The sequence below is a fragment of the Strix uralensis genome, chromosome Z, assembly GCF_047716275.1.
Source record: "Strix uralensis isolate ZFMK-TIS-50842 chromosome Z, bStrUra1, whole genome shotgun sequence".
Taxonomy (NCBI): Eukaryota; Metazoa; Chordata; class Aves; order Strigiformes; family Strigidae; genus Strix; species Strix uralensis.
This window is the reverse complement of record NC_134012.1, coordinates 90723898-90857497: the sequence shown is the minus strand read 5'-3', so window position 1 is coordinate 90857497 and position 133600 is coordinate 90723898. Positions and strand designations below refer to the sequence as shown.

Here is a 133600-nt window from a genome sequence, read left to right as displayed (position 1 = left end):
AAACACTAAGGATAACAACACTTAACAGACAGAGTGGGACAGTGAGAAGTGTTACCACATCATAAAAACACCTCCCCCCACCCCTCCCTTCTTCCTGGACTCAGTTTTGTTCCTGATATTTCCAACTTCTCCCTGAGAAGCGCAGGGACAGGGAATGGGGTTGCAGTCACCCATCGCTTCTTCCTGCAAGGTGGGGGGAAACACACTTCTGCATTCTTTCCCCTGCTCCATGTGGCATCCCTCTCATGGAAGACAGTCCTCCATGAACTTTCCTCATCATGGGTCCTCCCCACAGGATGCATCTACTTCAGATGCTCTGGCATGGATCACCCCCACGTGTTGCAGTCCTCCCAGTGCTGAACTACAACAGCAGGGACTGCTTCTTCTCACAGTGAGAATTAGGAAAGAGGGTGGCAGGGGGACCACAGGACTCTGCTCTCACCCCAAAGCGTGGCCAGCTCAGCCACGGGGTGTCCTGCTGAGCCTTACTGCGTGCATCCTCCTGGCTTTGTCATTGCCTTCCTGTCAACATTTCCCCAGGACAGGGCTCCCCAAGGCTCTGCAGCGGTCCTGGGGTGCTCCAGCAGGGCAGCAATGCTGACCACAGTTTGAGCAGTTTGCAAAGCCCAGCAGGCAGCCACGGTGCTGCTGAGGAATGCGGCGGGCATGGGCTGGCAGAGCTGTTGGCAAGGCCAGTCCCTATATGAGGGCACCCAGCAATGCTGCGACTCATCCAGCATCTTGGTTTTGGGGTGGCGGGTGGTAGGATGTGGTGTGCCAGGAGTGCCCACAGCTGCCTGGGGGGGCTGTGGCTGAGGGTGCTTCCCCGTGGGTGTTGGGCATTCATCAGCTCTGGGTTTTACCCAGCTGCAGACCTGCTCGCAGTGCTTCGCGCACTGCTCGTGTCTGCTCTGCCTCTGAGCTGCAAAGGCGTTTCTATTTGCCTCCTTCCAGCTCGGGCTCAGCGGCAAGGCAAAGGTGAGCAGCGGGGTCTCCTTCAGCGCCGCTGCAGACCTTCCTCTGGGAGGAAAACCAGCCGTTGCTGCTGCATGGCAAGCCTTGGTCATGGTCATCCACGCACTGTGGCGGCCTTCAGGGGCCCGGGGAGCTGGAGGAGGCAGGAGGCCCCTTGCAATCACACACAGCGTGTGGCCGCTGCCGTGTCTGTGTTGCACAGGTACTCACACATAGCATATCACCGAAAAAAAGAGAAATATATTTATTGGGGTCTTGGCATGGGGTAAATCCCTCCAACTTGGTCACTGTCAGAATGGAGAAGGAGTCTCAGCTGCACGGGTCCTCCAGCACTTACATGTCTCACCACATGTCCTGTGCGACCATTCCTGCAGGGGCTGTTCCTATTGACTGTTTGCAGATGTCTCAACACCAAACAGCTCAAGTGCCCAACATCTCTCTCAGTCCAGCTGTTGTCCCACCTAAGCAGATGGAGCCGGGCAGTTCCCAGGTCACCCACGCAGTCCCTGGCTGGTCGCTTGGGGTGTGTGCACAGGCAAAGCCTGGTACCCAGCCATGCTGCAGCGATGACAAAAGACTAAATGTGATTTTCAAGCCTATAACTTCACTTACAAAAGAAGTGCCATAGCTCCTGCTCCCTCCACCATGTCCATGTGGTCGTCACTCCTGCCAGCCCCCTGGTCAGGACCGCACACCCTGCTCTGCTCCTCCGCCTTTCTCCTTGGTCCAGCTCTGCCTGCAGCCTTGCTGAGTACAGACCGTCATCCTGGGAGGATGGAGGAGCTCCTCGGCAGGTCCTCAGCCCCTCCTGGGGCTGGCTGGGAATCGGGGCACCCTGCCAGCTGCGATCTGCCTCCCCAGCCCATGGCTGAGCTCATCACACCTGGCAGTACATCCCCTTGGGTGGACGGGGCACCTGTGGCTTGTCCAGCTTCCCCTCCTCGATTCCCAGGGGTGTCCATTCCTGCTGCCCTCTCCGCACGCTGGATGTGCTGCAGCACCGGTGCTGAGTCCCGTCTGCTCCAGTGTGTGCTGACTGGGCGCTGGATCAACGACCTGAGCTCCTACATGACCATCAGGGAACTGCAAGGAAATGGTACCTTCAACGGCACCTACCTTACGGCCATGTCAATGACCTGAAGAAGATCCTGAAGTCACCGCTGCTGGGGTCCCAGCAACACACACACCAGCCCAGCTTTGGCTTCACTGTCAACTGGACCTTTACAGGTGCTTCTTCTTCCAAGCCCATCTCACTGTGCCCAGAACTGCCCTGCCCTCCCTGTGGTGTCCCCAGAGATCCCCTGCTCTTCCTGTGGTGTCCCCAGATCCCCCTGCCCTTCCTGTGGTGTCCCCACAGATCCATTGTGCTCCACTGTTGTGTGCTGAGACCTCCCCCACCCTTCCTGTGATATCCCTGATGCTCTTCTGCCCTTCCCTGCAGTGCCGTTGATGATCCCCAGCCTTCCCTGCAGTTCACCAGGAAGGGCTCCAGCCACACTGCCCAAGGCACAGAAAAAAAAGACGGGGACTAGGAGAATGAAGAACAACCCACTGTGGCAGAAGATCAGGTTTGAGACCATCTAAGAGACCTGAAGGTGACAAGTCTAAGGATGAGGAAAAGGCTGAGGTGCTCAATGCCTACTTTACCTCAGTCTTTAGCAGTGGAACTGGCTGTTCCCTGGACACCCAGCCTCATGAGCTGGGAGATGGGGAGGGGAAGCAGACTGAGGTTAGCAAGTTGAAGAGGAGGTGGTCAGAGACCTGCTACACCACTTGGATGCACACAAGTCTGTGGGACCGGATGGGTTACACCCAAGGGTGCTGAGGGAGTTGACAGATGTGCTCGCCAAGCCACTGTCCATGATTTACCTGAAGTCATGGCTAACTGGGGAGGTCCCACTGGACTGGAGGATGTTAAATGTGACACCCATCTACAAGAAAGGCAGAAAGGAGGATCCAGGAAACTATAGACCTGTCAGTCTGACCTCGGTGCCAGGGAAGGTCATGGAGCAGGTCATCTTGAGTGCCATTAAAAGTCGTATAATGGACAACCAGGTGATAAGGCCTAGTCCGCATGGGTTTATGAAAGGCAGGTCCTGCCTGACAAACCTGATCTCCTTCTATGACAGGGTGACCTGCTTATTGGATGAGGGAAAGGCTGTGGATGTTGTTTACCTTGACTTTAGTAAAGCCTTTGACACCGTTTCCCGCAGCATTCTCCTGGCAAAACTGGCTGCTCGCGGCTTGGATGGGCACACGCTTTGCTGGGTAAGAAAACTGGCTGGATGGCCGGACCCAAAGAGTTGTGGTGAACGGAGTTAAATCCAGTTGGCGGCCGGTCACGAGTGGTGTCCCCCCAGGTCTCAGTTTTGGGGCCACTCCTGTTTAACATCTTTATTGATGTTCTAGATGAGGGGATCGAGTGCACCCTCAGTAAGTTTGCAAGTGACACCAAGTTGGGTGGGAGTGTTGATCTGCTCGAGGGTAGGGAGGCTCTGCAGAGAGACCTGGACAGGCTGGAGCGATGGGCTGAGGCCAACTGTAGGAGTTTCAATAAGGCCAAATGTCGGGTGCTGCACTTGGGCCACAACAACCCCCAGCAGCGCTACAGGCTTGGGGAGGAGTGGCTGGAGAGCTGCCAGTCAGAGAGGGACCTGGGGGTGTTGATTGACAGCCGGCTGAACACGAGCCAGCAGTGTGCCCAGGTGGCCAAGAAGGCCAGTGGCATCCTGGCTTGTGTCAGAAATAGCGTGGCCAGCAGGGACAGGGAAGTGATCTTACCCCTGTACTCGGCACTGGTGAGGCTGCACCTCGATGACTGTGTTCAGTTTTGGGCCCCTCACTACAAAAAGGACATTGAATTACTCGAGCGTGTCCAGAGAAGGGCAACGGAGCTGGTGAAGGGTCTGGAGCACAGGTCGTACGAGGAGCGGCTGAGGGAACTGGGGTTGTTTAGTCTGGAGAAGAGGAGGCTGAGGGGAGACCTCATCGCCCTCTACAACTACCTGAAAGGAGGTTGCAGAGAGCTGGGGATGAGTCTCTTTAACCAAGTAACAAGCGATAGAACAAGAGGTAATGGCCTCAAATTTTGCCAGGGAAGGTTTAGACTAGATATTAGGAAGCATTTCTTTACAGAACGGGTTGTTAGGTGTTGGAATGGGCTGCCCAGGGAGGTGGTGGAGTCCCCATCCCTGGAGGTGTTTAAAAGTAAGGTTGACTTAGCGCTGAGGGATCTGGTGTAGTTGGGAACTGTCAGTGTTAGGTCAATGGTTGGACTGGATGATCTTCAAGGTCTTTTCCAACCTAGACGATTCTGTGAAGTCCATAGGACCTGATGAGATGGGACCGTGGGTCCTGAGGGAACTGGCAGATGAAATGGCTGAGCCACTATCCATCATATTTGAGAAGTCATGGCAGTCCGGTGAAGTTCCCACTGACTGGAAAAAGGGAAACATAACTCCCATTTTTAAAAAGGGAAAAAAGGAAGAGCTGGGGAAGAACACGTCAGTCAGTCTCATCTCTATCCCTGGCAAGATCATGGATCAGATCCTCCTGGAAAATATGCTAGTGCCCATGGAAAATCAAGAGGTGATTGGTGACAGCCAACATGGCTTCACTGAGGACAAATCATGCCTGATGAATTTGGTGGCCTTCTACGACAGGGTTACAGCGTTGGTGGATAAGGGAAGAGCAACTGATGTCATCTACCTGGACTTCTGCAAAGATTTTGACACTGTCCTGCATGACATCCTTGTCTCTAAATTGGAGAGACACAGGTTTGCTGAGGGACTGCTCAGTGGGTAAGGAATTGGCTGGACGGTCGCACTCAAAGAGTTATGGACAACAGCTCGATGTCCAAGTGGAGAGCAGTGACCAGTGGTGTCCCTCAGGGGTTGGTGCTGGACCGGCGTTGTTTAACATCTTTGTTGACGACTTGAACAGTGGGATCGAGTGAACCCTCATCACGTTTGCTGACAACACCAAGCTGTGTGGTGCGGTCGACATACTGGAGGGAAGGGATGTGCCATCCAGAGGGACATGGACAGGCTGGAGAGGTGGGCCTGTGTGAACCTCATGAAATTCAACAAGGCCAAGTGCAAGGTCCTGCACATTGGTCAGGGCAATCCCAAGCACAAATACAGGCTGGGCAATGAGTGGATTGAGAGAAGCCCTGCGGAGAGGGACTTGGGGGCATTGGTGGATGGAAAACTGACTATGAGCCAGCCATGTGTGCTTGCAGCCCAGAAAGCCAAACGTGTCCTGGTCTGCATCGAAAACTGTGGCCAGCAGGTCGAGGGAGGTGATTCTCCCCCCCTACTCTGCTCTCGTGAGTCCCCAGCTGCAGTGCTGTGTCCAGCTCTGGGGCTCACAGTGTAAGAAAGACATGGACCTGCTTGAGCAGGTCCAGAGGAGGCCACGAAGATGATCAGGGGGCTGGAGCACCTCCCCTGTAAGGACAGGCTGAGAGAGTTGGGGTTGTTCAGCCTGGAGAAGAGAAGGCTCCAGGGAGACCTCATAGTGGACTTCCAGTACTTAAAGTAGCTACGGGAAAGATGGGGAGGGACTCTTTATCAGGGGGTGTAGGGATAGGACGAAGCATAATGTTTTTAAACTGAAATAGGGTAGATTGGGATTAGATATTAGGAAGAAATTCTTTACTGTGAGGGTGGTGAGACACTGACACAGGTTGCCCAGAGAAGCTGTGGCTGCCCCCTCCCTGGCAGTGTTCAAGGCCAGGTTGGACGGGGCTTTGAGCAACCTGGTCTAGTGGAAGGTGTCCCTGCCCATGGCGGGGGGGTTGGAACTGGATGATCTTTAAGGTCCCTTCCAACCCAAACCATTCTGTGATTCTATGATCCTGGGGTGCACTGGGGTTAAGGCTCCTTGGCACCCCTATGCACCCTGGGCATGGCAGTGGGGTGACAAATGGGTGACAGAAGGGACAACAGCCCCCAAGAGGGATCTTCCCCAGCTGAGCATCTCTCCTGGCCGTCACTAACCTGTGGGAGCCGGGACCTCCCCGTGAGGTGCCAGGGAAGCGTCAGCAGGTGCTTCTGGGAATATCTGCCTGCAACCACCCTCTCATACAGCTGACAACTGCAAATTTGGAACCACCCAGATTGCACAATGTCCTGGCATGAGCTGTAACCCGCAGCCCTGGCAGCAATAAAAAGGCGAGAGAGCAGGCACATCACCAGAGCCCTGCGAGGAGCACATCCCCAGGTACGCCAGCTGTCTGCCCGCTGCAGAGATGGTGCAAGCGACTCCCTTCCTGCTGGTGCTCAGCCTGGCCCTGATGGCTCGCGGCCTCCCTGAAAGAAAGGTAACGGCAGGTCTGGGATGCACGGGTCAGGGTGGGCAGGGGGGCTGCAGCTCTGGGGGTGCCCCCTCCTGTCACCCTGCCTGTGCCTGGGCTGTGCTGCAGCACCAACTCAGTCCCTTCCCCTCCAGTGTGTGCTGACCGGGCAATGGAAAAACGACCTGGGGTCCAACATGACCATTGGGGAATTGCAAGGAATTTTCATTACCTTCAATGGCACCTACCTAACGGCCGTGTCAATGAGCCCAAAGAAGATCCTGAAGTCACCGCTGCTGGGGTCCCAGCAACACACACACCAACCCACCTTCGACTTCACTGTCAACTGGACCTTTACAGGGCCTTCTCTTTCCAAGCCTCTGAAGTGTCCCCAGAACAGCCCTGCCCTCCCTGTGGTGTCCCCAGTGTTCCCCTGCTCTTCATGTGGTGTCCCCTGAGTTCCCCTGCCCTTCCTGTGATGTCCCCACAGATCCATTGTGCTCCACTGTTTTGTCCTAAGACCTCCCCCACCCTCCCTGTGATGTACCTGATCCTCTTCTGCCCTTCCCTGCAGTACCCTTGATGATCCCCTGAGTGTCCCCAGTGCTCCCCCATCCTCTGGGATGTCCCTATTACTCCCCTGTCTGGAGTCGGGGGGCTGCTGCCTGCCCATCTCCAGGTGAGACCCCAGGCCCTCTGACCCCTCCTGCCTGCTTTCCCCATCACCGCTGTCCCCAGAGGGCAGGGACAGCCCGGGTCTCCTGTCCCCTGTGCTGGGGGCTTGGCACTAACCTGCAGCCCTGACCACGCTCCCCTCCACCTCCTGCCCTGTTCCCACAGACACCATCACAGTCTTCACGGGCCAGTGCTTTGTGAATGACAACGGAGACAAAGTTTTGAAGACCATGTGGCTCCTGCGGTTGGATGCAGACAGTGAGAAGCACAACTGGAATGCCACCTTGTAAGCCCCCTGTCCCTGCCCTGCACAGGTCCCCTGCGCATCCCCAGAGGGGTCGGGGCTCTCCCACCCCGTGGTGCTCAGCACCCCGCAGAGCTGCTGCCAGGGTGGGGGTGACCGAGGATGGGGTGCTCGTACACGGCCTCCCCGGGGGTCCCAACAAGGTGTAAATGCTGTGGGGGGAGATGGGGCTGGGTGGGCATTCGGCCCCAGGAGCGTGTGTTTGCCCCGTCCAAGGCTGCATTTCCCACCCTTACGTCTCCTCCCTCTCTGTCCCCGCAGAGTCGGCATCAACATCTTCACCCGCCTGCACTCGCAGAAGGAGTGAGGGTGACAGCGTGGGGGTTCCCGGGCTGGTGGCAGCTCCGGGTGTGCTCCCCCCCTCCTGCCCCACACTTGCTTCTCCCAATAAAGCTTTGCTGCAAACACCCGCCCGGCTCCTGTCGTGTCACGGCTCAGCGCCCGCGTTGCCCCGCCCCTCCCCCGGCATCCCATGGCCTCTCCTGTCCCCACCGCCGGGGCCCGGGAGTGTGTCCGCTGCCGTGAGCCCCCCGTGGCCCGGGCACCGCGCACGGCCGCCACGGCCATGGGGAGCCTGGGCTGCTGCCTCCTGCTCGGCCTGGCCCTGCTCGGCCCCCGCGCTGCTGCTGCCAGCAAGGTAAGGGCAGCCTGGGGGCAGCTGCCCGCTCCTGCCGTGCCGGGCCGGGCCGTGCCAGGGCGCAGGGTGACCGGAGGAGGGGCTGCACGCCCTGGGTGTGCCGTCTGTGCTCTGTCCTGATGTGCTGTGCTGTGCTGTACCATGATGTGCTGTGCTGTGCTGTACCATGATGTGCTGTGCCGTGCTGTACCATCATGTGCTGTGCTGTACCATGATGTGCTCTGCTGTTATGTGCTTTGCTGTGCTGTTCTGTACCATGATGACCTGTGCTGTGCTGTTATTTCCTGCTAAAATAGGAAACGTCATAATAGATTTTTGAATAGATAGCAGAGCTACGCATTCAGTAATAATCTGGAGCTCCAGGAGCAGGTACTTGGTAGACTGGTTGCGGGGATACTGGAGGGATCCCTGCTGTCTATATGTACATATGCATGCATTTCTCACTAAGTGGCTGTCACCTGATCAGCCAGAGGGTGGAACAGGATAAGGCTCCTTTTGGATGCTCATATTCACAGGACAAAGTCACCTGGACATTAAACTTTATTTTATCAGCTTATTAGGAAAGAAAACAAGTAAACACATGAAACAAGGGCCCAATGCCCTTTGCACGGACCCATATAACACGTGAACTCGTTCATTCATCACTTCAGCAACTCATGAAGTTTCTAACTCACAAGTTCCTTAATCCATAACACGCAGCTCCTCACTCAGGTGCCCCCGAGCACCCTGGGGAGAAGCTGTGTGGGCAGGGAGAGGCGTGAAGGGCTCGAAGGAGGGTGCTGCCTGGGGGCTGCAGGGCTGCCAGGGGAAGAGACTGTCAGATGGGGCAGGGACTTTGGGGTAGCAAGCACACAGTGCCACAAGAAAGTGTCAGGGCCTGTCCACCATCCTCTTCCTCTCGCAGTGTACCCACCTTTCCCCAGCCTTCCTCAGTCTCTGCTCCTCTCCCTCCTTCCCTGCCAAGCTCTGGGGCTGCTTTCAGCCCCCTGCGCTCCTGGAAGGAGCACAGAGCAGACCCTGTCCAGGGTTAGCCTGTACTGGCTGAGCCCAGCTGGCTGATGTCTGGCTTTCACTCAGAAGCCACCCATGCACCCTTATCCTCACCCCTGAATCCTCATCCTCACCCCCACAGCCTCATCCTCACCCCTGTCTTCCACACACAGCCCCTCCGTGCAGCCCCGTTGCACACTGACATCCTTGGCCCTGCCCTGACCACACTGGGCTTTTTCTCGCATTTACCCTCCCCAAACACCCACCCTGGCTGTCACCAGCATCATGAGGGTATTAGAGGAAGCCAGCACTGACAGTGGCACAGCCACCGCCCCCCAAGCCATGCTCATCAGCTGTCCCAAACATCCCCCATCCCAGCCCCACTTCCCATTCAGCCCGTCCTTGCTGCCCCAGCAGCCGTTCTGCTCCCCTGCAGCAACAGCCCAGCCTGGTTTGGTCCTGCCCCGACGTTTGCTGCCCCTTTGCTCTCTCCTGGTCCGTGTGACCAGCGCAATGCCCCGGGGGTTTCCTGTTGCTGTGGGGGCAGGTTTGCTTCCTCTGTCTCCCACATCCCCATAGCCACTGCAGATCGCCAGCCGTGCCCACACACCTACCCTCGCCCCACCCTCATGACTCCCCATTCTTCTGTTGTCCCAAAAGCAGGGATCTTCACTCGGTGTGCAAAGAGCCAATTAACACAGGGAGTCAAGACATTTGTATTTATGACAGTTCTGTGCAGAAAAGGGTGCTCTTCATCCAAAGTGGACAGCACACCCAGTCACAAACACACACCATATTTATTTGATCCTGAACACACAAGCGCACTCCTCTCTACCTCACAGTTGGTTAGTATTTTATCACAATATCATCTACTGGCTAGTTTTATTCCTCACTTTCATTTAAAGTCACAGTATCTACCTATTCGTATACGCATGCTCAAAGGGTGAAGGGTTTCATGAAGAGGTGGGTAACTTAAGCTTAGAGAGGTGTGGTTTTCATATGAGAATGAGCTAAGTTCACCTAAAGGACACAGAAATAGGTACTTTGTACAGCATGGTTTCAGATCACCATCCTGTTGGTCAGAGATCTGAACAATACAGTAGTTCTATCCTAGAGCTAAGCAACTGTAAATTTGTTAATAGCAACGGTGATCCTGCTTATAAAACAAAACTTAGATTCTGAGCAGCAGATCGTGAGAGAAACATTGCTGTTTTGTCTTTTGATCGATATTTGCTGTTTTATCCTTTTACAACAATTCCCTGCTTTGAGGCTTGTGAAGTTTATACAAGTTCTCATAAGTCTCATCTTTTGCTGAAATTCTTCCAGCTAAGCAAAAGGAAAACATGTTAACAGTATATCTGGCTAGATTTTCTCATACATTCTGTGCTTGATCCCATTTCTGAAAGAACAGAGCAGATTCTATAACTTGGAAGAAGAATAGAATTGGATTGGTCCCACAGCTGTTGTTTTTAATTTTTCTTTCTCTCTAGATTCTGACAGGTAAGCTTGCTTGACTTGTGTATGGTGGATCCAGAAATTGATTCCTTCTATTTTCAACACAGTATAGATGGTTAATAGTATCATGTACGGTTCTTTCCACTTTTCAGTTAATGGTTCTAAGATCATACGTACACCAAGTCCCTGGGTCAGAAATTACGTACTGGGGAGTCCAGACATAGAAGGGCTCATTGATTGAGATACCTATGCAAAAAGGATAATATGCGCAAAAGAGACAGCAAGTAATTTTTTGACATTTATTCCCTTCTCACATGCATTTGGTCACTTCTATCTCCTATAGTGTTCACTGGGTATGGTTTTCCATACAGTATTTCAAAAGGATTCACCCCTTCTCTAGCCCAAGGGGTAATTCTAATTCTCATCAGGGCAATGGGTAAAACATCTATTTATTTTAGCTGAGTTTCTTGACACAATTTTGAAACTTGTATTTCTAGGCCAAGATCTCTTTGTCCTTTTGACACTCGAAGCCCGAGTGTTGGACTTTTTCTTTTGCTGTTTGTGCCTTTTTCTGGGAAACTCTGTACCCTGCTAGTCCTAAAAATTCAGTAAACTGATCATGGCCTCTATGCAGTCCTCTTCCATGTCAGCTCCTATTAACAGATCATCTACATATTGCAGTAAAGTAACATGATTGTTGTTACCTTGCCATTGTTCGAACTCTTTTGGCAATACGTTACCAAATAGAGTAGGACTGTTTTTGAATCCTTGCGGGAGTACTATCCAGCACAATTACACTTTTCTTCCTATTGAGGGGCTTTCCCATTCAAAGGTGAAGATTGCTTGGCCACTGGGATACAAAAGAAGGCATCCTTTAGCACAAACCAGTAAAATAAGTGTTAGATTTAGGTACAGCAGCTAGCAGGGTCTAAGGATTTGCTACAGTAGGATATGCGATTTATAGCTCTTAAATCCTGAACCAGTCTGTATTTTTGAGTGTGGGGCTTCCTTACCACTAAGGTGGGAGTGTTAAACTCAGATTGACATTCTCTAAGCAGTCCATAGTACATAAAAGTATTTACTAGGGGTTCTAGTCCTTTTTGTGCCTCCAATCTGATGGGGTATTGATTTACCCTGACCAGTTTAACTCCTGGCTTCAGTTCTGTTTTAATCAGGGTTACATCCTTTGCTTTGCTTGGTTTCTTCGACGCCCACACCAAAGGGATTACCGCATTCCGTATCATATTTGGGATACTGTTTTCAGGTTCCCCTGAAGTCTTGTCTGTCAGCAAGCAGATCAGAGCCTTCCACGCTGTTTCTTTAGGAATATGTAGCTGTACAGAATTCTCAGAAAAAGTTACTTGAGTATTTAATTTGCATAATAAATCTCATCCTAACAAAGGGAGTGGGCATTCTGGCATATATAGAAACTCATGAGTCAATTTATTATCTCCAATTGCACATTCCATAGGTTGCAAAAATGGCCACAAAGTTCTTTTTCTTGTTGCCCCAACAGTTGGTATTATAATTTTACTAAGTGGTCCTTTACAGCTGGTTACTACTGAATGTGTTGCTCCACTATCTATTCAAAAATTTATTGTTTCATTTCCTATTTTGACAGGGATTAACAGGGTCAGTTGAGAAGGCTTCTATACACTTCCCTATCCCTGCCATTCCATTTTGCTTTATTCAGTCTGACCCCTATAGAACCGCTACGAGAACATCTTCTGGATTTTTCTTCCTCCCTCCTGAGGGACACTCAGTCTTTCAATGTCCTTCTTGCCTGCATATAGCAAGTTGATTAGGATTTAAAGGAGGGTTTTGCATTTTCAGACCCCTTTCATTTTGACTTCTACTTTTTTCCTCCCTCCAGCAAGTTCCTCCCCATCTTCTATCTACTACTGCTGCAGCCAGGAGGGAAGCCTGTAACTTCATCTTTGCCTGACCCTTCTTTTCTCTCCTTTTCTCTCTCTATATAAGCAATCTCAGCTAATTGTGAAATGGACATTCCCTCTGCCCCATCCACCTTTGCAACTTCCTCCTAATATCCTGTGATGCTTGGCTCATAAATAACATGGTTCGTATCATCCTCTGGGTTTGAGTCTGTCTATATCTTGGCTGTTTTACACAGCCTTTCATAAAAATCAGAGGGATTTTCATCATGTCTTTGTTTGGCCTCATATAATTTAGATAAAATTTTTGGCTTTGGGTCCCTATGCTGGATTCCATAAAATATCAGTTGCTGATGTTGTTTTAATTTCTTCTTCCCATATGCCATATTCAGGTTTCAATCGGGATCCTCCCTCAGGGCTAAATACTGATGAGGGTTTCTGGTTCTGTTTCTTTTTTCTCCTTCTGCCCTGGCTTTTTCTAAAACCATTCTTTTTTCTTCTGCTGTAAGGAAGGTATTCAATAATGCCTGCCTATTGCACCAATTTGGGTTGTGAGTCAGCATGATAGTTTCCAAGAGCTGATGCATTCTTTCAGGATTTTCCCTGTAAGTACCAACATTTGTTTCCTGTTCAAGAAATCAGAGGCAGTGAATGGCACATGTACAAAGATTGATGTGCCATCGGCACCCACTGCTTTTCTCAAAGGTGCCTGGATTATTGGCTGGGTCTGTCCCCTAGTGTGAATGGCAATAGGACTAAACCCTTGATTTCCCATGTGTTTTTTTATTTTCCTCACTTTCCTGTTTTCTGTCTACCTTACTTTCCCCCATATTGTATGGAGACGGGGAAGAAGGGACCAACATTTGTACATTTTCCTGTTCTTCCATCCCCAACAAATTGTTCCTTGCTTAACCTCCTTTTGATCTAAACATGACATAACCATATCCCCTAATTTACATTTCTTCTGAATATCTCATTTCCTATATAAAGTCATAAATGAGTTGAAATATGGAACCTCATCCCATTTACCCAGTCAACGGCAAAGTAACAGCAGTTGCAATATTGCATTAAATTGTAAAGATCCATTCTCTGGCCTTTTTTCACCATTATCTAATTTATAATTTGGGCACCATTGGTTACCATGTCTTTTCATTTTCTCTTCAGTCACTGGGTCCCCACCAAACTTATTCCAATTTTTCAAAATACACCCCAAAGGGCTACAGCAAGGATGACCCCATCCTACCCAAATACAGTCAGCTGTGGCCCCCTCCAGAGCCTACCCCAGCAGACACTCGGTTCTGACACCACTAGTCTATTAAGACATCCCTTGCCATGTCTGCATGCAAGAAATATTAATATTCTGTGGAAGTAAATTTAAATAGGATAATATCCAATCCAAGAATCCTCCCCCCTTTTGCCCTGGCACAAATATCTCTTCAGTGTGGCAGCTTTGAGTCACTCACTGCCCAACACTGAAGGGGGTGCAGAGGAATCCCCAGACAGCAAGTAGGTGTGCACTGAAGTTCTGTCCAGTCCAATTCTCTGCTGTCAGGTGTGGCAAGACAATCCAGGCAAGGCATTATGGCTGTCCCATCGGGGTCACGAGAATGTTGTCCCAAAAGCAGGAATCTTCACTCGGTGTGCAAAGAGCCAATTAACACAGGGAGTCAAGACATTTGTATTTATGACAGTTCTGTGCAGAAAAGGGTGCTCTTCATCCAAAGTGGACAGCACACCCAGTCACAAACACACACCATATTTATTTGATCCTGAACACACAAGCGCACTCCTCTCTACCTCACAGTTGGTTAGTATTTTATCACAATATCATCTACTGGCTAGTTTTATTCCTCACTTTCATTTAAAGTCACAGTATCTACCTATTCATATACGCATGCTCAAAGGGTGAAGGGTTTCATGAAGAGGTGGGTAACTTAAGCTTAGAGAGGTGTGGTTTTCATATGAGAATGAGCTAAGTTCACCTAAAGGACACAGAAATAGGTACTTTGTACAGCATGGTTTCAGATCACCATCCTGTTGGTCAGAGATCTGAACAATACAGTAGTTCTATCCTAGAGCTAAGCAACTGTAAATTTGTTTATAGCAACGGTGATCCTGCTTATAAAACAAAACTTAGATTCTGAGCAGCAGATCGTGAGAGAAACATTGCTGTGTTGTCTTTTAATAAATTTTTGTTCATTTATACTTCTACAAGACATCTGTCTGTCCCCTGCGTGACAAGGGATGGTTTGGGGAACAGGGGCTCCACGTCCTGCCCCATCCCTACAGAGACCACTAGCGACTTCATGGGCCAGTGCTTCCTGGATAGGGAGGGAAAATAGGTTTTGAAGACCATGTGGCTCCATGAGGGTCATTGGAGCCCAGTTCGTTCCTCCACAGACCCTGCAGGTCACACTGGGGACAAGGGGAGATGACTTGGGCAGCGCCAAGCCACAACCCCACTCCAGCCTGCCTGGGCAGTGGGACGTGTGCCCCGCATGTCTGGGGCTGGCACGGCGTCTCCGCACGGCAGTTGGGACTGGTGCCATGGACAACGGCTGGGCCAGCACCTCTTCCTCCCTGGGCAGGGCAGGGCAGGGCAGATCTGGGGGTGCTGGGAACCCCCCATACCAGGGGGAGGTGACCAACACTACCCCCAGGGACAGCATGGCCGGAGCTGCCACCCCCCTCGGTGACGAATATTGCACACTAGGATGGCCAAGGAGCTCCTCCATCCACCCAGGATGCCCTTGACACCAGCCAAGGAGCTCCAGGATCAAGGACAGGGGAAGGAAACATCAGGGACACCCCAGAGGATGGGGGAACACTGGGGACACTGCAGGAGAAGCCTGGGGCTCATCAAGTGTACTGCAGGGAAGGGCAGAAGAGCATCAGGGACATCACAGGGAGCTCTGGGGACACAGCAGGAGGTGCAAGAGAAATCTGGGGACACAATAGTGGACAGCAGCGGAGGTCTAGGGACACCACAGTGGAGCACAAGGGATCTGTGAAGACACAACAGGAAGGGCAGGGGGCTCTGGGGACACCACAGGGAGGGCAGGGCAGTTCTGGGGACACTGCAGAGAGGCTTGGAAAGGAGAAGAACCTGTAAAGGTCCAGTTGACAGTGAAGTTGAAGGTGGGCTCATTCATGTGTTGCTGGGACCCCAGCAGCGGTGACTTCAGGATATTCTTTGGGCTCATTGACACAGCCGTTACGTAGGTGCTGTTGAAGGTAATGAAATTCCTTGCAATTCCCCAATGGCCATGTTGGAGCCCAGGTCGTTTTTCCATTGCCCGGTCAGCACACACTGGAGCAGAGAGGACTGAGTTGGTGCTGCAGCACAGCCCAGGCACAGGCAGGGTGACAGGAGGGGGCACCCCTGGAGCCGCAGCCCCCCTGCCCTGTACATCGCAGACCTGCCGTTAACTTTTTCAGAGAGGCCGTGAGCCATCAGGGCCAGGAGGAAGGGAGTCACTTGCACCATCTCTGCAGCGGGCAGACAGCTGGCGTACCTGGGGATGTGCTCCTCGCAGGGCTCTGGTGATGTGCCTGCTCTCTCGCCTTTTTATTGCTGCCAGGGCTGCGGGTTACAGCTCATGCCAGGACATTGTGCAATCTGGGTGGTTCCAAATTTGCAGTTGTCAGCTGTATGAGAGGGTGGTTGCAGGCAGACAGTCCCTGAAGCACCTGCTGATGCTTCCCTGGCACCTCACGGGGAGGCCCCGGCTCCCACAGGTTAGTGACAGCCAGGAGAGATGCTCAGCTGGGGAAAATCCCTCTTGGGGGCTGTTGTCTCTTCTGTCACCCATTTGTCACCCCACTGCCATGCCCAGGGTGCATAGGGGTGCCAAGGAACCTTAACCCCAGTGGACCCCAGGATCGTAGAACCACAGAATGGTTTGGGTTGGAAGGGTCCTTAAAGATCATCCAGTCCCAACCCCCCCGCCATGGGCAGGGACACCTTCCACTAGACCAGGTTGCTCAAAGCCCCGTCCAACCTGTCCTTGAACCCTTGCAGGGAGGGGGCAGCCACAGCTTCTCTGGGTAATGTGCCACTGTCTCACCACACTCACACAATAAAGAATTTCTTCCTAATATCTAACCTAAATCTACCCTCTTTCAGTTTAAAATCATTATGCTTCATCCTATCTCTACACTCCATGATAAAGAGTCCCTCCTCACCTTTCCTGTAGCCCCCTTTGTGTACTGGAAGGCCCTCAGAGCCTTCTCTTCTCCAGGCTGAACAGCTTCAACTCTCTCAGCCTGACTTCATAGAGGAGGAGTGTGGCTGGAGCCCTTGACAGTGAAGACTGAGGCAAAAAAGTTGTTGAGTACCTCAGCCTTCTCCATATCCCAGGTAACCACAGAGGGCCCACATTTACCCTAGTCTTCCTTTTATCACTGAGGTAATTATAGAAGCTTTTCTTGTTGCCCTTTGTTGTGGTTTGAGACTAGAGGACAACTGAGCACCACGCAGCCGTTCACTCACCCTTTTACCCCCAGCACGTGGAAGGAGAAAATAAAGCAAAAGGCTCAGGAATTGAGATAAGAACAGGGAGGGGTGTCTCACCCATTATGGTCATGGGCAAAAGACAGGCTCCTTACAGGAAGACAAAGAACATTACTTAATACACAGAGTGGGACAGTGAGAAGCATTACCACATCTTAAAAATACCTCCCCCCACCCCTCCCTTCTTCCCAGGATCAGTTTTGTTCCTGATATCTCTACCTCCTCCTCCAGCAGTGAGGGGCAGGGGATGGAGAGTTTTTGGTCAGTCTACTGGTCTTTCCTCCTGGGGGGGGAAGCACTCCTCTGCATTTCTTCCCCTGCTCCACTGGCTCCCTTCTCATAGCAGACAGTCCTCCAGGAGTTTTCTCTGTCACAGTCCTCCCCACAGGATGCTGCCTTTCCTGTGCTGCTCTGGTGTGAGTCACCCCCCCCGTATTGCCGTCCTCCCAGTGCTGAACTGCAGCAGCGGGGGCTGCTTCTCCCCGCAGAGTCCTGGCCTCCTCTAAGCGCAGCCACCTGCTCCGGTGTGGGTTCCTCCACAGGCCACAGGTCGGCCTCTGCTCTACCCTGGACAGGGTGGCCCTGTCATCTCACCGTGGGATACAGGAGGGGTCTCTGCTCCAGCATACCTCCCCCCCTTTCTTCCAATGACCTCGGTGTTCACAAAGGTGTCCTTCTCCTAACGCTTCCTCACAAGTCCCAATCCCCTCTCAGGTTTCGCTGATTAAATACATTATCGCAGACGTGCAACCAGTATCGCTAATTGGCTCGGCCTTGGCCAGAGTTGGGTCCAGCTTGGAGCTGGGGGAGCTTTGAGAAGCTTCTCACAGGGGCCATCGCTGTAGCCCACTCCCCCGCTACCAAAAACCCCACCCCACAAACTCTGCACACCCTTGTCGACATTCCTGGCCAGACATGATTCCATCAGGGCTTTGGCCTTTCTAACCTGATCCCTGGATACCCAGACAGTTTCTCTGTATTCCTCCCAGGTTACCTGCCCTTCCTTTCATCCTCTCTAGGCTTCCTTTTTGTGTTTGAGCTTGTCCACGAGCTCCTTGCTCACCCATGCAGGACTCCTGGTGTTTTTGCCTGGCTTCCTCTTTGTCAGGATACATCTCTCCAGAGCTTGGAGGAGGTGATCCTTGAATATTACCAGCTTTCTTGGGCCCCTCTTCCCTTCCATGTTGCTCTGCCAAGCAGATCCCTGAAGAGGCCAAAGTCTGCTCTCCTGTAGTCCAGGGCAGTGAGCTTGCTGTGCACCCTCCTCGCTGCCCTGAGGATCTTGCACTCCACCATTTCATGGTCACTGCAGCCAAGGCTGCCCTTGAGCTTCACACTCTCCACTAGCCCCTCCTCGTTGATGAGAACAAGGTCCAGCACAGCACCTCTCTTCGTTGTCTCCTCTATCACTTGGAGAAGGAAGATATCACCTACACATCCCAGGAACCTCCTGGATTGCTGATGCACTGCACTGTTGCCCCTCCAACAGATACTGGGGTGGTTGAAGTCCCCACTGAGGACCAGGGCCTGTGAACATGAGGCTGCTCCTATCTGTCTATAGAGGCCCTCGTCTGCTCGGTCTTACTGGTCGGCAGATCCTCAGCCTGCAGCAGATCCCCACTATAACATCTGTCCCTGCCCTCCCTTTAATCCTGACCCATCAGCTCTCGGTCGGCTCCTCACCCATCCCCAGGCAGAGCTCCCTGCACTCCAGCTGGTCACTGACATAGAGGGTGACACCCCCTCCTCGTCTCCCCTGCCTGTCCTTCCTAAAGAGCCTGTATCCTTCCATTCCAACACTACAGTCATAAGGGCCGTCCCACCACATCTCCATCACACCAGTAAGTGTGTGCATGTCTCTATGTCCTCTTGTTCGTTCCCCACTCCAGTTGACAGTGAAGCTGAAGGTGGTCTGGCTCTTCTGGTTCATGCGGTGCTGGGACCCCTGCAGCAGTGACCTCTGGATCTCATCCATGGTGGCGGTCACAGCCATGTGGTGGGAGCCGGCGGTCACCTTTCCCATTCATGGCTGAGATGGCCACGTAGGAGCCCAGGTCATTGATCCAGCACCCAGTCAGCACGCGCTGGAGCGGAGGGGACTCAGCGTGGGTGCTGCAGCACATCTGGCATACGGAGAGGGCACCCCTGGGAATCGAAAAGGGGAAGCTGGATGAGCCACAGGTGCCCCGTCCACCCAAGGGGATGTACTGCCAGGTGTGATGAGCTCAGCCATGGGCTGGGGAGGCAGATCGCAGCTGGCAGGGTGCCCCGATTCCCAGCCAGCCCCAGGAGGGGCTGAGGACCTGCCGAGGAGCTCCTCCATCCTCCCAGGATGACGGTCTGTACTCAGCAAGGCTGCAGGCAGAGCTGGACCAAGGAGAAAGGCGGAGGAGCAGAGCAGGGTGTGCGGTCCTGACCAGGGGGCTGGCAGGAGTGACGACCACATGGACATGGTGGAGGGAGCAGGAGCTATGGGACTTCATTTGTAAGTGAAGTTATAGGCTTGAAAATCACATTTATTCTTTTGTCATCGCTGCAGCGTGGCTGGGTACCAGGCTTTGCCTGTGCACACACCCCAAGCGACCAGCCAGGGACTGCGTGGGTGACCTGGGAACTGCCCGGCTCCATCTGCTTAGGTGGGACAACAGCTGGACTGAGAGAGATGTTGGGCACTTGAGCTGTTTGGTGTTGAGACATCTGCAAACAGTCAATAGGAACAGCCCCTGCAGGAATGGTCCCACAGGACATGTGGTGAGACATGTAAGTGCTGGAGGACCCGTGCAGCTGAGACTCCTTCTCCATTCTGACAGTGACCAACAGTTGGAGGGATTTACCCCATGCCAAGACCCCAAAAATATATTTCTCTTTTTTTTGGTGATATGCTATGTGTGAGCACCTGTGCAACACAGACACGGCAGCGGCCACACGCTGTGTGTGATTGCAAGGGGCCTCCTGCCTCCTCCAGCTCCCCGGGCCCCTGAAGGCCGCCACAGTGTGTGGATGACCATGACCAAGGCTTGCCATGCAGCAGCAACGGCTGGTTTTCCGCCCAGAGGAAGGTCTGCAGCGGCGCTGAAGGAGACCCCGCTGTTCACCTTTGCCTTGCCACTGAGCCCGAGCTGGAAGGAGGCAAATAGAAACGCCTTTGCAGCTCAAAGGCAGAGCAGACACGAGCAGTGCGCGAAGCACTGCGAGCAGGTCTGCAGCTGGGTAAAACCCAGAGCTGATGAATGCCCAACGCCCACGGGCAAGCACCCTCAGCCACAGCCCCCCTAGGCAGCTGTGGGCACCCCTGGCACACCACATCCTACCACCCGCCACTCCAAAACCAAGATGCTGGATGAGTTGCAGCATTGCTGGGTGCCCTCATATAGGGACTGGCCTTGCCATACACAGCTGAGACCCCACACCTGCCTGCCCCGGGGCTGCCTCAGAGCTGGGGAGGGGCTCCCAGACAGCTTGTTGGGGTGTGGAAGGACCGGCATCAAGCAGGGAAGAGCCAGGGCTGGCCCATGCTTGGTGTCAGAAGGTCACTCTGGGGATGCACCATCCCATTTGGGCTGGAAAAGGGATGTTCTTGGGGACAGTCTCTTCCCAGAATAACAGACTGAGAGCTTCACACCACACCCACTGCAGCGCTTTAGCCCAGCCTCCCCAGGCCATATCCACAGACTGCACAAGGTTGAGTTTAAAGGAAAAATTTTTACTTTTATTTGGGTTTTGGGGACATTTTTCCCCAAAGCGGATAAAAACTGTGGTGCTGGTACACACTGATGCTGTTGAGAGGACACCCAGTCTGCCAAGCCTGGCTGATGTGAGACGGTTCTCCATCCTCCTTTCAGCACATCCGAGTGAAGGTGTTTTGGCCAGTTCTACAGGGAAGCAGAAGCCCATTGATGCCCGGCTGGGGGAGGGGTAGGGGTCCCAGCTGGGCTGGGTGTCCCTTGGCTCACCTGGTGGCTTTCCAGTTGCTGGACTGGGAGTCGACCTTCTCCCGCAGCAGCCAGGAGGTCTGCAGGATCTCCTTCTCACCTTCCTCAGCAAAGCACTGGCCCACGAAGACAGCTGTGGAATCTGGAGAAGCGGTGGCTGTGAGAATTCCAGCAGGACCCCAGCTGCTTCTGGGGCTTCCCAAGCACCAGCAGGTTTAATGCTCACGGAACCCGGGTGGGTTCCAATGTTTGCAGGGAAATGCTCTGCGGCAGAGATGCTGTCAAAGCAACTCTCCATGCCACCTAGCCCAAACTGTGTTTCAGGAGGTGTCCTGATGTCTGCAGACATCGCTCAGAGTGGGGACACATCAGGGAGGGACAGACTGGGGACAGGAGAGGGGACAGAGAGATTGGGGTGGGCGCTGGGACCTGCCTCAGCTCCCCTCTTCATCCTACCACCCCATCCAGGCACAGCTGCTGCTGCAGCTACCGACCAGAAAACTTCCAGTTGACGGTGAAGCCAAAGGTGCACTGCCCATCCTTGTCCAAGTGCTGGGAGCCGATAAGTGGGGAGGTCTTGATGGGTTTCTGGGCGCTTGACACGGCAGTGTGGTACTCGCCCAAGAAGTTGCCGTTGTCGTCCACCTTAGACACGTACATCTTGGAGCCCAGGTCATTCTTCCACGAGCCAGCCAGGTTGCATTGCTGTGGGATGAGCAGACATGTCCCCAAGGGCTGCCTGCACACAGCCCCTACCCCTGCCCCACAGGCTGAGCCCCCTGCCTGCACCCCCCCGATGACCACAGGGTGCTGGCACTCACCTTGTCATTCCTTGTGGGGCATTTCTGCTTTTTAACTGGCCACCACTTGGTGTTGGTCGTCTTTTCCTCCTTCACACCAGCCTCTTCCCCCTTGGGGATCTCGGCTGCCTGGCAGAGGAGCTTGGAAAAGAAAGAAACATGGGGGCAAGCTGTGGGGAGCAGCACAGCAGCATGTCTCTGGAGCCCCACCAGTGCTCAGGCCCTCGTCTTTAAGAGACACGATTTATAGAGCTTCTGCCATCTCAGCCACGTCAGGAGGGCCAAAAGCTGGGGTGAGCCGAACACACGGGGAGAGGTGAAGAAGAAAAGCTAAAGGCAGGAGCCCCACATAGGCAGGAGTACAGGCAGGACCCCCCCTCCAGCCCTGCCGGGTGAGCTGTGCAACCCCACGACACATCTGCCCGTGCCTGTGGGGACGCGTGCTGTGCTCGGCACTGGTGTGTGGCACGAGTGGGGAGCCCACTGGGACGGGCAGAGCCTCAGGGTCACGGTGGGCTCCTGCACGGCCAAGGAGCCGGCACAGCCAGAGCCCCGCGGCATCCCACCTGCAAGGCTCCGGCTCCACCTCCCAGCACTGCCCGTCCTTTCCCCCACCACACCTCCCCGGGCACGGGCAACTCTCCCCCCACCCGGGGCAGGGTCCCCAGGTTACACTGCCCCGATTTCCCTGCATGTCCCCGTGGGCGGGTGTCCCCACATGCATGCCCCCCCGCACCAGGGAAGGCATCCCCACGCACATCCCTCCCGGGGACATGGACAACGCCGGAGCATTTCCCCCCCCCGCCCCTCCCGGAGCACCCCACTGGGCCGGAGCGTCCGTCAGTGTCCCCCCTGGTGCACGGGGTCCTCCTGCTCCCGGGGATTCCCCCCGCGGAGGGGTCTTCCACGCGTGTCACTCCCCCTCAAACGCTGCAGCTCCCACATCTGACACACGCTCCCCCCCGCCCCTCCTCCCCGCCGGGCTGCGTCTCCCACGCGTGTCCCTCCCCGGACCCCGGGACCCCCCCGGCAGGAGCTCCCATGCGCGCCCCCATCCCACCTGGTTCCCCACCGCGGCCGCGGCCAGGGCCGCCCCGACGGGGAGGGCGAATGTGGAGAGGAGGCGGCGGCTCATCGGAATGCAGCGGCGAAAGCGAATCCGACGGTTCCGCGGCCGCTCGTCTCTTTATAGCACAGCCCAGTCCGTCCCGGCCCTGCCGATTTCCCGGAAAGCCCTGGGAGGCACCGGCAGGGTGACGGGGACGGGGATGGGGATGGAGATGGGACGGGGATGGAGATGGAAACGGGGACGGGGATGGGGACGGAGACTGGGAAGGGGACGGGGAGGGGAACGGGGACGGGGATAGACATAGAGGCGGGAACGGGCACGGCCAGGAGGATGGGGACTGGAAAGGGGTATGGACAAGGACGGGGGTGGGGAGGGGGATATAGATCGGGGTGCCTGGGGGTGCCCACTGACCGTAGCCCAGCCTGGGGGTCCCTGGCGCGGAGTCTCCTGGATGAGCTCTGTGCCTGGGCTGCAGTCCTGCCCTGCAGGAGCCCCTGCTCCCCAAACCGCCCCTGGTCACGGCAGTCGTGAGGACGGGGCGAGGGGTAGGTGTGTGGGCACGGCTGGCGATCTGCAGTGGCTATGGGGATGTGGGAGACAGAGGAAGCAAACCTGCCCCCACAGCAAAAGGAAACCCCCGGGGCATTGCGCTGGTCACACGGACCAGGAGAGAGCAAAGGGGCAGCAAACGTCGGGGCAGGACCAAACCAGGCTGGGCTGTTGCTGCAGGGGAGCAGAACGGCTGCTGGGGCAGCAAGGACGGGCTGAATGGGAAGTGGGGCTGGGATGGGGGATGTTTGGGACAGCTGATGAGCATGGCTTGGGGGGCGGTGGCTGTGCCACTGTCAGTGCTGGCTTCCCGTAAAACGTATTTTGCTTTCTGTTTCTGTTCCTTTATTTAGCAAGAGGGCTGCTTACATCATCTCCTTCCCGTGGGCTGCCTTGTTAGGAGGCTCCAAGAGGCAGGGAATCTGCAGCCATGGGAGTGATGAAAAGGATCTGGTGACAGCCAGTTAGTGGGAAACGAATGAACATTCAAATATAGCTCTGGGGGAAAAGGTCCCCAAAACCCAAATAAAAGTAAAAATTTTTCCTTTAAACCCACCCTTGTGCAGTCTGTGGATATGGCCTGGGGAGGCTGGGCTAAAGCGCTGCAGTGCGTGTGGGGTGAAGCTCTCAGTCTGTTATTCTAGGAAGAGACTGTCCCCAAGAACGTCCCTTTTCCAGCCCAAATGGGATGGTGCATCCCCAGAGTGACCTTCTGACACCAAGCATGGGCCAGCCCTGGCTCTTCCCTGCTTGATGCCGGTCCTTCCACACCCCAACAAGCTGTCTGGGAGCCCCTCCCCAGCTCTGAGGCAGCCCCGGGGCAGGCAGGTGTGGGGTCTCAGCTGTGTATGGACTCCTGGCAGGCGTCGAGAGCTGCTGCGACCCAGCAGCACAGCGCCAGTAGCTGCAGCACATCCAGTCCCAAAACTCTTCTTACAGAAATGGGTGTGATTTACTGGAAATCAGATATTCAGCAAATCCTGGCCCGATCCACGTCCTGCTGGGCTTGGTGACTTAGTCCAATGGGCAGTGCTGGTGTTGCCTGTGTCACTACCCCTCTCAGCTGAAAATAATGATTTCCAGAAAACTCAGCTGTGTTTCTGAATCTGAAACTTGGTTCTCAAGCTGTCCAGTTGCAAAATAATGACTGTCACCTTGCTTGGGATTTGAGCAGCCTAAGGGAGGAGTGGGCTGGTGGGACTGCCACCCTGGTTTTCCTGCCCCGAATGCCATGGAAGAGCTTTGCTAACGGCATCCAGGGCTTTAGCAAGTTTTCCACCTGCTCTGTGTTTTAGCCCACCTTATTGCAGACTTGTATGTGGTTTGCTCTTCACATTTTAATCCCTTGGGTCCATATTCTGCTTCTGTAACGATGCTGCTGTTTCCCTCTCGGTGCCTCCCTGGAATTTCTGCAGCTTTGTTCAGATCCCTTACCGCCTCTCTGAGCAAAATGCCTTTTCACCAGCCCTCTGCTATGGTGCCCTTTGGTCTGTGCAGCCTCCTACCTGCTTTAGAGGAATGTGAGAATTAGGAAAGAGGGTGGCAGGGGGACCACAGGACTCTGCTCTCACCCCAAAGCGTGGCCAGCTCAGCCACGGGGTGTCCTGCTGAGCCTTACTGCGTGCATCCTCCTGGCTTTGTCATTGCCTTCCTGTCAACATTTCCCCAGGACAGGGCTCCCCAAGGCTCTGCAGCGGTCCTGGGGTGCTCCAGCAAGGCAGCAATGCTGACCACAGTTTGAGCAGTCTGCAAAGCCCGGCAGGCAGCCACGGTGCTGCTGAGGAATGCGGCGGGCATGGGCTGGCAGAGCTGTTGGCAAGGCCAGTCCCTATATGAGGGCACCCAGCAATGCTGCGACTCATCCAGCATCTTGGTTTTGGGGTGGCGGGTGGTAGGATGTGGTGTGCCAGGGGTGCCCACAGCTGCCTGGGGGGGCTGTGGCTGAGGGTGCTTCCCCGTGGGCGTTGGGCATTCATCAGCTCTGGGTTTTACCCAGCTGCACAACCTGCTCGCAGTGCTTCGCACACTGCTCGTGTCTGCTCTGCCTCTGAGCTGCAAAGGCGTTTCTATTTGCCTCCTTCCAGCTCGGGCTCAGTGGCAAGGCAAAGGTGAGCAGCGGGGTCTCCTTCAGCGCCGCTGCAGACCTTCCTCTGGGAGGAAAACCAGCCGTTGCTGCTGCATGGCAAGCCTTGGTCATGGTCATCCACGCACTGTGGCGGCCTTCAGGGGCCCGGGGAGCTGGAGGAGGCAGGAAGCCCCTTGCAATCACACACAGCGTGTGGCCGCTGCCGTGTCTGTGTTGCACAGGTGCTCACACATAGCATATTACCGAAAAAAAGAGAAATATATTTTTTGGGGTCTTGGCATGGGGTAAATCCCTCCAACTGTTGGTCACTGTCAGAATGGAGAAGGAGTCTCAGCTGCACGGGTCCTCCAGCACTTACATGTCTCACCACATGTCCTGTGCGACCATTCCTGCAGGGGCTGTTCCTATTGACTGTTTGCAGATGTCTCAACACCAAACAGCTCAAGTGCCCAACATCTCTCTCAGTCCAGCTGTTGTCCCACCTAAGCAGATGGAGCCGGGCAGTTCCCAGGTCACCCACGCAGTCCCTGGCTGGTCGCTTGGGGTGTGTGCACAGGCAAAGCCTGGTACCCAGCCACGCTGCAGCGATGACAAAAGAATAAATGTGATTTTCAAGCCTATAACTTCACTTACAAAAGAAGTGCCATAGCTCCTGCTCCCTCCACCATGTCCATGTGGTCGTCACTCCTGCCAGCCCCCTGGTCAGGACCGCACACCCTGCTCTGCTCCTCCGCCTTTCTCCTTGGTCCAGCTCTGCCTGCAGCCTTGCTGAGTACAGACCGTCATCCTGGGAGGATGGAGGAGCTCCTCGGCAGGTCCTCAGCCCCTCCTGGGGCTGGCTGGGAGTTGGGGCACAATGCCAGCTGCAATCTGCCTCCCCAGCCCATGGCTGAGCTCATCACACCTGGCAGTACATCCCCTTGGGTGGATGGGGCACCTGTGGCTCATCCAGCTTCCCCTTTTCGATTCCCAGGGATGCCCACTCCTGCTGCCCTCTCTGCATGCCAGATGTGCTGCAGCACCCATGCTGAGTCCCCTCCGCTCCAGCGCGTGCTGACTGGGCGCTGGATCAATGACCTGGGCTCCTACGTGGCCATCTCAGCCATGAATGGGAAAGGTGACCGCTGGCTCCTACCACACGGCCGTGACTGCCACCATGGATGAAATCCAGGGGTCACTGCTGCAGGGGTCCCAGCACTGCATGTACCAGAAGAGCCAGACCACGTTCGGCTTCACTTTCAGCTGGAGTTATTCAGGTGTTTCTCCTTTCCCAACTTTCCTGTGATGTTCCCAGAGCTCCCCTGCCCTCCCTGTGATGTCCCTGATGCTCTTTTGCCCTTCCCTGCAGTATCCTTAGTGATCCCCTGCCTTCCCCTTTGGTGTCCCAAATGTTTCCCCATCTCCACAGTGTCCCCAGAGCTCCCCAGCCCTCCTTGTGGTGTCCTTGATGGTCCCCTGCCCCCCCTACAGTGTCTCCAATGCTCCCCTATCCCCAACATCAGAGCTGCATGGCTGGCAGCAGCTCCTGGCCCCCACTTCTGGCTCTTGTCCAGGCAGGTCCTGCCCAGGACGAGTCAGGGCAGAACTGGATGCAGGCTCAGCTGGGCTCATCCTCCCATGACCTGGGTATCCCATGCCCATCTACTGCCATGCCCCTGATCCTAGCAGGGCAAGAGTCTGGGGAGGGAAACATCACACACCCTGAGGAAGCCTTTCCCACTCACAAACTGGCAAGCTATGTGCCTAAGAGGGAAAGCCCCATGTCAACATCCTCTCCCACCTCCCACCCCATCATGGGCCAGTCTCCACCACCACCTCCATGGTCCAGTGCTTCATGAACAAGGACAAGACCATGTGGATCATGCAAGATGAGGTTGACAGCCTCAAGGATGACTGGAAAGCCAGTGGGTGAGCTCCCAGCAGAGCAGGGCTGCAGGACATTTCTCTATCCCCACACTGTGCTGGGGCTGCACCCATGGGTGCAGCATGGAACCTCCGGGGGGAGCGCTGAGCCCTGAGGGTGGGTGCTGATGCTGGGAGCCAGCTGGGCAGCAAGCAAGGGAGAGCGGTGCTTTTGGAGCAAGACCCCAGGATGGGAGCTGAAGGCAGCTACTATGATTTTTTAATTTAAAGCAAAGTGCAATTTGCACATGGGCATTGCCAGATCCTGCTTCCCAGAGAGGAGGAGGGTGGCCCTCCTAGTATCTTCAAGCCCCAGGGTAAACGTGTCTCTGGAGGATTCTTAAAGCAGATGCTCATCTCCTGTGCTGGGCGGGGGCCAGAGAAGTCCGTCCTGACCTGGACACAGCCAGGTGCCAGCTCTGTCTTCCCCTGCAGCATCAGCAGTGACATGCTCACCCAGCTAGAGAGATATCTTAGAGGAGGTGTCTGTGCTGTGTCCCTGTGCAAGCCCCACGTAGTCCAAGGACCCCTGGCCACCTGTGTATCCTCAGGGACCCCTTGGGAGGGCTCAGACAGGGCTCAGCCCTGGAGCTGTGCCCTGCCGAGCCTCAAAGAGCCATGCATGCAGCATCGCCTGCCATGGGGTCTGTGCAGGTGGGCACCATGCACAGGATATCCCCTCCCAAAGGAACTAACAAACTTTAATATCTACATATCTTCCAGAAAAGCCCTTCTGCACTTACAAGAGGGATTAATTCAAGGGTGCCCAAGAGTTCCTGCCACAGTGACAGTCACAGCTTCCAGACCCAGGGAAAGCCCAGCACAGCCAGGAGAAAAAAACAGCATAGAAACAGCAGCAGAAACTTGTAACGCAGGAGGGGACTGTCATAAGGACAAACACCTGCAATCAGACACACCACCCTTCAGTGCAATGAAGAGCTGGTCAGGCTGTACTTGCTGTAGCACTGTCTTTGGATGTCAGCACTGGGACAGTGGCAGTGAGACAATGCCAGGCTGTGCCCACCGCAAGGACTCCGTCACAGAGGAAGGAATGGGCTGGCAGAGCCTCTTGGATAGTGGCTGTACAAACCATCCCTGCGACCCTGCCTCTCTCCACAACCGTGCTCATCCCTGCGTTCCTCCGGCACTGCCCAGGTCACGCAGACCTCCTCGCCTCGCCTGTCCCAGGCACTCTGCCATCAGGCCACCCACCCCACAGCTGCCAGCCGGCTGCCTGTGGGGCTCTGGTTACAGCCCTATAAAGGGGGCCAGGGTGCAGGGCCGGAAGGGAGCTGTGCTGGGCTCTTTGCAGCCCCGTGGCCATGGGAAGCGGTGCTTTCACCCTGGTCCTTGCCCTGGCCCTGGTGGCATGCATCACTCCTGAGGAGAGGAAGGTACGGGGACAGGTGATGGTGGGGATGTGGCAGATGTAGCACAGGGATGCAGTGTGGGCAGCCAGGGGTTCTCTCTTAAATGCCATTCCAGACTGGGACAAGCAGGAGAACTTTGCAAGCACTTAGTCCAGGCAATGGGCAGGGTATCTCTGGGTCACCCCCAGCTCCCTGGTACCACCTCCACAAAGCTTTGCTCCCACTGGGGCACCATGTGCAGGGCATTCCCACTCATGGGGTCTGTGTTTGGGACACCATGCACGGGGCATCCCTTCCTGTGGGGTCTGTGCTCAGGGGCACCATTCATGGAGCATCCTCTCCTGTGGGGTCTGTGCCTGGGCGCACCATGCATGCTGACGGACTGGCTGGTGTTGGCCTTGCTGCACTGTCCACTCAGCAGCCAGCAGCACCTCGGGTAGCATTTCCCCAAACTGGGGACGGGAAGAGCCCTGCCCTGCAGTTGCACTCGCAGCAGGGCTTGCAGCTCTGGCCATGGGGCGGCGGGAGGGATGGGGTCCCCCTCTGCACTGTGCACAGGGGCAGAGGGCCTATCACCATGTCCTTTCAGTGCCAGCTCAGTGGGCTGTGGAGGAATGAGCTGGACTCACTGATGGAGATTTCGGCAGTGAGGGACAACGGGGACTTCCAAGGGAAATACCTCACGCGGGTCACCCTTGCCGGCGGCTGTGCCCGTGCCTCCCCCCTGAGAGGCACCCAGCAGCAGCCCGGTGAGGGGGGCTGGCCCACCTTTGCCTTCACCGTGCGCTGGGACAAGTTCTCCAGTAAGTGCTGGGACATCTGGGGATGGCACCACGGGGGGACCGGGAGCTGTGCAAATGGCCAGCAAGTCTTTTCTAATGCTGGGAAGTCTGCTGGGTGATGCTTTGGTGCAGCTAAGCAGAGGGAGGCAGCGGTGCCTGACCAGTGTGGGGCTAACGCACGATGCTGGCTTTGCATGGGGCAGCCCCCCCTCACCCAGTGCCTTTGCACCCATCCCTGCCAGGCAGCCCGAGGTGAGTGTGCTGGGTCCAGACCCCATTACGGCATGGGGGATGTGGTGCCACAGAGCCTGCCTTGCCTGAGGGAGCCCCTGGAGAAGGGCAGGTCCCCCCAGAAGAGGTTGGGGGGGTGCATGGCTGTTGGAGAGGGAACACAGCTGCAGCTGAAAGGACCCTGGGGAGGGGGAGGCAGCCAACGAGCATGGGTGCTGTCCCCATCGACTCCTCATCAAGCATGTCCCCAGATGCTACCACCGCCTTCGCGGGGCAGTGCTTCGTGGACACGGGTGGAAAGGAGACGCTGACCACCATGTGGCTGCTGCGTGAAGCTGTCGGGTCCCTTGAGGAGGACTGGAAAGCCACGAGGTAGTGGAGGGGTGTGGGGGGCAGTGTCCCTACAGAGGGGCTGTCCCCAGGACCCCTGGGAACCAGCATCCCCATGGGCAAGGGGACCACCCCTGGGAACTCCCCAGCATGCGTTTGCAGGGGGGATGACAATGCCTGATGGCAAAGGGCTTGCCCTAGCCAGGGGCATCTGGCAGCCGCTTGAGGCAAGTTGGGGGGCATTTAGGGACAGCCCTGTCATCTGCTACCACTGGCAGTTCTAAGTGAGCAGTGTGTGTGGGTTGTCCCACAGGAACTCTCTGCTTCCCATAGGGTGGGCAGAAATGTCTTCACGCGCAAACGCATCCGAAAAGGAAAGATCCTGCTGAGCTTGTCCCCGTCGTGTGAAGACACATCTTCGCCTGCCCCATGATGGCATGCTCTGGCTGTAGTCCAGTCCCCGCCCCAAGACAAGCAAAACCAGCCTCTCACATAAAAATAAAATTAAAAATCATGTCAGTTGTCATTGTCTTTTTTAAAAAACTGCCCCTGCTGCCCCTCTGAGGCAGCTTATGTCCCCTTGGGTACCCCTGCAGAGGCAAGGGCTCACCACTGCCCTTCCCCAGGGACATCTGGATCCCTCCCTGATCCCCCCCATCCAGCTCCCTGGGTTCATTTCCCACCTCATCCTAACCCACACTTCCACCCTGTGCCACCACTCCCCCCTGCCTGCCAGTGACAGAGGTGGCATCAGCATCCTGAATCCACTGCCTTCCTTGCAGTGCCTTCATATCCATCCCCACCAGACGCCTTACCAGTCCCAAGACTTCATGCTCCATAGGGTTGGGTGGTGGAAGTAACAGTATCGGCAGATGTGAAATGTTGATAAAGTGTTTCCTCCGTGCTGCACCGCACTCAGAGTAAAATGTGCATAATTAGAGCCCCCATCCCATCCCATCCCATCCCATCCCATCCCATCCCATCCCATCCCATCCCATCCCATCCCATCCCATCATGCCCCCCTGGGATACAACCAGGGATTTTACCCTTTTTTTGCCACTGCATTTCAGCAGTGCCACTCTATCTCCCTCTGTGGACATCTGCCAAGCCTAGTCAGCTCTTTCCATTCAAAGTTTTTGACAGGTCCACGGGTGAAGACGAAGCCTCTTGCACAAGTGGTACAAATATAACCTAGCCCTGGGGATGACAGCACAGTAACCGTGCAGTCCGTTGAGCCTGGCCCAGACCCAGCAAGGCTGGTGCACGCTGTCATGTCATGGAGTGGTGACTGCCACCTCCCTGGCACCTCAAACAGGGCAGCTTGTCCCTGCCAAACAGCGCAGAAAGGCAGGGGCTGGTGTCAGGCTGAAAGGATGAAGCGTGACATCCAGGGCAAGAGCAAGAGATCCCCTGGCGGGGAGTTCTCAGGCCCCTGTGATAAGCTCATGAGTTTGGGACTGTAAAAGTCAACAAGGAGGAGCGATGTGATAGGAGAGGGTTGATTTCCACTCACCCCAGACTTTGGAGCCATCCAGACAAGAGGGACAGGTGCTGAGCAGCAGCAGCAGTGGAGTGCTGGGCTGTGCCTGGGCTTGTGGCAGGCACTGAGCAGTGCTGCTCTGGGCTGCGGCTCCCCCACCCGCAGGACACACATCCCAGCTGTGCTGCCATCCAGTGACCCAGACAGTGCTGTCCTAGAAACAGCATGTGTTTATGAAGTTGAATCCCACATTAATTTTCAGTTGCCCATAGCCCCATGCCTGCTCCAGGCACTGCAGCGAGCAGAGAAGCAGCTCAGGAACACAGGGACAGTGCAGGCTGTGTTTTGTACATCCAAAGCCCATAAGACCAGCACATATAAGGAAGAGGTGCAAATAAAAGTCTGGTTAACGTGTTTTTGTGTGTTGAGCGAACACACTCGCTTGGACCTCATTTCCTCTCTGGTTACTTCTTCCTTCAACTCTTGTGAAAGCAAAAGCAGCAAAATTAACAGCTGAGATGCTGGGGAAACGTTATTGCTGCTAAAGCAGAAGGCAGGGCAAGCCTTCCCTCCTGTGCAGTGCTGCAGCCGCAGCAGCTTGCCTCTGCCAGGGATGCCCTGACGCCACATGGGTGACACCGTGGTCAGGCAGTGGCACCATCAAAGCAGGGACCAGTTAAGTGTTTAAACAAGTAATTATTTCCAGCTTGCATGCACAGGAGGCGGATTCTCAAGGAAGGTAGTTGATGCTTTCCAGGCCACTATAAGGGCCTCAAAAAAAGCCCATGCCCCCGCCTCTCTCTCTGCAGCTGTGCTCATCCCTGCGTTCCTCCGGCACTGCCCAGGTCACGCAGACCTCCTCGCCTCGCCTGTCCCAGGCACTCTGCCATCAGGCCACCCACCCCACAGCTGCCAGCCGGCTGCCTGTGGGGCTCTGGTTACAGCCCTATAAAGGGGGCCGGGGTGCAGGGCCGGGAGGGAGCTGTGCTGGGCTCTTTGCAGCCCTGTGGCCATGGGAAGCGGTGCTTTCACCCTGGTCCTTGCCCTGGCCCTGGTGGCATGCGTCACTCCTGAGGAGAGGAAGGTACGGGGACAGGTGATGGTGGGGATGTGGCAGATGTAGCACAGGGATGCAGTGTGGGCAGCCAGGGGTTCTCTCTTAAATGCCATTCCAGACTGGGACAAGCAGGAGAACTTTACATCACCACTGCAGAGAGGAAGGTATGGGGACGGGTGGCGATGGAGGCATGGTACTCACACCCTGCTAGACCCCAAAGGCTGCTGCTGGGACTGTGGTGCTCAGCAGGGAGCTGGGGCTGGGCTGCCAGAGCTGGTGGGACCATCACTACGCAGTGCTGAAGGAAGCTGCGGAGGGGCTGGGAGGGAGGGACTGCTCCTGCAAGGATGCTCCTTACTGTGGGAATCCGTCAGAGACAGGCAAACAAAGCCATGCCCCAGAGAAACCCCATTTCCCACCAAGTGTGGATGGAAAGCAGCACACCCTCTACTTTAACACAGGTAGGATCCACCCTCCCCTGGGTGACAGCAGCAAACAGCCCCGAGGCTGTGCTGAAGACAATCAGTGCCATGGGTGTGATGCTTGTGCTGAGGTGGCGATGCCAGTAGCATCAGCGTCACACAGGGTCCTTGGTGTGTACCCCAGTGCTGCAGACATCTCTGGGCAGAGCCAGGGTGGTGGGGCAGCAGCAGGATGCCCCCCTTCCTGGCTGCGCCCCCCAAGCCACAACACTGGCCTTGCAGTGCCTCCTCTCCGGGTCATGGCGGAGCGACACTGGCTGCCGGATGGTTGTGTCCTTCCTCAGCAAGGACGGCAGCTTCTCCGGTTCCTACCTGCCGGGTCCTGCTGCTGGTGGCTCTGAAATCCTCACCTCACCACTGGAGGGGACCCAGCAGGATGCAGGGCTGGTCCCACAGCCCACCTTCTCCTTCACCGTGCGCTGGCAGCTCCGAGGTAGGCAGGAGGGAGCCATCACCCTGTAGTGGGGAAGCCAGCGGGATGCAGGGGAGTGGCTTCATCCCTTGTCACCCTGACTCATGCCACCTCGGACCCTTCCAGACTCAGAGACAGCCCGGACAACCGCCTTCCTGGGCCAGTGCTATGTGGGCACCAACGGGGAGGAGACCCTGCACACCCTGTGGCTTCTTCGAGAGGCAGCCAACAGCCCCGATGAGGACTGGAAAGCCACCCGGTGAGCACCAGATCCTGGCCACTGCTGTGCCAAGAGATATCCCATGGGATGGGACGTGGCAGGACCGGGAGGGTGAATTGGGTTTGTCACTCGTGACAAGCAGGGGCTAAGGAACATCCCTGTGACCTGGCCAGCCCTTGCATCCCATGTGTGCCCCAGGGTGGGTGACCCCAAAATGGGGTTGATGACACCCACCCAGGACTCTTCTTGCACTCTCCCTGTCCGGGAGATGATGTGAGCACCCGGTGCAACCTCCGCTACAGTGTTGGAGCCCAGGGCATCCCACTCAGCACCCAGTGAGGCAGCAGGCAACGCAGTGCCCCACCTCAGGTTTCGCCTCTGTACCCTTCACCACAGCATAGGTGATCCTAGCTGGGTGAACCACAGTGATTTGGGGTTTCCTGCAGGATTGGCACCAGTGTTTTCACCCGGATAAAATAACAGCAAGCAAGGAAACCTAAGAGGCCCAGGTCGGCAAGGAGATCGGACTTCCCCCAGGAGGCTCTGCCCACGCTGATGTGTTGCATTTCAACAGCTGTCAGCCCACAGGTTCATGCTTTCCCAGGCAAGTTCAGCCCAGTGTGAAGGCTGAGCACCAGGTGCAAAATAAAGGGTTTCTGTGAGGATCCAGGGCTTGGATCTGTTTTCTGCCCTGTCTCAAAGCTGCAGGGTTTGTCTTGCCTCACAACCACCTTCCTATGGGGAGGCTTCGTGCAGCATCGCTGAGGGCAGCAGGGTCCCTGGGGATGGGGTCTGTCCCATGTCCCCTCCCTGACAGTGTGCAGCAGTGCTGTGCCTGCAAACCTGCCACTGTGCTGTGGGTAACTTGTCCCTTGGGGTCCCTCCCAAATATCCCCAGGGGTGCGGGGCAAACCAGGCTGTGACCAGGCAGCAGGATGAGGCACAGCCTTGCTGGGATGCCATGGGCAGCAGGTCCCAGCACTGCAGGGCAGGCTCCAGGCAACGTCTTCCTCGTGTGAGCAGAGCAGAGGAAGTTTTTCAGGCGCCTGAACACGCAGGACAGCTGCAAATGGCTTTTGCAAACCCGACAGCCTCCTGTTCCCAGCTCCAGCAGATGCACTGTGGTGGCTGACTGCCAACCACCCTCCTGCCCCAGGGGTGGGGAAAGGTCCCAAAGAGCCTGTCCCAAGAGAGACCCCTCCGCACGGTCATGTCCCCTGAGCAATGCAGATGTGGGGGTCTCCAGCCAAGCCCCTGCTGCACTATGTAAGGCCAGGAAAAGGGAAGAGGGGAAGGATGCATCTGGCACTGGCTTTTTTTTGGGCACCCCTGGCTGACCTCTCCGCTTTCTGCCTCAGACACCTTGCCAAAGTGGTTCTGACATGACCAGTGCTCCTGGGGGTTCAGCAGCCCTGGGGCTGAGGTGCCTGGTTTTGGGAGCTGGAGGAAGGCAGTGGCTCCAGTGCTATGTTTCCAGATGTTTTTTTTAACTGATTTTTTTTTTTTTTGGCGCTGATTTCTGCTACTTTTTCTGTTTCCACCAATATCCAGCAGCTGGTGCTAGTGAATAAAAATACATGGGGTTTTGTTTTCCCTTGAAAAGAAGGGTATGTCTTATTTCTGTAACTAACTGACATTCCCACCTCTCCAAGAAACTCCGATTTCTTTAAAAAAAACAAAAGCCTGTTTCCTTTAAAGACGTGAGCAGGAGGTGTTCTGTACCAGCCACAGAGCACAGGCCCTCTTCAGCAACAGGAGACAGATCTTACTTCCCACTTTCATAGCTTTCTTAACTTTCAGTATGTTGCTACCATGGAAGGGAGATGGCACTACTGACACTCGGGGAGTCACTAAACAAAAAAGAGAAGGTTTCCATTCAGCAGCACCCATACAGGACAGAGCAGAATATTCTGTCCTGAAAGGCTCATGGTTTTGGTCTGTCAGTGTGCTCCCACAATGCTGACGCAGTCACCTGCCAGGACATGTGTAGTATGTGTGTTAACCTTGGGACTAACAGAGGGAACACAGTGGGGAGGGCAAGCAGGGACCCTAGCACCAACCTAAGCTGGAGTGCGGGGCTGTGTGTGTGTGCAAACACAGTGCTGATGCACACATGGCCTGCATTCTGATCCCTGCAGCATGCAAGGGAAAAAGATGTCATGGAGGGTCTGCGGCAAGGAGAAGGAGGAGGATGGCAGAAATACCAGGCGCCTCCTGTTCCTCTGTTTGATAGAAACAAGGTGCAAGCCTCCTCAGCTGAAGGACTCATGCCAGGCACTTTCATCATGGCCGCCCTTTAACCCAAGGTGAGGCCCAGGCTGGGCTTCCTTCCTCTTGCTGGCTCAGAGCCACTCGCTGTGGGACTGACATGAGAACACAGAAAGAAATGAAAAATAGCAGCCCTGGTGTGGTGGTGTGCTCCTCCGCAGCCCTCCACTTTCTGCTTAAAGCAATAGCCACCAGTGGTGGTCACGATGGCTGCATCTGGTTTAAGCTGGACTCTGGAGAGACAGATAACAACACAATAGATAAGGGCCATAAATCTTGCTCAACAGCTGAGGACTAGTTGAGCATGCACCAACTGAAATACAGCTGGTCTGAAAATAGAAATCAATCAACTTACTCCATAAATAGTGGATAGCCTCAGGGCCTGTTGAGCTCTCCTGCACAGCAGCAGACTGCACGGCCAGGGTCTCCCTTTGAGTAGTGATGCCTCTCAAGGTTACTCCTTGAGACTCCTTAGCCCAGCAGATACTAAGTGAATTAACAATAATAAAATTAAATGCCTCTCAAGGTTAGTTCTTGAGATTCCTTAGCAATCTCAGATAGTGAATTGGGAATAATAAAATGAAATGAAAAGTGAGAACAGGGTCCTAGACCTTCCTGACACCGTGCATGGCTCCTGGAGAAAAAGGTCCAGTTTCCTGGGGATGCTCGCTGGCTGCCTGCCCCGTCCAGGGCAGAGCTGCGACCTGATCCTGTTATGAATGTGCTTCTGCCTGTCTTGAGTCAGGGCCCATGGGTGAGCAACCCCTTGGCTGTCTCTCCTCCCCAGGCAGAAACACATTTACCTGCACAAGCACCCTTTTGCTTCCTGGGTGGGTTGCAAGCATGGTTCTGCCTGCAACCATCACCTTGCTGGGCCCCGCACCCCCAAACCCCCTGCTGGACTCCACAGTCTGAGCTCAGGATCTGCTACTGCCTCCTGTGGACCCAGTGATCCCAACCAAACCCAGGGCCCAGCCTCGATTCAGCAACCACCCAACAGGCCAGGCCCTCCCCACGACCCCCAGCCCACCCTGGCTCTGCTCTGCTTCCTGCAATTGTGCAGCTCCCCGTTACAAAAGCAGTGGTGGGGGCAGACACCAGCTCCTTTCCTATCGGGGAAGCTGCTTGCTTCCGCAGCGCCTGCTTGGGTGCATCCAAGGTCACATGTGGGCGCCGGGTGCTCACAACATTCACTCGTCTCCAAATGTGGTTCAAGATTGTTTTCGCACCCTTGAAGGGGGGGTGAGAGCAGAGCAACTGCCTCACAAACTTGGATCATGCCTCAACAAGCCCCTCTGCACAGCCGCAGCCATGGGAAGGGAAGGCAGCGCGCATTCCCCTTCATTAGGCTGCGAGACTGATCACCCCCCAGACCTCCAGGTTCCTCATGCAACGCTCCCAGCTCCTGGTGCAGCCCCCAGCCTCCACCCAGCAGCCCGGACCCTCACTGAAATGAGCACAGAAGACATAGTCACACACCATTAGTATTTATTTAGATGTGGTTACTAAGAAAATGATTAACTATTATCCGTATCTAGTAGAAGATGTTTTTGTCATTGAAGGAGTGTCGGACTGTATGACATTTAAAGGTCCATTCTAACCTAAACCATTCTAAAGGATTCTATGAAATGTCCTAAAAATAGCATGAGGAGTGATGCTCAACAGGTACTACTAAATTGCCCTCCAGGAAATACTGTTCACCAGCTCAAAGTGTTTCTGCTCAGCCCTGGGGAGCAATGACAGCTGATTGCCTCACCAGCCAGCACAGCAAAGCTCAGGCATAAGAGGACACAGCTTTGAAACCATCCTGTGGCCAGGAAAGCCTTCGGAAGAGCAAGCACTGCTGCTGCTCTCTGCTCCACACCCCGACAGCACACCGGCTGAAGGCATGCCTTCCCCCTGAAGCCCAGAAACCCCACTCCCAGGGCTGCGGAGATGAAAGGCTCAGACCCTATGGAAGGGAAACAGCGCACATGGCTTGGGAAGGACTCCACATTACCTTCTCTAGCCAGGCTGTGCCCACGGCTCAAAAGCTAGCAGGAACAGGCGACAGAGTCTGTCGCAAAGGCAAGACCACTCCCTGTGAGGGCACTGAAGATCAGCTCACTATCTTGCACCTAGAAATCAGGCAAGACTGCAGGATTAAGGGGAAGGGACAATGGACTGATGCTTGCAGCCACCAGACACAGTAACAGGTGCAGGACCTAGCCTGTTCACCTCCATCTGGGCAGGGAAAAAGCAGGACAGCAGCCTCCATCACCCACTGCACCCAGTCAGACCAAGTATGGGCCAACCACCTTCACCCTCCGTGCCACAATCCATCCCTGCAAGCCACAGGACGCACCACATGCTGCTAGCCATGTCCGCAGCATAGCAAAGTTCCCAGAGTTTCCTACCCCTTCTTAGCTAGGGTCCTTCTAAAGATAGAGAGAGTAGAGCGTCTGACAGGTCAACTCTAAAACAGTTCCTCCCTGGTAAACCCTCTGAGCTGCCAGCAATTGGGAGAGTATTCAGAAGAATCTGCTTTGATAGATTATGTTAATGCAGCTCTGTTTGTCCCTGCCTGGCAGGGTGCTCGGCTTCACCCCAAGAAGCAGGAGGTGGTGGTGTTCATCTCATCAGCATGCTGCTGCTCGATGACAACTGGGACAGCATGCTCCACCTCCTCCCGCTCCTTGGCTGTCCACTCCACTGGCACCTGCAAAATGTAGGTCTCCGGGCACTGCTCCTGAGGCTGAGGAGTGCCCAGCTCAGAGCCCGCTGCTGCAGGAAGGTCGGAGGATGAGATGCTATTGAAAAAAGATGCGGGATCAGTGTTGGATTGACTCTGCAACACTTCCCATAACTGACTGAAGATGCCTGACATCGAGGGGTCCTCAGGCACTGGGGTCACCTCCTTCATCACAGCATCCTCCTGTACAACAGCCACCACCTGGTTTGGGAACTCATGGTTCTGCTGTGGCAGCACTGCAAAAGAGGTAGAGCCAGCCCCATCATTCCCAGCCTCTCAATGTCCTGCTCCGAGCACGGGCTGCCACAGAGCCCACAAGAGGGGAACAAACTGTTCAGCTAAGGGTGCCTCCTCCCAGGGGAGGTGGCGAGAGGATAATGCACAGCTGCCAGGCACAAGCACAGCTTGTGCTCCAAGAGGGACTGGATCCTCCAGTTCTTGTACCACCCCTGGCCCAGGCAGGCCTCTGCAACAGGGCTGAGGAAGAGTCCAGAGCTGGGGTGAGACAGCAAAGCCAAACCTGGTGCTCTGCCCCAGAAGGCAGCATTTAATCTGGAGCCATGCCTCAGCCCCCAGGCACTCACCGCTCGGGTCCAGCTGTTGCTCAGTGCTCTCCAACGCAGAGATGTTGTGGGAGAGAAGCAGGTAGAGGGATAGAATTATAACCTGGAAACAGAAAAATCAGCACAGATCTCACCAAAGGACATGGATAGCCATCAACAACTGCAATAAATACCTCTCTCCCAAACTTATAAGGACAGCAGAGACCCCATCACAGATGCTGAGGCTGAAGCCACTCACCATGGTTTTCACTGTGGTAGTTCTGTTGGCAGACTGTCTCACCAAGGCCTGCAGTTTCTGCAACTGCCTGAGCAGTAACCTGCAGGGAAGCAGGCAAAGCAGGTTAATGCAGTGCTGAACCAGGAGCTGCAGGCTCCTCTCCCCTCCTCTTTGCAGCCCAGGACAGGCCACAGTCCCAAGAAGAGGAACAGCCTTCCTCACCACATCTCTTGCCATGTCCAACAAGAAGAACTCACCTGTTTTGCTCCTGCAGCAGCTGCACCTTCTTCTCCAGCTCGTGGTTTTGAGCTGCCATCCTTCCCAGGAAAGAAGAACAGCATGGGGGAAAAGCAGAGAAGTTTTGTTAGTCAACAGCAAGAACTTCACCAGAGTCTCTCCTCAGCTAATCAGCCACCACCTCTGGGTGGCTGGGGCAGATGAAATTGCTCCTGGGGTCTACCTAGCACCACCAGGAGCAAAGCCCAGAGAGCAACATCTCACAACAGGTTTGGGGAGGGGCAAGCCCTGCCCAGTCCCACAGAGAAGAACCAGACTAATGCATAAGGATGCTCACTCCTAGCAGCACACCAGCCCTGCAGGTCCACGACGTCAGGCTGTATTGCAAACTAGTCTGATCTGGAGAACGGGCTGGACCTGGCAGGCCAGCACCTTGGCTTGAACAGAGCAAGCTCTGGGCTATCTCCAAGTGTAAGAGAGCAGGGCAGGCAATGCCTTGAGCTTCTGAGATCCCTGAGGAGACCTGCTGCCCCACAGGGTCAGCCTCACTTCCTGCCCAGAGTGGCAGGACCCCAGCAGTGGCAGAGCACAGCTGCTTCTGACCAGTTCCCCCTGCTCCCGATCCCTGGCAATGTGGTTACCACAGCTAATGCCATTTTATGAGGTGAGCAGCCATTCTTTATGACTGGTCACATGTTCATTCCTGTCCCTTCATTATCAGGCCCTGAAGGTTCTCCACACCAAGTAGACAAACCAAAGAGATTTCTTCTTCCCCTCCCTACCAGCATCAAGGTTCCTGGGTTCCAGGCTGGTTATTCCCTTCCTTACCGGCCTTGAAGATGCCAGGCACCCCACCAGCCCAGTATTGTTGATGACCCTGTCACAGAGCAGGGAAGTGTAACAGCACACAGAGCTGTCAATAGCACAGAGCACTGTCAATAAAATTGAGCAGTTACAAGACCTAAGGGGGAACTTGGATCGGAGCTGCTGCTGGACAGTGAGACCTGGGACCCTCCTGGCCAGGCACACCTCCACCATCGTCTGCTTCCTCTCATGACTGAGGGAGTCACTCATATTCCTTTATATCATTTTCAAGTCTAGATTACGAACATTATATTGATACAGCAAACCATGTATAAAGATCTGACCTGATCTGCAGAGGGTCCAGGTGATTAGAAATCATAAATTAGGTTGTATTAGGATCTAGGTGATTAGAAATCCTAAGTTACATTGTATTAGGATCTAGGCAATTAGAAAATATAAGAAGCTGTATTATAAATTCTGTATTACGCTCCTTGTACATTGTACTACATTGATTCTGCTTGTAGAAATCCTATGCCATTCTAATAATAAATTCTGTCCTATAACAAAGCTTTAATGGGAAATACAATTTAATGCCATCATCATTCTGCCAAGGATCCCTAAAAGGACCTGTCTGTCTTCTCAGTGTCGGGTGACACTGCTGTCTGTCTGTACCTGTTTTCCAAGCCATTCATGTTGCTCTTCTTCCTGCGACGACCACTCTGGGCTGGCTGCTTGTTCTGGATCTTCTGACACATGTCCTTCAGAAGCTGGTCTTCAGCCTGCAAGGGCCATTTCTTGTTAGCAGTAACCCTAGGGCATTGGCAATCCAGCCCTCACAAACCCTGTGTACATCTCAGTGCTCAGACTGCATGCTGTTGTCCTCTGTCCCTCCCACACCACTGAATGAACCGCAGGAGCTGCCAGGCAAACTCTGGCCTGCTGATGCAGCCAGCAGCTTCCCTGGTGTAGCAAAAGTGAGGCATACCTAAGGGAGATGAAAAGCATGCAACTCACAAGCCACTAAGCAAGCAGGAAAAAGTAGGTTGGAGGCACTTCTGGTGTAACTGCCTCCTGCAAGCAGTCATGAGTGGGGAGACTGGCAGCAGCCAGGTCTCGTTGCTCTTGTATCTACCTGATTAGCACAGCAGAGGCTGCTGGCACGTGGACATCCCCCAGGCCTCAGAAGGAGGAAAAGGACTCCAAGCCCTGCCGCACACTGCCCTGAACACAGCACCTGGGCACCAATGCTCTCATCAAGGCACCATCCTGTATTTTCAAACCCCTAGTCTGGCTGAAGCGTTCGAGAGGTCCAAGTGTGATTGGGAGTGACAGGCTGTAGTGAGGACTTACTTTGCCCTGTGACAGACAGGCTGGTAATGAAAGACCTTCATTCTCCAGGAACTGTCTCTCCTCCTCTGTCAGGAACAGCTCTGGGAACTCAAACTAGAAAACCGCAAAAACACGCCTGCTGAGAATGCAAAGTAAAGGGAGTTCATCCCATGGCAGAGAGAGATGCAGAGAGCACACAGAACCGGGATCAGCTCTCCCAAAGCAGCATCATGCTTTCCTCAGAGATATCCCTCACAGAAGCCAAGCCAGGAGAGAAGGGGAGATGTGAGCAGAAGCAACAGCTGGGGCCTACACGCATGGCAGTCAGCACCTGCATAGTGGCTCCAGGCACAAGCTGGTGTTCGGCATCCCCAGCAACAGCAGTGGGGAAACTGGAGCTCTGTCCCAGTGTCCTGCTTGGATCTTCCAAACACATCCATGTCCCTGGGGAATGAGAGTCAAGCGCTGGGTGTCAGTGAGGCAGCACCTGATCTGCCAGCCTTGAGTAGCACAAAACCACAATTTTACAGCAGCAGAAAGCCACTAAACTTGGCGCTCTGCATTGCTGCCTGGCACCCACCCAAAAAACTCCAATTTAAGACTGCTTTTCGGCCTGTAGGCAGGACAGAAATCGCCCACGCACATCACTTACCGAGGTCAACGGAACCATCTTCTGCCATGTCAGACCTCATGCTTTCCAGCATAGGCCAATCCAGATGGCAGGAATAACTGTGATCAACCTGCACGTTGTGGTTGCTGGCAAAGTTGCTGCTAGAGCTTTGGGACAGATGCTGATCCTCAGAAATGCCGCTGTCACTGTCAATAGGCAAACAATCCTGCAGCGTGCTTGGTTCATCTTTTAACTCTCTCAGCATGGAGTTGATCATATCATCAGTGTCCTTGTCCAGGAGCTGCGGAGAAAAAGCTTTTACTCAGCAGGGAGCCAAACCTCCTGAACCACAACCCAGCAGCGATTACTCCCAACGAACTCACCTCAGGGTCTAGCAGGCCACAGCCTTCCAGCAGATTGTTCTCCTCCCCTGGGATTTCAGGGAAGGGAGTACCATCCTTCAGGATGAAGTCAAGAAGGTCCTCATCTACCAGGGCAGACAGTTCTTCTAGGTACGACATCTGAGCAGGACAGCCAAACTGAGCACATGCACAGGGGGAGACACCAGCCCTCCTTCAAGATGTCCCTCAGTCCCTACAGATAAAGTCTTTCTGTGCAACAGCAACAGCTGTCAGGGCCCTGCAGCAACAACCAGCCCACAAGCACTTCCCCAACAAGGCTACTATGCCAGCACCAGTGGCCCCACCACACCAATCTCCTCACCAGCCTACTTGGACCCAACCACAGGAGCCATGCTCCACCCAGAACACAAAAACTTCACGAAGGAGAGGGAAAGTGGAAGGGTCCCAGGCTTTCTGCTGTGGAGAGCAGGCAAGACCCTGCTGCTCCACTGAAGCCCCAAAGGGGCTATACCCCCAGTGCGAAGCCATCGGAGCCAGCCTCTTCTTGCAGGCAAATTATTAAGAGAAGTCATTATTGTGGGGTTAACTAAAAGTGTTTTATTCATGATTAAAAGATGATCAAATGATAATTAATCAATGAGTGAATGGAAATAAAATGGTAATCAAACAGTGATTAAGTGATCATTGAACAGTAATTAAACAGTGATTTGACAGTGATTTAAACGATGATTTAAACAATAATTTAGACAGCAGTGAAACCTCTACTACTTACTATGTTTTCATATATATCCCAGTATAGCTTAATTATTACATGTCGCTAGCATACAATAGACTTTCAGACCAAATGTAAGAAGGCTGCTTACCTCGCTGTAGATATCAGGTGCCGGCTAATGGATCTCTCAGCCTCGAGAAGTAACCTTGAGAGCGTCTCTGCTGAAGAGGAGATCACTGCTGTGCAGCCTCCTGCCGTGCAGCCTGCTGCCACGCAGGAGAGCTCAACGGGCTTGAGGAGGCTACAGGTATTTATAGTGTGAAGTGATGGACTGTAGTCAAACCCCGCCTTGGTGTCTGAGTAAGTCTGTAGCAGGGGCAGCTTTAGTTTTGTCTAGTCTCAGCTCAGGCTGATGCTGTTATCTCCCGATAAGATGTAGCCCAGAATCCTTGGTGCCCGAGATCTGGCCTCGCACTGTTCTCACAGTTTGCACCACAGGGCTCGTATCAGTCAGGCTTGCTTGTTGGTGATGCCTGAACCAAAGAACTGCTCACTCAGCCAGACTGGGGGCAGCTGCCACACCTCCCCATCAGAACCGTTACACTTTCACATCTAGCTGGCAAGTGTCACAGTCTGAAAAAAACCCCCACACCAAAAATCCCAAAACCCTCCAAAACCAAAAAAAATCCCACCCAAAACCGGGCGGCCAGGGCAGGCCCCAGTCACAGGGCTGCTGTGCCAGCTGCCTAGCAGCGGGATGCTGGTGTGCGGGGCGGCTCTGCCCGCCGGGCACGGTGAGCAGGGTCTCACCAGCAGAAAGCAGAGCAGCGAGAGGAAGGGGAGCAGGGCAGACCCTGGGCAACACCAGGGCCCGTTGCTTCCACAGACACCGAGGACTTTCCACCCAGGAAGCACGCACTGGGCAGGCAGCAAGGGGAGAATGAGAACCAAGAGGAGACAGCAGCCAGCGAGGCCGAAGGAAGGGTGACCGGAGCACGCTGGGCAGGAACCGCTCCCCCCCGCGCCTGGACACCCACCCGAGGCTGTCCACCGAGCCAAGAAGCCTCTCACAGCCCCAGCCGTGACACCACGGCGTGCCGCTGCCCGAGGCACAGCCGCTGCCCGAGGCACAGCCGCTACCTGAGGCACAGCCGCTACCTGAGGCACAGCAGCTGCCCGAGACACAGCCACTACCCGAGGCACAGCCGCTGCCCGCACGGACCGGACAGCGCACCCCGCGGCCTGACAGCGCGGACGGAAGGACCCCGGCCCCAGGCGGTCCACCGGCGTGCTGTCAGCGCCGGGACGCCCCGAGACAGCCAAGTTCTCCCGGCCAGCAGCGCCCGGTCCTGCCCTCGTCCTGCCGCCGGCCGCCCCGCAGAGCCCGCCCACTCCGGCCGGGGCGAGGGGAGGGCGGCCGTCCCGCACCCCCGGTGCCCCCCATCTCGTCCCGGCTCTCACCTGAGCGCGCTGCCGCCCGGCCACACCGCTGCCACCGGACCGGTACCGACACCACCCGCCGCCCAGCAGGTCCCGCGCGTTCGGCGGCGGCGCCGCCCCCCCCGGGGGCTCCTGCGGGCGCCCATTGGCCGGCGACGGGGGCAGGTATAGGGGGCGTGGGGGGGCCGGAGCTCACGCAGAGTGGCCGGGGGCTGCGGGACAGGGGTGGAGGGGGGGCGGGACAGGGATGCCCACGGAGCGGTCGGGGGCTGCGTGCCCAGGGCGGGGCGGGGGGCGACCGGGGGCTCCCGCGGAGCGGCTGGGAGCTGCGGGCTCGGAGGGGGGGAGAGAGGAAGGGCGGGGCTGGGGGCTCCCGCGGAACGACCAGGGCCTGCTGACCCGGGGGAGGAGGGGCGGGGCAGGGATGCCCGCGGAACGACCGGAGCCTGCGGGCTCGGGGGAGGAGGGGAGGGGCACGGATGCCCGCGGAACGACCGGAGCCTGCGGACCCGGGGGAGGAGGGGAGGGGCAGGGATGCCCGCGGAACGACCGGAGTCTGCGGACCCGGGGGAGGAGGGGAGGGGCAGGGATGCCGGTGGAACGACCGGAGCCTGCGGACCCGGGGGAGGAGGGGAGGGGCAGGGATGCCCGCGGAACGACCGGAGCCTGCGGGCTCGGGGAGGGGGGGGTGGCCAAGGATGCCCGCGAAGCGGCCGGCACTTGCGAGTCTGGAGGAGGAGGGGGGCGGGAGAGGAAGGGTGGCCGGAGGCTCCCGTGGAGCGGCCAAGGGCTGCGGGCCCGGGGGAAGAAGGACGGGACAGGGATGCCCGCGGAACGGCCGGGGTCTGCGGATTTGGGGCGGGGGGGGGGGGGGGGGGGGGGAAGAGGAAGGCGGCCGGGGGCTCCCGTGGAGCGGCCGGGGGCTGCAGGCCCGGAGCGGGGGTCCGGGGACTGCGGACTCCGGGTGTCCGAGCAGCGGGCGAAGCACGGCCCCGGTGTGCGGGCGCGGAGCCGGGCTGCGCGGGTACCGAGCGGCGCGTAGCTCCAGGCGGAGAGCAGCGCCGGGGTACCGAGCCGAGTCGCTCCGTGCAGGCCGGCGGCGGGCGGTGCCGCGGCGCATGCGCGGCGGCGGGCGGCGGGGCGGGAAGCGGGCGGTGCCGCCCAGCTCCCCACAGCGTCAGCGGGGCCGCCGCGCTGCTCCTGCTCGCTCCCAGGTACGAGGACGGGGAACGGGGGAGACAGGGGGTCCCGGTAACCGGGGAGGGGAGGGAGGAGAGGGGAGGGGGGGGGACCGGTTCATGGGGTCCCGGTGACCGGCAGTGCCCTGGTTTCCGGGGGGCTACCGGAAACGGATGTCTCGGGGGGAGCCCCCCCGTCCGCCCACCGGGGGCGCTGGGGGGAGGAGCAGCGTCCCGGTTACCGGGGCCTCCCGGCTGCCACCGGGGCATCGCCCTCAGGCTGCCGTGACCCCGGGGCTTCCGGGGGTTGGTCACGCCTTGGCCTAGTTTTGGGGCGCGCCCCGTCGCCCGCGGGGCTTGGCGGCTTCCCGAGCGCCGACGCCCACCGGAGGGCCCGGAGCAGCACGGGCAGCCACGGCCGGGCTGGGCCTGGCCCCGTTAATCCCGGCCCTGTCCTAACCCTGCCCTAAAATAGCCGCCACCGCTGCAGGCCTCGGCCCGAAGTCTGTGCTCGCTAGGCCCGGGCCAGCATCCCCCGCCGCGGGGGTCCTCGGGGACCGAGTGGGAGAGGCCCGGCCGCGGGCACGGACCCTCCGACCGGGGTGGGGACGAGCTTTGGTGCCGGCCGGGTATGTCGGTGAAGCTCTCCCCCTGCCCTTCCTGCCCACCCTGCCTGTACGCTGGGGGAAGCAAGTGGGAAGTGAGTCTCCGGCCCGCGGCGCGGTTTTGGGTGGGGACGCCGGAGGACACAGTCCCCACGGCCATGCCGCAACCGGGGCGGCGGAAGGTCACCCCGGCAGCTCCCACCGATCACCCCGGGAGAGGCAGAGCTGGTCGTCGCTCCCTGGGATGGGACGCTGGGGTGGGACACGTGGGGCTAGGGTGGGTGCTGCGGGGCACGACTGAAGCCCCGTCGGGGAAAAGCCTCGGTCCCCACCGTGCCCTGGCTGGAGCAGCTAACCGAGCAAGGGAAACCCTTCCCCATCCTCTGTTCTCTGCCCAGCCCCGCGCCCTGTCAGATCCTGCCCGCGCCCCTGCGAGCTCCCCGGCCCTTTGAATCTGCCGGCAGGATGTCTACATGCTTCTGCCGTGGCTTCATCGCTCGCTGTTAGACCCATATTTGGTAGCAATAATTGTTTACTCCCTTCTCCTCTCTCCCTGCGCCTCGCTGCTGAGAAGGGGAGGGGACATAGTTTTGGGATCTTTGGCTTTGCTGTAGCCCACGGGCTGCCTGGTAAAGGGTCCAAAAACCATGGGGTGAAACCCCCCACTAAGCGCTAAAGGAGCAGGCAACTCTGTGTGGTCAGCACTGGCCCCAGTGCGCAGCTTGCTCGCCAAACAACAGCAGTGGGAGCTTAGAGCATCCCAAAGTGGCACATCCCAGCAGATTTGGAGGACAGCAGCAGGAAGGCTGGGGAAGAGGGAACAGGAACCTTCAAGGTGCCCTCCTTTTTTGACCTGAGCTTTGCAGACTGCTGGGTGGAGAAATGCCCCCCAAAACCTGACTGTGCTCTCCTCTCGCTTTCCCCTTTCTGTCTGGCCAGTGGCATGGCATTGGGCAAGTTTCTTGCCCTGACAAGCACAGGTGCCCAGATTTGGGCACCTGGTGGTCTTCAGAGGCTGTGGGAGCACCCGTTGCCCCCCGAGCACTGCTTTCGGGGTGCTGTGCTTGGAGGGCCAGCTTGCTACGGACACAGAAGAGGCCATGGAAAGCAGTGCCATCCAAGTACACTGTCCTTCTGCCCTTGCTCATCCTGATGCCTGCCTTGGTGGTAGGCAGCCTGGGGGCGCTGCTGTTTGTGCCCCCTCCTTTTGGAGGGCAGGGGATGCCCGGCATGAGCAGACAGGCCTGGGGATGTGTGGGAAATACAGCAGTTAATAGCCAGAGCTGCTTCACCCCAGCATGGGTGAGCTTGCAGGCAGGCTGCGGTTATGGCCCCGCCGCCCATCCCCTGCCTGTTTCCCACACTGAGCAGGGCTGCCCTCCCTGTGGGGGCAAGAGGATGCTCCCACCCCAGCCATGTCTAGCAACTGGCTGGTCACAGGGGTGCCGTGAGGGGTCCTGGGCTGGGCTCGCTGGCTGCTTGCACTGCTGAGGAGTGACCTCAGTCTCGGCTGGAAGAAACCATCTTCCCGTTTGACACGGACATGCAGCTGGGAAAGAGGAACTGGGCTGAATGGGCTCTGCAGTGTGCAGCACCATCAGCAGCTGCTCAGCCTTACCACTGGTGTGGGGCTGAGGTACCCACTCCCCCCGCCTTTCCTGGTGCCTGCCGTGGCTGTGTATACTGGTCCCATACTGGAGAACCTGGTCGGAGCGTGGTCCGGCTTCTTACCAGATTAATTTTTGACCCAGTTCATCGTGCTGTTGTGCAGATGCCAATGTGCCAGCAAAGTCAGTGCTGGCAGGCATCGCGGTGGCCTGGTACCTGCCTGGCTATTCCTGGTTGGCAGCCCCGTGCCTGCATAAAACCCCAGCAGCGGGGCAGTTTGCAGCTGATAAAGCTTGCTGCAGCCAGCTCCCAGTCTGGGGCTGATCCAGAGTGGGGTCTTTCCCAAGTGAAATTTGGCATTGCCATAAAAAAAATAAACAACCAACAAACCCAAACCTCTTCCGGAGTCTCCCTTAGAAAGAACATGTTAAAAATGGCAAAATTGTTGCATTTGAAGTTTTGCAGCTTGTTCTGAAAATTCACTGTGAGTGTGCCGGCAGGCTGCTATTGAATTTTGGTTGATTTTTTTTTTTTTTTTGAGATATAAACCCTCCTCTGTAACCATTCTTGCAATGCTAAACTCAGCCGATACAAATATAGCAGTTACGTCACGTGACAGAAAATTTGCTCTCAGTGGTCCCGGCAATGACACAGTGGTTCCTCGGGCTGACGCGGCCCTGCTTGCCTGCGGCCAGCCCTGCCTCCGCTGCCCCTGCCTTTAAACAGAGCCCCGAGACCTCCACCACCGTGATGGTTTCCTCACCTAGTGCAGGGTGAGATGAAGGCAGCAGGACGGCTCCTGAGGGGGTGGGAACCCATCAAGAAAGCACCCCCCCATTTTGGGATTGGCTCAGGAGCGTGCTCATGGCTCAAAGGGTTACACACAGCTTGCTATAAAATGCAGAAGTGTGTTGATCTGTCTGCCGGCTGGCCAGCTCACTGCTCTGATGCCTTATCTGCCTTTGCATACTGACAACTGATTGAGAACGGGTTTGCTTGCTCTGGAGGTGAGCCAGCACAGAAATTTGGTGTGTGTTCATCAAAACTTGGGTTTGTTTGGGCTTTTTTTTTCTTTCCAGAGGGACAACTTGAATTTGGTTGTTTATTTTTCTGGTTTGCAGCACTGGGCTCCCACACTGTCTTATCTGTTATGTCTAGTCTGGCTTTTCCTTCCCCATGCAGTACCTGGAGACAAGATGTCTGCAGGGACCAAGCCCTCACAGGAGGCAGCAGATTTGCAAACCCCATGAGATTAATTGCCATGTTTGCTGACAAATCTCTCCAGGGTTTGAGGCGGTATACTTCTTATGCAGCAGAGAGCATTTCTGCTTTAAACATTGATACAGGCAAAGTTCAGCTGCTGGAGCCTGAACTGTTTCCCTAGAATATGGGAATCAAAATGAACCATCTCCCTTTCCTCTGAGGGCTTCCTTGACGTCATGAGCCCCTTCCCTGTTGAGCTCTGTCATTTGTAGGAGCTCGGAAGTGGGAAGGCTTGAGCAGTCATCCTCCTTCAGGGCCTTGAAAAGCACGGTGGCCCCCTTGAAGGGGGAGTGCTAAGGGATGCCTCCGGTGCAGCACCTGATTTTGGGTGGCTTTGGGAGGGCAAGAGGAGGCTGCAGAAGTGGTCAGTCATGGCCTGGCTCCTCTCAGTTCCTCTCTGCCATCCGGTGTCCTCCCCTCCCCTTCCTCCATGGTCTCTGACTTTGTCCTGGCAGTGGCATGTTCTCCTTTTCCTGTGGAGGGACTGAAAGCAGCTTTATGCTCAACTCAAGAATATTTTTAGATATAGAGAAGATGGCCTGGTGACCGCAGCAGCCTGCCCTACATATGAAACATTCGAAAAGTCCTTTCTAGGGCAGGGTGTTCCTTGTCCCTTTGGCTCTGCAGCTTTGCTGGTGCTTCTGTATAGACAACAATGGCACAGGCGAGCACCTCTGCTGCCTCCTTCCCGCTGCCACCGGGGTCCCTCACTCCGGACCCGAAATGCATTTCATTTCTTGTCAGCAGAGCCAGTGAGGGCTGCGGGCCTCCGCAGAAACGTTGCTGAACAGCTCAGGAATGCGGAGCTGGAGCTGCTCCATGTGCTGGCGGAGGCGGCATGCTCCTCTGTCTCTGCCTCCCACCCTGCACCACCAGCATGGTTTTATGGCTCTGCAGGAGCAGGACCCCTGCCCCCTGACTCGCTCCTGGCCAAAATTGGATGCAGGAGCCTTTTATTCATTGCAGATCCTGCCCTTGCCCACTCAGGTCCGTGGTTGGGAGCAGCCCACGCTGGTGTACCCCCTTCCATGAGGGACGGGAGCTGGCAGCACCAGGCAGGGATGCACAGGCTTGTCGTGTGCCACTGCAGTGCGAGGGAGGCTGCCAGCAAGCCTTGCCCAAGAACCTTCCCGGGCCAGGCTGAGGATGCACGTGATTGGTAACCTTTCCTTGACAGCCATAATAGGAGGCCTGGTAGGATAAAATCAATCTAAAAGAGAACAAGCAGATGTGGTGCATCCCACCAGTGCTCTTGCATCCTCCCACCAGCTGAGATTTAAGGACAAGGCGGCCTGGGTCAGTGTGGAGCAGGGGACTCCTTCCCCAGGAGCAGGCTCTCAGGGAGAGGAAAAGGCATGTCACTGCTGGAGAGCATCGGGTTGAGGTTGGCCAGGGGCTGAGAATGCTGAGAAGGGCAGGGAGCAGTGGGGCAGGGCAAAGAACCTGATGCAGGGACCCCGAGGTGTGTGGCAACCTGGGAAAGCACTGAAAGCTGCTGCACAGGGGATAAACCCAAAGGAAAGGGCTCTTACAAGCCATACCAGCTATGTCAGGCAAGTGGGCGGCTTATTTGCCACCTCCTGTTGCTTCTGTTAGTTCTTTTCGATTTTACTCTGCTATAAAAAGATCATAGTTCTAACTAGGTGGCGTTAAACCTGGTGGTTTGGAGCCCTGTTGCAGGGTGCTTGGTCTGAAGCTGATTTACACAATCCTTCAAGCTTGAAGCTGATCCTTCAAGCTGGACCCAGCTTGGGGCCTGTTTCAGATGGCATGGTGCTGCTCTTGTGCCCTTGCAGTGACACCTGCAGTGGCTGATCCTCTTGCCCTCCTGCACATCATCCTGTGCATCAGTTCCCTGGCCCTGGGTTTGTGCAGTACCTGCTGCTGTGGACCCTGATCTCTGAGCACTCACTTGATGTGACTGCTGCTTTCCTCAGGTAATTATTTTTAACAGGCAAGTTCAGTGTCTGGTGCCCTTATCTCGCCACCCCGGGCAGCTCTGGGCTTTTCCATCCCTCTGAATCCCTCTCTGCTCAGGCTGCCAGCTCAGCACCATCCACTGGTGATGTGGGGGGCCCTGATAGCTGGGTCAGGGCCCTGCCAGCTCCGGGTCAAAGCTTGGTTTTCCTCTTGTGGCTTCTGTCACAGCAGGTTTAATTATAATCTCTTCCGTCGCGCTTTCCCAGCTTATCTCGTGCGCTGCTGCACACTCACTTCCTCCTTGCTGGCAGCATCTCCGCTGGGTGCCAGCTGCTGTCACTCCCACAGGCGAGTAAAATTGCCTTTGGGACCGGGAGACAAGGGTCCCCAACGCTGGCCGAAGACCCCAGACTCAGCACAGCGCTGGAAAGCGGGACCCTATCACGGTCTCACCAGCGTAGAGTGCAGCCCTTGCTTGCCAGTAGAAGCTGGGTTCCATCTTTTGGGGAGCAGAGGTGCTGCCGGAGGGAAGGAGGAGGAAGGACCCTGCACACCAGTGGGGCCAGCAGCCAGAGCTAACCCATCTGATCTCCTCTGGCAGGTGACGCAGGAGTGGGGACAGCCCAGCCGCCACCATGGTTGCCCTCTCGCTGAAGATCAGCATCGGCAATGTGGTGAAGACGATGCAGTTTGAGCCCTCCACCATGGTGTACGATGCCTGCCGGATGATCCGCGAGCGGGTGCCCGAGGCTCAGATGGGACAGCGTAAGTCCACTGTGGGGCTGGCCCCTGTGCCAGGGCCACACCGGCTTAGCTCCTGGCATTCTACCGATCTCCCTTTCCTCTCTAGTCCCCATGCCCTTCTGGGCTTTCCCAGAGCGGGTGGGGGGAGCAAGGTCCAAGTCCTCCTGCCCAGTTGAGGTGAGGGGCTGAGCTCCTTGGGCTCCCTTCTTGACACCCTGGAAGAAATTTGCAGGGTTGTAAGGTAGGAAACCACGTTTGGAAGTGAAATACTCACTGAGCAATTTGAGCCTGCTGTCCTTTCTGTCTCTGCTCCTCTCTCCTGCTTGCATCCATCAGCACTAGCCAGGACTAGGTGGGTTTAAACAGTTGCAGGGGTTGTAGTGAGCATTAGTAAACCATATAAGTTAGTTTCTCCTTTCTTGGGGGATATATTGTCCTCCGTCAGGTCTGTCCCCCCATGGCAGTTCTCTGCCACACCCATGCTGGTGCTCTGTTACCTTGCTAAGCCTTCTCAGCTCTAATATTTTCCTGCTGTGGCCAGGCTCAAAATTAAGCTTATGGCTCACGAGCTCATGATGTGACTCACGCCTACGCAGATGTGGCCTGTCCCTGTCGTGGATGGGGGGGCTTGGGCTCTGGGACATCATCTTGGAGGCTCTCCTGAGTCCCTGCTGCCCCTGAAAGCATCTCTGCCACGGGGAAGAGGCAGCAAACAGGAGGTCAGGAGTCGTGGGAAGAGGAGGGGGAGCGTAGTGACATCTGGGAGCAGCAAATTCCTCGAAGATAAAAGGAAATGCCTTCTTGCACCATGCCCAGCTGGCCAGTGGACCACGGCTTTCAGTTTCAGAGAGGGACTGGATGTTTGTGTGGATGCAGGGCTGTAGCAGCATTGGAAGGAGCATTGCATTTCCTGCTCCTGGGCGTGAGCCAGCCTGCTTATAAAAAAAGTCAAGGGGAAAGCCTTGAAGGGAACTGCTTATTCCCAAGTTCCTTTCCAGTTGCTCATAGCTTTTCTTTTCATATCAGTTCCTTGCAGCTTTTGTTTTTCTTTGCTCTCCTTACCCAGTGGCACTTGGGGGTCCCTTTTTGAGCTGCTCTGGTTTTTTGTCACCTCTGGACTGGGGGAGTTTCTATGCAGGTTTCCAGCTCAGCTCTTGCTCTGACTCGGGAAGCGCCTCTCCCCACCCAAGTTATGGATCTGGGTCAAGCTGCTCAGTTTTCAGTGCTTTAGAGTTATGCTCTTGGAATTTGCTTTGAAAATAGCTTTTTTTTTCTGTAATTTAAAAATAAAATGGCAAGCCTCTGTGATTTTTCTGCTCCCTGTTTAGTAGGATCCTAACGGCAGTGTTAGCCAGGCAGGAGCGGGGCGGCTCAGGAATTTGTTCCTCCCCGCAGAGAGCTGCCAACAAGATGACGCATTATAAGCATAGCCAGCCAAGACAGCCTGCGGCGTGGGGTTGTTACAAAGGTGGAGAAGGACCTTTCCCAAGGCAAAACCAGGCATGATCCTGGCCTCTTGCAGCAGGAAAACGGGGCTATCCCGGTGGATCTGCGCTGGAGTGCCACTGCCTGGGCTCCAGCAGCAGCACTTTCACGAGGTACCCCAGCCCCAAGGGAGCAGTGTTTGGTGAACAGCACTTACTCACCACCGCTGAGACTCTGTAAGCCTTGATCCCATCCTCCTTCAGCCTCCTCCTCTCCAAATGGAGGAGTCCCAGCTCCTTTAATCCCTCATGCCAAGGCTCCATCAGTTAAGTTGCTTCTCTCTGTATCTTTTCAAACCCTGCTGTGTCCTTCTGGGGAGGTGCAGACCACACCATCATGGAGTACTCAAAGTGTGGATGTGTCTTAAGTTTTATAGACCAGTTCCCAGCACCCTTCCTGGTGACTCCCAGCATTTTGTTACTTTGCTTTTGCTGCTGCTATACGTTGCACCAAAGATTTCAGAGAGCTGTCAACCACAACTCCAAGCTCTTCCTTCTGTTGTGACTATCAGTTCCAAATTCAGCATTGTGTAGGCATGCTTCAGATGACTTTTTTCATAGATAACTGTGGTAAAACATGTACCTCAAAGCCTGCTTGCCAGCTTTGTTGCCCACTCATTATACTTAGGCTCCAGTGTTCACAAGTGGTGCTGTGCTTCATGTGCTGGGCTGCACCCGTATACATCCTTGGGCACAGGCTGGCGTCTTGGTGGCCCTGTCCTGCTCAGGATTACCCTGGCAGAGGCTTTTACCTGTTTTACAGCCAACGATTTTGGACTGTTTCTCTCGGATGAAGACCCAAAGAAAGGGATCTGGCTGGAGGCTGGAAAGGCTCTGGACTACTACATGCTTCGCAATGGGGTAAGCATCCATCCAACGTCTTTCTAGCTGGTACCTGCCTTGGCCCTGCGGTTGGATGTGCTCACAGTGTGGAGGTGGTGTGGGTGCCTGCCCTGTTGCCTTGCATCATGCCCTGCAGCACCCCACCCCCCCCCCCCACAATTGCACTGGGGGGACAGGAGCTGTTGGCAATGATGGGATGCAGGCACCCTGCGCCAGTGCCGCTGCTGGGAGCTGTCCTGTGCTGTGCCCACAGGACACCATGGAGTACAAGAAGAAGCAGCGGCCCCTGAAGATCCGGATGCTGGATGGGACAGTGAAAACAGTGATGGTGGATGACTCCAAAACTGTCACAGACATGCTCATGACAATCTGTGCCCGGATCGGTGAGAGGAGGGGGCAGCCACAGCGGAGAGGAAGCGGGGTGGGGAGGTGGGGAAAGGTGGCAGCGTCTCCTGGGGGTACTGGGGATGCAGCAGATGGCCTGGCAGCAGGGGTGTCTGAGGGGTGTGTGATGCTGGGGAGAGGAAACAGCTCTGCACCCCTGTGTTGCACCAGGCTCTGTGTTTGGCAGCAAAGTCGTGCTAAGCTTGGTGCTCTGCTCTCCTGCAGGCATCACCAACTACGATGAGTACTCGCTTGTTCGGGAGATTATGGAAGAGAAGAAAGAGGAGGTTACAGGCACCCTCAAGAAGGACAAGACCCTGTTGCGAGATGAGAAGAAGATGGAGAAGCTCAAGCAGAAATTGCACACAGATGATGAGTGTAGGTGCCTGGCGTGCTGGGGATGGGGTCAGCCTGGGCCAAGGGGAGCAGGGGCCCCTGCAAGGGGAAGAGCCAGTACAGGGGAGCGGAGAGGACTGTGATGAGGGAACATGTGCCCACATTCCCTGGAGCGTCTCCTGCCTGGAGGCCCAGGACAGAGGGGTGAGAGCCAGGATGCACCAGACAGACACCCATTTCTCACTCCGTGTGAGCAGTCCTGGAGCTGGGTCTGGCCTGGCCTTGGTGCCTGTCCCTGCTCACGCCCTGTCGTTGCCTGCAGTGAACTGGCTGGACCACGGCCGGACCCTGCGCGAACAGGGCATTGACGATAACGAGACACTGCTGCTGCGGCGCAAGTTCTTCTACTCCGACCAGAACGTGGACTCGCGAGATCCTGTGCAGCTCAACCTGCTCTACGTGCAGGTACAGCTCCCTGCAGCGCCCGGCTCCACTGCCCTGTGCCAGCCCCTTGCCAGGGCTGGTGTCTGAGGGTTTTGGCCAGGGACCACCATGGGGGGTACTTCAGGCTACCCAGTTGTCTCCTGGGTAGGAGCCAACGCTGGCAATCTCAGCCCTGCCCTCTGTGTACTCCAGAGCTCCCCAGGGGATCCCATGTCTCCTCTGCCTGATGGGAGCCATCCTGAAGTCCTGCTTCTGTTCCTCTCCCAGGCTTGGTGGTAGTCCCTTTGTGGGACAGTCTGGTCCTAGATCCTCCTCTTTTTCAGGGCCGCTTCTTTTAAGTCTGGAAAACAGGTCCTGATTGGTGTGGAGGGGAGTGGTGGAAGGGCTGCCTGGCTGCCCAGCCCACGGTGGTGTCTTCTCTTCCCACACAGGCTCGCGACGACATCCTGAATGGTTCCCACCCTGTCTCCTTTGACAAAGCCTGCGAGTTTGCCGGCTACCAGTGCCAGATCCAGTTTGGGCCGCACAATGAGCAGAAGCACAAGCCAGGCTTTCTGGAGTGAGTGTCCCAGGGAACCCCTGGGCTTGTCTGGAGGTGGCTGAAGCAGCTTGGCAGCCCCCAGCAGTGCACTGGCACATGGGGCTCCAGGGCTGCATTTGCCTCTGGTGTGACCGGTCTCCTCCCTGCAGCGCAGTCCCCACGCGTGGAGGTCCACGCTGGCTGCAAGGGGTGCCAGCCCCCCATCCTGCTCCCTCTGGCACCCCCCAGGGACATGCAGCAGCTCTGATGGGAGGGACCCCAGGCCATCATATGGCCACGCCTGATGCTGCACAAGGGGCTGCATCCTCAGTATCTCCACCCCACTTTCAGCAGGGCAGCTCCTGGGGCAGCTTTCATTACTTCTGCAACCTTCCTGCTTCCCAAAACTCCCAGCCCATGCCCTGGCAGGGGTTTGTCCAAGGCTCTGGGTTGGGCCTCTTTGTAGTCAAAGGCATTTGCCCTGGCTTTGGGCTCTGCTGCTAACAGCTTGACTTGGCTGTCTCTTGACAGACTCAAGGATTTCCTGCCCAAGGAGTACATCAAGCAGAAAGGGGAGCGCAAGATCTTCATGGTACGTGCAGGGGGGTTTTTGAGAACTGGGCTTCTTGCTCCTCCTTGCCAAATGTGGAGGCTGCTCTTGTCTCTGGAAGCAACATATAGCAGGTTGACAGGTGAGAAACAGGATCAGGAAGCTGTAGGTGGGCAGACAAGGCAGCTCCCGAGGTCCCAGAGATCAGAGGGATGCTGTAGCAGGGACAGGGGATGCTGGTGGGATGGAGAGAGCCTGGGAAGGCTGTGACAGGGCGATGGTGACACAGCCAGGGGACCATGGAGCTAATGTGATGTTCTGTCTTTTCTGTTGCAGGCCCACAAGAACTGCGGGAACATGAGCGAGATTGAGGCCAAAGTTCGCTATGTGAAACTTGCCCGTTCCCTCAAGACCTATGGGGTCTCCTTCTTCTTGGTCAAGGTCAAGCAGCCCCCCTGGTCCCACCTCTCATCGACCAAAATTCCTCTTCTACAGCATCCCTCCGTCTGTCCTGTCTCCAGCTGCTACCCCTCAACCCATGTTGCTCCAGTTTTCCCTGTGTCTCCACTGCCCACCTTCTTCTTGCCTTTCCCTGTGCACTGCCTTCCAACTCCTCAATTCACGCTTCTTCTCATTTTCAAGCCCCATGTCATGGTTGTAACCATGAGAGAGTGGCCTGGGGGGTGTTTGGTAGCCACAGCAGGCCTCAAAGGTGTCCCAGGGACAGCTCACACCCCTTCTGTCATGGCCTACAGGAGAAGATGAAGGGGAAGAACAAGCTGGTGCCACGGCTGCTGGGGATCACCAAGGAGTGTGTGATGCGTGTGGATGAGAAGACCAAGGAAGTGATTCAGGAGTGGAGCTTGACCAACATCAAGCGCTGGGCAGCCTCACCCAAGAGCTTCACCCTGGTAGGGACCAGCCCTGGTCCTCCACACCCCCCGTCCCAGTGGTGCCCCTGTGGGGGGCTGATCTCACACTGCCCCTCTCTTGGTTATTGCCCCACGGTGGCACAGCCTTGCCTTCCTCTGGTGCCTCTTCTGGCTCTTGTTTTGGAGGCCGGCACTTGGGCGCTTAGCACATACCAGAGGGGCTCAGGATGGCTGCCAGTGCCCTGCTCCGGTGCTACCCTGTGCCCTGTCATTGCAGGATTTTGGAGATTACCAGGATGGTTACTACTCAGTGCAGACGACGGAGGGGGAGCAGATCGCCCAGCTGATTGCTGGCTACATTGATATCATCCTCAAAAAGGTGAGGCCATGCTGAAAAGGGCACTGATAACTGGCTTCTCTCTGGTGAGGGGTACAGGTTGGCCCTTCCAGCTGCCTCCAGACAACCATTGGCACACAGTGCTGCTGGGGGAGCTGGAGACGGGGCAGGGGGACCCTATGGCCCCAGTACAGTGCCTGGGCTGCAGGAGGAGGAGAAGTCTGTCTGACACGTTTTTTCTTTCCCTCTACAGAAAAAGAGCAAAGACCACTTTGGACTGGAGGGGGATGAGGAGTCCACCATGCTGGAAGACTCCGTGTCTCCAAAGAAGTAAGCCCTCCAGGACCAAGTTAGCTGCCAAACAGAGGTTGATTGGAGAGCAGGCTCCAGCCAAGCTTGCAGCACAGTGTGTCTGGAGGAAGAGCTGCCAGTCCTTTGATAGCAGCTCTCTCACAGAGCTTGGTGCCAGGGCTGTGAGCATCCCTTGACCTGGTATTTCTTCTCATTTCAGGTCAACTGTCTTGCAGCAGCAATTTAATCGTGTAGGCAAGGCGGAGCTGGGTTCAGTGGCCCTGCCAGCCATCATGCGGACAGGGGCTGGAGGGCCAGAAAACTTCCAGGTGGGCACGATGCCACAGCCTCAGCTGCAGATCACCAGTGGCCAGATGCACCGAGGGCACATGCCTCCCCTGGTAAGCGCTCCTATGCCCACCATAGGACACAAATTCTGAAAGGTGCCCATCAGGCTCACCTAGACCCATTCATTTGGGCCCATGGCCTGGTGTTGGCTTGCCGTGAAGAGCAGGGGCTCTGTGCCGCTGGCCTTGTGTGCTTGCTGGCCTGGCTGAGCTGGCGTCCTCCCTCACTGCTCTGCAAACTTGAGCTACACCCTGGCGTTGCACCCTGGCCGGCAGCCACAGCCTCTCCTTCAAGTTGAGCTGCCCCAATCTGCTGTGCCTGGCCAGCCCCACCAATGCTGTGGTTCGCAGCGGAGCCCTGTGCCTGGCTTTGATGTCCCCCATGTCCTCTGCAGCTGGAGAATCCCTTGGAAAAGGCCACGAGGAGGCTGTTTTCTTTGGCCCCGCTCTGCCTGCTGTGGGGCTTGCTGTAAAAGCGTTGTGGGGTCCCACTGCATCTGCTCCCCACTCCCCAAGAACTGGTTAACTGTGAGACTTGCTTGTACCCACAGTGGGATGGGGCATTTCCCAGTGGGAGGTGCACAGGGGAGACCCCCTTTTTCCTAGGTGCATCCCACGTTGTGGAGGCACCTACCTAGAGCACTGTCACCATGTTACACCATGTTGCAGGGGTTTGTGTGAGCCAAACATTTAGCCTAAATTTTGAGCCTGCAATGTACCTCAATCTGTCTCTGTGTTGCAGACTTCAGCCCAGCAAGCCCTGACTGGCACCATCAACTCCAGTATGCAGGCAGTGCATGCAGCTCAGGCCACACTGGACGACTTCGAGACTTTGCCACCCCTCGGGCAGGATGCTGTAAGTGCCGAGTGAAGGTGGAGTGCTGGTGGGGACATTGCTGGAGGTTGTTGGCTGGGCTGAGTGAATCTGGCCGCATTCCCAGGAAAGGTTTCAGCAGCTGCTGGGAAGATCTGCAGCCTGCAAAGAGGTGGGGTTGTATCCCACTCTTGGGGCAGGAGTGGAGGGGACCCTGGATCATGTTGCTTGGTCAGGATGGGCTGGGAAGTTTTGGGTGGTGACAGCTGCTCTTTCCCTCTTTCTTGTCTCCTCTTTTCTGCATCTCCCTGTGTGAACATGAGTGCAGCTACCCACCATCATCTCCTGACCCTGTCCTCCCCATTTCAGGCATCCAAAGCTTGGCGCAAAAACAAGATGGATGAGTCGAAGCATGAGATCCACTCCCAAGTGGATGCTATCACTGCTGGCACAGCCTCAGTGGTCAACCTCACTGCAGGTATGTGGACGGCTGGAGAAGAGGGATGCCCCATTTCTGGAGAAAGTTTGGCCTCTCTTTTCTGGCTGAAGGTCATGGCTCCTGCCTTCCATCAGAGACTGGAGGAGCCAGCCTGCTCCAGCTAGAGCTAAATCAGCCCCAACTGCTGCTAACGTGCATGTAGAGCTGGCCATGCCCCCACAGTTTGCCCTGCCTTTAGATCCCGGCCTGTGGCCAGCCCAGTCCTCCTCCCAGTCCTTGGCTGACCAGCCATCTTCTGGACCAGAAGCATGTTGTCTAGTCCCGCCATAGCTCCGGGCCTGGCCTTGGCATGGTGCAGCTCTTTTTCCCCAGGTTCTCCTGCCCAAACTCAGCTTAGGAGCCAGAGGGTCTCTCCTCCCACTCCCAGGAAGGAGAACCACACCAGTGACAGGCACAGGAATTGTCTTGGAGCATCACTTGAAGCTCATCCCATCCTGACTCATCTCCTCCCTGTGCAGGTGATCCAGCAGACACGGACTACACTGCTGTGGGCTGCGCTGTCACCACCATCTCTTCCAACCTGACGGAGATGTCCAAGGGTGTGAAGCTGCTGGCTGCGCTGATGGAGGATGAGGGAGGCAATGGACGGCAGCTTCTGCAGGCAGCCAAGAACCTGGCGAGCGCTGTCTCTGACCTGCTGAAAACGGCACAGCCTGCCAGCGCTGAGGTGGGGGGCAGGAGGGGCTCTGGGGCCAAGAGGAGGGCGGAAGGCAAGGGGGAACCATTGGGTGAGGTTTTAGGACTTGCTCATGAGCCTGATGTTGATTTTGCCTTGTGCCTTGCAGCCTCGTCAGAATCTCCTGCAGGCTGCTGGTCTCGTGGGCCAGACTAGTGGGGAGCTGCTGCAGCAGATCGGGGAGAGTGACACTGATCCCCGGTTCCAGGTGAGTGCACCCGGTGGCAACCGGCACACCCACTCACTAAAAATCAGCCTTTGCAGAGGACCTGACAGGAGGGCGCCAGGCCAAAGCTCGGTTGGTGACTGGCGGTGACTTTGCTGAGGGGGGCGACAGGCCATTGCTCATCTGTCCTTAGAACCACTGTGATATAATGCCTCTTATCTTGTGGATTCCCATGTAGATCCAAGAAAGCCGGCGTGCTTGGATCCTGACTGCCTCAGACCCAAAGACGGTAAAAGCAGGCTGTAGGCATGGCTTGGTGGTCCCTGCTCTCTCCCGTGTGAGAGATGCTCCTCTGGGAACTGTTAGCTGAACTCTCTGGAGAAGGGCTCTTGTCAAAAAATCTGTTTTTCTGGTGGTTGGCTCTTAGAAGTCCATGCACTCGGGTCGCTACTTGGACGAGCGCTGCTCTGGGAGTCCTCCCTTGCAGCTGCCTTGGCTCCTGCCTGCTGTTTCCTGCCCGTGGGAGCTGCTTGCCTGCCCCCACCAGAGACCCAGGGTGGCTGGAGCCTCATGGGGTGGTTTGTTCTGGCTGAGCTGACTTCCAGCTGGCTTGCTTTCCCACAACTACTCCTCCCAGCACAAGGGAGATAGCATACTGTGCTGGGGAGGAGGATCCAGCTGCAGTACAGACCAAAACAGACGCCAGAAAGAAAGGGTTTCTGTCCATGGCGGCCACATAGCCTCAACATGAGCAGAACAGCCTGGACAGATAGCCAAGGGGAGCAGAAGAGCTAGCACCAGGGCAGGAAGCCATGCTCAGTCACTACAGGGCAGCCCCAAGGGGTGGATTTAGGACCTGGAAGACAATTTGCACACATGCAGCAGAATGCTCTGCCTCGCGGCTGCCAGACCCAAGTGTATCTACTTCCCTCCTTGGGCTCACATGAAGCAGTCTGGGGACTCTGGAGCTGGGTGCATGCACTTTCTGGTTTCCTCTCCTGTCTGGAAAGGTGGTGGGTTGCAGCAGGAGTAGTCTTGGCTTGCAGGAGGTGAGGGGGTGCTGTGACACTTCTGGCTTGGTGGCCGGAGGCTTAACTGTCATGGGGTGTGGGGCCACTCGCTGTGAGCACGCACACGGCAGGAGGACTGCAGGCACTGCAGGCAGAGAGTGCTGCCCTGTGTACCAAGGTTTTTGCCCCAAGCATTTGCTGTCTAGCACTGGTGCTGCCAGTTTTCACTGGCAGCGTGCTGCAGGAGCTAATCCTGAAGGCTGCAGCGTGCTGTCACGCCTGATGCCCTGCAGGAAAGCAGTTTGCCGCCTGCTGGTCGCTGCCTGTTCTGTGCTGGCAGGGCTGTCCCGTGCCTTCCCTGCTGCCCCTGGGGTAGAGGAGGCTGGTTGCTGCGTCATACCTCTCCTTTAGCCCCAGGAATGACAGCAGAGATGTAGCTTCTCACTAACGAGCTAGAAAATAGCGAGCATGCCTGCAGTACAGGTGACCAGTGTGGACAGCATCTCCTGCTCACCTGTTGCTGGTGGGGTGAGCCTGTGGGCCAGCAGCTGCCCCTGGTGTGGCTGTGCCATGGCAGGCTTCTGCCTGCCATTTGGCCGGAGGGGTTTGTAATTTTTTTGCCAATCCACGCAAAGCCAGGCAGTGCTTGCGGTGCCTTGCAGCAGGTTGTTGTTATGGTACAGTCAGGGACTCGGGGCAGGTTGTTGCCTGGGGAGTGGGAAGTGAGTGGGCCATGGGTGTTGGGTGGTGCTGAGTGTTGCCCAAGCTGCTCTGGGCAGTGTTCATGGCCGTGCCACAGTGCAGGCTGCAGCTCGAGGCCAGGTTACAGCCTCACCGCCGGCTATAGCACACCATAGAGATGTGGTCAAGGTGTGGCCAGCCGCTTCAGGTGTTCGGTGCTGCCAGTGCTGGACTGAGTGGATGAAAGGCCCCGAGAGCTCACGTTTCCCCGCTGAATATTTCACGAGAGCTCTGCGGGCTGCCGGTGCTCCTGCTGCCGTGGCTCCCGCGCTGACCCTCTCCGTCCCCCCCAGGACATGCTCATGCAGCTGGCAAAGGCAGTGGCCAGCGCAGCCGCAGCACTGGTGCTCAAAGCCAAGAACGTGGCTCAGAAAACAGAGGACTCGGCCCTGCAGACGCAGGTGATCGCTGCTGCCACCCAGTGTGCCCTCTCCACCTCCCAGCTGGTGGCCTGCACCAAGGTAAGCAGTAAGGTTAACACCTTGCTGGTGGCAGCTCCACGGTGGGGTTGTAGGTGTGCCAGGACCACACGTCCTCAGGCCAGACATTAGGGATCTGGCACCAGAAGCGTGGGCTGCCTCCGGCTGGGGTCCCTGCCACTGTGCCCAAACATTGGATATCCTTTTTGGAGGAGCAGAAGTTGGGGACAGCTGTTCCTGCACAGCTCCTACAAGGAGCACACCATGCTTGCTGCCCAGCCTTTCTCCTCCCCTCCAGGTAGTGGCTCCCACAATCAGCTCCCCAGTCTGCCAGGAGCAGCTGATCGAGGCCGGCAAGTTGGTGGCCAAGTCAGCGGAGGGCTGTGTGGAAGCCTCTAAGGCAGCTACCAATGATGACCAGCTCCTGAAGCAGGTGGGGGTGGCAGCCACGGCCGTCACCCAGGCCCTGAACGACCTGCTGCAGCACATCAAGCAGCACGCCTTGGGCGGGCAGCCCATCGGGCGCTACGACCAGGCCACCGACACCATCCTCAACGTCACTGAGAACATATTCAGCTCCATGGGCGATGCTGGTGAGAGTGGCTGATGGCACCTGGGGCAGAGCACAAGGGATGGGGAGGTATCAGGGAGCCCGTGGGACTTGCTAATGGACTACCCTTCCTTTCTGTCCCAGGGGAAATGGTTCGTCAGGCTCGTATTCTGGCCCAGGCCACATCTGACCTTGTCAATGCCATCAAAGCCGACGCGGAGGGAGAGACAGACCTGGAGAACTCACGCAAGCTGCTGAGCGCAGCCAAGATCCTGGCTGACGCCACCGCCAAGATGGTGGAGGCTGCAAAGGTCAGTGGTGTGGGGGAGGATGGGTGCTGGTTTTTGTCCCCAGCCCTGTCCAATGCAGTCAGCTCGGTGCTGGGGAGGGAACGAGCAGCACCTGGGTGGGGAAGTTGTTCCCAGAGCAAGGGGCTGCATGGAGCCAGGGACCTGTGTAATGGAGTGGGGCTCCTCCTGGAGGTCGTAGCAGAGGAGCTGTTAGCTCTTCTGCTGTTGAGCTCTCCTGGAGAGGCTTTGGGCATCTCCCCAGCACCGTAAGCAGCCGGGCTGCCTTGTGGGGGACTCCCTGGCATCAGGCCAGAGCGCAGCTACTGCTTCAGGAGGACAAGGGACCCTGTAGTCCCTGCAAGGTGTGATGGGTTTCCTTCTTTCTCCAGGGAGCCGCAGCCCACCCAGACAGTGAGGAGCAGCAGCAGCGGCTGCGCGAGGCAGCAGAGGGGCTCCGCATGGCGACCAATGCTGCAGCCCAGAATGCCATCAAGAAGAAACTGGTGCACAAGCTGGAGGTGAGACGTGGGGCAAGGGGCCACAGAGGACAAGGAGGCATGGTCAGTGAGTGACACCTGACCGGGAGCCTCTGCGTTCCTGCACTTTCCAGAGGGATAAAGTCCTTTTCATGTACAGAGTCCATGCTGCCTTCCTCAGAGAGCTCCCCACTGCTCCCTTCCCTTACCTTGTGTGCACCATGTTGCTTTGTCATGCTGGGCATCGAGAGTTCTGGGGAAGCTCCAGTGTTGCAGGTGGAGGCCCAGGAGAAGAAATTTAGGGGCAGCTGAGCCCCAGTGTATGGCAGGGAGGCTCAGGGCAGGCTGCTCCGCCGCCAGAGCTAACCCATGCCTCCCTCTGCCAGCACGCAGCCAAGCAAGCCGCCGCGTCCGCCACCCAGACCATCGCTGCCGCACAGCACGCTGCCTCCTCCAACAAGAACCCTGCTGCACAGCAGCAGCTCGTGCAGAGCTGCAAGGTAAGGGCCCAGGCTGTATCCTGGCATCTCCTGCGCCACCTCTCCCTGTCCCTTCTCCCATCAGCCATGCTGGGCCTCCATGCTTGGCCACAGTGAGCAGGCAGGACCTTCTGGTCCTCACACAGCTCCCCTGGGAGCCGACCTTTTGGTCACTTGTCCTGGATTAGATCTGTCTCCTCTTGACTGAGCCCCTCCGGTGACCCTTCTCTCTGGCAGGTGGTGGCAGAGCAGATCCCGATGCTGGTGCAGGGCGTGCGAGGAAGCCAGTCCCAGCCGGACAGCCCCAGCGCCCAGCTGGCTCTCATTGCTGCCAGCCAGAACTTCCTGCAGGTACCCACGCTGCCCAGAGCCTCCCGTGCCGGCTCTGGCACTACAGCTTTCCTACTGGGAAGCCTGCTGCACATGGGTAGCAGAGAGATACTGCATGTTCATCCCCTTCTCATTGCTTTTTCTTTTGGCCCGTCAGCCTGGTGGGAAGATGGTAGCTGCAGCCAAGGCCACTGTCCCCACCATCACAGACCAAGCCTCTGCGATGCAGCTCAGCCAGTGTGCCAAGAACTTGGCCGCAGCTCTGGCTGAGCTCCGCACTGCTGCCCAGAAGGTGAGAGGCTGGGTCCCGTCCTGCGGTGGGACCCTGGCTGTGCAGAGCACGGGGAAACAGTGGGGACGGCCCGGTGCCAGGTCATGATCTCTGCCATGGCAGGGTGAGCTCAGCGGTCGCCTCACTCACCTTCCCTTCTGTCCCATCGCAGGCTCAGGAGGCGTGTGGACCCCTGGAGATAGACTCTGCACTGGGTCTGGTGCAGAGCCTGGAGAGGGACTTGCAGGAAGCCAAGGCAGCTGCCCGCGATGGCAAGCTCAAGCCTCTGCCGGGAGAGACGGTGAGGACGCAGGAAAGGGCAGTGCAGGGTTGTGTGGGGTGGGCACTGGGGTGGAGGAGCCATGGGATGGAGGCTGGAGGTACAACCCACCAGCATATCCCTGCTTATCTCTCCGCAGATGGAGAAGTGTGCCCAGGACCTGGGGAACAGCACGAAAGCTGTCAGCTCCGCCATTGCTCACCTCCTGGGAGAGGTGGCCCAGGGCAATGAGAACTACACAGGTACCAGCCTCCGCAGCAGGGCTGGGAGGGGGGACGGGGCCGTGCCAGCAGCCACTGACCTCTCCATCCCCCCAGGGATCGCTGCCCGAGAGGTGGCCCAGGCCCTGCGCTCGCTCAGCCAGGCCGCCCGTGGCGTGGCAGCCAGCACCCCTGACCCACAGGCACAGAGCGCCATGCTGGAGTGCGCCAGCGACGTCATGGATAAAGCCAACAACCTCATCGAGGAGGCGCGGAAAGCGGTGGCCAAGCCTGGTGATCCAGAGAGCCAGCAGCGCCTGGCCCAGGTGGGGAGAATGGGTACCCTGGTGTTGCCCGTCAGCCCGTGGGAAGGGCATGAAGCTGGTTGGTGGACGGTGACCGCTCTTTGCTTCTCTGCAGGTGGCCAAGGCAGTGTCGCAGGCCCTGAGCCGCTGCGTTAACTGCCTGCCGGGGCAGCGAGACGTGGACGCTGCCATCCGCATGGTGGGAGAGGCCAGCAAGAAGCTGCTGGCGGATTCGGTGAGCTGAGCCGGGGTGGGAGGGGAAGGGGGAAACCTTGTAGGGATGCAAGCCGGTCCATCTACACCGGGTTCCTCTGTAGCATATCCCCAAGTATGTGCCAGGCTTTCATCCTCCGTCTTTATCCTCACTGCCTCTCCTAACCCCTTTTCCTGCTTCCAGTTCCCTCCCAGCACCAAGAGCTTCCAGGAGGCGCAGAGCCAGCTGAACCAGGCAGCCGCAGGGCTCAACCAGTCTGCCAACGAGCTGGTGCAGGCGTCACGTGGCACCCCTCAAGACCTGGCCAAGTCCTCTGGCAAATTTGGGCAGGACTTCAATGAGTTCCTGCAGGCAGGAGTGGAGATGGCCAGCCAGTCTCCGGTGAGAGCAAACACCTGTTGGGGGATCCTTGGTAGAGTGAGAGGTTTGGGGTGCCTGGGAGGGCGACTGACCGCGGGCATGGTGGCCAGACACCAGTGGTTAGGGTGGTTGTGGCCAACACAGCTGGTGAGATGGGATCTGGAGCTGTGCAAAACTGCAGCAGCAGGGAGAGAGTGGCTTGGGTTTGTCCAGCAAGTGTTGCTGCTGTATCCTTGCTGTTGGCAGATGAGTTAGATGAAGGAAACTGGCTCAGCTTGAAAACCACTGGAGAAGACCCAGGGTGGGCGTGGAGTTTGGAAACTGCTGCATGTAACTCTTCTTGGCTTCTTTCAGAATAAGGAAGACCAGGCACAGGTGGTGTCGAACTTGAAGAGCATCTCCATGTCCTCCAGCAAGCTCCTGCTGGCTGCAAAGGCTCTCTCTGCCGACCCCGCGGCCCCCAACCTCAAGAATCAGCTGGCAGCAGCAGCACGGTAGGGGGAACCGCTCCCTGTGAGCTGTTTGCTGTAGCGTGAGTCCAGGTGGCGGAGCTGGCGTTGATCGCTGGGGTCTTTCTCCCCTGTTCCCGGCAGGGCTGTGACCGACAGCATTAACCAGCTGATCACCATGTGCACCCAGCAGGCGCCGGGCCAGAAGGAGTGCGATAACGCCCTGCGGGAGCTGGAGGTGAGAAGCCACATAGTGACGAGGCAGTGGAGGGGCTGAGGTGGCTGTGTGCTGAGATGGTGGGGAGTAGGGAGCTGTACCCCGCCGTGAGGGGCAGGAGGGAAGGAGGGAGCAAAGAGGAGGTGCAAGTGGAGGGCGCGGACCCTTCCCTTGGATGTGACACCTGTGTCCCTACAGACAGTGAAGGAGCTGTTGGAGAACCCCACCCAGACTGTCAACGATATGTCCTACTTCAACTGCCTTGACAGCGTTATGGAGAATTCCAAGGTGAGTCCTGAGCTGGAGGTGGAGGTCTGGGGAAGGATTGGGGAGGTTTGGGAAGGATGTCGGGACAAAGAGAAAGGTGGTTCCTCCCGTGTTGATGAAGCACAGTTTGCTCTGAGCCTGGGAGCACAGTGAGGGAGCAGGAGGTGGTCTCTAACCGATACCCGGTGTGTCATGTAGGTGCTAGGCGAGTCCATGGCTGGCATCTCCCAGAACGCCAAGAACAGCAAACTGCCCGAGTTCGGCGACTCCATCAGTGCCGCCTCCAAAGCTCTCTGCGGCCTCACGGAGGCAGCCGCCCAGGTGAGACATGCTTGGTCCCAGCCCTGAGCATTACCCCTGGTGCATAGTTGCTGTATGTGCCTCTCCCCTGCCCCTCAAAGCCTGGCCCTGTGGTGTGGAGTTGCCAGCCTACTCTGCAGCCCATGCCTGCTCTGAGCCTCTCCCCTGTGCATGAGCTCTCACTACCTCTCTCGTGCTCCTAGGCTGCCTACCTCGTGGGGGTCTCGGACCCCAACAGCCAGGCTGGACAGCAAGGCTTGGTAGACCCCACTCAGTTCGCCAGAGCTAACCAAGCCATCCAGATGGCCTGCCAGAACCTCGTGGACCCTGCCTGCACCCAGTCCCAGGTGAGTATGAGCTGGAGCATCACTATGGGCATTTTCCTGCACGAAGGGGAGAGAGCGTGAAGCTAGTTGGAAGAGCTGCAACCCAGAAGTTGGCCAAGATTATGGCTTGTGTCTCATCAGACCCCATCAGCTGTACTGGGAACCAGCTGGCAGCTTTGGTGCTATGGTGGCAGTCCAGATGGGGGGCTGTATGGTTGTGCAGGACCTTGGTGATCTTTCTTGGGTCCCAAGAGGGACCTCTGTGCTCACTGGTGGCCCACGTGGAGCTGCGGAGATGGGGAGTCATGGTGGATCCTGCCTCACCTTGCTCTTCCCTGCAGGTGCTGTCAGCAGCCACTATCGTAGCGAAGCACACCTCGGCCCTGTGCAACACGTGCCGCCTGGCCTCCTCCCGCACCGCCAACCCTGTGGCCAAGCGCCAGTTTGTCCAGTCAGCCAAGGAGGTGGCCAACAGCACAGCCAACCTGGTGAAGACCATCAAGGTGAGGTCTCCCTGCTGGGGTACTGTGGTGGGGATGGGATTTAGGACACGGTGGGAGTTGGATAACTGCTCTGGTCTCTCTGCACCAGGCCCTGGATGGCGAGTTCAATGAGGAGAACCGGGAGCGGTGCCGTGCTGCCACCGCCCCTCTCATAGAGGCTGTGGATAACCTGACGGCCTTTGCCTCCAACCCGGAGTTTGCCACCGTTCCTGCCCAGATCAGCCCAGAGGTGGGATGCTGCAGGGGCAGGGAGCATGTGGCCTGGCTCTGACGGGGGCTGCTGTAGGGTGGGGAGGAGCTGTGCCTCCCCTGAGCTTGGGATGGAGTCCCAGTGTGGGGCTGGTGCCTTGTGGGGGTGTGATGGGGAGATGGCAGCAAGCCCTGGGGCTTCGAGGGGATGTGCCGGCAGGGAGGATCCTGGGAGAGGGAGTGAATTCCCATGCACAGTGCCTTGCCTCACCAGCCTGTTGTCTCCCTCTGCAGGGGCGCAGAGCCATGGAGCCCATCGTCTCTTCAGCCAAGACCATGCTGGAGAGCTCTGCTGGCCTCATCCAGACCGCCCGCTCTCTGGCTGTCAACCCCAAGGACCCGCCACAGTGGTCAGTGCTGGCTGGCCACTCTCGCACTGTCTCAGATTCCATCAAGAAGCTGATCACCAACATGAGGTGAGCAGAGTCCTGCCCACTTGGCTGTGGCCCTCTCCCTGCTGGCAGGTACCCCTTCTCTGAGTGACCATCACTGGGGACGGAAGATGCTGTCCCTCCTGTCCTGCACGTGAGCTGCTCCAGCCCTGCCGTGGGTTGATGGGAACATGTGCTGGTGTGCCTGGGCCCTATGACGCTGGGTTGCCCCAAACCCCAGGAGAGGGGTCCTGCCCCTCACCGGCACCAGCCGAGGCTGGGGACAAAGACACCTGCCAACACTGGTCTGATCCATCATGTCATGCAGGGACAAAGCTCCAGGACAGCGGGAGTGTGATGAGGCCATCGAGGTCCTGAACAGATGCATGCGGGAGGTGGACCAGGCTTCTCTCGCTGCCATCAGCCAGCAGCTGGCTCCTCGAGAAGACATCTCCCAGGAGGTGGGTCAGGGGCGCGCTGCTGCAAGCTTAATGGGGGCGAGTGTCCTTCCCCCCAGCTCCCAGCAGCATGGGGTGACTCCAGCCCTGCTGCAGCCTCATGCAACACCCTCTCTTTGCAACAGGCTTTGCACAACCAGATGATCACGGCTGTTCAGGAGATCAGCAACCTGATTGAGCCCGTGGCCAGCGCGGCACGGGCCGAGGCCTCACAGCTGGGGCACAAGGTAACACAGAAATGGGGACAGGGAGCTGCTGCTGAGGCAGTCAGTGTGTGTGGAGGAGCTCATGGCAGGAGGAGAGGCACAAGGTAGCTGGGGCTGGAAGCTGCTGGTGCTGATGGTGCTCTTCCCTAGGTGTCCCAGATGGCTCAGTACTTTGAGCCGCTCATTATGGCGGCTATCGGCGCTGCCTCCAAAACGCCCAACCACCAGCAGCAGATGAACCTCCTGGACCAGACCAAAACGCTGGCTGAGTCTGCCTTGCAGATGCTGTACACAGCCAAGGAGGCTGGTGGGAACCCCAAGGTGAGCGGGAGGGGCACATGTCAGGAGCGTGCTCCCCTTCATGTGTGGGTGCTGCGTGGTGCACACGGGTGTGCCAGACACGGAAACCCAGGTCAGGTGTGCAGCATTCCTGTCGGGAGGGGAGCTGCTGCCCGCCTTCCCTCACTCTGCCTTGTCTTTGCAGCAAGCTGCACACACCCAGGAGGCTCTGGAGGAGGCCGTGCAGATGATGAAGGAAGCAGTGGAGGACCTGACCACCACCCTGAATGAGGCAGCCAGTGCTGCAGGTGTTGTGGGGGGTATGGTGGACTCCATCACCCAGGCCATCAACCAGGTGAGGGGAGCATGGAGAGGACCTGGCCAGGGCTGGGGGTGAGAGAGAGGAAGAGCCAGGGTCAGGCCCTACAAGGTCTTTGGACTGCAGCTGGAGCCAGGGTCTCCTGATGGTCTCTTGCAGCTGGACGAGGGGCCAATGGGTGAGCCAGAGGGGACCTTTGTGGACTACCAGACCACGATGGTGAAGACAGCCAAGGCCATCGCAGTGACTGTGCAGGAGATGGTGGGTGCAAGCAAGCCTGTCACTGCAGAAAGCACTGCCTGCCACCCAGGCAGGGTGAATGCTCTCCTTGCCTGCCCATCCCAGTGCAGGGCCCCTCTAACTCTTGCTCTTCTTCCATCGGCAGGTCACCAAATCCACCACCAACCCGGACGAGCTGGGCACTCTGGCCAACCAGCTCACCAACGACTACGGGCAGCTGGCACAAGAGGCCAAGCCGGCTGCCCTCACCGCTGAGAACGAGGAGGTGCGAGCATAGGGGAGAGTGCTGGAGTGTGCTGCAGGGCAGCACAGGGTCTGCTGAGTGTGAGAGCAGAGGACGGGGGCACTCAAACCTCCTGTTGGAGCTGCGGGCAGGCAGCATTCACACCTCGCCTGCAATATGGTGTGGAAACATGGAGTAAATCTGTGTTTCCTTTTTCCACCTCCTGAGTGGGAGGATTGGGAGAGAAGAGCTGGGTGGGGGTGGCTGGTGTTTCCTGGTGGGTATCATGGATGCAGGGCTTAGTTCCCTGCTGGATCTCTCACGCATGTGTTCCCCTCCAGATCGGGTCCCACATCAAGCGCCGGGTGCAGGAGCTGGGTCATGGCTGCGCTGCTCTCGTCACCAAGGCTGGAGCCCTGCAGTGCAGCCCCAGTGATGCCTACACCAAGAAGGAGCTGATAGAGAGTGCGCGCAAAGTTTCCGAGAAGGTGAGCAGCCCAGAGAGGGGCAATGGCGTGGCCAGGTGGGAGGGGTGCTGGACTGAGCCATGTGCCCTTGGAGCTGCCACTCTTGGTTCTCCCCTGGTCCTGTTGGCTCTGTTGGCTCACTCAGCCATGCTCGCCCTGCGCAGCTGGTGAGGTGGAGGATGGATCCCCCTCTCCAGGCACCATAACAGCAGCTGGTGCTGTGATGGGTGTAATGTTCAGGTGCTGCCTGTTGATGTGTGATGATGGCCTGCCAGGGGAGACTGAGTTACACACTGGTGGCAGCCCAGGGCTCTCCAAACTGGCTCTTGCAGTGGTGGCCGGTAGCATTTGCTGTGTCTCCGGCCAAGCCTGTAGCTCGTGCTGAGTGATTGATCTCCCCTTCATCTTTTGCTGGTGTGGTGGAAAGCATCCTGTCCACCAGTCAATCTAAAAAACATAATTCTGAATAACACGTGAAAACATGGCTAAAAAACTCTAGTTGATAAAGCAGCAATAGAGCGGCAAGGCTTGTAAGCAAGAGTACAAAAGCAAAACATTTGTTCAGAGTGCCTGGCATGTGCTTGCACGCTCGGGACCTTCTTCAGGTCCTTCCTTTTCAAGATTGCTTTTCATCAGGAAACGTGTTCTTCTATGAGTGCTTGCCCATATGCAGAAATTGAGTTTAGCAGCTAAAGGAATGAGCTGTGATATTCTGATGCCCATCATACAAACCTTATTCATTTGGAAACTAGCAGAGTCCCGTATCTCCTGGACCCCCAAACACAACAGGTACAGGGTGAAAATTAAAAAAATAGAAGCTAAGAAGGGGTGTCCAGACCACATGATTCCCAATTCACCTCCTTGGTGTGAAGTGGCTCCATCCCGGGAGGTGTCGGAGGATGTGTGTGGTGGGGGATTGCCTGAACCTGCTCTGCTCCCCAGTCACCCTACTTGCACCCTGCAGGTTTCTCACGTGCTGGCAGCCCTGCAGGCTGGGAACCGTGGGACGCAGGCCTGCATCACAGCCGCCAGCGCTGTCTCTGGCATCATTGCTGACCTCGACACCACCATCATGTTTGCCACAGCAGGAACCCTCAACCGGGAGAACTCAGAGACCTTTGCTGACCACAGGTACCCGGGCACCTCATCTGGCCTCTGCTCAGCCAGAGATGGGGGCAGGGGTCAGGCCATGTCCTGTGGTCTCCCATCTTTCTGAGCTGTGGACCAGCTCCAATGAGAGCTGCAAGTTCAGGTCACGCTGGCTCTGTTTCCCCACCAGCTTGTACATACAGAAGGCAGGGTCCACAGTCTCTCTACACCCGCAAGGATCATGTGTGCGTGTAGAGGGCTGTGTCCTCTCTGACTCCCTTCTTCTCCCCAGGGAGGGCATCTTGAAGACAGCCAAGGCACTGGTGGAGGACACCAAGGTGCTGGTGCAGAATGCCACGGCCAGCCAGGAGAAGCTAGCCCAGGCTGCCCAGTCCTCTGTGTCCACCATCACCCGCCTGGCGGAGGTGGTGAAACTGGGTGCCGCCAGCCTGGGATCTGAAGACCCGGAGACTCAGGTGGGTCGGGAGGTGTGGGGTGAAGCAAGCTCATAGCTTGCTTGAAGGGGCTGGGGGTTGAAGGTGTTGTATGATGCTCTGGGCTGGATTCTGCGTGTCAGGGAGAGGGCTGGCTGGGCTTTGGCTTGTGCTGCATGTGCTGTATATTGTGTACGTATATACTGTGTGTCCTGGAGTGCCCAGATCTCTTGAGTGTGACGGTAGCCAAGCAGTTGTCCTTGTCTTGCTCTCCCCAGGTAGTCCTGATCAATGCTGTGAAGGATGTGGCCAAGGCACTTGGAGACCTGATCGGTGCCACCAAAGCAGCTGCTGGCAAAGCTGGAGATGACCCAGCTGTCTACCAGCTGAAGAACTCTGCCAAGGTCTGAGCTGGGCGTGATGGGAAGGAGGGGATGGGGCAGGAGGGGCTGGAGGAAGAGCAGTGGGGCTTCTCTCCCTGTCTGAGGGCAGGAGGACAACTGGGGGGCAGTCAGAGAAAGGCGGGGGAGGAAAGGGCACAAGGGATGAGGCACAACATGCAGAGGAGGCATTGTTGGGAGGCCAAGATGAGGTGGTGTGAGTGTAGTATGGGGACAGGGCCATTTTGGACCAAACCATGAGGGAGGAACAGGTGCCAGCAGTAGCCCCAAACCTTGCATGGGTCTTCACTTGGCTCTTCTCCCTTCCACAGGTGATGGTGACGAACGTCACTTCCTTGCTGAAGACAGTGAAGGCTGTTGAGGACGAGGCCACGAAGGGGACGCGGGCACTGGAGGCCACAATAGAGCACATACGCCAGGAGCTGGCAGTGAGTACAGCCACGGTGCCCTGGCTGCTGTCCCTCCTGCCGACTGCCCCACACCTCACCACTGCCTCTCGCCTTGCAGGTCTTCTCCTCCCCTGTGCCTCCCGCCAAGGTCTCTACCCCAGAGGACTTCATCCGTATGACAAAAGGCATCACAATGGCCACAGCCAAAGCGGTGGCTGCTGGCAACTCCTGTCGGCAGGAGGATGTCATTGCCACAGCCAACCTGAGCCGCCGCGCCATCGCGGATATGCTGCGCGCCTGCAAGGTGGGGCGGGCGGGGGACATGGGTCTTGCACGGGTTTGTGGGTGGCTGGGGTGCTGGCAGGGATGGTGCTGGATATGAATCGGGGCTTCCCTGTCTCCGGGTTTCAGGAAGCCGCCTACCACCCGGAGGTGAGTGGGGACGTGCGGCAGCGTGCGCTGCGCTTCGGCAAGGAGTGTGCCGATGGCTACCTGGAGCTGCTGGAGCACGTGCTGGTGGTGAGTGTCCCTACCCTGGTTCCCAGGGTGCTCCCCAAATCCCCAAGGTCCTCTGGGCTCTGCACCTCCTCCCACTGAGGTCTTTGCACGGTCCCCTTCGCTGCCCGTGCCCGCACAGCACATGGCTGAGCCCTGACCACGGAAGCAGATTTTAGAGAGATGAACAGGCTCTGAAGAAAGGTATTTGGCTAACAACAGATGGAGATCTGACCATAAACAGATGAAGGCTGGAAATTCAACAACATGAGAGCAAAATCCTGAAGCAGTTTCCAGTAGAAGTGGTGGGAGTGAGAAACTTCAGGCACTGTAACCCCAGAGCTTGTTAAGCTCACCAGAGTGTGGGAGACAGACAGCACCCGCGATAGCAGAGGTGATGACCACAAGCACCAGCTGCACCCTTTTGATCTGGTGATTCCTGAGTCCTTCCCAGGACTTCAGCTGGCTGCTTTGATTAGCTGTCCTACAAGATGAGTGTAGTTTACAAGAAGCATAATAAGACCATAGAGTGGTAGAAAGGATCCAGTGAGGTCCTTCCAGTGGTTTGCATTCTTGGCAAGCTCACAGAGGTAGTCAGGGGTGCTGGAGAGATGCGCAGACCCAGCCTGCAGAGCTGCGAGAGCCCTCGAGCTGGGGTCAGGACAAAGATCGAGGGTGAGTCAGCTCTGTGGCAAGGTTTCACTAAAGTGGTTAGAAGGGCTTGGTGAGAGTCTGCCATTCAAGTTCACCAGGTACAAGGCGGTTGAGCTCAGGCTGTGGTTTCCTGCAGGGAAAGCCCCTTTAAGGCAGAGGGTAACCAGCACTGGCAGCACAGTGGCTAGAAATTGAAGCTGGGCAGAGAGAATGTCAAAGGGTGTTTTTATCCAAAGGAGGTAACCACCGGGGTGCAGTTCCAAGGAAAGCAGTGAGTTTTCCATCCTCTGCATCTAGATCAAATGTCTGAAAGATGCTTTAGCCACAGGTAAAGTCAGGGCAGTGAAGGCTGGAGTGCTGAGGAGAAATTCTCTGGCTGACCTGTTGTTAACAGGTAATCGGGCTGATGACTTAGTGTAGCAGTGCCCGAGGTCAGCCCACTTGCAGGAACATGCTATTCTGCTGTGTTTTGGGTGTAACCATCCAGATGCAGTGTGATGTCTCTTGAATATAACATTGGTACATCCCATGAAATGTTTACTGGAGGTGCATCATAGCTGCCTGGGTGCCTTCAGCTCCAGACAAACACCATTTAGCAGTTTTAAACACGTTTTCAAGAGCAGAGAGTGGACTTACGTGGCATTTGGTCTGGATGCGCTTATGAGGGTAAACCAGCCATCGCTGCGTGCCACCAGCTCAGGGACTCCGAACCACATGCAGCATCAGTGACTTCACTGGGATGGTCCCACGCAACTCCTGGGTAAAGCCATGACACACACACACCCCCCACCCCCGCCCAGCCACCACAGCACTCTGGTCTGTGAAGACAGGAACGAAGCTCATGGGTCCCATTTATCAGAGGGCAGCAGGTTCCTGCAAAGCCGCAAGCAGGAAGGATGTAGGGGAATGGGAGGGGAGATGGTGGATGCGATGCTGCCTTGCTCCCCAGCAGCAGCAAGTCCATTGCTGTACACTGGGTCCCCATGGGAAGCAGTGCCTTGCACGGAGCGTGTGCAAGCATGGCTAGGGTTCAAGAAAGAGAGTTGTTTGACTCAGGATGGAAAACGTAGCTCGCAGCAGAGGAGTGGGAAAGTCTGCATATTTCACTGGGGAGGGGAAGGAACTTGAACCTCCATGGGGACTTGGTGTGTGGTAACGATAGGTCTCTCCCTCCAAAAGCAGAGAGATCCCATGACTGAAAACTGCAGTGAAGCAATTCATTGTGGGAGGAATAAGGTGTAAAGGGGTACGAGCAAGAGAGCGGCTCGATGGCTGCTCTGGGTATAGGTGGCTTCTCCAGCTGTGGGAGCCTCATCCCACATCCAGTGTCCCAGCTCCCCAGCCCTGCGAGGCTGGAGTGTGAGCTAATGATGGCAGCACAGCTCCCCACCCAGGACCTCTGATCCTTCATTCCCACCTCTCCTCTTGGCTGCCCTTCACCCCTCACCGGAGAGCACCCACCTTCCCCTGCCCTCCCCATGCCCCCCATCCCCAGCACCTGCGTGTCCCAGCCAGGGCGTTCACTGCTTTCTTCTCTTTCTTCTCCCTCCCTCCCTGTCAGCCGGTGAGTAAGGCGACATTGGGGTGCCTGCTGGTGTCTAACCTCAGCATGAGCCTTGCTCACGGTGTGTCTGCGTGCCCAGCCCAGTGCTGGGGTGGCACTTGCGTGTGTCCGCAGGGACCCCAGGGTCCGTGTGTGTGCGTGTGTACTCACACCCGCTCTAGCTGATGGGCAGCTGCTGCCTGTGCGGTGCGAGTCGGGCCAGCGGTGAGCTCTGCTTGTGCGTATGGACCCTGCGTGTGTACACACATGTGTGCTGTGGTGTGTGCATGTGTCCCCCCCAGCCCTGGCGAAGGGACCCTCATGGCTCTGCCTGCCACCTTGTCCCAGCGGGGTCAGCCCTCCTGGGCTGGAACGTGGCTCCAGGGTCCCCCCCTATGTCCAGCTTGTGTTTGCAGACAAATCTCCAAAATGGAGACAGCGAGTGGGAAATGCTACTGGAGCTTGAAATGCTTGGGGGTGAGGAAGAAATCCTGGAGTGGTAGCTGCTGAGTGCAGGAAGGCTTGCACTGAGGGTCTTGTGTCTCCCAGATGCCCCAGAAGCTGTGGATGCAGAAGGGCTAAGGGGAAGCTCATCCCATCCTTGGGCAGGAGGAGACTAGCCAGGGTCACTCGAGAAAGCATCACAGACAACGTCTGATGTGTACACATGTGTGGGGGAGCTGGGGGATCCCACCCTCTTTCCCTGGGGAGCGCACTCCAAACAGACCTATGAGGACCCCCTTCTCCAGGTGCTTACATCTGCTCCTTCCCCACAGATCCTGCAGAAGCCGACTCATGAGCTGAAGCAGCAGCTGGCAGGCTACTCCAAGCGCGTGGCCAGCTCTGTCACTGAGCTCATCCAGGCGGCTGAGGCTATGAAAGGTAAGGAAAGGTCCTGCTCAGAGGGGCAGCATCGAGGGCTGGGATTAGGGTGGAGGGCTCAGCAGCTGATGGAGGAAGTAGGGCGAGTCAGAAATGAGGCCCCATGCAGGTTTAACCTGCCTTGCTTCCTGTTTTTTCTAGGCACAGAGTGGGTTGACCCAGAAGACCCCACTGTCATCGCTGAGAACGAGCTGCTAGGGGCAGCAGCTGCCATTGAGGCTGCAGCCAAGAAGCTGGAGCAGCTGAAACCAAGAGCCAAGCCCAAGGTAGTGGTGCTGAGCCTTGGCTGACCCCTGTGCTCAGCTTGGGGTGGGCTGGGGCCCTCCTGCCATGTGTAAAGCCCCATCCAACAGCTGGTCCCTCTTTCTGCAGTCCCAATGCCTCCATCCTCAGCTGGACCTTCCTGAGGCAGCCCATGTCCTCCTGCACCTCACAGCTCTTAATCCAACTTTATATGTGCCCCTCAGCCCCCTCCAGCCATCATCCTGCTCTGTTTTGTCTGTCTCAGCACCCTTGACTGGGACTTACACCCTGCTTTTGCCCACAGCAAGCAGATGAGAGCCTGAACTTTGAGGAGCAAATCCTGGAAGCTGCCAAATCTATTGCTGCAGCCACGAGCGCCCTGGTGAAGGCAGCTTCAGCAGCCCAGCGAGAATTAGTGGCCCAAGGAAAGGTAAGGCTGGTAGAGGAAAAGAAATAAGAAAATGTAGGGCTGTGGTGAGTTCTCCCTTCTCCCAGAGCTGCTTGTAGCCCTCGTGCCCTGTGGCAAGGGGTGCATGGGGCGGTAAGCCTCACTCCTCCTCTCCCTTCTCACAGGTGGGCGCCATCCCCGCCAACGCCGTGGACGATGGACAGTGGTCCCAGGGACTCATTTCAGCCGTGAGTATTAAGGTCATGCTCAGGGGAGGTGGGGGGACCCTCCTTCTGGCTCCTGCTGCAAAGATTCTCCTCAGTGGAGGAAGCACTCATGCTTCTTGCTCCCTCTCCCACCGGCTGAGACACGGCATGGAAGCTGGTTGTCGCCATCCCATGCACCACAACCTCCTTGGGGCCTGTCAGGGCGTACCTTCCCCGGGGGTGGCTCCCAAACCCCCTCTGACAGCCTCTCTTGCTGCAGGCACGCATGGTGGCTGCTGCCACCAACAACCTGTGCGAAGCCGCCAACGCAGCGGTGCAGGGCCATGCCAGCGAGGAGAAGCTTATCTCGTCCGCCAAGCAGGTGGCTGCCTCCACAGCGCAGCTCTTGGTGGCCTGCAAGGTGAAGGCCGACCATGACTCGGAGGCCATGAAGCGGCTCCAGGTGAGTCCTAGGCTGCCCTTCCAGCCCCAGCTGCCTCCTCCCAGCTGCTCGAGGGGTGGGTGGGAGTAGGGTGAGGGCATGTGGGTGTTCTCCGGGGCTCACGCTCCCTGCCTGCGTGCCATCAGCAGGAGGCTCACTGGAGCACAGGCTCCGGGTCACTTGGACTTCACTACCAGCTGCGTGCCAGGCCTGTGAGTGATGCTGGGCTGCTGAGCCTGGCAGCATTCAGGGAGGATGAACTGACAGGAATGCCTGAAATGCATGCACTGCATCACTGGCATTCAAGAGGTTAATGTTTGGGGGGCATGTTTTGTAGCACCCTTAATCCTCAGAGGCCATGGCACACAAGAGGTTAATGCCCATGCGTTGGGGAGTTAATGTGGGGTCGCAGAGCTGGTCCCTCGGGGTGGGCAGGGGCGGGGGGTGTGATCCTGCCCCATGGCTCAGACAGGAGCCAGAGCCCGCTGGGAGCAGCAGCGCCTGAAATGGTCATGAGCGGGTGGCAAGGCATCGAGCCATGTAAAGGAATCCCTGCCTGCAGCTCCCAGCACTCCTGGCTGCCTCTCCTGCCTGCCAGCCCGGCCTGGGGCAGGGTTTTTGCACCCCCCCGGGCAGCAGACCTACCCTGGGGCTGTGACTTAACGCTGCTGCCCCTCCCTTCCCTGCTGCAGGCTGCTGGCAACGCGGTGAAGAGAGCATCGGACAATCTGGTGAAGGCAGCGCAGAAGGCAGCTGCCTTCCAGGACCACGACGAAACGGTGGTGGTGAAGGAGAAGATGGTCGGGGGAATTGCACAGGTGAGGAGTGAGGTTGCTCTGATGGGGCAGAGGTGGCTCTGGCTGCCACCTCAACTTGTGTGTGCCCATCCCAGGAGCGTGTCCTACCACCGCCACCAGCACGGGGCTCCAGAGAGCCTCACGAAAATGCTGTGGGTGCACCCATCCCACCCAGTCCCAGTTAAACACTGACTTCACACTCATCCTGCCACGGGTAGCAGTGGGCACAGCTGGTGATGATGCACACTCCCAGGGGTGTAGTAAAACCCTGGCTGCTTCTTGGTGCAGTGCCCACACGATCCCTGTGTCCATGACCCCTGTGGAGGGCAGAGCATCGGGTAAGGGGTGAGAGCTGCCTGGTACCGGCTGCCACAGGTCCCAGCGCTGCCTCCTGGCCACGGGCTCACAGCTGAGACCCTCCATACGTGTGTGGGGCTGAGCCCCAGGAGCTGTGCTGCTCATTATCACCAGAGGACTGTGGTCCCACCGCAGGGACAACAGCCCTCATGCCCGGGGCCACAGCAGCCCAGGGAGGCTGTGGCTGTGATTGGGGGGAAGCAGCAGCCAGAGAGCCCAGCTCTGGGGTCAGCGTTGCCGCAGCAGAGGCTCCTGCCATCCCATTTGGAAGCGGCCGTGACCCCAGGGCTCTCTCCTGGCAGATCATCGCCGCCCAGGAGGAGATGCTGCGCAAGGAGCGGGAGCTGGAGGAGGCGCGGAAGAAGCTGGCCATGATTCGGCAGCAGCAGTACAAGTTCCTGCCCTCGGAGCTGCGGGACGAGGAGCAGAACTGAGCCCCGCGCCCTCCCGCCGCTCACCGCACAGACTGCTGCCCGCCCGTCCGCTCCTATTTAAGACAACCCGCCTCAAGCGAAGGGCTGCCTGGGCTAGACCAGAGCTCTGCCCGCACCCAGAGCACCGGGACTAACCCAGCTGCTACTCCAAGCTGGCGCTGCACCAGCAACTCCGCTTCGCCGCCCAGCCCACCTTCCCACGCGCACCCACGGCACAGCCAGAGCGCCCGGAGGGACCCGGCTGGGGTGGGAGCCGGGGCTGTACTAACTAGCTCAGGGCTTGCCCGCCAGCCCTGGGCTGCGGGGCTGGAGAGCCCCATGGGGATTTTTATGCAGGGGATTTTTCCATGTGCCTTTGTTGTTCCCACTTGTGCTCCTTGCTTCGCTCTCCTCCGCGCAGGATGGGGAGAGGCGGGCAGCTTGCCCTCTCCTGTGTGAGGGGTGCAGGGAGCAGCATGGTCCCTCGCTCAGCTCTTGCACAGAGCCGCCTTTCACCTCCAATGCCTTATTGCTGGCTGAATCTTCCTCTTCTCCTCTTCCTCTTCCTCCTTCTCCGCAGCTTCCTTGGGAGGCACTAAGCCTCCCCTCCCCAAGCATCTTCTTCAGCCTGGCCCTCTCTGGGAAACGGCAGGGCTGGAAGCCACAGTGCCTCCACTCAGGATGGGGGGGATGCAGTGGGTTCATCCCTGAGCTGCTCTTTGCCTTTCTGCAGGGCTTCCCCCCGCCCGTGGCCCCAGCCAGCTCTGCCCTCCTCCTCCTTCCCAAGTGCCTGCATCGTTTTCCAAGATCTGCAGTATTTTTGTAACTTTTCCATTTCTCTAGTATTGAGCCTGCAGCTTTCAAAGTTCATTTATTCCCGCCTCCCCAGCTTGTGCCTTGCCCACTAACACGAGCTCTTGCCGGGGTCCCACTTCCTTGGCTCCAGGACCCCCATCCCTCCCCCTTTGCACTCGCTGAGGCTTCTTTCACTATTTTGATACTTTAAGCATCCCATACTAAACATTGAAGGAAAACAGCTTCCCCTAAGGCTCCAGAATGGAGTGTGGGTTGCCGATGTCTCCTTGGACAGACATGTTTATCAAATAAAATCTGGTTTTCCTGCTTTCTTGCCACCTGGTTATCAACAGGACTGCCCAGGAGAATGGGAGGGCTGGTGGGCAGGGAGGCGGCGGGCACCTGCCCTCCCGGCGGAGGCGCGGGGGAGTGTAGCATGGGTGCTTATACAGCACGGAAAATATTTGAGGCATGTCCAGCCCCAGGCACCGGGCAGGCCCGACCCCCGCTGCCAGCCATGTGCCGGCCCTCGCAGGTGCTGCCGGGGGGCCACCACCTCAGGGGGGGGCCCTGGGGATTTTGTTGCTGGGGGATTTGGGCTGCAGGGCAGGGTTGGGGTTGCAGCTGGGCCCCTGGCCCCATCCCTGCTGCCAGCAGAAAATATCCCCGTGTAGGGTGCTACAGGGGTGCAGGTGGGGGACCCCCTGGTTACTGGTGGCGCACCGGTGGGGAAGCAGCCGCCCTTGGCGTGCTGTGGGTCCGGGAATGTGGCCGGAGCCCTCCCGGCTGCCGGCGCTGAGCTCACGCCCCAAAATAGCCCCCTAGGGCCGACCTGTGCGGGCAGCAGCTGCCCCGAGCGTGTCCCCACCTGTTCCCACCCCGTCACTCAGCGGGGGTTCGGGGGGCCTGAGCGGCGGCGGGGCGAGCAGGATGCTGCGGGGTGGAGCAGGGCCGCCAGCACATATCCCCTGCCTCTGGGAGACGTCTGCAGTAGCGCGAGCTACGAGCATCACGAGCAGCGAGGGCAGCCCCCCGCAGCATCCCGGCCAGTGACCCCTGTCCCCCTGCGGACGCGTCCCCGGGGGTGCGGAGGGGCTGTCCCCCCTGGGACGCTCACCCCTGGCCAGGCTCCAGGGTGGATTTGTGGCTCTTGCAGGCATCCTAGTCCTCCCAGCTGTCCCCTGACAATCTGCGCCGGCCTGACCCAGCACCCGGCTCTCACCCAGGTACCGGCTGGGCACGGGGCCCCTCTGAGCGGCCAGCAAGGACAGTGAGCTGGCACAGTGTGGCAGCGGCCCCAGCCTCATCCCGGCATCCCCGGGCCAAGGGAGCTCCAGCACCCCCGGCACAGGGCTGCAAGTGCACCCACTGCTGTGTCCTCCCGGCTGGGTACAGATAAGAGGTGGTGGCATCAATGCCAGGGGAGGGACATCGGGTGTGATTCACCTCGGTCCCCTAAATCTCGCCTTCCGGAGTGAGGGGTTATTTTGGCAGGCAGGCTTGGGCAAGCACACATTGACTTGGAGACTTGGAGGTGGGATGCCACAGTCATGAGGTACCAGTGCCTCCACAGGGACCCAAATCCAGCTAAATTGGAGGCAGAGAGGGAAGACACAGCCCAGCTTCTCAGGGAGCCCAGGGACAGGATGGGAGGATGCAGCATGGGTTGCACCTGAGAAGTTCCCTTTAAATGGCAGGACAAGCCTTTCCCAGGAGTGCAGGGGGATCCCGATCCTTGGAGACCTTAGCCCAAGGCAGAGCTGGGCATGGGGCAGCAATGGGAGGGATGCACACCCACACCCCTCTGCACGCCCTTGTCCCAGAGGTCACCCCAAAGGACAGCCTTGAGGGCAGACTCATGGGCCTGGGCACCAGGATGGGCCCAGCTGGGCCAGTTGGACGTGGCTGTGATGTCTGGAGCAAAGGGTAGTGGGCAGCAAGGGAAAACTGCATCCTCGAGGAGACATCTGAGGGTTTAAGCCCTGCCTGGCTCCAGTGCAACTACCTGGCCGCTTGCACCATGCACAGCATCATCTTTCCCCCGTGCGCCAAGCCCATGAATTTGCTCCAGGCCAAAGCATCTTGCAGAAAACTATCCATCCTCATCCAGGAATGACTTGAGATGGATCTTCCCCCTCCCCTCAGAAGCCGTGGGCTGGTGGTTACTGACTCTCCTTGTCCAAATATGTGCCTAAATTGTCAGTATTAATAGCTGCTCTCCAGAGTCCAGCAACGGCTCTTCTGCTGCTTTCCCCATGGCGTCAGCAGCCCCTCGGCTCCTCCCGTCCCTCCTATGCCCCCCACAGCCGGGGGCTGAGGGCTCCTAGAAAGCCACTTCCTCCAACTCTCAAAAACTTCTTGCTCCTCTCTGCTTGCACCACTGATGCCAAAAAGTTGCAGCAGGCAAGGGCTGGATGCAGCCCTGGGGCGATGGGCCAGGGGAGCCTGCACACCCCTCCCGGGTGTCCCAGTCTCATCCCAGCCTTCCCACGTGCCGCACGGCTCCTGCGGCCCCTCTGTCGGCTCTTTCCAACCCCCCCGGCCTAGAGCCCACCCTGCAGCTGGGAATGCGCCAGAAGCATTTACGAGCATTATTAAAGCCCGGGTTATTTTTGGAGGAGACGGGATCTGAAGGGTTTGCATTTTTTTGCCTGTGGAATACACTTTATTTAGAGCAGAAAGATGGAGAGGGGTGGTGGGCTGCCCATGCACCCTGTGTCACCCTGAAATGCCATCCTAGCGGCTGCACATGTGCCAGGTGTCCCTGTGGGTGCCGGGGACGGTGGCACCAGGGTACAAGGCAGTAGGGAAGTGGATCCTGCATGGAGCTAGGGCCCCTTCTGCCCCACCATGATGCAGGAGCTGGATGAAGAGGTCAGGGACTCTGCTTGCTTCTCTCCTGGGGGATTCTCCCCACATGGGCAGTGCCAGCCCACGGTGTCCCCAAGTGCAACCACAGCCCATGGGTGTCCCTGAGTGTAATCACAGCCTGTGGGAATCTCTGCAGTGCCAGCCTGTGACGTCCCTGATTGTAATCATAGCTTATGGGTGTCCCCCGCTGCAGTCACAGCCCGTGGGCATCCCGGAGTGCAACACAGCCTGAGAGTGTCCCCAAGACATCAGTGCCAGCCCACGGGTGTCCCCAAGTGCTATGCCAGCCCCTGAGGTGCCCCCAAGCCAGCACCAGCAAGCAGGGTCCCTCAGGCCCCGGGTGCAGTGACAGGGCATGGGGTGTGCCCAGGGCAGTGCCTCCAGTGCGGGGACAGCCCTGGCTGGAGCAGAGGCAGGTCTCAAACCCTGGGGGTGAGTGGCTGATGGTGTCCCTGGGGCACAGTAACAGCATGCTGCCAGCCCATGCAGTCCCCAAGCCCAGGGCCAGACACAGCATGTTCCCCACAGTGGTGAGAGGCCACAGGGGTTCCCCCCAGTCCAGTGCCACTGGGGAAGTGCCACCAGAAATGCCCCTAATGCAGTGGTCTGGGGTGTCCCTAGCACAGTGTCACTGGGCTGTCCCTAATCCAGTGCCCCCAGGGTACCCCTAGCATAGTGCCACTGGGGTGTCCCTCACCCAGTGCCACCACGGTGCCCCTAACGCAGTGCCTTGGTGTGTCCGTAGCACAGTGACCCTGGGGTACCCCTTCTACGCTGGCCCGGGGTGTCCGCTGCCCAGTGCCAGTGGGGTGTCCCTAGTCCAGTGCCCTGGGGTACATCTAGTGCAGCACCACTGGAGTGTCCCTCACTCAGTGCCACCGGGGTGTACCCTAACACAGTGCCAGCTGGGGTAGTGCCCCAGGGTGTCCTTCCACAGTGCCCCAGGGCATCCCTCGCACAAGGGTGTCTCTCACCCGGTGCCACCAAGGTATCCCAGCGCAGTGCCACCAGGGTACCCCTAGTGCCGTGCTCTGCAGTGTCCCTTTCACAGTCCCCCCGGGTACCCCTAGCGCTGTGTGTGCGTCGGGGTGCCCCTCGCACAGGGATGTCCCTCACCCGGGGCACCCCTAGAGCATTGCCCCGGGGCGTTCCTTGCCCGGTGCCACAGGGGTACACCGTGTGCCCCTCTCGCACTGCCCCCGAGGTGCCCCTAGTGCAGTACCCCGGCGTGTCCCTCGCTCGGTGCCCCCGTGGGTGTCCGGCGCCGGGGCTGCGGTGGTGCCCGCGGGGGTGCCGCCCCTCCAGCCCCCCCCCGCCCCGCTCGGTGCGGCGGCCGGTGGCGAGCCTGTCCCTAAAAGGTGCTGGCGGGCGGCGGGGGAGTTGCCGGGGCGGCCCCCGCCCGGCGCGGCCCCTCCCCGGCTCTTAGGCGGCGCGGCGGGGCGGGGGGCGCAGTGCCGGTGCTCCCGCCGCCCCCGGTGCTCCCGCCGCCCCCGGTGCTCCCGCCGCCACCGCCCCGCGCCCCGCCGCCACCATGGAAGCCATCAAGAAGAAGATGCAGATGCTGAAACTGGACAAGGAGAACGCCATCGACCGCGCCGAGCAGGCGGAGGCCGATAAGAAGCAGGCGGAGGACCGCTGCAAGCAGGTGGGTGTCCCACGGACTCCCCCGGCATTGCCTGGGGACCCCTGCCTTAAGGGTTGCGAACCCGGGAACCCCCTCCTGTGGGGTGTCCAGGCTGGAGACCATCCACTCTGGGGGTGTCCAGCCCTGGGGACCCCCTCCTGATGGGTGTCCAGCCTGGGGACCCTCTGCCCTAGGGGTGCCTAGCTGTGGGGACTTCCCCACACTGGGTGTCAAGCCTGGGGACCCTGTTGTAGGTGTGTCCAGCCCCCGAGACTTCCCAACACAGGGTGTCCAGCTTGGGGACCCCGTCCTAAGGGTGTCCTGCCCTGAGGACCTTGTCTCTCTGGGTATCCTGCCTGTGGGTCACAGCTCTAGGGATGCCCAGCTCTTGAGACCTCACCCCACTGGGTCCCTACCTCCAGGGACCTCACCCCGCTGTGTGCCTGTACCTGGGGACCTCACCCCGCTGGGTGGCCATCCCTAGGGACAGGTGCCCCAGCCTGTTGCTCCTGACTACTACGTCGGTCCCCCCACACATGTTGTACCTCAGTGGGACACCCCGGTGCCACCTCCATATGCCTCTGACAGGGAGACCTTTGGGGACAGCGTACTCCCACCCCAGCTACACAGAGATGGGGACCTTCTTGGTGTCCCCCATAGCTGCGTCTCCAGGTTGGGCTCTCTCCAGTTCCCTACAGAGGGAGGGAGCTCACCACCCCCTTACCCCCAGTGGGGGTTGCTGGGGTCTGCTCTGGCCCTGGGGACCAAGGGCTCCCTGAGGACATGTGGACCCAAAGTTGACAGAGGGAGTATGTCTGTATGTTCCTGCTGTGCCCCCAGCTTGGGTGGCCCCAGGAGGAGGGTGGCAGTCCACCCCCAGCCCTGGGGACACTGCCATCCCCCCTGACACCCGTCCTCCGTCCCTTCCCCAGCTGGAGGAAGAACAGCAGGGCCTACAGAAGAAACTGAAGGGCACAGAGGATGAGGTGGAGAAGTACTCTGAGTCCGTCAAGGAGGCCCAGGAGAAGCTGGAGCAGGCGGAGAAGAAAGCTACAGACGTACGTAGGCATGCCAGCAACTCCTCCCATGCGCGGGTGCCGGACCTCGGGGGGGGTGAAGGAAGAGGGGGGCCTTATATGGAAAGCGTCCGTGGGGAAGACTGTCAGGATCCCATTCCTGCGATGCTGACACTGAACCAGGCGGAGATGCAGGGCAGGGCCAGATGGATCCTGCTCGGGGTGCAGGGCCCAGGCCAGCTGCAGCGGGCACCGCTCGGGTCGCTGGTCCCACCTGGAGCTTTGTGGGCAGCTGCCTGCCCAGCTCTGTGGAGCTAACAGGGACGAGTGTTCCATTGTCACTGGTCCCCAGGCATGCACCTCTGCAGTGCTTGTAGGAAAAACTCAGTGGCACTTGCTAAACCGTGGCAGGAAAGGGGAAAAGAGTAGAGAAGTGGATAAAGCTCTTGCCATGGCCAGCTGCCGAGTGCTGGCTGCAAGGAAGGATGCTTGGGATGCATGAGGGGGACTCAGTCATTTTGGGGTGCAATGTGCCACCCTGTACCCTGGGAAGGGCAAGGCCAGAAAGAGTTTTATTTAGTGCCATGACTGATGCTTCTCCTGGAAAATGGATCCCGCTGGGGAGATGTTAGGAAGGTGTTGAAATTGGCTTGTGCCCGGCCAGGATGAAGGGTGGAACAGCTGTGTGCGGCCACGGAGACGCTCAGGAACAGGGTATAACGACCTGCAGTGCCACACAGGGTATTTGACACCCTATAAATAAATCCTCCTTTTGATAGCCAATCCTTCTTTGATGAAAACCAACCCTGGAAACTGGAGGAGAAGTTAAAGGGGAGCTGGCTGGAGCACAGCCAACATGGCATGGCCAAGCTTTTTAGGATTGAGAACAAAAAATTCAATCCCAGCTGGTTTATGGAGCTAAATGGGGGAGATGCGTCAAATCTTTGAGGTGGCCGCCAAGGACAGGGGTGAGCAGACAAGGACGAGCAGCAGCAGCACAAGTCTCTGGGGCAGCCTGGAGCCCCCGGGGCATGGCCAGGCAGCTCCCCAGCCTTGTTTGCTGACCCTACGGACCTGCCCTGTTTTAATGAGATACTAAACCAAGTAGTTAAAACATTGAAAATCCTCTGGAAATGCACATTTATCCTGGCATGGGGTAGGCATGTCTTGCTGAGCAGGGTGGTTGCTGTGTGTGGTGGTGGTCATGTTGGTCTGACTGGATCCGTGCTGGTGTAGGATGGGGCAAACTCAGTGTGGGGTCTGGCTGAGCGTGGATGGAGGCTCAGAGGAAGGAGCAAACAGTGGCACTGGGCAGACGTTGGCCATGGGGTGCAGAGTCATTTGCTGCTGGCAGCGGGCCATGTGATGCCGTCCTGGGAGGGGAGGGTGTGTTGCACTGTTCTTGGTCCACAGCAGCTCAGCAAGTCTGCAGGCTTCGGCACGGAGAGTCCCATCGCAGAAGATACGATGGATGGGAGCCACCCACCCTGCCAGGGAAGGGCTGGAGGGGGGGCATGGTGAAGGAGTAGCGTCAGGGAGGGCAGGCTGGCTGCAGTGGGTGCTGCGGACAGGGCTGGGAGTCCATCACCAGCACAGCCACCCCAGGTCCATGCTGAAGCCTGGACAGACTGCGCTGTGTGCAGGGTTCTGGGACGCACCAGGTCCCTGCGCCAGGGACCTGAATGTGCTGACAGCACTAAGTGCTAGGGCTGGTGTCACCTCCTCCTCGGGACAAGGAGCAGTGCAGCTCCCAGCTCCAGCAGAGGAAGAGCAGGGTAGACCCCCAGAGCGCAGCCGCTCACCTCCCCAGGGACCCATGTGCTCCCCTTGGGTGCCAGGACAGCATGTTCCTGTGAGCACAGAGTGTTCCCATCCCTTGGCCAGATCAGGGCCCATCACAGTGACCCAGGCAGGCTCCTGCTCTCAGCAAAAATGTCAACAAATACCTTAAAAGAATAAATCTCTCCCTGTTCTGGCACTGCCCTGCCTCCAGCATGGGGTGGCAGTGCATGCAGGGGCTGCACTAAGGGGTGTGAATGTGACCACCTGGGCACTTGGAGGGGGGATGGATGGTGGCACAGACCGGGGAGCACCTGACCCCTGATTGACAGTCCCATGGTGCTGGCAGCCCCTTCCCAGCAGTTCTGCGAGGGCACCGCGGCCCCATCACCTCTTGTCCCCAGGAGGGACAGCCCGCGGTGCCCTGGGCAGGATGTGGGCAGGGGCTGCTGGACACGGTGCAGCCAGGACACCAGGTTTAGCCAGAGTGGCCCCCTCCAGCCCCCCACATCCCCAGCTGGTGGCCTGTCCCCAGCCACACCAGCAGGGCCCAGGGAAACTCCGCTGTTCCCAGGCCATGATCCCGAAAGCTTCTCCCCGAGTTCCCGCCCCGGTTGCTCTCCCCTGCCGAGACTTTGCTCTTATTTGGCGATTTCCCGAGCCGGTGGGAGGGAACGGGGCTCTGCTGGGAAGTGACTGCATCCCTGGGTGGGGCCAGAGCAGGAGGCACCCAGCCTGGCCACTGTGGGACAAGGGTAGCTGCCCCCCAACCTGCCCCCCGCCTGCCTGCAGCCAGCTCACCCTGGCCCTATTGCTGCCAGGGAGCCCCGTTTCTGCTCTGGGCCCCTTGTGCCAGCTTGGGAGCACTCTTGGCACCCAGGTGTTGGGTTGGGAGCAGGACAGGATCAGCCGAGACCAAGACCGAGCTCAAGGCCATGTGCTCCCAGGGGACCCACAGTGCCACATCATCCACCGCTTGGCAGGGGGATGTGGGGCTGCAGGGCGCAGCCAGCACTGTGGCCGGGTCCCCCCCAGGACCCCTGGCCCTGGAGTCGAGGGCAGCTGGTGGGGTCAGCGTGGGAATTAGTGTCCCTGTTGTGAGGTGTGAAGTGCAGCCGGGGCTGCCCACGAGCTGTCAGAGCTCCTTAAGGGAGGATTGAGTGCTGCCAGCACCAGCCCCTCCTGATGGATCAGGGCATGTGCCCCGGCCAGGATGCAGAGCCAGGAGCTGGGGGACTGGCCTCCCCCGTAGGGCAGAGCCCCTAGGGCAGCGGGGGGTGGAGGGGGCTCCGTGGGCCCCATGGATCTCTGTGGATACAGTGCTCCTGTGCCCGTGGGGACTCACAGGGGCCGGGCTCTGGCGCTCCCAGACTCACCGGACCCGCCTTTTCCCCAGGGAAATGGACTCCCGGGGCTCCTCTCCATCACTCTGGAGGATTTCGGTGGGACTGTGCACCCCTGCCTGTGGGGCACCATGTACCCCGCCCAGGGAGGGGACTATGTGCCCTGCCTTGGCAGGGGGTGGGGGGGAGCTGTGTCCCTTATCCTGGGGGGCACTCTGTGCCCTGCCTGGGGGTTCCGTGTGCCCTGAGGATAAGTCCTGTGCTCCCCTGCCTGGGAGGGCACCATGGGCCCTGCTCGGCGTGGGAGGGGGACAGTGTGCCCTGCCCAGAAGCCACTTTCCTTTGGGGGGGCAGTTTGGGACAGTGACCCCTGCCTGGGGAGGACCATGTGGTGGGGTGAGGGGGAGCGTGCACCCCTCCTGATGCGGGGACTGTCCCTGTTGGGAGTGGGCACCGCGCACCCTGCCCGGGGGTCTGTGTACGCTGCCCGGGGGGGGAGCGGCGGCCCAGGTCGGTCGGTGGCAGCAGGAGGAGGAGGAGGAGGAGGAGGAGCAGGAAGGGATGGAGGCAGGGCGGGCGGCGGGAGCGGCCGCTGCCAGAGCGCTTCCTGCCCGAGCCGGGCGGATCCCACAAAGGGCTCTCGGCGGCGCGGCCTCCCCGCCGGCAGCCCCCCGCCATGGCCGGCATCAGCTCCATCGACGCCGTCAAGAGGAAGATCCAGAGCCTGCAGCAGGTGGCCGACGAGGCGGAGGAGCGCGCCGAGCACCTGCAGCGGGAGGCCGATGCCGAGCGGCAGGCCCGGGAGCGGGTAAGGGCCGGCCGGGGTGGGGTGGGGTGGTGGGGGGCACGGCGCCGTGGGGCGGGGGGAGCCCCGGCAGCTCCCCGGGATGCCCCACCAGCTCCGGCCCTCCCGCCGGCATCCTTCCCTCCGCGGGTTGGCCCCGGCCGCCTCCCCCAATCCCCCCCCACACCTCTCCCTGCCCCGGTAGCCGGGCTGGCTGTCCCCCCCGGCCCCGGTCGCAGCGTTGGAGGTCCGGGCGGGGCTGGAGGGTGCTGCCATCCAGGTGCCGCGGCAGCTGGCGAGAGCCGCCCCCCTGGGGCAAGGGGCTTCGGGCAGCGTCCCGGCCTCCGGGCTGCCTCCTCCAGCTGCTTCCTCCGTGGGTCTTGCGAGGGATGCTCCGTTCGCCGGGGACTCCCCGGGGCTTCCCCAGCTTGAGGGGGGGGCACCGGTCAGCGGCCAGCTCTGCCTTGGCTCTGCGTGGGGCCAGGCAGATCCTGGGAAATGATCCCCTGCTTCAGAGGCCGGCGGTGTGCACTGCTAAATATCCCACGCCCAGGCTCTTGTCTGGCTTCCAGCGGGCTCTGCGGTCTGGGCCGCAGCAGTCACAGAGCCTTTGACTCTCCAGCCTGTCCCTTCATGGGGACAAGCCACCCCTTCATGCTGCCACAGGCCAAAATTTCCACTCTGGCAGTGGGACGGCATTTCCAAGCTGCAGCTTGTTCCTGGTTTGTCTTTTTTATCGTTGTTGGGGCTGGTTTTTTTTCCTTTCTTTTTCCTATGCCCACTCTTTTAACATCCTCACCATATCAGGAGCGGCAGAGCTGGGTGCGGTACCCGGGTTGTTGTCACTTGGGCTGTATGCGGAGGAAACAGCCCCTTCCTGCAGCTGCAGATCGGGTTCCCCGGTCACTGGGAGCTGCTGGAGAGCTCATGTTCCCAAGTGTCCATCTGGGCAGCTCTGACCCACTTTGGGGGTGATTCCCTGGGAGGAAAGCTCCCAACAAGGTGAGGCAGATGCCACAGACAGAGCATCACCCTGCAGGGGCCTGCCCCAGCTCCCCGTTGGGCAGTCTGGCTAGGGACAAACCCTTGCTGAGCCCGGAAAAAGGGTGTTAACGGAACGGAGATGGCTGTTGTGCCAGCCGTGGGGCTGACTGCCCTCCTGGGATGCTGCCAGGCTGCCCTGCTCGGAGGGGTGCCGGCTGCGCCCATCCTCACCCTGCCGAATAACCACGGGGGACTGTGGGTGCTCAGCGGGGCCACACAGGGTGACAGCCCCTCGCTGCTCCCACAGTCCTCCTGCTTGGCCGATGTCCCCCAGGGCATTCCCGGTGCTGGAGCACAAGGCCAGAGGGGGCCGGGTGCTGCAGCTGGCCAGGCCTGGTCATACCTGCGAATAAGCCAAAGGTTGGAGCATGCCTCCCTGCCTCTTGGTGCACGGGGCTGCGCCCTGTGGTGAGGTCTCATCCCCACCCATCCCTTTGCACCCGGGGTTTGTCTTCCCCACAGTCCCCCTGGCGGGGAGTGGGGCCAGGAGCTGCTGAGGCAGCGTTTCCCAGCGGTGGCGATGAAGCTGGAACCTTTACCGAATGGGAAGAGTGCGAGGCCAGGCGTCAAGGGGCTGGCGGGGAGCCAGGGTCACTGCTCCTGGCCGGTCCGAGCTCCCAGCCCCACGCGTGGGGAGCCTGGGAAAGTGGGGAGCCCCGGTCTGGTGGGGCCTGGCAGCCACAGCTTGGCCATGTGCCGGCCTGCCGAGGGCAACTTGCTCCATTGCCCTCATCACTGTGCTGAACATCAGCTGGGGGGCGCTGCGCTTGGCTTCAGACACGGGGCTGGGGGGGTTCCCGCAGGAGAGGCTCCCGGCTTGCTCTGCTGCCTCCGTAAACAGGAAATCCACAAGCAGCTCTGATCTCCTTTTCAGGAGTGAAGCCGCACAGGGCATTCCTCCCCCTTTACTCACTGCTCTGCAAACCCCAAATACCATCCCCGTGACGGCACGGCTGCTACAGCCACCCTACCCCAGCGAATGCCCCTTGTCCCTCCCTGGGGCGGGAGCCAGAGGTGCGAGGACACAGTGGAGGGGCCGCACGTGCTGGGCTGCGGTTGCGTGGCTGGGAGGAGCCAGTGTCAAATGGGGTGGTAGGGATGGAGAAAACTTGTTGTCCCTATAGAAAGGCGAGGGGATGGATGGTCGGGCACCCCATTCCAGTGAGCCCTGGCTTGTTGCACAGTGCCAACGGGTGTTCTGAATAGCGAATGCAGAAGTAACCACTGAAGATCCTTTTTTAAAAATACACAAATATATATATATATGTGAGACATGGGATGATTGAGGGGTTTCTGCTCCCCCAGGCTGAGGCTGAAGTGGCTTCTCTGAACCGCCGTATCCAGCTGGTGGAGGAGGAGCTGGACCGAGCCCAGGAGCGCCTGGCCACCGCCCTGCAGAAGCTGGAGGAAGCTGAGAAGGCGGCTGATGAAAGCGAGAGGTGGGAAGGGAAGGGACAGCGGCGGTGGTATCAGGTCCCTATTGATTACAGGCAGCCCCCATGGTATCGCCATGGGGTCCCTCTGAAGTGGCATTATGGGGTTTGTGTTGGTTTTCATAGAATGGTTTGGGTTGGAATAGAGATCATCCAGTTCCAACCCCCCTGCCATGGGCAGGGACACCTTCCACTAGACCAGGTTGCTCAAAGCCCCGTCCAGCCTGGCCTTGAACACTGCCAGGGAGGGGGCATCCACAGCTTCTCTGGGCAACCTGTGCCAGTGTCTCACCACCCTCACAGTAAAGAATTTATTCCTTAGATCTAATCTAAATCTACGCTTTTTCAGTTTAAAAACGTTATGCTTCGTCCTATCCCTACACTCCCTGATAAAGAGTCCCTCCCCATCTTTCTTGTAGCCCCCTTTAAGTACTGGAAGGCCACTGTAAGGTCTCCCCAGATCCTTCTCTTCTCCAGGCTGAACACCCCCAACTCTCTCAGCCTGTCCTCACAGGGGAGGTGCTCCAGCCCCCTGATCATCTTTCTGGCCTCCTCTGGACCCACTCAAGCAGGTCCATGTCTTTCTTACACTGTGAGCCCCAGAGCTGGACGCAGCACTGCAGGTGGGGTCTCATGAGAGCAGAGTAGAGGAGGAGAATCCCCTCCCTTGACCTGCTGGCCACGCTTCTCTTGATGCAGCCCAAGATGCAGTTGGCTTTCTAGGCTGTGAGCATACATTACTGGCTCACAGGGCTGTTCTCAATCCACTCATCACCCAGCCTGTATTTGTGCTTGGGATTGCCTTGACCCATGTGCAGGACCTTGCACGTGAATTTGCTGAACTTCATGAGGTTCACACATGTCCACCTCTCCAGCCTGTCCAGGTCCCTCTGGATGGCACATCCCTTCCCTCCAGCGTGTTGACCGCACCACACAGCTCGATGTTGTCAGCAAACATGCTGAGGGTGCACTTGATCCCACTGTCCATGTCGCCAACAAAGATGTAGGTCCCAACACCGACCCCTGAGGAGCACCACTTGTCACTGCTCTCCACTTGGACATCGAGCTGTTGACTGCCACCATCCAGCCAATTCCTTATCCACCGAGTGGTCCATCAGTCAAACCCATGTCTCTCCAATTTAGAGACAAGGATGTTGTGTGGGACAGTGTCAAATGCTTTGCAGAAGTCCAGGTAGATGACATCAGTTGCTCTTCCCTTATCCACCAACGCTGTAACCCTGTCGTAGAAGGCCACCAAATTCATCAGGCATGATTTGCCCTTAGTGAAGCCATGTTGGCTGTCACCAATCACCTCCTTATTTTCCATGGGCCCTAGCACATTTTCCAGGAGGATCTGATCCATGATCTTGCCAGGGACAGAGATGAGACTGACTGGCCTGTTGTTCCCCAGCTCTTCCTTTTTTCCCTTTTTAAAAATGGGGGTTATGTTTCCCCTTTACCAGTCAGTGGGAACTTCACCAGGCTGCCACAACTTCTCAAATATGATGGATAGTGGCTTAGACACTTCATCCGCCAGTTCCCTCAGGATGCACAGAGACATCTCATCAGGTCCCACGGACTTGTGCACCTTCAGCTCCCTTAGATGGTCTCAAACCTGATCTTCTCCTACAGTGGGCGATTCTTCATTCTTCCAGTCCCCACCTTTGCCTTCTGCAACTTGGGCAGTGTGGCTGGAGCCCTTCCTGGTGAAGACTGAGGCAGAAAAGTTGAGTACCTCAGCCTCCTCCGTATTCCAGGTGACCAAGTGGCCCTTTTCCTTCCAGAGAGGGCCCACATTTTTCCTAGTCTTCCTTTTATCACCGGCATAATTACAGAACCCTTTCTTGTTGTCCCTTGATGTCCCTGGCCAGATTTGATTCCATCAGGGCTTTAGCCTTCCTAACCTGATCCCTGGATACCCAGACACTTTCTCTATATTCCTCTCATGCTACCTGTCCTTGCTTCCACCCTCTCTAGGCTTCCTTTTTGTGTTTGAGCTTGTCCAGGAGCTCCTTATTCACCCATCCAGGACTCCTGGTGTTTTTGCCTGGCTTCCTCTTTATTAGGATGCATTGCTTCCCAGCTTGGAGGAGGTGATCCTTGAATATTAACCAGTTTTCTTTGGCCCCTCTTCCCTCCGGGGCTTTATCCCATGTTGCTCTGCCAAGCAGATCCCTGAAGAGGCCAAAGTCTGCTCTCCTGTAGTCCTGGGTAGTGATCTTGCTGTGTGCCCTCCTCACTGCCCTCTTGCAGACCCAAAAGGGAGAGAGCAAAGCCATGACACAGAGAAGTCCCCCAGATACAGACATTCTTAAAATGGCTTTGAAATTTCCAGGGCACCCATAAGATCTTAACAATTTGATCTGATGTTTATACAAATATCAGGCCATAACCAAAGTCAGAGGGTGCTTGGAGCCTGTTTTCTGCCCCAGAACAGCTTCCTACACTCAAGGGCTGAACAAAAGCCCAAGAGATGACATCTGTGCCTGGGAAGAAAGGTCAGCTTTTGAGAACAAACCAGCCTGGTTCAACAAACCAGTCCTGCAAAGTGTGTTGCCCCATTCTCATGGCAAGCAGGTTTCCCAGGCAGGAGCTGCGCAGGTGAGGGCACTCAGGTTGTATGGGAGTGCCTGGACATGTCACAGCGTTCCTCACAGTTGTGTGATCTCTTCCCTCCATTGGCAAAGACCAGTTTGAGCAACAGCATCCAAGTGAGAGGAGAAGAGTCTGTAGGACTACCTGCTGCAGGGGTTCACAGGGGTTTGGTGACCCTCTGCTTGTGAATGAGAAAAATCTTTGCCACAGGATGTTTTCTAGCATTTCCTAAAGGTTGCTGGCCTGTCAGGCTGCTTTTGTGGAGGTTCTTGCTGGCTCATCCTGGGCTGCACACATTTTCCTTGCCAAATTATGGGTTCAGGACTTGCCTGGTTGAGAGGCACCGTAGCCACATTGCCTCATTCTGGAACATGGCCCTGGAGCCAGCTCCACTGCTGTAATTGTGTGCACGACCATCCTTGGAGTACCACTGATGTGACCCTACTGTGTGGGGTGGCCAGCGAGTGCCAGCATTTCCAGGCGATGTCCCGTGTGTCTGGAGCTGGATGATGGTGGGGTTAGGGTACAGTGGGCAGGCAGGAAGAGCAGGTGCCACCTTGACCCATGGCGTTAACATCATCTGGCTTGGGCTTTCCTCAGAGGCATGAAGGTCATCGAAAACAGGGCCATGAAAGATGAGGAGAAGATGGAGCTCCAGGAAATGCAGCTGAAAGAGGCGAAACACATAGCTGAGGAGGCCGACCGCAAGTATGAGGAGGTGTGTGCGCCCCTTCCCCCGTCCTGAAACCCCAGCAGCACCCAGGGCCGCCTCCTCGCAGCCCTGTGCACCCAGCCAGGGTAAGTGTGGGGTTGACACGTGCCTCTTGCTGCCATCAACAGGTCGCCCGCAAGCTGGTCGTCCTTGAGGGAGAGCTGGAGCGCTCAGAGGAGAGAGCAGAGGTGGCGGAGAGGTGAGCAGAGCTCCTGGCGGGCAGCGCGCGGGGGTGCCACGCAGCCCTTGCCCCAGATCCCTGGCAGCCGTGGGGACAGGGATGTCTGCATGGGGATGGGGATGTTCCTCCCTGGGAGCAGCAGAGTCTGCTGTCAGGATGGTCCCTGGGCTCACAGGCTGGGGGCAGGGGGATGCCAGCCCACCAGCAGCACATCCTTGACCCTGTTCTCTGCTGTCCCCCCCCGGGGTGCCCCTCTTCCACCCCAGCCGAGTGAGACAGTTGGAAGAAGAGCTGCGGACCATGGACCAGACTCTCAAATCCCTCATTGCCTCAGAGGAAGAGGTACTGGGGCAGGGGCGTGGGGCAATGCGCAGCAGCCCCCCTCTCTCTGTCGCTGTCTCTCGAACCACGCGAGCCACCTCTCTCCTCTGTGCACCGCTGCCTCCACCACCGACCTCCCTGCGCCTCCTTCTCCAGCGGGCACTGGCTGGGCACGCTCCGCCATCCCTCCATGCCTATTCTCCTTGTCAGTGGGGCTGGTGGGAGCCCGGCCAGCGGTGATGCACGGAATGTCCGTGCAGGGAAGCACGAGGAATGGATGAATGGATGTGTCCCAGCAGCTCCCGCTCACAGCGGCTCTGCTCCTTCTCCACCTGCGCTGTTTTCTCCTCTCTCAACTTGTTTTCTCTCTTTCTTTCCTCCTTCCCCGCACCTGCTCTTTCTGCTCCCCCTCTCTCCTGCCCACCCCGGGCCCCGCTCCCCCTCCTGGCGGCCCCTGCTTGGGATGTAGTAAATGTGGTGACCTAGAGGAGGAGCTGAAAATTGTCACCAACAACTTGAAGTCCCTGGAGGCCCAGGCTGACAAGGTAGGACCGGGCGGGGCTGCTGGGGCTGGGCAGTACGTGGGCTGTGGGGGTGCTGGGGTCTCCTGATGGGGTGAAGGACGGATGGAGGCATCCCATTGGGCTCATGGGTGCCTGTCTCTGTCTCTGCAGTATTCTACCAAGGAGGACAAGTATGAGGAGGAAATCAAGCTTCTAGGGGAAAAACTGAAGGAGGTAAGGGGTGCGGGGCTGGCGCGGCATTGCTGCAGGTACGAGTTTGCCATCCCATGTGGGTTTTGACTAGCAATTAAACACCACGCAGCTGCTCACTCACTCCTCCCTGCCCAGTGGGATGAGGAGGAGAATAGGAAAAAAAAAAGTAAAACTTGTGGGTTAAGCTAACGACAGTTCAATAACTAAAATAAAATAGAATAACAACAATAACAATTAATAATAATAGTAATGAAAAGGGATGTAACAAAAAGAGAGAGAAATAAAACCGGAGGAAAAAAACAAGTGATGCACAATGCAATTGCTCACCCATCAGCCTGCTCTAGTTTAGGGTGTGGGTGTCCATGGGCCCCTTGTCCCTTGCCTTTCCCAGGGAAGGGCTCATGGAGAACGGTACCAGAGATACAGATGGGGCAGATATGGGGTGTGGTGCAGCCTGCACCATCCTCATCATGCCCTGCAGCTCACCCTGACCCCACTGTCCTCCCACAGGCTGAGACCCGGGCAGAGTTTGCGGAGAGATCTGTGGCGAAGCTGGAGAAAACCATCGATGATCTAGAAGGTAAAATGTCCCCACTGGCAATGTGTCCCTCTTTGCTGGGCAGCGCTGGCCACAGAGTGCCCCTGGTAGGGCTGGACAGGGCTTGGGTGGGGTTGAGGGGGTGGGCAGGGGTCCTGAGAGGGGGGAGGCTGGGTGCCATGGTGTCTGGTATGGGAGTGCAGAGCTGCTGGCATCTGGGCTCTGCCCTCGGGTGGGGAATAAGGCTGCATCCACGCTGCCTGTGCCCACACGCTCCCGTCACCTTCAGCCCCCTGCTCACAGCTACTCTCTCTTTCTCTGCTGCCCACTCCCCACCCTGCTCCACCACCTGCCCCCCTGCCCACCCCCTGCCTGCAGACGAAGTGTATGCGCAGAAGATGAAGTACAAAGCCATCAGCGAGGAGCTGGACAATGCACTTAACGACATCACCTCCCTCTGAGCCCCTCGCAGGGCACCAGCACTGCACCCCCCCACCTGCTTCTCCCTTCCCCAGCTCGGCCACTTACCTGCCCGCCCGTCCTATTGCTCTCCCTGCCCGCTCTGTCCACCTCTGTCCTTCCTAGCCTGTGCCTGTCCGTTGGCTCCTATGGGACAGGAGCCGGCCTGGGGTGTTCCCGCAATACCCCTCTTTGTGGGGAGACGAGGTGTAGGTGCTTAGGGGTGTTTGGCAGGGCAGGGAAACCCCACATGCGGGGCGGACAGTGCCTGTGCGGTTGCAGGTCCGTGCCCCAGCATTGCCCAGTGGGGAACACGGCTGTGCCCAGGAGCCCTTCCCTCCAGCAGCCCCCTCCTTGGCTCCCCAGCAGCAGAAGCACCGGGGATGCTGCAGTTCTGGGCCCACCTGCTCCCCACATCCCCCCAGCAAAGCTCCCCCGTGCTGCTTGTGGGGCCCAGGGTGGGGGACAACCCGCACAGGGGAAGCAGCACATCCACTGCCAAAGCTCAGACCCAGGGGATAGAACATCGGGTCTGGCTGTGCAGGCAGCCCTTTCCCAGGCAGGCAGGCAGCCCCGAGACCCCTGGCTCCTCCCTTACCCCTGCCTCCTTCCTGTCCTCTGCACATCGCTCTTCAGTTTGCATTTCATGACTTTTCTTTTATGTTCTGTCCCTCTGGGTTACTGAGTTGGTCTCAATAAAGCATTTTCTTTCCTTGGTTTCTCTTTCGTTTTCTTCATGCCACTCTGTCCCTCATCTCCTGCCTGTCTCACACGGGTGCTGACAGCGGGGTGGTAGGAGGTGGCTGCAGGCAGCTGGCAGCCGTGGGACCCCCCAGGTGGCCGTGGCTGGGCCCCGAGTGGCTCCCACACTGCCAGGCTGAGCAGGACGGGGCCCTTTGTGCCTCGGCCTGGGGGATGACCCCCACCACCCCCTGGCTCTCGTACACAGCTTTCCTCATCTTGTGCCATCTTCTCCATGACTCTTTTGGCCTGAAATAGCAGGGTTAGACCTGGTCCCGTTCATTCCTCATCCCCACTCCCAGACACTGCCTGCAAGCAGTGACCTCAGCCCTGACAGCTCTCCTGCATCACACTCCCTCGATGAAGGGGCTGACTCTACCCTTCAGCAGCGATCCCTAAATGGGTCCCTGATTCCTCCTCCTCCTCCTTCCTCAGCATCCTACCCTGCCTCAGAACCCAGCTCCCAAACTGATGGACCCTCAGCCCCATCCGTGCCCCGGGACTGGCTGCCTCCTCCTGCCAGTCCAACTTGTCCCCGCTGCTGGCTGGGCGGCTGCGGGATTTCCAGTGAGGGCTTTGGGGAATGCTGTCTCTTTTCACTAACTCGCCTTTCTCTCTCTTCTCTCTGCTGTGCTGACGTCTCTGTTTTCTCTAGAGCGTTCCCGGCAGGAGGCCGAGAAAAACCGCGTTCTCACTAACGAGCTGCGGGTCATCCTTACCGAACTTAACAACTGAGCTGCCCAGAGCTCCTGGTCCCAGCCCAGCCACCCTGCTCCATTTTGGCCAGGCTGGCTCAGGGCTGGGAGCCCCTACCTGGTCCCTGCCAGGACTAGGCAAGGTGTGGAGCCTTGGTTTATCCCCCTGGGGGCAACCGCCCTCCTTGGGGGGCACAAGGAGCCCCTCTGGAGCTGATCGGTTTTTCTTGGGAGAGGAATGAGGGGTTTTGTGATGTCCTGGGATGCCCACGCAGTGATTGCTGTCCTGCGGCATGAGCCTGGCCCTGCCAGGGAGGGATGCAGTGGTTTGGATTGCTGCCTTCCTCCCCTTGTCCCAGTCGGTGGCCAGCCTCTTCCTCCTTGTTCTGGTCACCCCAAACTGCGCAGGGAGGATCCTCTCAGAGCGGGGTCCCTGCAGGGTGCTGGGAGAGCTGGGATATGAGCTGGGGACCCAGCAGCACCTGCTACCCCAAATTTGAGGCAGGGAACAGGGAAGAGCCCAGGAGGGAGTGCTGGAAGATGGGGCTGGGTAGGCAGAGCTCTCATCCCATCCTCATCTCTAGAGGGAATGAGGGTGCCATTTGGAAGCGGACACCAGAGGAGGCTGCCTGGCAGAGCCCATCCCTGCAGCCGCGTTAGATCTGCTCCTTCTCTCTTTGCTGTCCTCCTTGCCTGCCCTCCTGGGCTGCTGTCTCACTCCTTTTCTTCATGGAGCACTGCTGGGTCATGCAGCAGGCACTGGCTCTCCTCTTTTGCTGGCCGAGGGTTTGTGCACGTGCCCACAGCCAGTGATGATGCCCCAGAGCAGGATGTGCTGGTGGCTGGCCAAGGAATGGTACCCACCACCAGTACCTGTGCTGTGGAGGGCCCAGCCATGGGCAATGGGGCACCATGGGAGGGTGGAATGCTGAAAAGCGGGGACTGCCTGCCCCCAGTGACCAGCCTGGCTGTCCCGGCAGGTCCCAGAGCAGCTGGGCTCATTCCTGCCAGTGACAGGGGTGCTTGCGTGGACTCTGCTCCGCAGGGTCACCCTGCTCGGCTGGAGGCTGTTGCCATACTGAAACGTCCATCTGTGTGTGTGTCTGTGCTTGGTGTGGTGTGTGTGGGTCCGGCTGCACCTGGGTATGCTTGGGCTGTGTCTGTGTGTGGCTGGGCATCCCTTGTATTCACAGAGAGTCTGGCCAGTGCCAAAGAGGAGAACGTGGGCATCCACCAGGTCTTGGACCAGACCTTGTTGGAGCTGAACAACCTCTGAGCTGCACTGGGGAGCCCCATCCCTCTTCCCTACCCTCCACGTGCACCCCACTGGCATGCTCAGGACATCATCAGCTGAACTGCGTCTTGGCCAAATCCACACATCCATTGAGAAGGGAAACCCTGCAGCCCTACACTGTGGCTCAGGGGCATCTTGTCTGTGCACAGCCTGACTGGCTCTGTCCTGTCTTCATGTCCAAATATTAAAGCAGTTTGACAAGATGGACGGGTGCGCTTGGTCCTTGTGGGCGGGCACAGGCACTGGGAGATGTGGTGGGGGTTTCCCTTCCCAGTCCGTGCAAGGAGGTTCTTCCAGGGCTTGGGTCCAGGGTGGGTATGGCCGGTGTAAGGATGTCCTCTGTGGCTGTGGGGGGCTGGGAGCAATAATGCATACGGTTTGGGCTGAATTCCCTTGTCCCTATCGCTTCCTTGTGATGCACAGGAAACCTCCATGTCTCGAGCTCAGTCCAAACTCACCATCCTCTTCAAGTGCACAGTGATAGACATATGTCACTGGTGTGTCCCCTTCCACAGCCAGCATGTTACCTGCCTGGCACCTGGGAAAGCCACAAGGTCTTTGATCTCTTCATGGAGTCTGCTTCATGGTTCGTGATACCACCTGAAGATGCTTACAAGCATGTGACCACACATGCACTCATTATTAGTTATCAGAGTCTTCTCCAGGTCTTACCCTGTGTACTAGTTGCATTTTCTATTATCAGTTGCTGAATGCCTGCCCGAGGGACAGCTGTATAAACTAGCAAATATTAATGCAGTAGGCAACCACTTCCTAAAGTGTTCAGGAAGTTTCCTCCTGGCTTGCTGTATTTTCTCCAACACAAAGAGCGGAGCAGCAGGATGTGTCTCATCGCTGTCACCAAAACGGGCTGGATTTCCTGGGGATGCCCAAAGTCATGATCTAGTCCTGCCCCCTGGTTCGGGCCCCTCCATGATGTGCACTGAGCCCTGTTGTCCCATGCTACCCGGCGGATATCCCTTTAAAAGCACAGCCTCATGCTGCCAGAAAACATAATTCATGCTGACCCCTTGCCGAGCCGGGCCATTGCCCCATCGAGTGGCCAGCAGGGATAGCTTTCGTTATCTGCTTTCCTCTGTTTGCTGCGACTCTCACCTCAGGAAATGAGAGTGGTGAGATTGCATCTCTTTCCTGCCCAGGTGCTGCCGGTCTCCTGCCTTCGCCCTGGCCCAACACCTTTGGTTTGTCACTCCGAGATCTTCTCCTACAGGGAAAAGGGCTGCCCTTGCATGGGATGTTCATTTTCTGGTTGTTCTCCCAGGGTGTGAGACCCACTGTGAGCTGCAGCCTCCTGCCCTGGACGTGCTGGAGGGAAGGACAGGCACGGCTGTCCAGGCCCGCCGAGCTGGCCCTGTGCAAGGGTTGGAGCTCCTCCTTGGGTCCGCCTTGCTTTTCTGCAAAACATCAGCTGAGCCACTCTGTTGTTTGGTTAAAGCACCTTCCAGGCAGGGGCTTGTCTGGCTATGAAAGGAACAAGAGTGTAAAACCACCTCTTTTGCAGGAGCCTGCACCCTGCACTGCAAACAAGCCTGCCCTGCGTTCCTATCAGGGCGAGTCCCCAGTGCCCAGCCCCTCTGCCTTCCTGCTGGGACAAAGAGCCCTTTCACACCGTTTTTCCCCATTAGCTGCTGCTGCCTCCTAGTTTGGACCAGTACATTTAACTTAACTGTTTACATCCTGCTGCAAGGCCCTTTTTTTCACTTTGAACTTTCTGCGGTTTGGCAGTGAGATCCTGGCTGCTGTTCCTGAGTGATGCTCTGCCCCAAAGACTGTTTTTCATGTTTCATCAAAGCTTTGTGTTTTCTCCATCCTCCCACCCATCTCCCTCCCCCTGTGGCCCTGGAGAATGACACAGGCTGGGGGAAGCTCTGGGAGGCCAGGGCACTGTGGAGCTGCAGGCAGGAGAGCTCGACATGGAGGCACATGTCCCCACATGTGTCACTCAGACTCACGCTGAGGACCACAGTGCCCAGTTCCATCTATCCCTGCCCCTGCACTCTCCCATTGAATTTCAACCTTTGGATTTGTTTATCTTGACCTGACAGACCAAAGATCTCCCCAAAGTGCTTTCAGCCCTGTTGTGGGCTGCCACCCCATTGATAAATCACCACATTAACCTCTAGCAGCCTCTCACCTCCATTCTCTTCTCCAGTTTTCTCATCACTCTGGTGCCTCATCTCATCTCTGAATGCCTCCTGTTCAATACCCTTGAACTACACGCTGGAGGGGAAGGACCACACGAATAGAGTCGCAGAGACATTTTGATGAAGCATGTTGAGCCATGCAGAGCAGACACAGACCACCACCACCCCCTAGTCCCACATTCCCCAGTCCCTCTATTTACAGATCGAGACGTTTGGGTGAGGGCAGGACAAGCCATGTTGCAGAGCTGTGTGGGTTTTGCAGGGCTCTGGGTGATTTCAGAACAGGTCAGCCCGCCTAAAGCCAAGTGCTGCATAAAGCTCACAGTCTCCAGATCGATATTACTGATTTGTTGATCCCAGCAGAGGACAAGGCAGCCGGAGGAAAACATGGACGGCTGTAACAACACAGTGCTGTCTCATTTCTGTATAGGTTACGTACCCTGCATGCAGTGCTTGCTACTGCACCCTGCATGGGGGCTGTGCTGCCTGAGCTGTCAGTGCGGAGCAGGCAGTGCAGGAGACCTGCAGGGGGTCTGAGAGCAGCACCAGAGCCCCCCTGCATCGAGGAAGGCCTATGGTGGGTGACAGGCAGCTAGGGACCCTTGGGGACAGACAGCACACCTCGCCTAACCACCAACACTCTTGGCTGGCCCGCATCCTGGGGGCAGCACAGGGCTCCCCTCACTGGGGGGGCCCCTGTGAGGGCACTGGTGACAGGACCAAGCTCCCCTGGGTGCTCGCCGTGTCCCCATGGTACAGGCCGTGTCCCTCCATGACAGGACTGGGTCCCATCCCACGCAGGCTCTGGCCATGTCCCCCCAGTGCTGGCTGTACCCCCAGTCACAGACCAGGCCCTGCCCCCTGAGAGACCCCCCAGTGCAGCCCTTGTCCCCCGTGACAGGCCTGAGCCCCCCAGCGCAGGCCATGCCCCTTCATGACAGGCCCAGGGACCACCCCGTGACAGGCCCGAGCGCCGGGGTTCAGGCCGTGTCCCCTCAGCGCAGGCCGTGTGCCTCACCCCGCACCGTGACAGACCCAAGCCCCCGCCGCACGCCGTGCCCCGCCATGACAGCCCCTAGCCCTGCCATGACCGACAGCCCCTAGCCCCGCCATGACTGACAGCACCTAGCCCCGCCATGACAGCCCCTAGCCCCGCCCACAGCCCCTAGCCCTGCCATGACTGACAGCCCCTAGTCCTGCCATGACTGACAGCCCCTAGCCCCGCCATGTCAGCCCATAGCCCCGCCCACAGCCCCGCCCGACACCCTTAGCCCGCCCCATCCCGGCTCAGGCCACGCCCCCACCCGTCGCTTCCGGCGGCGGCGGCGCGCGCAGGCGGCATGTGACGTCAGGCGGCCCCGGAAGGGCAGGGGAGGGGAAAGGGGCCGCGGGGCCGGTCCGGGCCGGTCCGAGCCTCCGGGTCCCGTCCCCGGTCCCGCCGCCATGACGCTCGCCGTCTTCTTCGGGTGCACCTTCATCGCCTTCGGGCCGGCGCTCGGCCTCTTCCTCTTCACCATCGCTCGCGACCCCCTCCGCATCATCATCCTCATCGCCGGGTCAGTCCCGCACCGGCACCGGGAGGGGCACTGGTGCCACTGGGGGTACTGGTGTGGTTGTAATGGGGGCACCGGCACTGGTACCAGTATGGGCGCGACGGCGGTACTGGTACCACTATGGGTCTGAGGGGGTGCCGGTGCCAGTGCCGGTACTGGTACCGGTATGGGTGTGACAGGAGTGCTGGTGCCAGTGCTGGTACTGGTGCCAGTATGTGCGCGACGGGGGTACTAGTACCACTGTGGGTCTGACGGGGGCGCTGGTACCGGTACCGGTGCCGGTAGTGGTACCGGTGTGGGTACGGCGGGGGTGCTGGTACCGGTATGGGTCTGATGGGGGCGCTGGTACGAGTGCAGGCACTGGTACCAGTATGGGTGCGATGGGGATGCTGGTACCAGTGCTGCTGTTGATACCAGTGTGGGCATGACAGGACGCTGGTACCAGTGCCAGTACTGGTACCAGTAGGGATGTGATGGGACGCTGGTACCAGTGCCAGTACTGGTACCAGTAGGGATGTGATGGGACGCTGGTACCAGTGCCGGTACTGGTACCAGTAGGGATGTGATGGCGGCACTGGTACCAGTGCCAGTACTGGTATGGGCTTAATAGGCTACTGGTACTAGTATGATGTGATGGCGGTGCTGCTACTAGTGCTGGTACCAGTATGGACATGACAGAGGGGCTAGTACCAGTATGGACAGGACGGTATGGGTGTGACAGTGACATTACTTATACTGGTGGAGGCAGAACTGGGCGACCAGTACCAGTGCTGTTGTGGGTACATCGGGGACACTCATTGCAGGATTGGTGGTGTTACTGGTGCATGTGTGCAGCAGGGGCACTGGTACCAGTACTACTGTGGGATCAGTCAGGTATAGTACTGGTACTGGTGTGGGTATGAGCCTGGTACTGGTGTAGGCACAATGCGGACACTGGTGCCAGTTCTGGTTACCAGCAGAGGAGGAGTGCAGGCGCAGCAGCAGTACTGGTGCAGGCACCACCTGCCCAGACCAGTACCAGTAGGAGAGCGGGGCACAGCTGCCAGTGCCGGTACCAACACAGAGGGGTGCAGGCGTAGTGCTGATGGGCCTGGGCTTGGCACCGGCACTGGCACAGCACTGGTCCCAGCACAGCACTGGTGCCAGCAGGCGCTCTCTCTCTTGCAGGGCTTTCTTCTGGCTGGTGTCCCTGCTGCTCTCCTCCCTCATCTGGTTTATCGCGGTTAAAGCCAGCGACCCCCGGGATGAGCCGTTGCAGAAGGGGCTCTTGATATTTGGGGTGATGTTCTCTGTGCTGCTGCAGGAGGCCTTCCGCTTCCTCTACTACAAGCTCCTCAGGTAAAGGGCATCTCCCACCCTGCTCCAGCACTGCCTGTCCTCCTGGCCGTGGTGGGTGCCAGATTTTGGCTGGGAGCTCCTGGGCTGGGGGGTTTGCCAAGTGTGGCACCAAGCCGCCTCAGTCCTCGTTGGGAGCCGTGGGTGGTACCTGTGTTGGTAGGTTGACCTCGGGTGGGTCTCAGGTGGTGGAGCAGAGCAGCCCTAAGGTCTGGAGGACTTAAGGCTGAGGTGGCTGGTAGCATCTCCCTGAATTTGGGACAGGTAGGCTGCGGGTTTAGGCTGCTGCAGGACCTGTCACATCCTCTCTGCCCTGGTGACTAGAACCAGCAGTGCTCCTGCAGCTCAGGGGAATGCCGTGGGGATGCCAGGCACCGGGAAATGCTTGCTTTGCTGCGTGGGGGACAGAGAAGGGATAGGGATCTGCCGTCGCCTCCTAGCAAGTCTCATTCCTTTCTTAGGGACAGTTTTGTGTGAGCAGGGACAGCCTGAAGGTGGTTTTGGGGCTCTGTGGGGTGACAGATCGCCACCAGCCCTGTGCTCAGTGCCTTGGCCAGCCCAGGGCAAAGTCTCAGCGCAGCCTCAGCAGCTTCCAGCCTCCCTGGCGCCACCAGCCCAGAGCGAGCATGCACTGCACCCCGTCCTGTGTTCGGACAGACGGACGGATGGACACTGCGCTGGGGCTGGGCAGGCAGACAAGGGGAGGTGGTACTGGGTTTGGCATCCCTCATATCCCTGAGCCTTCCTGGCCAGCTGGGTGCTGGCGAGGGGTTTGGGGAAGGGCGTGTACACTGGCTGGCACCGCTCCCTGCGGCAGGGCACTGCCAGAGGCAGGCAGGCAGAGGGTAGCAGAGCTCCACGGAGTTTCAGCACCACTGCGTTTCAGTTGCCCTGCGGATCTCCACTTGCAAGCGCTGCTGTCCTCCCGGGGCTGAGGAGCCATCAGGCGTCCTCCTCACCCACCACACCTCTAGCTGATAAAAATGATGAATCCCACCTCTCCCAGTTTCTCTCCCCAAAGAATTTTCCTAGCTTTTTGAGCTCTTCTCTGCACCCCCTCCATTTTTTTTTCAACATCTTCTAAAGAGTATAAATGCCAGGATCAGGTACACCCTCCCAGCATGCACCTCCCACGCCTGCACTGGGGCTGCTTTCCATGCGGGGGTGCTGCTTGCTTTGCACCCGCTGTCCCGCTCCCCCGAGCCCTGCTCTGCGAGGCTGGCTGGCACTCACATTCCTCTGTGGAAAATCTTGCTATGTGGCTTTGCGTGGTTTTCACATGCGTGGTTTGTCTGATGGTTCAGGGTGGTCACGCGGAAGCTCTCCATGGTGGGCGGTTACCGGGAGGGTGCAGAGTGAGACCCCGGTCCCGTCTGCTCCATCTTGGTGCTGCACCATGCCCTGGGAGGTGGCCGGGCTGTGCTGGGCTCCAGCATGCTCTCACCCCACAGGAAGGCCATTGAGGGGCTGGTGGCCCTCAGCGAGGACGGCTGCTCCCCCATTTCCATCCAGCAAATGGCATATGGTAAGTGCTGCACAGAGCAGAGCACCCCGACCGCGGGGCCAGGGGCAAGCCCAGGCAGGGCTGGGCACAGTGCTGGGGGGAAAGGGAGGTTTCAAAGCTGGCTGGAAGGTGCCTGGGGTGGCCCTGGGAGGCTCAGGGCCTGACAATGTCCCTCTCCCGGCAGTGGCTGGTGTGGGATTTGGGCTTATGAGTGGCGCCTTCTCCATGATCAACCTCCTGGCAGACGCGTTAGGGCCCGGCACTGTGGGGATCCATGGGGACTCACAGCTCTACTTCCTGACCTCAGGTGAGTGACCGGCACCCTTTGCCCATGTCTCTGCCCCACCACAGAGGCAGCAGACCTGGGGGGGTTGGAGTTTCCCCTCCGTTCTGCACCCTCTACCCATTGGAGCCCCTTACAGTCCCCTATCACATCTCTCTGTGCCAAACCCATCTGTCTCCTGTGACCCTCCCTGCTCCTCTCCCCTATCCGTCCCACACAGTCCAGCCCAGCAGTGCCTGACTCCCCTTTCCCAGCTCCTCTCCATCCCTCCTTAAGCCTGCAGGCCAGGTCAGGGCAGGTGGTTCCCTGGTGACACTCCTCTGCTGCTCCCTGCAGCTTTTATGACCATGGTGCTGATTTTCCTTCACACCTTCTGGGGAATCCTCTTCTTCCATGGCTGTGAGCATCGGCGCTGGTGGGAGATCACGGCAGTCGTTGTCATGCACCTTGCTGTTTCGGGGTCGGTGAGTAGCTGGGACAGAGCTCTGCGCCAGGACCTACATTTGGGGATATCTGTGGTGTGTGCTGGTCCCTGGCAAAGCAGTTGGCTTTTGGGGATTTGCAGCTGTCCCTTCACAAACTGAATCCTGGAGCTGGTGTCCCCTGTCCTGCTCCACTCATCAAGGCGGTGATTCTCTCTCTGTCCTCTCCTGCCTGCTAACCCCTCTCCTCCCCCACCTCTCTCCCCAGACGTTTTGCAACCCCCTGTATGTGGGCAGCCTGGTACCCTCCTACCTGCTGATGGCCACTGCTGCTGCCTGGGCTTACCTGCTCTCAGGGGGATCTGCCCAGAACCTGTGGCGCTTCCTGCTATGTAAGTCCTGCTCCGTAAAGGGGATGGGGGACCCTGTGGGTCCCTCTGGGTACCAGGACTGGCATTGGGAGGGGGAGAGGGTGGCCCCGGGGCTGGAATGAGGTTGTCATCCCCTTGGAGACTGGAGAAGCTGGGTTTTGGGGCTATAGTCGGGTTGTTGCCTCTCCTGGGGTAAGTGGATGGATAAGGAGTCTGTTGAAAACTGACCCCCTCTCCTCTTGGTTCCTGCAGGTCTACGGAGTGGACCCAGCCCCCAGCCGGGATCCTGAGGTCCTGCGGGACGTTCCTGTCCCCAGCCAGCCCCGCCCCTCCCTCCATCCTGGCGGCAAGAGTGGCCGTCACCTTCTCTGCAATATCTTTTCTCCTCGACTGGGGGACCCTAGCCAGTCCCTGTGAGGCAGGCACTGGGGTCCATCTGTGGCAGCCAGCCAACTGGTGTGGCTTGCTCTGACACCGCTTTGGGGGCCCCCAGAGAACAACTCAGTTTTGGGGGAACCCAGCTTTGCTGGCCCCGCTGCGAGCGGAGTCCCAGTTAGCCTGCCTGGGAAGAATGCTACCTTGCACTGCCGGAGGCCTGAGCCCAAAGAAACCCATCACTTCTCCCCCCCGCCGCAGAAGATGTGCTGTCCCCTGTGCCAGGCAGGGGGCCCCCGCATCGCCTCCTCACCGCAGGGTGGAGGAAGCAGCTTCGCAAAGTGCTGCCGTGCTCTGGGTTGGGACTGACCGCTGTGGTGCTACTTTCTCCGCCTCTTTGCCCAGCCTCGCTGCCCTGGGAGCCTGCAGCCCTGGATTGCAGTAGCTGCAGGGAGCTGGCGTCCTGGTGCAGGGAGGATGGTGCTTGGGGCCCAATGGGCCTGACAGCACCTAGGATGGGAGGAGGATGGGGAAAAGACAGTACCCAAAGGGCCCAGCAGACATGGAGGGTGGTGGAAGGCTTAGGAGGAGATGCAACCCTGCAACTGGTGCTGGCACAGCTTGGGGAGGGGGTTCAAGGGGCCATTCCAGGGGATAATTGCCCTCTCCTGCACTTGGGGATTTTCAGGCGGGCACCAGCCCTGATGCTGTGCCACAGGGCTGGGTGGGAGAAGCTGCCATCAGGCTTCGAAGGCAGTTTTATCCACAGTGGGCTTTTATACCAATAAAAAGAAGTACCACAGACAAGCGGGGCTGCGTGTGGCCAGCGGTGCTGCCCTCATGGGGAGGGTGCAAGCACCCTGCAGCAGTGGCTTGTGCTGGTGTGGCTGGCGGGGGGGGGCGGTCTGGCAGTTGCAAACCCCCATTGCTTGGGGGTCTTGGCTCCTGCTCTGTCCATCCTAACAGGGGCTGGGCTCCAGTTTCACAGCTTTGGGGTGGAGGCTGGTGAGAGCTGGACACCTGCAGGTTCCTCCCCTCTCCTGGACCTGGCCTGTTTCTCTTGGTTTTGGTGTGGCCATAGAGCTCTGTGGGGCCACCAGGAATGGTGGGAGGCAGCCATGGATCTGGGACCACCCCAGCTACGGTAAAGCCAGAGGGGAGCGGGGTGGGGGCTGACCAGGGAGGAAGCAGTGGCTCTGCCACCTTCAGCTCTGCCTTTCTCCAGCCCTACGAAGATGCGGCTATGTTTTTCCAACGCTTTGCACAAATAGGAGGAGGAAGAAGTCCCAGAGCGATGGAGGGCAGGGCTGGGCTGTACAAGGAGCCCTGCACTGCTTGCTCTGGAGCTCTGCCCAGGGCATGGAGGCCAAGGCTGTCTCTGCTGCTCGGGAAGGGGTCCCTGTGTGCCCCTCTCTGCTGTGGGTCCAGCTCCACCAGTGCTCTTTCCTGCCCCTCGGCTTCGCACAAGGACAGCAGAGAGGACTGGCACCATGGGAGGCTTTTACTTTTTTTTTTTTCTCTCACATTTTTACCTTTTTTTATAACAAAAATACCTACTGGGGCCAGATGCTGCCCCAGGCAAACAGTCCGTGTGAGCAGCCCGTGCAGCAGAGGGATGCTGGAGCAGTGGCCCTTCCTTGGCCCAGGGGGGCAGGGAGGGGATGTGGGATGGCAGACCGAACCAGCGGGGCTGGGACCACAGCAGAGGTGCACAGCTCACGCAGTGTTCTCCGTGGTGGCTGCTGTGTAGATGACCTTGGATTTGGTTGGCGAGTCCAGCCTGGTGGGGGAGGAAGGGAGGGAGTGTTAAGAGCAGGCTAATCCACCTTGCTGCCCAAGAGACTGCTCTTAACCCCTACTTCTTATGCCCCAGACCAGTGCTACCCCGCTGAGCCCCCTCCTCCTGCAGCTCCCCATCACTCACCGTGTGTTCTGGCTGCGGTGCTTGTAGATGTATAGCAGGAAGGCCAGTGCCGTGATGGCAAAGAGTACCCCGAAGAGGACAGCCAGCACGTCCCCTGCAAGCCAAGCACAGGCATGTTACCCTGGGGATGGTCACCTGAAGCTACTGGCTGAGGGATATGGGGCAAAGCTGAGGCAGGCCTGTAGCCCAAAAGGACGCTTACCTGCGTGAAATGAAGAGCTGGAGTGTCCCTCTGCAAAGGAGACAAAGATGAGAGGATGAGAACCAACTGCACAGATGCTAGGGCTGCCCCACAAAGCCACTGTGGCTGCCTGCCCCCCAGCTCATCACACACTTGCCAGGACCCCCCTTCCCTGGCAGGTACACCCCCCAGCTGCTTTCCCTCCTTCAGGCCAGCCCCTCACCTACCTGTTGTTGCTGAGCCATCATTACCTAGAAGAGAGACAGCATGGTCAACAGGTTGCCTGAAGTGTTTGGGGAGGGAAGTGTCAAGCCTGCAGGGCTTCATGCCTCGCCACCAAAGCAGGGCTGCCTGCAAGACTGCCCATCGCCCATAAGCAGGCAGGGGAGAGCGGCCTGCCAGGTCCCCAGCAGCTCGCAACGTCTTGCTGCAGGAAGCCTAGCCCTGACACCCTGCCAGAAGCATTGAGGGAAGGTGAAAAAAAAAAGTATCCCTGAATCACAGCCCACACAAAAGCCTTGCTGAGCCCAGTCAGAAACGCCCCCATTGCTGTTGCCACTGCCCGGGAAGCAGGCAGGGAGGGTGCAGAGCGCTGCAGCACCCCATGAATGCACCAAACCCTGCAGGAGACCCCGGAGAGGAACATGGGGTGAGCCCAGCAGGCAGCAACCGTGGGGACAGTTGCCTGCAGCGAGATGGTGAGCAGCTGCCCAGGAGGAGGTGAGCAGCTGTTGCCGACAGGGCATCCTGCACGGGGATGGCTCGGTGGCCCGACATGCTGGGCAGGAGCTGTGCTGGGCTAATATTTACCCAGCATGACAGCGTGGCTTTTAAACAGCTGCATTATCATCTGTACACGGCTCGGGTATTGCGCACAGAGTGGCACTATCTGTGGGCTGTATTCAGCTGCATAGCCACTGCGGGGAAGCCGCCGCCTTCACCCAGCAGCCAGGGGCAGGAGTGGCTGTTCTGAACTGGGGGTGACTGGGGAAAGACCAACAAGCGTGGGCGCAGGAGGTGCAGCTGCAAGTGGAACAATATGTGACCCCATAGCACTCCGTCTTGGTGCTCAGTGGCCCCAGGGATAAAGCAAGCAGTTATCAGCACCGAGGTGAGGAGAACCCCAACAGCCTCATGCATGCAAGGTGGGGTCCAGTAACCTCACCCAGGAGTACTGGGACAGTGTCCTGGCACTCCAGGAATAAGGGCTTCGTGGCTTTGTTAAAGTGGGAGTTGTTGGATAGAAATAACAAATAAGGAAAGGGAAAAAAAAAAAAGGTGAGCTGGGTAACTACCCCCTCACCCCAGCCTTGGCAGCTGGAGGCTTTGGAACAGCTTCTGCATGAAAGTGGTAAAAGAAAGGCTTGGAGGTAAATGGAAAATATGATAAAGTATCTAACAGGTTTACCAAAGATAGAGCATGCCAGCCTAACCCGATATCCTTCTTTGATAAGTGATATTCTAGACAAAGAAAATGTGGTAGATTTTATCTCTCCCGACTTCAGTGAAGCATTTGATGCAGTGCCACATGGGAAACTGCTAGCCAGGCTGAAGACCATGGTGATTAAAAGCCTTCAGCTGTTAGCGAGCTGGCTGCAGGTGGGACGGTGAAGGGAAGTGCCTTGCACCATGGTGTGTGGTTACGGAGGCATTGCCCAAGGGCCTGGGACCAAGCCTGTGTGCTGCTTCTATTAGTCACCTTGACACAAGGTGTAGGAAATGCTATCAAAACAGAAAAGGAACAGGATGTTGGGACAGAAAAACCCCAGTGACCTCAGAGAGCAGCAACAGGCAAGAATTCAGTGATGCAGAGCGATAGTCACACCTAAGTATTAACAGGAATTTCTACTCATCACTGGAAGCCACTAATGCAAGAAAGGCCTTCGAGGACAAACCGAGGATGGGCAGACACGGATGCCTCAGGCAGGGGACCATGTGCCTGGCCAGATGGCTGCATGGCCCCACTGGCAGAGCACAGCCTTAAGGAGGGGTCCCCTGCACTGCCCTTCCCACAGGGTTTGGCGGTGGGGTGCTTGCTGCAAGCCCGTACCTCTGCAGCTCTTACTGAATTTAGCTATTGCGTTTGGGGATGAAGCTAGCTGGGATGCTAGGACCTTGATGATACACACCCCCTAGTCCCACTACTGTTATTTCTGCAAGGCCAAGGATAAAATAGTTCCTAGAAACCAATCTTCCCCAGGCAGGGTGAGAGAAGTGCAGAAATGAGGGAGAGCAGGACACCAAGACCAGTGCTGCAGTAAGTCACCTGCCAGGCAGGGCTACCCCATGCAAATGCTGCACTTTTGTAGGAGACGCCAAGCCTTGACTCCTGCTCCTCACTCCATCTCTGCACCCCTGCAGCTGGGTGCAGCCTGAGCACGCTCACATGCTCCTTACCAGTAGGCAGCTGCTTCGCTGAAGAGAGGGTGGTCTGGAAACTCGCCAGCACCCGTCGCCCGTGCATGTCCTGCACCATCCGGTAATTGTTCTGCAGAGGTTTGTTGTCGTCGTTTCTCAGGCTCATCACCAGTATTGACATCTGTAAGGAGAACGGCGTGAGCAGAGCAGGGTGCATCCTGCTTTTGGGAGCCAGGTGAGCCCCAGGTGACTGGCACGGATGGTGCACACCTGCAGGGAGAGGCTGAGCTCATTGCTCTGACGGACCTGTTCATGAGAGAGTAGCATGGTCTGGTTGAAGACCGTCCACTTCACCGTCTGGTAGCAGGGAGGGGTGGTCAGAGAGCCGTTGTAGTGAAAGTAGAGTTTCAGGTTGGTAGGCAGCAGACCTGCGATGTTGAATCCAGACACCAAGACTTCCTCGCCTGGGAGAAGAAACACCATGGGAGTGAGATCACGGAAACCCCTTGGAGGGCATCAGGCAGGACCAGCACGGGGATCCCAGGCAGCCCGGCACTGCATGTGCCAGGGTCCACACTGCTGCCCTGGAGAAGGAGCAGTGGGTTTGCCCTGGAGGCAGAGGAAAGCACGTGCGAGCAGAGGGCACCTTGGAGAGCTGTTTCTGTACAAGCTGTGCAATGCTCCCCTTCTCACATACACACAACAAACGCCTGCCACAGCCTCTCTCTGCCATGCAGCAGGTTGCTCTGCTGGGCTGCAGCCCCTGAGACACGTACTAAGTGGGGCAGGGCCTTACCTTCTTTTTGGATTTTGTGCAGATGCCCAAGTATCTCCTGATAGTATGGGTTCTCCCTCGGCCCAACCTGCAACACAGAGACCCCACAGTAATGACAAGGACAGGGGCTGAGACTGGCTGGTGATGGCAGTGCCAGCAGGAAGGTGTCTCTCCCTGTGAGAGGCACCCTAATCCTCGTGACCCCTTCCTCCAATCAGGGCTGCTCTGCCCTCTCAACTGCCCTCTCTCCCCAGGAGCATTTGCACCTTTGTCAGTCCCCAAAACTGTGCCTGACTCTGCCCATCCCAGTCCTGCCTTCTCTCTGTTCACCCAGGGATGATCTATGGAACTCACCTCCAGGAAGGCTCCCAGTACAGCCAGGCCATCTGGGTGGATCATTGCCTCCTTAAAGGTGTCATACTTGGTGTTGTAGTGGACCACATGGATCTGGAAGGGAACCGTACAATCCCGATGCAGGACGGGCACCTCCAGGAGGTGCTCACCCCTACAGGCCTCCAGCCTGCCAGAGCAAGGGCCAGAAGAGACATGCACCCATAATGAGCACCCTCTCCTAAGAGGGGAATATGCTGGTGGGACCAAGAAAATGTGATGCTGCAAAGCAGCAAGCATGAAGGTCTGCCTGCAGGAACTTCCCTGGTCAGGGAAAGCAAACCAGCACTCTGCCCTAGATACCAGGGGGTCATACTGCAGAGTGAGGCTCAGTCTGAGGACAGCAGCTAGAGAAGGAGAGATAAAACCAGATGGGAGCTGGCAGAGCAGGAGGACAGTGTGTACAGAGTAAACACTCCCTGCAGCTCCCAAAGCAGGCTGCTCACAGCCGCCTGGGGAGCTGGCTCCCCCAGCCCAGGGACTGCCACAGCTCCTGCTCCATCAGCCCAGGGCCAGGCTGCGGCATGGGGACAGGCTGCACCACTCACACTCGCCCAGCCCCAGCCCACCTGCGGGCAGAGCATCCTGGAGGGTGGTCTCCCACTCGCTTCTGCACCACAGGCCGCAGCGTGAGTCTGGCTCAGCACCAAAGCTTGGCCTCCTACACTGAACTCTACTGCTGCAGAGCTGCCCAGGGAGAAGGGATCCTGGCCAGGGGTTACAGCGTTCATCCAGTGACAGTCAGAGCCCTGGGCTAGGAGCAAGACAGCACTGCAGTACCTTCCCTGCCCAGCGCCAAGAGAGGGGAGGATGCATCCACCACCATGAGGGTTCCTTACCTCTGCAGCAAAGCGGTGCCCATCGATAGTGTGCTCTGAGCCAGGTCCCGACGAGGAGCCCCAGTGCAGGTGCAGCTGCACGGCTCGGTACTGCTGGGCATAGCCGCCAGTGATGGCCAGTGATTGGGGCAGCTCAAGGAGAACTGCAGAAACAGAAGGAAGAGGTTGGTCAGTAAAACACAAAGCCCAGTCCATCCCACAGGTACACAGAGGAGATATCTCAAGGGAGAGAGTCACCCTCAGCTTCTGGAAATTGGTCACAGCAAACTTGCTTTCCATCTTTCATGAGGCTACAGGCAAGCCAATACCCAGACCTGTGCCAATGCAGCAGGGTTCAACTTTCAACTTCAGGTTGCAGGACATCTCAGTACATACATAAGCTTCAAAAATAGCTGCTATGAAAACGCTGAAAAGGGAAGAGCCCCTCTGCAGAGACTCACAGGGGCCAGCTCCAAGTCAAATGTTATCCAACAATTTATTCAGTAAGTGAGAATAATATAAAAAGAGATCGTGGACAAAATTCATGGGGAAAGATACTGGCAGAGTGATGAATACCTATAAGAGCAGGGCAGTTGGACAGAGTGCTGCAGCACTTGTCGAGCTGGGACCTTTCACATAAAGCAGCCTGTGAGCGTCTGACAGCACTGGAGCTGGTGGCACGGAAGCATTAAATCTTTTGAAAGCATTAAGAGCTAAAATTTTGCCGCTTTGGGCATGGTAAATATATACTTGGTTTTACCTTTTACTTTCATGTGGTTTAGCCAACTATCTTGGACTCATGCAGCAGTGTGGCAAATCTAAAAGCTGAGTTACCTGGACACATGGCAAAAATACCAGAAGCATTCTTGGACCTGAGAAAGGCTTCTCAGCACCTTTCTAGGTGCTTCTAAGCACCTTTTCCTCATTTTTAATATCAACACTTTTCCTTCCTCCCTCTTTATAGGTGAAGTGTCCCCTAGTCACATCACCGAGCTAGGGCACAGATTCAGGATTATCTACGTAACAGGGCTGTGATGAGTCATTTGTCCTCTCCTGTGTTCCCTGCCACTGGGTTCAGAGATACAAAACTCAAATACGGGAAGTGGGAGACTGCTCCCTACCTGGGAATTTATACAAAAGAAATGTAAAAGCAGATATCTAAATCACTGCATTCCTTCTACTAGCTACCTGAGCCATTTTCAGGACCTTGAAAAAGCTTACACAGCATACACACTTTATATTACAAAAAGGAGTGACTGTACAAGTATCTTACTGGACTTGCAACTTTTTATTTATTTATGGCTTTTCATAAAGCAGACAGCTAGTTGCCAGAATAAAAAAAGGCATCTTAAAGCATGTGAGAAACTACTTCCCCACCCCAATGAAAATGCTTTTCTAAACACCAAGCAACACCAGATGCCAGGGTGTCTAAAATAGCAACTACTGAGCTCAACTTGTTTAACTCTGCAGGCACGCTAGGGCAGAAGGCCATAATATAAAGCTCTGTGCATGCAGAGTGCGGCTGATCTGACCATGCACGGCAAGTCCAACCTGTTGAGTTTGCTGTATACACAGGTCAGCTCCATTTTGCTAGCTACCAGGGCAAGGGGGTGCCTTATCACACTGTCAGTGAGTTTTCAAGTCCCTTTCTCCACCACCTTTTCTTAGCTTGGGGACTGGCAGACACCAGCGTGAACAAAACACTCGGCTTGCTCCCAGAAAAAGCTGGTAGCAACCAGGATCCCCAGCTGTGGGGTGCTGAGCGGGAAGATGTGGTTTTCCTCCATATCTGGCATGGTGAGACTGACAATAAAATACTGTGAGTTGTGTCCAGACCTTCCAAAAAAAATTATAAAACTGGACATGGGAAACAAAAGACCAATAAAAATTTCTTAAGATCTTGAGATAGCAACCTGAAGCACAGAGTTAAAGAAGTTGGCCAATGATGTGTCCTAGAAGACTGAGAGATAGGTACCTTAAAGGCTAAGTCACATCAGATACTGACTAGTCCTTTGAAAGTGAAATGCAGGGGAGGAACAGCGACTGCCAACCCACATCAGAAATACCAGGGACACATTTTTAAAGGAAACGTGGGTTTTAACAAATTCCTGGAGCCAGCTCCCAAAGGCAGTGAGTGGCAAATTCTCCATCTCCTGGTTTCTCCCTCCAGCCAGGACAGCATATGGACCTGTGAAGGTTCAACAGCCCGATGCTTCCCTTTTGGCCTTGAAGGCAACATGACTGCAACCTGCAAGAGAAGCCCCTTCCCAGAGCCCAGGGGAAGGGCATCAGACAAGCCCCGTTCTGCTGGGAGATGCTGAGCAGCCTCTGCTTGCGTTCCAGCCTGTGTCTTTGCACCCACCTGTGTGCCCGTTGTTCCTCAGGCTGAGCTTTTCGTTGGCGGGCAGGCTGTAGCCAGAGAGCTGGATCGGCCGCAGCTGTGGGCTGAAGATGGTCTTGGCTGTGTCAATGTTGATTGGTGACTGCACGTTGCCCCCACAGTCCAGGTAGTCCACACCCCAGTGCTCCCGGTCTGGTATAAGGAGGAAGGGAGGGAGTGCCAGTGAGACTGCCCGGGCAAGGAGCCCGCCAGAGATGAGGTTTGGTGGGTGGTGGGGAAGGGGACAGGCACTGGCCAGGAAATAAGCCATGCATGTAAGGTTAGTTTCCATCAAGCAGCTCTGTGCCACCATGTGACTGCATGCAGCTGTATCGGGAAAGGTCTCGGAGCATGGTGAGTGCCAGGAAAGTCTATTTTTGGGGTGTTTGGAAAGAGTGCGAGAAGATCATTTACAAGTGGACTTGGCAAGCTGAGTAGCTGCTGCTCTGCAGCTCATCACACGCTTGCTGCCTTGCACAGCCTGGCCCCTGGCAAGTATTGACCCACCGCTTCACCAGCACTGCTACTCGAGCGAGGTACCACAGTGTCGCTGGGATCACGCAAGCCCACAGCCACAGGACAGGTTCCCGGCTGTTAACTGCACTGATACAGTCCTGCAAAGGGCCAGCTCACATAGCTGTGGTGGCTGTTTAAACTGTCACCTCTTCCCAGTGCCATAGCTCGGATAAGCACGGCTGATGGCCCAGAAACTTCTCCGTGCACTGCAGGGGGCTGCTTCTAGCACACCTCAGTGCAAACCCAGGATCATGCCCAGTCCGGGCCCTTGCAGGAACCCCATAAAAATGGAGCTGGGCATTAGCAGGTCAAAGCCAGGCCCTGGTCCCAAGCAGAGTGACAGTGCTGGGGCCTGGCCCACCACTGCAGCAGGAAGGGATGTGTTTGTGCTAGCACTGCAGTAATGCCCATCATGGGGGCTGTGGAGAAGCCCTCCAAGCCATGATGGGTGGGCAGGGCCAGGCAGGGTGGGGAGGGAGGGTGACAGAGGACAGGGGTGAGGACACAAGGTAATCCCTGGGCAGGTCAAAGTCCCAGCATGGGCTGCAAGTCCAGCCTGGAGAGCCCAGCTGCTTTCCCACTTGGCACAGGATCAGGAGAGCTCCTGTTCAGGGAGGAGCCTTGCCCCAAGGAGCATTCCCCCCACACCCAGGGGGCTGGGGAAACCCTTGGTGGAGCCGCTGCTTCCTGCTCAAATCAGAGCAATCCCCAGCTCTTCAGCCCATCCATGCCCAGGTTTGGGCACCGCTGAAGCATTAGGGTCAGGCAGGCGGGAAGGGTGAGCCATGGAGTGCGCACAGGAGCCCTGTAATCATTAACCATGGCTGGCTCAGGCCCAGAGTCTGCCAGGTGGTAGGAAAAAAGCAGGAGTAACTGCAGGGTATTTACCTTCATAGCTCCAGTGACTGTGGCCAGGACCTTGAAAAAAAAAAAAAAAAAAAAAAAAAGAAAAAAACACATGAATGGAAGGGAAAGGTTGGCAGCAAACACACCTCTGCGAGGCAGTGCTCCCAGCCCTGGCAGCAGGTCTTGGGCTCCCACTGCCTTCAATCCCCCTCCCTGCCTTCACTTTCCCGCTTTTCCCCCTGCCCCAGCAAGGGGGATACTCCTAGAGGGCACTGCCTCCTCTTAGCAGGGCCAGGTCTCCCGAAGTTGTTGGCCAGAAGGAAAACTCCAGGGTTTGACACTTTGTTATCATCCTTATAATGGAAAAATCAGAGATACTGGCTTCCGTCACTGAGCAGCTGTACCAGTGCTCTTGCAGCTCCGGAGCAGCCAAAACATCCCACATCCCAAGACAAAGCACTTTAATGAGGCAGGCAGGTCTGCAGCTTCCCTGTTCAGGTTCTGTAAGCAAGTGCAGCCAGGGAAGCGGCTGTCCTGGTGGCACTCCTGCAATGCTGAAGCACTGGAGAGGGTGTGGGGAAGAGCAGCTCCCACACCATAAGGAGCTTGAGCAGCAAGCAGCATTGCACTGTGCAGACACCCTCCTCCCACCAGAGAAAGCAGCCCTGGGACTCAAGCAGAGGAAGCAAATCAGCACCAAAACCTTGTCTTCTTCAACAGCGAGTGCCCCTACGATGGGGGCAGACTGCCACAGGAAAATGTGCCAGACCAAACACCCGGCTCCTGTCACAGCAGCCTCCTGCCCCAACTCACTCGACCACCCAAATCCCCATGCAGAGTTACACGAGGGTCCTACCATGCACAAACCCTTCTCTAGGAAAAGCAGGAGAGGGGATGGAGGAGCCCGTGCCAGGACCTCTGCATGTCCCATGTCCCCTATGGAGCACCCTGTGGCCATGGCAGGCCCTGGTGTGCCCTGAGCCTCCCACGGCTCAGGGTGTCCCCAGTCTGCAGATCTAGAGGGAGCAAAGCCCTCCTGGGGCAGCTCCTGAGCTTACAGCAGTGCTCCACACACCAGCCCTTGCACCATCACTCTCCTCTAGAGCTGCCAGCACAGCTCAGGCTCCCAGCATGTTGCTAGAGCTGGCCTTAGAGATGCCTCAGAAACTCTTCTCAGATGCCCCTGACCAAAACACCTTGGCTGTCACCAGCCCTTCTGCATGCAACCAGCTCCAGGCAACCCTTTGCGGGGGATTTGGATTTGCGGGGTTTTGGATGCAGGGCTTGCATTTACAGAGAAACCTGGCCCATAAGGATTATGCCCCTGCCCTGACTGGCACAACAGGTAATTCACGGGCTCCTCCCCTGACCTGTCCTTATGAGCATGCTCGTCACTGCGGACAAGGCTGTTGGCACATCCCAGTCCAGAAGGGCACGAATGGAGGGTGCCAGGTCACGACAGGCTTGGGGTGAAGGGTTGCATGCAGTAAGGGGCAGCATCTACACCCAATTCCATCAGCTCCCCAGGGTGCAGGGACATGAAGGTGCATTTAGCAGGTACAGTCCAGCCCTGATACCATCTCTATTCCTTGGTAGGGCCAGATGCCTGCCAGCCTGCCCAGGAGGCAGGAGGGGCTCAGCAGGCACTGCTCCCATCCCCATCGTTGTTGCTGACAACAGCTATCGACAGCCACTTGCTATTAATAGAAGCAGATTCCAGCTCAGGGGTGAGAAAGGAAGAGGCACACTTTCCCAGGCCCAGATGTCCTATACGAGGCCCAAGCCCAGCTGGATCCTGCCCTCCTCGCAGCAAGGATCCAGGCATGGGTGCTGCTGGGGACCTTTGGTGGAGCTGCTGCCTTGGAGAGTGGATGGCCACAGCAAAACTGGGCTGGGAAGGGCTGGAGGGTGCTTAGGGGCACTGGGAGTTGCAGAGATGGGAACAGCCCTTGGGGTTCCCTCCAGCATTGCCAGTGACTCATCCCTACAGCGGTTCTGATGCTCAGGATTCACTTGCCCAGGCACGGGGTACTCCCAAAGGCATATAAAGAAGGGGCAGAAAGCAAAGGGCTTGGGCAAGCCACGGCTGCCTGCATCAGGCAGGAACACGTGAGCCCTGGGACAGGCTGCAGTGCCCTCTCCATGCCTACAGCACTGCTCTGGGATGCACCCAGCTGTGCTGCAGCAAGCTGAGATTCATCCTGCCCACCCTGCTCACACAAAGGTAACCTGCTCTCCGGTCACTGATTATGCATCAAAATTGAGACTACACCGACCCTCCTCTGGAAACACCCTATATCTTCCCTCACCCTGTCCCCCCTCTCCTGCCCCACCTGGCACTGTCTGCATGAGGTGGTCATGGCTTGCACACAAGAGCCACGTTTGCTGCTTCCTACGAGAGTGCCTATTGGCATGGGGAGCCCCCCCGAGGGGCACTCACATCGGGGCAGTCCTGGCACAGGTAAGGCACAGCAGCCTGGGTTTGGCACACAGTGCCTTGGCTCACTGCACATGCCTCAACCGGCACGGCCCGCCCCAGCACCTCGCCTTCTGCTCACCTCCAGGGACGCTGCCTTGACAGAAAGCAACTCAAACTTCATATCGTAGATTAGAACAATGGCACCGTGCTGGCACCTGCCCTGCTGTGTCAGCACTGTGCCATCCACCTCAGGCTCCCACGTCACCCTGTGTCTGTCTGTTCCCACAGCCAAGGGGGTTCCAGACCCTCCTCGCAGCTTCCTGCCAGCTCAGCGCAGCAGCTTTGAACACCCCGAAGGCTGCAGTGCACCCAGGAGTTGGATCGATCCACCACAACGCAACAGACTTTCCTGGGCATCAGAGCCAAGAGGACCCACGAGAACTTATTTATGCAGTGAAGCCACACAAATATGTTTTCCCCATCCTGTGGATCTGTGCGCAGCTTACAGCACAGCCAGGTCACCCACTCAGGAGGCATCTCCCAAGCCCAGCTGTGAACGGTTGGTGCCCCTTGGCATATGCACCGAGCGCTGCAGGAGAGGATCGAGGCGAGTCCAGCCCAGGCGGTGAGTCGGGCTCTCAGCATCTGCCCCGACCTCAGCGTGGTTCGGAGGAGCCCTGCAATACTCCGGTCCCTTCCACGTGGGGGCATTCGCAATCTCACAGCCCTTTGCCATGAACATTAACCCACTGCCCTGCCCAAATGTCGATTTGCATAATTTCAGACTGCCTCCCACGCTCCCCGCCGGAGCACGTCTTCTCCCTTGGAAAGCTCTGTGGTGCCAAGTCTCCTTTCTGCTGAACTGCTGCCACTCACCACAACAGATGTGGCTGCGCCTCAGCAGTGGGTGCTGCAGCTCTTTGCACACCTTGCCCTACCTCTGAGCACCCACAGGCCTGGGAGGGACTACAAAGCACTCCCAAAAGCGTGGGGGGACCTTGCTGCTGCTGTGAGCACACTGGGATGTAACATGCAAGAAGAGGACTCCTTGCAGGGGTCCCAGTAGGAAAATGTAGTAGGGTATCAACAGGAGCTGCCTGCCCTTGCAGGTGAGAAATCCTCCATGCTCAGTCACACAGAGTCCCTCCAGTCCAAATGAGCACTAAATGCGACCCCCCTTCCCCCAGCAGCCTGCAATCCAGCCGAGTCTCCCCCTTTCACTCACTCCCTCCTTCGTGCTTTCTCCCGTTGCTCACGCCCTCTCGGCCCTCCCATTTTGGGATACTGGCGCTGCCGAAGCGCCAGCTCCCTTCCCTCCTTGACATCTAACACCATCCAACAACACTTTCCTGCCGCGTCCAGGCAGACGCTGCCATTACCAGCGTGCTGCTCAGCATGTCCTGCAGCTGGGGAGGAAGGGTAGGAGCAGCTTTCGGCAGGGTGAGGAGCCAGCACAACCGCAGGCCGCTGCTAATCCCATGTAGGAAAGGCACCAATGCAGCAGGCTGCTCTGGGAAACCTCACCATGGGGACATAGGGATGGACCCAAGGGACTCAGGGTCATTTGCACTAAGCAAGAGATACCCCTCGGCAAAGCCAGGCATAAGGAGGGAGAACAGAGGGTCTGCCCTACAGGTCTGACCCCTCCATCCTCAGCTTTTGACATTTTAGGGAGTACACAGCCTGAAGCTGCTGCAGGGCACCTGACAACACTGAAACATGTCTGCCATTCACCACGTGGATGCTGCCTGGCACCAACACAACCATTGGTGCTGCCTGCTTGCCTTGAATTCCAGCAAAAGTTCGATGGCTTGTGTGTGGTGGGCAGGGCAGCAGGCTTGCGTCTAGCTCAGACATCCCGCTCTCCTATCGACTGGGCACACCATGCCCTGAGCTCAGTCACTGGGAGCACTGGGATACTGCCAGAGCCTCCTCTCCCTGTTGGGACCCAGCTCTGGGCCAGACCTGGGTCAAAGCCCTGTGGGATGAGGCCAGTTTGCAGGGGATGCCAGGGCAGGACCACCTTGCTGTGCCCCTGAGTAAGAAGCCCTGTCTGCAGATCAGTCCCAGGTTGTGGGGGGACCAGTGGAGCCCATGGCCCAGAGAAGAGGGAAAGCAGGATGTTATTCCTGATGCGGAGCCAGGAGGTACCAGGACATGCAGAGATACACAGAGTGCAGGTCCCAAAGCAGGGACCAGCCACAGCAGCCAGGTCCCAGCCTACAAAAGACATCCAAGCATTGAAAGCAATAACCTGATCATGGTACCCAGGCTGTGCCACTGTGCTCATGCTGCCCACAGCCAGCTCCTCAGGCCAGTCTGTGGCAAGCACGGCACAGGCATGGGATCCAGGCAGTGGGGTGTACAACCCAACATCCTTCTGCCAAGCACCATGAAGAGCCTCTCTATGGGAGAGCTGTGCCATCCCAGCCCTACATCCACCAGCACAGCCCTGGCTTCTCCATCCAGACACATGCCCCATGCAACATCCATGCCCTTTCAGCCCAGAACACCATCCCATGGGAGCAGTGATCCCTCCCGAGCCTGGCTGCATTAAAGCCCCTTTGTGTTTATAAACCCTGACCCACTGCAAGCCTTTGGGATCAGCCTTTAATCTGCCACTGGTAGCACAGGTCACTGTGGGGATTGTTCTTTGTGCTCCCCCCTCCTGGGGGAGGGCTGCTTGGGCTGCAGGGCCCAAGACTGGGCCAGGTCCCCCCACAAAGCGGCAAGGGTTTGGGTAGAGGAAGGCATAGGGCAGGCTTTACTCCAGGGCACATTCCTGCTCCCTGTGAACCCAACTGCCCCAACAAGTGGCAGGGGAAAGAGGAAACAATCACGGAGCGCTGCAGAGAAAGGGCCACCCCAGCAGAAGGGATAAAAATGGGGAAATCCCAGATCAGTGCTTGGAGCTGGGGAATGAGATGAGTAAGGAATATTAAGCAAGAGAAATGGACTCAGCGGCAGAAAAAGAGCATCAGGGAATGACCAAGAAGAGGACATGGAGAGCAGGATACGTCTGAACAGGAGGGGGAGAAGAAACAGGCTGCAGTGTGAAAGGGAGTTATGGTATCCCAAAGACATCCACAGACTCAGGTCTCTGGGAAAGTCAGATGCTCCTCAGAGAGCAACCCCATGGCAAAACCTCAGTGGCAACCCCACCCCGGCTTGTGTTGAGCACTCAGTCCTGGGGGACCACCAGCCTTGCCTTGTGCACAAGCCTCGAGGAAGAGTGAGCCAGCACGTCGCCCGGCAGTGGTGCCATGCAGCTTCTAGTGCCCGTCAGGAGCCTTGGTGGGTGCCTGCCAAGACCTGCTCCTTCACAGGACTCCAGCCAGATCTTCATCCTCTTAACACTGGTACAAGCATGGGCCAGGCTGTCTGTTCCCTACCTACCTCCCTGCCACTTCCCACCCTTCACCTCCTTTTCCCATCTCCATCCCAGTCTCCCCACCCACCCATCCCAAACCCCATGCAGTGCCCAACCACTTGCTGCCAGCGCACCACACCGGTATGCTGAACGACTGATGCGCTCCCACCCTGTGGCCTGGGTTACTTCATCTCTGTGGCAAGGACCATCTGCGTCCCCATCTCTGTCCAGTGCTCAGCCCGGCAGGAGCAGCTCTAGTAAGAAATGTGATTCACTGCAATAACAAAAGCAGCTCCTGGCACCAAACAATTGTCGGTCGTACCACAGGGCAGCTGTCCTGGCACAGGTCAGAGCAACTCCTTACCAGAGGCAAAACCAAGGACACACTATGAGGCTGAGCCCGGGAAACAAACCCACAGGCAAAGCTGGGACAAGGAGCGTAGCCAGGGACAGGATCATCCCAGTGCAGCGTTCAGCCTCACGAGAGCAAACGCATGGCACTGCCCCAAAATCCCTGCCGAGTGCTTGGCAGTGCCACAGTACCGAGTCAGAAAAGGGACAGAGACCAAAGACCCAGGACTTCTATCCCAAAACAGTGACCCTGAAATCTGAAAGCCCCCACACCACCAGCAAAACTCTTGAGGAGGGGGGGGCACACAACACCACCCAGCCCTGAGTTCAGGCACGTCCCCCATTCCCCATCGTCGGCCATGGAACAACCTCGCAGTGGGGTCAGACGCCGTCCTCGCTGGGCTGTGGGGGGGCAACGTGGATGCAGGGCCAGGAACAGTGGACCCCGCTGGGAAGAGGCCATGCTGCAGGACAAAGGGGACCGGCTGCAGTCCCGCCACACCGGGGTCCGGGGCTGGACCCTCCGGGCAGTCCCGGCAAGGCGCTGCTTGTTGCACAGCCCCGGCTACCCCCACACCAGCCGCTGTGAGCCCCCTAATCTGATGCAAACGGGACACAGTGGAGGAAAAGAGCTGCACAAAAGGCGGGGGCCCCCAGCCCCTGGGCAGGGGTCGGGCCGCACAGGAGTTGGCGGGAGCGGGGACAAAGGCAGGGACGTGCTGGGGGGCGGGGGGAGGCAGCTCCCGCAGCTGGGCGATGCGGGGGGGGGGGGGGGGCACAGCCCCACAGGAGCACCCCACACTTGGGCCCCTAACAGGGGTGCAGCAGGATGTACAGCAGCCCCCCCTCAACCAAGCAAAGGGAGAGCTCCCCAGCATTGGGGACCCCCCAAAACATTAAGCATCCCGAACCCAGCACCCCATGCATTGGGGTACCCCATGCATCAAGGATCCCAAACCCAGCAAGGGGAGAACCCCATGCATCGGGGCACCCCATACACCAGGGACCCCAAACGCAGTATTGGGGTGCTCCACGCATCAGGATGCCCACGCACCAGGGACCCCAAACCCAGCATCCGGAGCGCACCGTGCATTAGGGTGCCCCGTGCACGGGGGACCCCAGACGCAGCCGCGGGGTGCTCCACGCCTCGGGGCGCCCCGCGTACGGGGGGACCCCCGCTCACCTTTCTCCCGGGAGTGCGGGGGGTCCTCGCCGCCGTGCTCCTGGTCGTGCTCGCTGCCGGCGCGGCCCAGGGCGGCCAGGAGCAGGAGGGAGACCCGCAGCGCGGCGCGGCTCATCTCCAGCAAGTGCGCGGGTGCGGGACGGCCGGCGGCGGCTCCGTGCCTGCCTGGCCGCGCGTACGTGAGAGCGGGCGGGGAGGAGGCGGCGGCTCTGACTCACTCCGCCGTTACCTTTTATAGGGGCTGGAGGCAAAGTCTGCCGTCGCCCGGCCCGGCCCGGCCCGGCCCGGCCAGGTGAGACGCGGGACTCGAACCGGGGACCCCGCCGGGGGCCGTCCCGACCCCAGCCCGGGCCCCCGCCGGCACATTCCTGGGGCCCCTGCGCGGTGGGCGGGGGAGCCCCGTCGACTGAGCGGACCCCTCAGCCTGGGTGTCCCCTCTCCTCAGCGAGGGGTGAAGGATCCCTCAGCCTGGGTGTCCCCTCTCCTCAGCGAGGGGTGAAGGATCCCTCAGCCTGGGTGTCCCCTCTCCTCAGCGAGGGGTGAAGGATCCCTCAGCCATGGGTGTCCCCTCTCCTCAGTGGTGGGTGAAGGATCCCTCAGCCTGGGTGTCCCCTCTCCTCAGTGAGGGGTGAAGGATCCCTCAGCCATGGGTGTCCCCTCTCCTCAGCGAGGGGTGAAGGATCCCTCAGCCATGGGTGTCCCCTCTCCTCAGTGGTGGGTGAAGGATCCCTCAGCCATGGGTGTCCCCTCTCCTCAGCGAGGGGTGAAGGATCCCTCAGCCATGGGTGTCCCCTCTCCTCAGCGAGGGGTGAAGGATCCCTCAGCCTGGGTGTCCCCTCTCCTCAGCGAGGGGTGAAGGATCCCTCAGCCATGGGTGTCCCCTCTCCTCAGTGGTGGGTGAAGGATCCCTCAGCCTGGGTGTCCCCTCTCCTCAGTGGTGGGTGAAGGATCCCTCAGCCTGGGTGTCCCCTCTCCTCAGTGGTGGGTGAAGGATCCCTCAGCCATGGGTGTCCCCTCTCCTCAGTGGTGGGTGAAGGATCCCTCAGCCTGGGTGTCCCCTCTCCTCAGTGAGGGGTGAAGGATCCCTCAGCCATGGGTGTCCCCTCTTCTCAGCGATGGGTGAAGGATCCCTCAGCCATGGGTGTCCCCTCTTCTCAGCGATGGGTGAAGGATCCCTCAGCCTGGGTGTCCCCTCTCCTCAGCATCGGGTGAAGGATCCCTCTGTGGTGGTTGTCCCCTCAGCAGTGGGCAATGGACCCCTCAGCAGTGGGTGTCTCCTCAGTGGTGGGTGAAGGATCCCTCAGCAGTGAGTGTCCCCTCTCAGTGATGTACACTTAAGAAAAGCATTTCTTGAGGGTAGAGGAAGACACAAGTCTGCTCTGGGCAGAAGTCTTGCCTTTCTGCTCTTCCTCAGAGGTGGCAGGAAGCATGTGGGTGCAGCTCAGTGTATGTACATAGTGTACCTGGATCCCAAAAAGCTTTGAACAAGGTCCTGCACCAAATCTTCTTAATCCATCTCATGTTATAAGATGCTGGTCTCCATGGTTAAGCAAACAGGCAATGGAAGGTAGGATAACAGGTCAGTTTTCAAGGGGAAGGGAGGTACCTGAGATACTTTCCTCAGGAGCTGCACTAGGGCTTGTGCTTTTCAGCACTTGTGCTTTTCAGCATCTTCATAAATTGACAAAGAACACGAGCAGTGGTGGGACAGAATTAGTTGCGACACTAAGGCAGTAAAGGACTGAAGCTGCCTTGGAGAGTTCAAGGGGGCAATAATGGTGCTGAGTGACGGGGCACATCAATGGCAGATTCCAGTCCATGTTGGTAGAGGCAAAGTGATGCACATGTGGTGTAATCAAGGATGGATGGCTTGAGGGTGGACTTAAATTAGCTAATGCAACTCACAGAACAGAGATCAGAGAGTCATGGTGATGTCAGCTCACTGCTTGCCAAGAAAAAAAGTGAAGTAAATCTCAGGGATTATCGAGAAAGAAAGCACAAAACAAAAAACCCGTGTCCTGCTGTTGTACAAATCTTGGGTGAAACCTCCTCTCAGTTATTGCCCATGGTTTTGTTTCTCCCGTCACAAAAGGGTCAGAATGAGAAACAGCAGGTGTGGGGCCTCAGGGCTGTTCGGGGGCAGGGGTGGTTTTCAAGCAAGGAAGGAGCAAAGCTGTCCAGATGGGTGAAGTGAAGTCTGTGCCTGTAATATTCCAGCTTGTACGGGATTGGGGAGCGGGGAATGAGCACTTACTTTCTTAGGATAGCGGATTTATAGCACAATCAACTGAAATCATCAAACAGGAAGCTTGAGTCCAACCAGCAAAATATTTTTTCATGTGGTGCAGAACGGAATGGAGGAACTCCTTTTCCCAAACATGCAATTTGTGCACATGCAAGAAGATATTGGAAAAGTTAATGGACTCCTTGCCCCGTGGTGCTGCCACAGTCCCAGCTCTGTGCCATGCCCCATAGGCCCCACACCTCTGCTGAACCAGTTTGCCCAGCTGTTTCCCAGCCCATATCACTGGTCATCCCAGCACCTTCCTTTATGAATGTGCTCGGCGTAGCCCATGTGAATACATCTGCAGCCACAGCCCTGCCGTCACTGCAAGAGGGCTCAAGACCTGTCAAGCAGTACAGAAGATTCTGTTAGGGCTGGGGCTGGATTTTGTGCCAAGCAGAAGAAACCTCTCCTGAGAAGTTGGCAGCTGGGAACACAAGCCACTGACTCTTGGCAACCTGGCACCATGGGCTCCAGCCCTCTGCTTCACCAGAGACATTCCCTTGTACCTGTCCTCTCCGGAGAGCCCTGTCTCCTGTGGTGACCTGCAGATAGGATCAATGCACTCTCAAACTGCAGACTTTACCCTGATTCACCTTGTTCCTTCCAACACCAGATAAACTGAACCATCAGATAAGAAGACACTCATTTATCAAGGCTCAAGGAAACAAGACTGGGGGAGGAAAATAAACCATAAACCACAATTCCAATGCTCTTTCCTTCTCATGTTCCTGTGGTTTATCATTTTAATGGTCTTTATCCTGAATGAAAAGGAAGAAGGCAGATGGATATGGCAGAGGAAGGACAGGGTCACTCTATCCCTTTTTTAGGACAAGCCCTATGCGGTTCCCACCTCACAGCTGAGTATATCCCTTCTGTTTGCTTCCCCAGAGAGGTTACCCTGCATTCCCTGCTTCGACTCTGCACAAATGGAGTAATCGTGGAGCCATCACCTTTGCTGCTCTATCTTAGGTTTCATTGTCTTCCCTCTTCATTGCTTTTTGAGGCTGAGCATATCATATCACAGAAGCCGTAATTGCACATGTCTTCTTCCAGCTATGTTCTCTTATACTTTGTCAGCTTTTTTGTAGAGATGATACTTGTCAGATGGGGACACTGTTAGGATGAAAGGTGACTCCACCATCAGGGCACTTTGTCTGGATCTGCCTTCTGGGAATGCTGGGCGCTGTGGGTCTCAGCCCCATTCCATGAGCCTTGCAGGCCAAGTGGAAGAGCACAGCGTTTGTCCTCCTGTACAACGTTCACACCCATGTAATATCCATCGGGCTTCTCTGGTAGAATTCTGTCAATTCTGTCAATTGGGTAGAATTCTGTCAAGATCTGATCAGCTGAATTCAGGCCCCTGTAAGCAGCCCAGCTCTGTGCCCTTCCTTGTTATGAAGTATCTTGAAATGCACAGCATCAAGCCTCTGCTCAGATCCAGCCTGAGACACAAAGCACCGACGTACCAGGGAGCTTCTCTGATCCTCAGCAGCACAAGACACACTGGGCTGAGTTAGAGTGGATGTACTTCTGGAAACACTGGCTGGTCTTGTTTTAGCTTCAGTGCTGTGGGGAGGGATGACCTCTAAATGCTTGTAGAAGGGTTTATTCTCAGGAAAAAGATGTAATTCCCAGGAAAATTAACTCATGCTAAGGAAAGGCTTGGACGTCTAGAAGAACTTTGGGACTCTGGGCCTGTTTCAAATTTGTACCAGTAATCCTTTCCCACGGGATATAGTAATGAATTCCTGAGCTCTTTTGCTGGCTTATTGTCGATTACTTTTAATGTAACAGCAACGGGCACTAGTTCATGAGTGCTGTTGTTGTGCCTATTCACGTTTTAGAAGTACCCTGGATGACTTCCAAATTAAACCAGGCTGATCTATGCCATTCACCAAGGTGAATCCCAGACACCAGCACCTGCAGTTTGTAGTTTGTTACCGAGGTTTGGTTAGAATTGCTTAAATAATAATCTTTCCTTCAAGGTGATGTTAGACTCTGCTTTGCAATTGCAAAAGTCTCATAAAATGTCTCCTAGCAACTTTTTATTTTCATCTCTATAGCTGTACATTTATTGTACCGGTACCATCGGCTGCCCAAGCCCTCCACCACCACAGTGCATGGCTTATCTCCAGCCAATAACCAACTTGCCTAAGGGTAGGATGGCAAGGAATATTTTGAGGTGGGAGTGTTAATTAGCTTGTTGCTGTCCCTTGATTTTCTAGAATAATAGATCCTAGTTTCAGAGTAACCCCAGCACCTGTGTTATGGGGTTCTAGTCCCAGTCTGGCCAGATCTTGGCCTGCTCTTCTCTGTAACTGAGCTGTAGGAAGCAGGTAGCCAGAGGAGCCAGCTGGCCTGGGATCTCCTGGACCAGGGCCACCCTGTGGTATGGCAGCTGCTTTGGAGCTGTGAATTCTAGCAGCTCTAGTAGGGATGGTTTTAAAATATTATTTTTAAAAAAAATTATATGCAATTACAATGTATAATATTTACACATCCATTGTTACCTATTAGTAAAAACTAAAAAAAAATAAAATTTTGATTAATGAGAAACTGAATTTTATTTTAATTTTAAGAGACTTGCTTCCAAATCTGAGTTTCAAAATATCAAAACTTCTGGAAGCTAGAAAGTCTGACTTCAGGCAAGGTCTACGTAGGAACCTCTGGACCCCTGTGTCAGTCTGTTCCAGGTAGGCAAGCAGCCTCCCCAGCAGCTGCTGGCAAGCACCAGCTATAGCGCTGTCCCAGCAGGATAAAAATGTGGAGAGTCAGAGCTAGCAAATACTTCCAAGAGCAGTGAGCTGCACCACGATCTCTGTCAAGCAGTGAATAAGTCAATCCTTTTAATTACAGCAAACAGAACAAGATTTTACCTATAGCTATGTGCAAATTAGGACTGACAGCACTTGCCTTGGCACTGAGTCTGATTCCCCCTTTGTTAAAAAGCAGCTACGTGGCCTCCCTCACAACTTGATCAAGCTATATGTGGAAAGCAGTGGTCCTCCTGCCCTGTACTTCCTTGGGCTTATTATAAAACATCAGTGTTTATGAATCTTTGATTTTTTCCATTAAATTGTATTTATTTGTTCCTATGTGAAGGTTCCTCTTTTGGTAGCATTTATTCCCTGATGTATTTATAGGCAGCAACTCTATCCCTTCTCAAACTGTTTTTTGAAATGTTAGAAGTCTAAAAGAGCTTAGCTTATCAGAAAATAAATGCCCCTTCTTCTCCCGATTGCATTAACCCTCTGTACCTCTTCAAGTTTTAATTAACCTTTTCTGAATGTACACATGCTAAATTTTATGTCTAGCCTATATGGAAAATAGTTCTCCTGCTACATGTGACACTGCGCATAGTAAACACACAATCAGGTGGTTTGCCTATTCTTCTTTTCTGTTTTCCTAAAGTAGTTGATACAAGGAGTTCTCATTAGCAGCTCACCAGCACTCACGAATACAAGCTTTCCTGCTACTACAGACAGTCTCCACAACCCTGCTGCAACAGCTTGATTTTCAGCTGCAATGGCAGTGTTTCCCAGCTTCATGTCATTGGCATATTCTTGCACTTCGTGAAGGTTCCCAATGACAATATGAAAGTGGGTCCTAAAACCCACTTCACTGGGTTCCAGTAATACCCTCTTTACTATGCAGTGCCTCTTTTCTTGAGATGACCTATTATTTTTCCCTGTTTTATTGAATCTTTACTTTACAGTCTTTATCCTCTTCACTTTAATTAATACTCACACCTGAATCCTGGTAAAGTAACCCAGAACACTTCCTTTGTCCAGAGAGATACTAGATTAGCTTGGTACAAAAAAAATTTATCAAGTACGTATTCCATTTTATCCTCTTCTTGCTTATTCTATAACTTTACTTCTTCCAAAGATATCCAGATCCCTTTTCTCCAGCGAAAGTGAGGTACATTTATTATTCTCTCATATGGCACCACCTCCAGCTGGACACCAGACCTGCAAGCTGATTGTCGCTTCTTTCAGCTCTCAGGTTGTGAACTCCAAGCCATTTGAATACCTTAATCTCCAAGCTTTATTTTGGATGGGGTGGCCTGTCCTTGTACATGGTTTTTGTTGGGTCCTCTGCTTCTGCTCCTACGTCTAGCAACATGGAGGCAGATACTTGCTCAGTTGTGGAGTCACACCTAATGTTTAAGTTTTAATCTTTAAATAGAGGACATATCCCCTCTGTTGTCCCCACAGTCTCCTCCAAATACTACTAAAGACGTTTTGTGGAGTATTAGAGTTTCCTCTGCAGGGTCTCGACTGGGAACAATTCCAGATTTTCCATGTGCATCTTCACTTCCAAGCCACAGCATCCTTTGCTGATCCACCTCTTTTACTACTGCTAGCAGATCCTTTGTTCATTCTCAGTATCATTCAACATAGTCATACAACTACTGAGGGCTGGGGACGCCACCCAAAATATTTACACATTATTCAAGACACAGGTTTCAGAATGGCTTTTGTACTGAGTGAACAAAAAATTCCATGCCACTCTTTATTCCATGCCAAGTCCTCATGCTTCTCAATCCAGGTGACTTCATTAACTAGTTTCTGTAATTTATTTCTCTAATTTCTGTCCTTGAAATTAAGAATGATGACTGTAAACATTTTTAACCTTCTACTTTGTGTAATTAAAATTTTATTACTCAATATAAGGTTATTTTCTGTAACAAGCTTGTATACAATAATTTCCCCACATCGAAGAAACAAT

The 133600-nt window shown here is 57.2% G+C and overlaps 9 protein-coding genes across 26 annotated transcripts; 5 read left to right on the top strand and 4 right to left on the bottom strand.

Moving 5' to 3' along the window:
* Positions 1-20419: 20419 nt before the first annotated feature.
* LOC141937575 (avidin-like) lies at positions 20420-23218 on the bottom strand. Of its 3 annotated transcripts, none has more exons than XM_074855473.1 (6): positions 22950-23193; positions 22530-22704; positions 21491-21610; positions 21164-21374; positions 20691-20811; positions 20420-20609 (listed from the first exon to the last, which is right to left on the bottom strand). In XM_074855473.1, the coding sequence occupies exons 2-6, from the start codon at positions 22602-22604 to the stop codon at positions 20576-20578; spliced, it is 561 nt and encodes a 186-aa protein (XP_074711574.1). In that variant the 5' UTR covers positions 22605-22704; positions 22950-23193; the 3' UTR covers positions 20420-20575. The 3 variants fall into 3 exon arrangements, 2 of the variants coding, with proteins under 2 accessions (XP_074711574.1, XP_074711575.1); XM_074855474.1 differs by having other exon boundaries at positions 22530-22683; XR_012627009.1 differs by having other exon boundaries at positions 20578-20609; positions 20691-21052; positions 22950-23218.
* Positions 23219-28397: 5179 nt separating this feature from the next.
* On the top strand, positions 28398-30221 carry LOC141938013 (avidin-like). Its single transcript, XM_074856440.1, has 4 exons — positions 28398-28469; positions 29035-29248; positions 29710-29830; positions 30122-30221. The coding sequence occupies exons 1-4, from the start codon at positions 28398-28400 to the stop codon at positions 30219-30221; spliced, it is 507 nt and encodes a 168-aa protein (XP_074712541.1).
* Positions 30222-32280: 2059 nt separating this feature from the next.
* LOC141937500 (avidin-like) lies at positions 32281-33919 on the top strand. The gene is made up of 4 exons (XM_074855244.1): positions 32281-32352; positions 33030-33240; positions 33346-33478; positions 33886-33919. The coding sequence occupies exons 1-4, from the start codon at positions 32281-32283 to the stop codon at positions 33917-33919; spliced, it is 450 nt and encodes a 149-aa protein (XP_074711345.1).
* Positions 33920-37175: 3256 nt separating this feature from the next.
* Positions 37176-44699, bottom strand: CREB3 (cAMP responsive element binding protein 3). 3 transcript variants are annotated; one of them, XM_074856484.1, is made up of 10 exons: positions 43424-44699; positions 42582-42809; positions 42241-42499; positions 41920-42032; positions 41610-41702; positions 40932-41038; positions 39476-39535; positions 39240-39318; positions 39023-39104; positions 37176-38674 (listed from the first exon to the last, which is right to left on the bottom strand). In XM_074856484.1, the coding sequence occupies exons 2-10, from the start codon at positions 42717-42719 to the stop codon at positions 38289-38291; spliced, it is 1317 nt and encodes a 438-aa protein (XP_074712585.1). In that variant the 5' UTR covers positions 42720-42809; positions 43424-44699; the 3' UTR covers positions 37176-38288. The 3 variants fall into 3 exon arrangements, with proteins under 3 accessions (XP_074712585.1, XP_074712586.1, XP_074712587.1); XM_074856485.1 differs by having other exon boundaries at positions 42582-42719; XM_074856486.1 differs by lacking the exon at positions 41610-41702.
* Positions 43685-46655, bottom strand: LOC141938300 (uncharacterized). Its single transcript, XM_074856942.1, has 4 exons — positions 46373-46655; positions 46056-46213; positions 44734-45635; positions 43685-43805 (listed from the first exon to the last, which is right to left on the bottom strand). The coding sequence occupies exons 1-4, from the start codon at positions 46653-46655 to the stop codon at positions 43691-43693; spliced, it is 1458 nt and encodes a 485-aa protein (XP_074713043.1). The 3' UTR covers positions 43685-43690.
* Positions 45844-81248, top strand: TLN1 (talin 1). Of its 4 annotated transcripts, none has more exons than XM_074856759.1 (57): positions 45844-45926; positions 51888-52051; positions 54278-54375; positions 54611-54740; positions 54967-55119; positions 55400-55542; positions 55953-56080; positions 56573-56633; positions 56928-57032; positions 57347-57502; positions 57741-57842; positions 58054-58130; positions 58312-58492; positions 59181-59294; positions 59622-59730; positions 60210-60418; positions 60537-60635; positions 62638-62805; positions 63062-63356; positions 63458-63624; positions 63993-64121; positions 64466-64579; positions 64796-64909; positions 65046-65180; positions 65332-65460; positions 65579-65681; positions 65757-65965; positions 66060-66179; positions 66342-66539; positions 66873-67012; positions 67112-67205; positions 67383-67472; positions 67650-67772; positions 67955-68098; positions 68419-68580; positions 68669-68809; positions 69064-69245; positions 69529-69661; positions 69784-69885; positions 70015-70185; positions 70349-70498; positions 70622-70723; positions 70848-70967; positions 71267-71413; positions 72357-72523; positions 72774-72957; positions 73194-73319; positions 73628-73744; positions 73824-74009; positions 74117-74224; positions 77174-77279; positions 77421-77545; positions 77827-77952; positions 78096-78158; positions 78397-78579; positions 79251-79376; positions 80015-81248. In XM_074856759.1, the coding sequence occupies exons 2-57, from the start codon at positions 51922-51924 to the stop codon at positions 80144-80146; spliced, it is 7626 nt and encodes a 2541-aa protein (XP_074712860.1). In that variant the 5' UTR covers positions 45844-45926; positions 51888-51921; the 3' UTR covers positions 80147-81248. The 4 variants fall into 4 exon arrangements, with proteins under 4 accessions (XP_074712860.1, XP_074712863.1, XP_074712864.1 ...); XM_074856762.1 differs by lacking the exon at positions 45844-45926 and adding an exon at positions 46322-46590; XM_074856763.1 differs by lacking the exon at positions 45844-45926 and adding an exon at positions 51287-51303.
* A 3991-nt stretch (positions 81249-85239) lies between these two features.
* Positions 85240-101269, top strand: TPM2 (tropomyosin 2). Of its 11 annotated transcripts, none has more exons than XM_074856766.1 (9): positions 85240-85436; positions 86348-86473; positions 92687-92820; positions 96010-96127; positions 96250-96320; positions 97093-97168; positions 97298-97360; positions 97850-97919; positions 100966-101269. In XM_074856766.1, exons 1-9 carry the CDS (start codon positions 85323-85325, stop codon positions 101046-101048), a joined length of 855 nt encoding a protein of 284 aa, XP_074712867.1. In that variant the 5' UTR covers positions 85240-85322; the 3' UTR covers positions 101049-101269. The 11 variants fall into 11 exon arrangements, with proteins under 11 accessions (XP_074712867.1, XP_074712868.1, XP_074712874.1 ...); XM_074856767.1 differs by lacking the exon at positions 97093-97168 and adding an exon at positions 96569-96644; XM_074856773.1 differs by lacking the exon at positions 100966-101269 and adding an exon at positions 99733-99827.
* A 3295-nt stretch (positions 101270-104564) lies between these two features.
* Positions 104565-109878, top strand: LOC141938063 (gamma-secretase subunit Aph-1b-like). Its single transcript, XM_074856542.1, has 7 exons — positions 104565-104784; positions 105949-106119; positions 107568-107641; positions 107805-107927; positions 108240-108367; positions 108594-108717; positions 108949-109878. The coding sequence occupies exons 1-7, from the start codon at positions 104672-104674 to the stop codon at positions 108984-108986; spliced, it is 771 nt and encodes a 256-aa protein (XP_074712643.1). The 5' UTR covers positions 104565-104671; the 3' UTR covers positions 108987-109878.
* Positions 109879-110554: 676 nt separating this feature from the next.
* LOC141938119 (carbonic anhydrase 9-like) lies at positions 110555-126785 on the bottom strand. The gene is made up of 12 exons (XM_074856633.1): positions 126583-126785; positions 119302-119331; positions 117880-118050; positions 115539-115681; positions 114664-114756; positions 114331-114397; positions 113841-113998; positions 113574-113715; positions 111404-111427; positions 111198-111227; positions 110996-111089; positions 110555-110851 (listed from the first exon to the last, which is right to left on the bottom strand). The coding sequence occupies exons 1-12, from the start codon at positions 126695-126697 to the stop codon at positions 110788-110790; spliced, it is 1131 nt and encodes a 376-aa protein (XP_074712734.1). The 5' UTR covers positions 126698-126785; the 3' UTR covers positions 110555-110787.
* Between the last annotated feature and the right edge of the window lie 6815 nt (positions 126786-133600).

Excerpts from the sequence above, each read along its gene's own strand:
- LOC141937500 (XM_074855244.1), top strand. The coding sequence starts at position 32,281 with ATGGGAAGCGGTGCTTTCACCCTGGTCCTTGCCCTGGCCCTGGTGGCA. Across the intron at positions 33,241-33,345 it reads CGTGCGCTGGCAGCTCCGAG|ACTCAGAGACAGCCCGGACA; the intron begins GTAGGCAGGAGG and ends GGACCCTTCCAG. Across the intron at positions 33,479-33,885 it reads GAGGACTGGAAAGCCACCCG|GATTGGCACCAGTGTTTTCA; the intron begins GTGAGCACCAGA and ends GGTTTCCTGCAG.
- LOC141938119 (XM_074856633.1), bottom strand. The coding sequence starts at position 126,697 with ATGAGCCGCGCCGCGCTGCGGGTCTCCCTCCTGCTCCTGGCCGCCCTG. Across the intron at positions 119,332-126,582 it reads CCCGCACTCCCGGGAGAAAG|GTCCTGGCCACAGTCACTGG; the intron begins GTGAGCGGGGGT and ends TTTTTTTTCAAG. Across the intron at positions 114,757-115,538 it reads GGCACCGCTTTGCTGCAGAG|ATCCATGTGGTCCACTACAA; the intron begins GTAAGGAACCCT and ends GTTCCCTTCCAG.
- LOC141938300 (XM_074856942.1), bottom strand. The coding sequence starts at position 46,655 with ATGGCCGTGGGGACTGTGTCCTCCGGCGTCCCCACCCAAAACCGCGCC. Across the intron at positions 46,214-46,372 it reads TCGGGCCGAGGCCTGCAGCG|GCCAAGGCGTGACCAACCCC; the intron begins GTGGCGGCTATT and ends CCCCAAAACTAG. Across the intron at positions 43,806-44,733 it reads CCGGGCGGCAGCGCGCTCAG|GCATCACCAACAAGCAAGCC; the intron begins GTGAGAGCCGGG and ends TCTTTGGTTCAG.
- TLN1 (XM_074856759.1), top strand. The coding sequence starts at position 51,922 with ATGGTTGCCCTCTCGCTGAAGATCAGCATCGGCAATGTGGTGAAGACG. Across the intron at positions 58,493-59,180 it reads GAGGGCACATGCCTCCCCTG|ACTTCAGCCCAGCAAGCCCT; the intron begins GTAAGCGCTCCT and ends TCTGTGTTGCAG. Across the intron at positions 77,953-78,095 it reads AATTAGTGGCCCAAGGAAAG|GTGGGCGCCATCCCCGCCAA; the intron begins GTAAGGCTGGTA and ends CCCTTCTCACAG.
- CREB3 (XM_074856484.1), bottom strand. The coding sequence starts at position 42,719 with ATGTCGTACCTAGAAGAACTGTCTGCCCTGGTAGATGAGGACCTTCTT. Across the intron at positions 41,039-41,609 it reads CCTGTCTGTCACAGGGCAAA|GCTGAAGACCAGCTTCTGAA; the intron begins GTAAGTCCTCAC and ends TGGCCCTTGCAG. Across the intron at positions 39,536-40,931 it reads ATGAATGGCTTGGAAAACAG|GATGGCAGCTCAAAACCACG; the intron begins GTACAGACAGAC and ends TTTCCTGGGAAG.
- LOC141938063 (XM_074856542.1), top strand. The coding sequence starts at position 104,672 with ATGACGCTCGCCGTCTTCTTCGGGTGCACCTTCATCGCCTTCGGGCCG. Across the intron at positions 106,120-107,567 it reads CTCTACTACAAGCTCCTCAG|GAAGGCCATTGAGGGGCTGG; the intron begins GTAAAGGGCATC and ends CTCACCCCACAG. Across the intron at positions 107,642-107,804 it reads CATCCAGCAAATGGCATATG|TGGCTGGTGTGGGATTTGGG; the intron begins GTAAGTGCTGCA and ends CTCTCCCGGCAG.
- LOC141938013 (XM_074856440.1), top strand. The coding sequence starts at position 28,398 with ATGGGAAGCGGTGCTTTCACCCTGGTCCTTGCCCTGGCCCTGGTGGCA. Across the intron at positions 29,249-29,709 it reads GCGCTGGGACAAGTTCTCCA|ATGCTACCACCGCCTTCGCG; the intron begins GTAAGTGCTGGG and ends GCATGTCCCCAG. Across the intron at positions 29,831-30,121 it reads GAGGACTGGAAAGCCACGAG|GGTGGGCAGAAATGTCTTCA; the intron begins GTAGTGGAGGGG and ends TGCTTCCCATAG.
- TPM2 (XM_074856766.1), top strand. The coding sequence starts at position 85,323 with ATGGAAGCCATCAAGAAGAAGATGCAGATGCTGAAACTGGACAAGGAG. Across the intron at positions 86,474-92,686 it reads CGGAGAAGAAAGCTACAGAC|GCTGAGGCTGAAGTGGCTTC; the intron begins GTACGTAGGCAT and ends CTGCTCCCCCAG. Across the intron at positions 96,321-97,092 it reads AGAGCAGAGGTGGCGGAGAG|TAAATGTGGTGACCTAGAGG; the intron begins GTGAGCAGAGCT and ends CTTGGGATGTAG.
- LOC141937575 (XM_074855473.1), bottom strand. The coding sequence starts at position 22,604 with ATGAGCCGCCGCCTCCTCTCCACATTCGCCCTCCCCGTCGGGGCGGCC. Across the intron at positions 21,611-22,529 it reads CGGCCGCGGTGGGGAACCAG|CTCCTCTGCCAGGCAGCCGA; the intron begins GTGGGATGGGGG and ends TTCTTTTCCAAG. Across the intron at positions 21,375-21,490 it reads GCCCCACAAGGAATGACAAG|CAATGCAACCTGGCTGGCTC; the intron begins GTGAGTGCCAGC and ends CTCATCCCACAG.